The following is a 108,402-nucleotide window of genomic DNA, read 5'->3' on the forward strand; positions in this document are numbered from 1 at the left end:
TGCTTCCAGATGACACTTCCTAAAATGCTACTGTTATAATGTCACAGTTCTGCCCAAAGACATCCAATGGTTGTCTGTTGTTCATCGACTAAAACTCTCAGTAGTCCATTAATTTCGTTAATTTGCCATATTTGGGACAGAGGGGAAGAAGAGGCTTACATGTCACGTTGGACCCTTTTAACAGGTTGGCAAGAAAACATGATAAACACATTGGATACATTTCTTTATATGACAATTTTAAAATAATGATTCACAATATATGTAATTTATTCAATAAAATTGAGAAGCTTGGAAATAATATTTGACTGGGCTTGGGAAAATGTGAATATGGATCCCAGTTCTGCAGTGTCACTCACAATAAATTCTTAACTGACAATAAATTCTTTCCTTCTGGTGTCTTCGTTTCCACAAAGGTACTTAGCCCACTGGCTGGCTGTGGTGATCAAATCAGATGATTGCAAAAGAGTCCCTTCAAATACTAAATTTTAAGTTCAAAGCACTTTCAAATACAATCTCATCTGTTAAAAAATTGAGATTGCATTGATTTTAATCAAAGTGCTATTTTAGGTTTTTGTTTGTTTTTGCAGGAGGGGGGGATACTAAATAACAAGAGAAATCTAATCAGAAGTACACTGTACCAAGTCTTCCTGAGATGCCTGTGACTTCCAGCAGTTCTGTTTCATGAAGCCCTGGAATGGGGTGGGGGTGGGGGGGCGCAGCGATCCATCCTCCATCTTCTGCAGCATGGAGAACCCGGGTCTCCCCTAGACTATTACTGTGGACTGGCCCCTCCGGTCTCCTTAAAGAGAAGCCTAGAAGAGTGATGCTCTGGTACATTATAGGGGAGGGATGCTAAGGGGACAGAAATGGGTAAACTCGTTAAAATCCACAGGGACGATGTAACCCAATCAGTTGTAGAGTGTATGTGGGGGTTGTTCGGGGGTCAGATTGGGGTGAATGGTTCCACTTGCTTTCTTCCATTTTCCAGGGCAAATGGCTTCAGCTGCTGCCCAGAAACAGCCAGGGTCATCAAAGCCTCTGAGAGTAGCTTTGAAAATGTGTCAGCCAATCGCTGGGCAGCACCAGCCTCCGGCAGAGGGGACTGCCCCTCCCCCCTCCCCCTCCCCCGGCTGGAGCGGAGACTTGGGAAGTGGCAGATGGAGGCCTTCCCCTCCGCTGGCTAGGGGCACGTTGTCAGGCACTCAGGACTCGGCGGCTGAGACCAAGCAGACTCTTCTTGCATTTCTGCCCTTGACCCAAAGCCCGGGAAGGGAAGGAGCCGTATAAGCCCCAAAGCAGTCTCCCCTGTGGCGTGTGGGGCCGGACCTTACCCAGGGCAGGCCCCGCTGAGGGTTTGCTCCCCTATTCCGTTTGCTCTGAGTCCTCTCCTGGGTCACTGACCAAGCGCTGAGCCGCAAGGGCACGTTCGTTCCAGTCCCGAGGGATCCCTTTCTGTAGATCCCAGACCTTTTGGCTCCTGGAATAGAGACATCCGTCCTGCCAGGAAGGCCCCAAGCGGCAGAAAGCCACTCGGGGACTTTCCCTGCACCCCCAGTGCTATCCCCAGGGTTCTGCGAATCCCCTCGGATTCCCACAGCGCCTGCAGCCCTGAAGGTGGCGAAGCTGACTTTGGGGAGCCACCGCGCAGGGAGAGGGCCTCCCACAGGGATCTGGACGGGAATCTCTCAGGACAGCCGTGGCACTTGGCTCTTCTGTTTTGTAAAATATTTCCATTTCCCCCGAGGCAAACGCCTATCCCCAGAGGCCGAGAGCTGGGAACATTCTCAGGCCGGCTTTTCCTGTCCTCACTGCACCCAGGCCTGGGTCTCCAAGCTTGGCTGTCGGTGGTGGTGGTCTGCAGAGGTTCATCTCCTCCCTCCACCCCATCGCCCGCCACACACACTGAAAGCTCCTCCTTTATTTCTAAATACAGAGCCTTGCTGAGTAACACCCGTTCGCCATAGCATCCCTTCCCATATCCTTAACCCCTGGTGGAATGAATCAGTGACCGAGAGCGTCTCTGTCGTGATGTGAAAGCCCTCCGGCCCTGACGTGGAGGAGCACAGATGGATGGATAAACAATGGGGGGGGGGGGGCTGCTTTTAAGATGAAAAAAATGAATCAAAATGTGGAGAGTATAACTCCTTCCTGTCTTCTGCCTTAACATTTTCAGGATCATAAAAAACATAAACAAATCCAGTCTATTCTCTTATCCTTTGAGATGACATGGAGGGACCTGGAGAGTATTATCCTAAGCAAAACAAGCCAAGCAGAGAAAGACAAATATCACATGATCTCACTTATTTGTGGAATATAATGAACATAACAGTCTGAAGAACAGGGTAGACCCCGAGACATGGAAGTAGGGTACAGACTGATAACCCTCAGAAGAGGGGGAGGGGGAGGGAAGAGATAAACCACAGAATTTACATGCATGTATGCACGCATAACCGATAGACATGGACAACAAAGCCGGGATGGGGTGGGGGAGATGGGGAGGAGGGTGTTAATGGGGAAAAAAGGAGAAACATCTGTAACAAAAATAAATTAATAAAAACAAATAAACAAACAAAAAACCCACTCTATTCATCAAAATAAGTACTTTGTGCCTCTCCGGGTTCTCTTTTTTACAGACACACACTAAGTCTCTGAGTACTTAGACGTTCTGGATCTATGGAGTTCCACATTCATTACAGAGACATGTGCACACCAGTTCTAATCCCTCTTGTTCTCATTTCTGCAGCAAATCCTGTGCTTCTGAAGTAAGGATTATTTCAGAGTTAAACTAAATAATGTTAAGCGTCTGACTCCAGCTGGGATGACTCTGCCCTTTTCTCATTCAAGACTGGTAGAATTTTGAACACTGAAGACGGAGTTTGCTCAGGAACAAATTCACCCTCACCCAAACAATGATCCTGATTCTCCCCACCCCTCAGAAAGTGGGAAAAACGTATACACATGGCTTTACTTTTAGGGGGAAAACAGTCATGTACCAGGGAGGGATGTAGGTTTCTTCCAGGACTTTATGGAATTATTTTTGAGCTTTTCAAAGAGAAGGGATTATTTTTCTCTCAAGGAAACTCCAAGTAGAAGTTAAAAATAAATACATAAATAAATAGCTTTGTTGAGCATTTCCATGTGGCAGACATTAATGTAAGTGTACAAGTACCAACTCATGTATTTTACAAATATGAAAACTAAGGCACAGCAAGGTTAAGTCACTTGCCTAAAGTCACACAGCTTTTAATGGTGGAGCTGGGATTCAAACCAGCAATTCTGGTTCCAGATACTGTCCTTTAATGCCTATGATGGATGCAATGAAACAAAAAACAAAGAAACAAATGACCACATGATGCTAGGTCCTCATTCATACCATTTCAACTCAACCAGCTTGTAGATTTTGCATGACTTTAGCCTTCTTCCTTCTCTGTGATTTTATACTTTTCTCCATTCTATTGTCCAGAGGCTAGTAGGAGAAGGGGACTCGAATCCGTCCACTTAAAAAAAAAAATTAATCCTCACCCAAGGATATGTTTTAGAGAGAGGAAGGGAGAGCGAAAGAAACATTGATGTGAGAGACAAGCATCTATCAGTTGCCTCTAGTACGCGACCAGATTGGGGATCAAAACTGCAACCAACCTTTGGTGTACAGGACGATGCTCCAACCAACTCAGCCACCTGGCCAGGGCTAAATCTGTTCACTTTCAATGACCATCATCCATTCTAGTAAATGTCAAGTGAGGAAAACAATTTTTTATGCCATCCTTTCCAGCATTACCTCTAATTCCCTGAATTAGAGCCATTAACACCATAAAGATTTTGGAACCTCCACCAGTTCCCATGACCTTATTTTTCTCTACTTCAGTTTGAATCATTTTAATGAACATTCAGTTGGCATTTTGACAATGAAGAGTGGTGGCCCACTACGACATTTTCTCAGTTGTAAGAATTCATCAATGGCAAGATTATGTTAAAAACAGCTTTATTTTTTGAGGGGCATTGAAGGAGGGGGCAGTCACCTTACCACATTATAGGTACATATTGATTGGAAGACATCTTGGCTACAGAAATGTTACAATGGAAAAAAAATGTGTTTTAGAATCGCTCTCTTTCCACAAAGAACCAGCCTTGTTAAGGTAGCATTCCGTAAGGGTTCACCTTACGTGGTCTGCCCTCTCTGGGCAGCAGAATTTTGATTACAGTTGTCAGCTGGAGTTCAGCCTGGTTCGGATATCTATTTTTAACAATAGCTGAAGGCTTGATTTTTTTTTCCAAGACAAGAGAAGGATTACTTAAGAATAAAAGAAATGACTTGTGGAAGAGATCTGAGCTCTTCTTGTTAGGAAGGGGCTGGCTTCAGGTGTTGCCCCCTAATGGGTTGAAAATTGAGTGGAGATTCTTACCTAAGGCAGAAGGGTTGAAAAAGTCAGAAAACTGAGGCAGATTGGAGACTACCAGGGCAAGGATGGAGATTCAGACTCTAGAAATAAATGTAGATCTAAGGCTTTAGAATAAAACAGACTAGGTTTGGAGCAACAGCAGTCGAAGAACAAGAGGGGCTTAGAGGGTCACTGTTGAGAAAGGCTTTGGGATGTCCATGAGTTACCTTCACAAATAGCTGGTGGATTCTTAAATTGGATGAGTTTTGACAGATGGACAGAGGCAGAGCAGGGAGAATGAAAACTAAAGAAACCCAAATTGTTTCATTTATGGGAGTATCTCTAGCAATGGTGTCATTAGCACAATGCCTGGCCCAAAGGAGGCGCAAATACATACAGTTGATTAAATTCATAAATTGTCTCATCCACCCTTTCAACAAATTGTATATTGAGCAGTATTCACGGGTGTAGATGCTCTTAAGTGGGTAGATGTAGGTGCACAGTTTTGTGGAATTCCATATCTACCAGACACAGAAAAGTATACAAACCATCTACTCAACGTTTATCTTAAGCATGTACATATGTACATCAAACTGGGTGTGTTCTGCTACCTCTCTCCGACCTCTTGTTTCTAAGCACTGTGTGTGGACTAGGTCACGTCTCTTTTGTTCAGGCAGGAACTCTCTCATTCTTTCTTTGCTTCTGCATTTATTGTTTATTGACCACTTCAGTCCGAAGTTCGGATTCTGCCACCTTCATCTCAGTCATCACCCTTACTGACTTCTCCGAAGTGTTTGACTCTTCCTTCCCAAACGCTCATCTTCCCTGGCTTCTGTGGCATCTCACTCCTCTGGTCTTTCTACTCTCATCACACTCTGATCCTCTTCCTCGACTCCTCCTTTAAATATAGTCGCTTCTCAAGGTTCTGCCCTCATCCCCTCTTGCTGTCCTTGAGAATCTCATTTACTCTTATCATCTCTTATCCTTAGGTAAAGGGCTTCCAGCTTTCTACCTCTTTGCTAAGATCTCCTGCTAGATGGTCATCTTCTCTTCGGAGCGCAATCAATCCCAAATCAAGCACACTACTGTCTTTCTTTTACCTGCCCTGCTCTACCTCCTAGGTCTCCTAGCCTTAAAAACCAGTCTTCAAAGATGAGGTTAGAGAGTCATTCTCAACTTCTCATCCTTCCCGGCTCTGAACTCTCCCCACCCCACACATACACATCAAACCAAGTCCTGCTGACTCGACCTTCCCAAATCTTTGTACCTTGCTCTTTCTTTTCAAGTGTGTTGCTTTACTTTGGCTCTCATTCTCTCTCACCTAGGGACTTACAATGACCTTGATGGGCTTCACTTTCTTCCAATACCTTTCCACTCGGTATCTTCTCAAAACACAGATCTGGTGATCAAAATGATTTGACCAAGCCTCCTTTATTTAAAGTTTTTCACCATGTTGCCCCAGTGTACCCCTTAAATTATCTCCTCCATTCTGTCCTCTTAGGACACTTGGCTTTCTGCTCCAGTCTCCTTAGAAAGAGCACTTCTAGACTCTGCGCCTTGGCTGAGGCTGTTCCTCAGCCTTGAATTCTCCTTTCCTGTAAATGCCACCTGTCAGCACCCACAGGTATCCTTCAACATGCAGGTCCGCTGGAGCCTCCTCTGAAAGGGCGTCTCTGATTCCTCAGGTGGGCCGAGTCTCTGCTCTCCCCTGCGTTTTTACGGTCTCCTTTGAGTCCTCAGCTCCCTCTCCATGCATTAGAGTCACTTGTGTGTTTCTCCTCTTCTGGATCCCCTGAGACAGGACAAGGATGTCTGGGTCATCTTTATCTCCTGCAGCACGCAGTGGGCTGCGATGATTGTTTGCTGAATTGACCTGATTTTGTTGAACCGGTCCAGGGTTTTATGTAGCAGGGACATGTGATTGTGAACGTCTACAGAGACCGGATCCTAAGCATAGCAGCCATTCCCCGAGGGGTCAGCCGGGTCAGCCTCGTCAAGACCTCAGGAGATAGGCCTGCAGGAAGAGAACCAGCTAGGGGTGGGGAAGGACAATTCCCTAGAAGTCGGTGGCAGTCCTGTTCTCCGTCCCTCTGCATCCTGTCCCCTCCCAAGGAGGCGCTATTTGAGATCCCTTGTCCCCGTCATTACTGCGCTTGCCGCGTGTTTCCCAGCGGTGGCTTCCTTTGGCCTTTTCCAGCTCCCACTGTTTGTTTAGTTCTCTGCCAGCCTCTTTCTCTGGCTGTGCTCGTGAACAGAGCCAAAGACTGTCCTCTGTGGGGCCTGTGCAGTGAACCCGCCGCACGTGGGTGGAAGGTCCAGGAGACTCTAGAATCCCAAACGGAGGGTTCCCCTCAGGCTCAGAAGCTGCTCCAGGCATGGGCCCAAGTTCCAGACCATGCAAATGGAACTTTACCGACAGAAGCATCACATGACACAGTCTCTCCATCCCCTTCTGGGACTCCCCTCTTCCTCCCTCAACTCCCCTGATCACAGGTTGGGCAGAAGGCAGAGGGGGCTCTCAGGCAGCGTAGTGACACATCACTCAACATTGTATGCCTTACACGCTTTCATGCCTGATTTTGTTCTCCTGTTTGAGAAAGTTGGAGCTGTGCTTGGCCTAAGTTACCTGCCCCTTCCAAATTCCTGAGCCAGAGTGGCCTTGCCTGTTGGCGGGGCAGAGAGGCAGCCCTGAGGGCAGGCCAGGAGGATGGGGAGGAGAGGCAGCCCTGAGGGCAGGCCAGGAGGATGGGGAGGAGAGGCAGCCCTGAGGGCAGGCCAGGAGGATGGGGAGGAGAGGCAGCCCTGAGGGCAGGCCAGGAGGATGGGGAGGAGAGGCAGCCCTGAGGGCAGGCCAGGAGGATGGGGAGGAGAGGCAGCCCTGAGGGCAGGCCAGGAGGATGGGGAGGAGAGGCAGCCCTGAGGGCAGGCCAGGAGGCTGGGGAGGAGAGGCAGCCCTGAGGCAGCCAGGAGGATGGGGAGGAGAGGCAGCCCTGAGGGCAGGCCAGGAGGATGGGGAGGAGAGGCAGCCCTGAGGGCAGGCCAGGAGGATGGGGCGGAGAGGCAGCCCTGAGGGCAGGCCAGGAGGATGGGGAGGAGATGGCAGCCCTGAGGGCAGGCCAGGAGGATGGGGGAGGAGAGGCAGCCCTGAGGGCAGGCCAGGAGGCCGGGGAGGAGAGGCAGCCCTGAGGGCAGGCCAGGAGGATGGGGAGGAGAGGCAGCCCTGAGGGCAGGCCAGGAGGATGGGGAGGAGAGGCAGCCCTGAGGGCAGGCCAGGAGGATGGGGAGGAGAGGCAGCCCTGAGGGCAGGCCAGGAGGATGGGGAGGAGAGGCAGCCCTGAAGGCAGGCCAGGAGGATGGGGAGGGGAGGCAGCCCTGACGGCAGGCCAGGAGGATGGGGAGGAGAGGCAGCCCTGAAGGCAGGCCAGGAGGATGGGGAGGAGAGGCAGCCCTGAAGGCAGGCCAGGAGGATGGGGAGGAGAGGCAGCCCTGAAGGCAGGCCAGGAGGATGGGGAGGAGAGGCAGCCCTGAGGGCAGGCCAGGAGGATGGGGAGGAGAGGCAGCCTGAGGGCAGGCCAGGAGGATGGGGAGGAGAGGCAGCCCTGAGGCAGGCCCGGAGATGGGGAGGAGAGGCAGCCCTGAAGGGAGGGAGGAGATGCAGCCCTGAGGCAGGCCAGGAGGATGGGGAGGAGAGGCAGCCCTGAGGCAGGCCAGGAGGATGGGGAGGAGAGGCAGCCCTGAGGGCAGGCCAGGAGGATGGGGAGGAGAGGCAGCCTGAGGCAGGCCAGGAGGATGGGAGGAGAGGCAGCCCTGAGGGCAGGCCAGGAGGATGGGGAGGAGAGGCAGCCCTGAGGGCAGGCCAGGAGGATGGGGAGGAGAGGCAGCCCTGACGGCAGGCCAGGAGGATGGGGAGGAGAGGCAGCCCTGAGGGCAGGCCAGGAGGATGGGGAGGAGAGGCAGCCCTGAGGGCAGGCCAGGAGGATGGGGAGGAGAGGCAGCCTGAGGGCAGGCCAGGAGGATGGGAGGAGAGGCAGCCCTGAGGGCAGGCCAGGAGGATGGGGAGGAGAGGCAGCCAGGAGGATGGGGAGGAGAGGCAGCCCTGAAGGCAGGCCAGGAGGATGGGGAGGAGAGGCAGCCCTGAGGGCAGGCCAGGAGGATGGGGAGGGGAGGCAGCCCTGAGGGCAGGCCAGGAGGATGGGGAGGAGAGGCAGCCCTGAGGGCAGGCCAGGAGGATGCGGCTTTGCTCCTTCCCTGCACCACCTCGCCCAGCAGAGGCTTCCAACCGGGGCTGCGTTTGAGCCAAACGGGTCGTCCTCGCTCCCTGATGCCCGTTCCCTGCTTCCCCTCCTCCCCACCGTGCAACCCAGGGAATCTCCCCCCCCCCACCCCGCCCCACCGCCACCCCCTGCCACCCCTCTGCACTCTGCCTCCCTTGAATTCTCCAGAGTGGCTGTCTCCGCGTCCCCTTGGCGGCAGCTGCCAACGAGGGAGCTGTCAGCGGAGAGCCACACAGGCAGTGCCATCCTGCTGGAGCCCGGGGTCCTCCCCCGACTCTGCCAGGCAGTGCGAATCATCTGTCACCGTGCCCCCTCCCCTCCCTCCGCCTCCCCACCCCCCTCCCCTGCTGCTCACTCTTTCCCTGCTCAGGAGATCCACAGCCTGAGAAGAGCCGGCGAGCGGTGGGCTGAAGCCACTCTGCTAGGGGTGCCAGGTGACTGGCCTCCCCTCACAGCCTCTCCCTGCCAGAGGTGACTGACTGGCACTCAGGGCTGCACCGAGCCATGCCCCGCTGGGGCCCACGCCAGCCACACCTTCCCAGCTGCACTGCCCACCGCCAGACAGGTAAGAGGGGCAGCTCCCTCCAGCAGGGCCAGAGAGGGCTGACCTGGCCATCCCGAGCCATGAGTCCTGCGGGGAGGTGCAGACACCTGGCAGAAGAGGCCCTGTCCTTCTGCCATGACCCTTGTTTATCCTCTGACCGAGCTCCTCAGAGCGGAGAAGCCCATTGCCTTTGCCAGGAGCAGGGGTGCAGGAATGCGCCCGTTCTTCCCTGTTATGGGGGCTGAGCTGCCAGGGTCCATTTTATTCTCCCTCCTCTGTGATCCCAACTCCCCAGGTGCCCGAACCTGCTTTCTAGCCCAAAGGGATGCTGTTTCTTCCCTCAGGGGGTTCTGAAAATATCGGCACTGGCTATGTGGACTATGACTCTGTCTTTTTTAGTTTCATCCGTGTCCTTTTCTGCTGTTAAGTGGGTCGCCTGCACGGCAGTTTGACCTCGCATCTGTTTGGTTTCCCGTCCTCGTGCAGGTCCCCGGCGTCGCTGGTGACTAAACTGGCGACCCATTCCGATGCACAAGGACTCACCACCACGATGAGCTGGAGGGAGGTTAAAGTATTGGATGCCACCAGTTTCCTTCTTTCACCTTTATTGAGGTGTAAGTGACAAAGAAAATTGTAATATGTTTAAAGTGTGTGACCTGATGGTTAAATATATGTAGGCATTGCGAAGGGACTCCCACCATCAAATTAATTAACGCATCCATTGGCAGGTCACCAATTCTTTACAAAAAATGTTTTCCCCCAATTTGTATGATTACATACAAGGCTGATATAACATCATAGTTAACATTTTGCTCCCATTCTGGATTAATTTCTTAGACATATTTTTAGAACTAGACTTGCCGGGGACCAGGATCTTTTTAAATGGATACAACTGACATGTAACATTATGTTAGTTTCAAGTGTACAACAGAATGATGTGATAGATTGCAAAATGGTCACCACAGTAAGTCTAGTTAGCATCCATCACCAAACATAGCTAGAAACCTTTGGGGGGAGGGGCAAGGTCACCAATTTCTAAGCAGTGAGTTGAGGGCACAGTTGCGGCCCACAGTTGAGTCCCTGGCATCAGCCAAATTGGTTTTTCCCCGAGGTGTCTAGGTAGAGACTTCTGGGGGTGCAGGGGAGATGGGCAGCTTTTATCTTTCTGTGTTTGAACCACTTAATATCATCCATTGTGTTTTACCATGTGCTGAAAACCTGGCTGTGGGGTCCTCGTAGCTTCTGATCTTGGGATGCTTTCGATCTCGGGAAATGAGAAAGAACTTGGATTATTTGTTTCTACAGAATTGGAAAACTTCAGGGTTTCCTGGGAAGACGGAGGAGGTGCTGGGAAGTGGAGGGGTGACGTAACTGTTACCGTGAGATCAGACGCATGCTTGGGAAAAGTTCAAAGCGTTCGACACGCAGCATGGCGCTGGGCTGCTGTGGCTGCTGTCAGGACTTGGGGAATGATGGCTCCATGAGTGTTCAGGCGACCTGGCAAGCGCGTTTTCGTTAACTGTTTGCGGTCTGCTCCATGGCTAGAGCAGGTGTCCTGGAAGAAGGCTGCTGGGCGGGGGAGTGGGGATTCGAGAGTCTAGTGTGGTCGGTAGCCCACCACGGCCAGGCGAGCTTAAGCCGCTCCTGGTGCCGGGACCTGTTGGCATTAAAAAGAAAAGAAAGGAAAATGGTTCCACACAGTGCCTCACACATAAAGGAATCTGAAAACTTCATCACAGTTCTGGCCCGTTGAATAAAATCTGCTCATGAAACCAAGGTCTTTCTCCCGTGGGTGAGTGCCCTTGGACCTGGAGAAGCGTGTTCCTTAGCCTCAATGCCATGTCGCAGGTGCCAGGGACTCCCGGGGGACTGGTGAGAGTGTGGATGGCTGGCTGAGCAAAACCCATCGTCTTCCCATTAATAAACCCTCCAAACGTGGGTCTCAGTGATGAGTCAGCAGCAGCAAATGGAAACACTGAGATGCTGTCTAGTGTGGAAAAAGCCCCGCTGGTCCTGGGTTCCAGTCTCTGGAGGGCCATTAACTGAATAATCCTGGGCCCTCCACTCAGGACTTCTGAACAACTTTGGTTGTGTCATCTGTAAAATGGGCACACTGCAAGTGCCCAGCTCGCCTCCAGAGGTTTCTGGGCGGGTCGGTGAAAAGGAATGATGATAGCTCCCTGTTATCCGGATGCGCCGGGCAGCATCGCTAGAAACTCGTCCTCCATTGCGCTGCTCAATGCTCCCAGCTTCCCAGAACCAACTGAGGCCCAGAGAGGCTAAAATACCTGATCAAGCTCAGCTCGAGAAATGTAAAAGTTGCCCTGGCCAGTTTGGCTCAGCGGTTAGAGCGTCAGCCTGCGGTCCGGAGAGACCTGGGTTCGGTTCCCGCTAAGGGCACGTACTTCGGTTGCAGTTTGTCCACGGCCCTGGTTGGTCGTGCGGTGGCAGCCACTCGATGTGTCCCTTTCACATCGATGTTTCTCTCTCTCTCTCTCCCTTCCTCTCTCTCCCTCCCACTCTATCTGTACAAAAAATGGAAAAATATCCTCGGGTGAGGATAAAAAAAAAAAAGAAATGTAAAAGTTGTGACTGTGCTATACAAATGTCGGTTTTGCTGCGTATAGTGACTTCAGGGCTTAGAACTTTTGTTCTGTTCGATCACAGACTCTCTGTTTAGTGCCTTCTCATATCTTTTTTGTCCAAACACCTCCATCTCCAGAGACGCAAACAACGCCCCTTGCTTCCCCCTCTATGCTTTGGGGATTAGGACCTTTTTCACTGTCCGAGAAGCATCAGCATTCTCATCAGGACCTTTATGACTTTGCTCTGTGTGGGATTTCCAGAAAGCTTTTGGATTTTGCAATGAAAGTTTCTAGAAAGAAGAGGGTCTCCGAAAAGATGAAAGTGGCTTAAGGTAGATTCCTACCAGGGCTTTGTCTCTCAAGGAAAAGTGTCAGAATGTGCTCAGCACCGTTGTGCATCAGAGTGCGCCCACACAGCCCTGTCCCTCCTCCCGCCCCCACTGCAGGCATTGATGTGCACAGCATAGCACAGGAGCGAGGCCTCTCCTTTCCTGGGGGGCCGCGTGATGGTAGGAGCAGCGCCCCGTGGGAGAGCTGTCGCCTGGCCAGGTCTTCACGCCACCGTTTCCTGGCGCTGTTGCTGCAGCCGGGCCCATCCCTGGGTCTGATAGCCGGGGAGCTTGCTCTTCGCACGACTCTAGGTGGCTGGCTAGAATGGAGCAGGGAGGGAGGACATGAAAGCCACTGGCTGAAGTCATTAAAAATGGAGGATTAGAAAGAGCTTATTTTATATTCAGAGGAGGGAGAGAAAGCCGAAGCTGCTTTCTGCCCACAGCTGTAGACCCTGATGGCAAATGATAAAGCTTTTGTTACCGCCCACAAAGGGGGGACACTGGGAGCCAGCGCCCTGGCACGGTGAGCTAGGAGGAGAGAGCCCCACTTCCACTGGCTAGCGCTGCGCTTACGTCTGAGCCCAGGGCTTTGGACACGACGTCCCCTGCTTCTCCACCTCTGACCCGCCGCCCCTTCCTCTTCCGCCTCTCGCCCCACCCGCATTTGGGTGGGGCCTCTGCCTCCTGTGACTCTGATACTATCACTGTGACTTCATGTTTTTATAAGGCTGAATAATTTATAACCCATGTTGGCTCATATATCTCAATGAATTTTTACAGTAATTAAGAAGTTGGCACGGCCTTAGTAATTATGATTTCAGAGCTAGGAAAGCAAGGTCTTAAACCAAGACGACCCAGCCATAAGGGACAGAGTTGGAGCTTGAACCCTTGTCACCTGACCGTGGCGCCTGTGCTGTTTCTACAGCTCCACACCGCCTCTTCTGGTCAGCGCCCTGCTCCGGACACGGCCTCTCCTACCAGCTGCCTGGTTCAGTTACACTCAACAAACATAGTCACACTTGCGGCTTAAACAGGTGATTATGGCTGCAGGATGGAGTTGAATTTAAGGAGACAGGCTGGATCACACTGACTAAAGACCACAAAGGTATGAACCAGGGACCCAGTGACAGTGAAAAAGGAGAGGAGAAGATACATGTGAAAACCATGAAGGACACTTAATAGGATTTGGTAATTGGTTGACTATGGGAGATGAGAGAAAAGAAGTCATCTGTAATTACTTTCCTATTTCTTGTGACTTGAGTTACTCAGTGGATGGGGGTGCCCCAGAAACTGGGACTAGGAATTCTAGAGGAAGCCAAGATTTGTGTGTGTGTGTGTGTGTGTGTGAAGGGGGGTGAATAAAATGGGTCCAGGAAAGAAGATGATGTGAGGTAGTCATTTCTTAGATAGATGGCATTTTGTTGCACCTGTGGGATTTCTGCGGGGCGTCTTCAGCCACCCGTGGGCTATGAGAATCTGTATGATTGGGAGAGGTGCCAGAATTAGAGGAAAATATTTAGAAGTGGTCCGTATACTCAGTGTAGTTAGGACTATGGGCAAGAATAAGATTACCCAAGGAGCATTTAAGGAGAGAAGAGCAAGAAACCACAGTTAGGGTCCGGAGAACACCATCATTTATGGGGTTGGGCAGAGGAGGAGGAGCCAGCAAAGGAAATTGAGGGGGAGGGCAATCAGGACCATGTGAGGCCAAGACAGTCAAGGGAACAGAAATGCCAGAAGCGAATGGTCACCGTAGAAATGCAGCAGAGAGATCCGTGAGGACAAGAACCATTGGGCCATTGGACCTCACGCTATGCAGGTCACTGTGTCAGGGGTGTGGGAGGGATGGAAGCCAAATTGTGAAGGACTGAGGAGGAGATAGGAAGAGGGAATCAGAGGTTCCTTCAGGCAACTTGGCTGACAAAGGAGGATGCCCAAGGGAATTTTTTAAATGAAATTTCTCTTTATTTGTAAGTATCGAATAACATGGGAGAAGAGAATGAATACAGAGGCAGGAGTTGAAAAGGCAGAGGAGGTGGGAGAGCATGGATCCAAGGCCACAGGAGGAAGGGATGACCTTGAGCAGACACATCTGAGCAGAAAGGAAGGATGTGAATGAATGTGGCTGGGCTTGTAGGGGAAAACATGGGGAAAGAGGTTGAGGTATTTCATGCCCGAGGCCTCGGCTATCTTGATGAACCAGATTAGGCTAAGGGTGTGGGGAGGATTCTGTGTGTCGCACGAGCCCTGTCTTTCTCTACACTCTGGCTTCCTGCCCATCGGCTGCCCATCGGCTGCCTTCACAGAAGCCAGCTGGCCACTGGGTCGCTACTTTGTAAAAACGGAGTTCACTGCTTAAGGCTGAGGTTGCAATAGGGAAGAAGAGGGTCACGCGGGTAAGCGAACAGGTCATCATTTGTCTTCACAGGGTTGCCTATGGCCCTGGATTCCGGGCGTGTGGACCGGCAGCTCCTCCCTGGGAAGAAAGGATGTCGCTGGATTCCGCCCAGGAGCTCTGCTCTGCATCCTGGCTGTGCCTTGATGAAATGTGACCTTGGGGAAAGCCTTTGAAGTTTCCTTTCTGCAAATGATAGCTAAGAGTCAGACCCACGCTGACACTCTAGAATTTTGGCATCTGCTCCCTTGGAGTCAAATAATACGTGACACCATTTGATTTTAGGAGATCTAAGGAACAGAGGCAGTTTAGACACTAACACCTCCTAAATTTAATTTAAAAAGTCCTTCTAAACACAGTCAGAAGAAGTATAAAGATAGTGAATAAAGGAAAGAAGCTAGAAAGGAGAAAAGGTGGCATCGTGCCCTGGACGATTTGGCTCAGCGGTTAGAGCGTCGGCCTGTGGTCCAGAGAGACCCGGGTTCGGTTCCCGCTAAGGGCGCGTACCTCGGTTGCAGTTAGTCCCCGGCCCTGGTTGGTTGTGCGGGTGGCAGCCACTCGATGTGTCCCTTTCACGTTGATGTTTCTCTTTCTCTCTCTCTCCCGCTCTATCTGAACAAAAAATGGAAAAATGTCCTCGGGTGAGGATAAAAAAAAAAAAGGTGGCATCGTGGTCAGGAGACCAGTGCAGGCTCAGGGGGAACAAAAGAAAATGAAAAGGGTAATAGGACTATTCAACCCTCCTCCTCCAAGAAACCCCCAAATCCTTACAAATGTGCTTCACACAGCTTCGTACCACCTCAGTGAGCAGGTAATAAAGCCGAATCTTGAAATAGTAACATTCTACTTACTTAGTGCCTTTTCCCCAACCAGCTTATCAAAATAGCTGAGCAGACACCCTCCGAGTAATCCTCCTGGTACAGTAGGGAAGTAGGAACTCCGGGTCCCATTTTACGGATGATGAAACAGTCAGTAAGGCTAAGAATAGCGGCTCACTACCCAGTCATTTGCCGTTCGTCAAGCGCTGTGCTAACACCTGTTTACATGATCTCATTGAATCCTCATTACAAGCCAAAGACATCGGCGCTGTGATACTCGTTTTGCTCATGATGCAAATGAGCTCAGAGAGGGAGAGAGAGTAACTTGCTCACATTTACAGTTCTGGAAACTCAGGACTCCCCAACCCACAACCCACTGTCCATTTTTTTCTGGTCAGTCTACTCTCCGCTAAATCAGTCATCTTTTTTTTCTGTTCTTTCTTTTCTTGCTCACTGGCAAAATTCTATTTACAGAGAAGCTCAGAGCATCACCAAATGTAACAATAGTGTACCGTGTACTAGAATTTGCAAAGCATTTTTCTTCCCATACCCTTTCTTATTTTTTTCTTATAACCACTTGAAAAACAGACAGGGCAGGGGTGTGAATTCATGTTTTACAAAGGAGGAAATGGAAATTCAAAGCTCTTGGTCATGTTAGTTAGTGATCACATAGCTAGGGTAGTCAGGGTCACAGAGCTAGTTAATGGCAAAGTTAGGCCCAGAGGCCCTTTCTTTTTCATATATATATATATTTTTTAAAGAGACAGGAAGGGAGAGAAAGCTAGAAACATCGATGTGAGAGAGAAACATCGACAAGCTGCCTCCTGCACGCCCCCCACTGGGGATCCAGCCTGCAACCCGGGCATGTGCCCTGACCAGGAATCGAACCAGGACTTCTCAGTCCGTGGGATGACACTCACTCCACTGAGCCACACTGGCTGGGCCTTTCTTCTGATCCCAGATGCTCCTTGGGTTCTCTTTGCAAACCTGATGGGCCCACGCCTTTGGTTGCTGCCTTCTTTCCATGCCCCTCTGATGTTCCTGGGAGAAATCGAGCAGGCTTATTACAAATTATATATCTGGATGCTTGAACTGATGAACAGGAAATGAGGCTGTTAATACTCAGAGGAGTGAAATTGAGATGGCATTTTTTTTTTTTTTGTAGAATTTTGGGCCAAGTGGCCTCTTTCTGTCCTTCCCTTCCCTGTGTCCTTCCAGTCTCCATGGAAACCCCCAAATCAATGTGACATATGTTGATTCATGTTTCTACTGTTACTAGGAAGCTACAAAGGGGAAATTGCTTTGAAAAGATTTGCGGGAGCTTTAGCATACTGACCAGAATTCAAGTCTAATATCCGAATGACTGTTTTATTAAAAGCTTTTACTATCCTAGGTGGTATGTTGATTAAACAAACACATTGGCAATAAACCTCCTCCTCCACTATCATGGCTTCTAAAAATATTCTATTGCAGACTTTAATTCCCTTTATCTTCCATTTAATGACATTTGTTGTGGCCCGTGAGCTGATGCCAGGTGCTCCTTTTGCTCTTGATCAATTCCACCCTGGCCTGACTGGGCTGTTGGGACAACAGTTTGCAGATGCCCTGGAGTGTCATGAGCGCTAGGCTGACTCCAGTCCTGACCTGGAGACGGCGGAAGTCTGACGCGTTCCTGCCATAAGGAACCCTTGGTCATTTTTCATGAAGGCACAACTGAATTCAGCCGACGTGTATTAAGTCCCCGCTCTGTACGAGGCAATGGGAATTGATAGGCAAGGAGCAGTCCTAGACTCTGTCTCTGTGCAGCGCGTAGTCATTTGGGAGGATCAGGAAACGTAAGTCACGAGGACGGACTTCAGACCGTGATGCGGGCTGTCAGAGAATCACAGCGGCGCCGTGGTGTCGGGATGGAGAGGTTCCTTCTGATTAAGTTCAAAAACTTCCAAAGGAGACTTTTTAGCTCAGAGGCACTGGTTTCGAGGGGGAGCAGGGAGGGATGAGGCAGATCCAGGGTGGGAACAGTCTGGGCAGAGGGAGCAGCCAAGGAATCAGACATGTGCGTCAATGTATGTGCGTGTGTGTGTGTGTGTGTGTGTGTGTGTGCACACGCGCACATGTAGGCACAATGACATGTAAGATGGGATAGGTAAATGCGCCCATGTGATTGGACTGTCAGGACAAGGAGCTGCAATAGAGCCCTTCAAGATCATGCGGATGGCCCGCCTCGTGGTATCTGTTCAGTGGGTGACTCTGGTGGTCTCCCAGGTGCCAGAAGGCTCGTGGGGGATGGGGGCCAATGAACTGGTCAGGAACATCAATTATTTGAGAGGCGGGGAAGGCCACCCACTGTGCTGAGTGCCGAATAACCTCCGACAGTGTCAATGGATGAGAGGGGCTGAAGTTGAGAAATAATTCATAAATGCAAAGACAAGGTCTCAAAACCAATTCAGCAAGGGGACGTGGAGGAAAAGAAGCCAAAAATATCTGTAGTTGTCCACCTGAGGGGCTGGGATGGAGCGATGTCATGGACACACAGAGGGAGCCCAGCAGGGACGGAGCTAGGAGGGAAAGTGGTCATGGAAGAGGCAGTGGCTCTGCGGGGGCTGAGAGGGGCGGGCTGTGTAGCCAACCTCTGGAACTGGGTCTGGAGCTCAGAGAGGCCGGATGGAACTCGGACCGTGCAGAGCAGCACCTGCCAGGCGTGGTGCCCGGGAGCAGGTGTACCCCGGGAAGGGCAGGGGGAGCCAGGCAGCCTGAGAAGCCAGAGCACGGCTGGAATGACTGTTTTCCTGGGGGAAACCAGGAAGAACTCCGAAGCTCTGGGTACCTGTGTCCGGTCTCCAAGCCCGAGGATGCAGAGTCCAAGTGAGAGCCCTTCTCATTAGTGCTCCCGCCTGCTTGCCTTGGCTGCCTGCCTCCCTCAGGAAAGGAGACCGTGCCAGAGCGCTTACCCCTCGTTCAGCTTAATTTCCCCCTGGAATTCTCTGTGCACCTGTCTCTGTAGGAAGGAAGATTAAGTGAGAGTCTCCCCTGAGAAGGGGCCCGTACTTGGCTTGTACTTCACAAACTAGGGTGCTGTGTGGTTACTCTTTGGTGTTTAGGAGTTTTTTGTTAAAAAAAAAAATAATGAGAGAGCCTGGTCGATGTGGCTCAGTGGTTGAGCGTCAACCCATGCACCATAGGTCACCAGTTCGATTCCTGGTCAGGACACATGCCCAGGTTGTGGGCCCGATCCCCAGTGGGGGGCATGCGGGAGGCGGCCAATCGATGGTCTCTCTCATCGATGTTTCTGTCTCTCTTTCCCTCTTCCTTCCTCTCTCTAAAAAAATCAATAAAGGAAAAAATATTTTAAAAAAAGAGAGAGTGAGTTTGGATTAGTTTTAGTTTTCTCTTTTTACTCCCGGCTGATGCAAGTCCACACACTCCTGAACTTCTGCTCTTTATATTCTTGTTCTCTTTTAAAATCTTATTAATTAACTTTATTAATTATGATGTCTTTCATTAAACATTTGGGTTGGCTTAGCGACTTCCTATGACTATACTATTGCGCTAAAGGCTGACGGAAGCTTCTGGCGCCTGGCTAAGGCTGGTCAGCCTTTACGTGAAGCTTGGGCCCCTTTGCGGCTCCACCTGGGCAGCCTGAGCCTGAAGGACGCCTTTGTCCCACCAGGTTGGCGCTGGTGTAAAAGTCCCATGATGTCACTACCTTTGTGCTGAAGTGAGGGGCAGAGCAGAGGCCGGAAGCACAGTTTGGTATTGGACACCAGCTCTGCCACTTACAAATGGCTTCTCTCTCTTTCCATCTGCAAGGTGGGACTGATCAAGATGTCGTTGGCCTTGTAAGTTTGCTGTGAGGGTTAAATAAAACAACGCAAGTGCAATGTTGGGCACAGTGACCGGCACATATGAAGTGCTCATTAAACATTGGCTACGTGGGTGGGATCCAGGGACGAGGCCACTTTTGTTATAAACTTATCTCGGATTAGGGAAGAGCTGATCAATGGGCTTTTAATCACCAGTTCATCTGTGTACCAGGAACATGTCCAAAAGTGAAGGGATTCTCTTTATGTTTAAATTTCTAAACCCCAGCTAGCATCAGGGTTCAAGGCAGGGGTGATGAGAGATGGAAAACATTTCTTTTGCATCTCGCTTTATAACGCTAAGTTCCCTTTACCTAACAGAGGGGCACTGTGGACATTTTCAGAGACAATGAGTCACTGCGGAGGCAGCAGCAGAATTTTTATTTCATTCCATCAGATCACTGTGAGAAGACAGGTTATGCCCCGACAGATCTGCCGGGACAGACTGGGTCCCAGCATGACCGGGTAGAAAAAGCTCTGCTGTGAGAGTCACGGAAAACCGGTTCAGGTCCTTGAGCTGCTCTTAGGTGTTGTGTCACTTTGAAGAAGGCAGGCCACCTGTCTACCCTCAGTTCTCTCCTCTGTAACATCAGGATAATAACACTCTCTCTGACTATGGCATGGGTGGTTAATACATGAAAGTGCTTTCTCCATGAGAAAAGGTTAGACGAATGGAATGGATTATCTTTATTAAAAGGCCATTGCTTTCCACAGAGATTTGTCTGTTTCTAGCAAATGCTGCCTTCTGGGTTTCAGAACCGTTTGTAGCAAAAGGCTGGGTGCATTTGGAGCTAGTTCCTGAGTGGGAGCAGGAGACCCAGCTCTAGACTCCTAGAGCGGAATAAGGAGAAGCTAAGCTTTATCCCAACAGTGGCTGGCAAACATTAGCATGCCTCAGAATCACCTGGAAGGCTGGGCCCCATCCCCAGAGTTTCTGCTTCTGTAGGTGTGGGGGTGGGGCCTGAGAATTTGCATCTCTAACGCACACCCCCAGGTGATGCTGACGCTGCTGGTCCAGGGACCACACTCAGAGAACTACTGCAGGAGGGCAGACAAGAAGAGGGAGTCCCCTTTCTGAACTGAATAGGCAGTGTGAAGATCCATGTGGGTAAGGAGGTTTGGAAGAAAAAAGGTAGAAGACAGAAAAATGGGAATACCGTGCAGATTGGGCAGAACAAAGGGGAAAGTCTCACTCCATAACAAACGCAAGTAGGGGGAAGTTGCTAGGTGATGGATGAGGGAGAGAGGTGAATTTCCACTGTAGGAAAAATCAGGTGAGAGGCAGGAGCACAGAGTTGGAAATATACATGTTTGGGGAGGTGGAAATTTCTCATTAAGAAGTGAGGAGTGGGGTGGTGGGTGCTGGGAGTGGAGAAATGCCTCTGTGGGGTAAGGGGACAGCTGAGATGTAGCAGAGGGGGGATAATTAATTTCAGGGCTGGGTGGTTTGGCTCGGTACTGCAGCACAATGGAAAATGGGAAAAAGGGGGTGGAATTTAGATGTGTGACCTGCCCCGTAGCTTTCCTGCTCTCTGCATTTATCACATCACATCACACCCAGCAAGACAGCCCCCTCCTCCTGGCTCATTAGGAGATTTAATTCGGCTTGGCTCCTGCTGTCAGCAGCTGTCTGGGGCAAGATCTCTATGCTCCCCGCTCCCTGAGCAGCAACCAGCCTTCAGCCAGCAGTGGCGCTCATTAGAAGAGGACCCCCCTGGACACTTGATTTCATTGGTGGCAGGAAAGAGTTAATGCCTATGGCTTCGCTGCCCCTGCACAGCCTCTGGGTGCAGGGGGAGGCAGCTCTGGGCTGTGGGACTTCTCCCTGAGCTGCAGCCAAAGGAGCAGGGAAGCAGCCTGGTGAAGCTGAGGAGTGTCAGGCGAGCTCTGCTCAGGGGCACCTCCAGCATCCTACCAAGGAGGATGGGCGTGCAGACTGTGCCCCGGAGCTGAGCCGCTGCCCGCTGGGTGTAGGCTGCTTCAGTATTTACTGGATGTGACAAACAGGGAGAAGAGATTTCAGCGGGGCTGTTTGCTGCCCGGCTCAAGTGGTGGCAAGTGTATTGTGCATGCATGCATGTGTAGATGTGTGTGCGTGCCCGCGTGTGCCTGCACACATGCCCTTCACCTGCCAAGGATTTGACTGCTAAAAGAAAGATCTGCTCTTTCCCCAGAGCTCCTTAACCTGCAGCCCCTCTGACCATCGCGTTGGCAAAGACCTGCAGGCCATGAGGACTGGTCAAAGACGGTGAGTATTGCTTTTGCTTTTTTCCGCTCCGGGTGCCTGTGTGGGTTGATTGCATTATCCATGTTTAATTAACCTGCCTCTCCATATTGATTGCTGTCTCCCCTCTGAGGCTCCTTGTCCCTCTTCCCCTCGTTATAAATCTTTCTCTTTGCTTTTAACCGTTTTTCTTTTCATTGGACAGCCTCTGTTCCCATTATGACCCATCCTGTAGAGTACCTGCAACTTGATGTCCACCTAGGAGGGCACATGAACTGTGGGTGGAATCACACCCTTGGTTTTCCTGGGCTCTGGGTAACCCCAAACTCTGTCTCACAAAAGTCAAGGGCCAAATGTGTTAAGAGCCCTAAGGCGCTGGGGTGAATGAGGACACGGGGGTCAGAGAACCCTGCAGATCCTTATTTAATGGGCCTCATGGCTGAGCTGATCAAAGGGGCATTGGAGGGTCCAAGGGCACTGGTGGGCAGCGCTGGGTTAAGTAGCTTCAGCAAGCCAGTGTGGGCCAGCAGTGGAGTGGGAAGGGTGACGAGGCAGGGACAGGACAGGAGGCTTGAGACACTTGCCCCAAACGACCTTGCCTGCTGTGTATGTGGGTGGTAGTCCCTGGTTCTGCTCGGCTCCAGGGTCCGGAAGGCGCCTGGGCTGGGCTTCCCCCTCCTCTGAGACTATATCCTGCAAGCCAGAGAACATGAGGCTTAGACGCCCCAAACAGCGATCTCTAGAGACCCTACAGCTCCAAAGGCTCGATCTCCCGACTTCTGAGCAGGTGTGCGCATGGGTAGGACCGAGATTAGGAAAACGCCTCCCTGTCAGGGGACCAGCCCATGTCAGTGTCCTGGGGATGAGCCTTGTGCAAAGTCTAACTAATTTTTTTTTTTTAAGATTTAACAAAGCAATCTTGTTATTTTATTAATTATGATATTATTAGAAAAGGTATTTTTAAAAGTGTCAAATGTTCCAGGTAGTATCAAAAGAATTTAAATGGATCATCTATCTAAATTAGGTTTCTTTTCAAACGGATTCTATGTTTGGTGTCTGGGTTCCCCAGGGGATCCCTTTATGGCTAGAATGCTGTCTTCACATATTTCGTCCTATCTGTTCTCTTCTGTGGGGACAAAGGGTCTGAGGCCCTGAGACCCGGACCCTCAGTAGAGCACGGTTATCAGTCAATCAGCCCTCAACCTGCTTCCCTTAGCCTGAGATTCCTGCTTCCGGTCAGGAATGGGCCAGTCCCCCGGCTGAGGAAGGGCCCGCAGCTTCCACAGGGGTGGGACAGAGCGACTGTGTCCTCATTTCTTTAGTCTGTGTCTGGGATCCCTGGCAAGGAGCAGCCTGTGTGGTGACGGCCTGACAGGCATCCCTTGGGGTTACCCAAACCCCCTCCAGTCCACGCCCTCCCGAGGCTCCCACACTGTCACTTCTGCACGGTTCCACCCTGGGAGGGGGGCGAGACTCAGAAGGGCAGCCAATCAGGTGCTTCTGGAACAAGTGCTGCCCCCCTTGGCTGGCTGGTCACTTGGGCCCCACTCAAGGAACACAGAGAGAACAGTCGTTTCTGGCTGGCCAGGCCCAGGTCTCCCTCCCCGGGGCACGTGGCCCACTTCACTGTAGACACCGGTCGTTGGGGAGATAGAAACTCCTAACAGGCAACAGTGTGAGCCCACCCAACAACTTAATCTCATCCATCCCTGGTTGGTCGCCCTGGCTCGGCCAAGCAGCAGTTTGTGGGGTACGGGGTATGAGTGAGGAGGCATACAGTTGGCAGAAAGCCATCAGAAAGGATTTGTAGCAGAGTCTGATAAGAGAGGGTGGCCCCCTCTTACAGTGGATTCTTTGATTGTAGGTGAGAGGACGTGAAAGGGTAAACCCCTGTGCCCGCAGTCCTATCTCCCGCCCCGGCGTCCCTGCACACCGGCCAGAGGGTTAGTCGTAAGCGGGTGCCCGTATGGCCGCCTTACTGATGCCACGCAGGTAACTGATGCCAACCTGTCCTTTTGCCCTTGCCCCTCTGCTCTTCCTCCGCCTTCCCACTGCCCCGCTGTCTGAGCCTTCCGGGGTGGGCCACTTGCATCCATCCCCCAAGCTTCCTGTGTGGACTGTGCCGTCCTTCCCCGGGTGCTCCTTGCAAAGTTATGGCCTTGCAAGCAGGATTTGCCTTAACACCCAGCCTTCCCGTGCCCAGCGGGACTTCATGTGCATGAGCTTGTATGAACCATCAGGGGACTTCTATGAGTTACTGGGACAGGGAAGAAAGAGGAAGGCTAGCCTAGATTGTTTTTTAAACTTCACCCAAGGACATGCTTAGAGAGAGGAAGGGAGAAGAGGGAGAAGGAGCAGAAAAGGAGAAGGAGAGGGAGAGAGTAAAGGAGGGAGAGAGAGAGAGAGAGAACGAACATTGACTGATTGCCCTCCACACATGCCCCGACCAGGGATCGAACCTAAGACCCAGGTATGTGCCATCACAGGGAATCGAACCGGCAACCTTTTGGTGTACAGGTCAACACTCAGCCAACTGAGCCACTCTGGCTGGGCAAAAAAAAAAAAAAAAAAAAAAAAAAAAAAATATATATATATATATATATATATATATATATATATATATATTTTTAAGTAACTTTAATCTTTGACTCTTCTTCTGCTCCCATTATTTCAGACCTAACTAAAGGGTCAGAACTGAAGTCTCAGCTGGACAAGATGGAAAATCAAAACCATTTTGTTGCAGAGCAGAGTTTGTGGAAGACACTAGCAAACTCTTGGGTAGAATCTTGGTTGTCCTGGTAACAAGCAGCACTCTTTACTCTGGCCCCTGCTAAACCCGTTAGATGGCTTGTGTGGCTCTGCCGTGGCTCTGCCGGTTGGGGGAAATGCTCTTGCTTGCTTTTAGGGGCGTGGCCGGGGTGACCGCAGCCTGTGATCCGCAGGAGTGATGGACATGAGAGGCTCCGGCGGATGATTGACTGCCGTGAAGCCCGCTCCCAGAGCGCCTGTTGAGACAGGTGGGAGCTCAGGACGTGCAGGCTCGGTTTCTGCAGGACGGGGACATTGCGGGGAAGCTGGAGGTCCCCGCCTTCCCCGGAGATGGGCTCTAGACTACGAATGTTGCCATCTTGCCCATCCTTCCCGAATGTCACACCGCCCCAGTAGACGTTGTTACATTTCTGTGAACCTTTACCCCAGGGATGATGGAAATGGACGACCTCTAACCTCTCTGCCCAGGCCCAGGATCTGTGCAAAAGAGGGATGGAAAGCCAGGCAGGAAGGGCTTCCTTTCAACATGAAAAATAACATCTCCTAGGACCAGAGAAAATTGTTATGCCAAACCCCTGCCACTTACCTTTGCCCTCCATGAGAGGAGATGCCAAGGTTAAAGGTCATATATCAGTCAGCTTATTTTGTCAAGGGCCAGAGAGTAAATAGTTTTACCTTTGGGGCCACCCAGTCTGTGTTGCAACCACCCAGCACTGCCCTTGTGCTCGATAGAAGCTTTCAACAGTATGTAAATAGATGGAGGTTGTTGTGTTCTAATAAAACTTTATTCACACAAACAGGCATTTTCCACGGCTGATCGCTGGTTAAAGGTAAAAAGGAGCTAATGTTAGGAATCAGAAAAAGATATTAGCATCATTTCTTATTGGATCCTCCACAATAGCATAACTATAATAAAGTATCCGGACCTTAGGAAAATAAACTATGAGAGTTATAAACATGTACGTTAAAATTTAAAGCATGCTGATTGAGATAGACTAAAATATAAATAGGGATAGGAGAGCTTAATTAAGTAGAGAAAAAGCATTGACAAAGGGGGTTCTTTTGGCTGAGTGTTCCAGTCTCCCTTCTTACCTGCAGGCATGGTCCCTGCTGTCCCCAGGCTTGTGGGATGAGTCGGGGGGAACCTGAGGCCCCAAGCTCTGTGCTCTGAGACTCTGTGACCTGCACCCTTGTATCACACTAGTGAGCCCCGCTCTGCTCTCTGGGTGGGTACCCCTCTCGGGCCTTGGCAGTCAGGAGCTGTGGCTGCTGCTACTCCACCCTCCTCATGGGAGAGCAAAATGTGGATTATGATTTTGCCACCACGGTATGTCCTTTCCCTACAGAAAATCCTAATTTAGAAATTCTTCCCAGCTAACCACCTTCATTGACTGATACCATCAACTTGCATGTCAGCTTTAGAAAGCGTTAGGCCTCTCAGGGCAGGGTACCTATTACTGTTCCTGTAGTCAAGGTAGGGAGTGAGTACATTCCTGGATCTTCTAGGTGTTTCTCCTCCCCCTCGAGACGTCTCCAGGGGCCACCTGAGGCAGGGTGGGGTCGGGAAGACAGCGCTGGCTTTGTAGCAGCAGCTCCAGGGAGCCTCTGGGGAGCTGACAGCTCTGCGTGACAGTCCCCGTCCTGCCCCTGTGCTTGTTGCAGGAACAAAGGGATGAGGACTCGACTGGGATGCCTGTCTCACAAGTCAGACTCGTGTAGTGATTTCACGGCGATTCTTCCTGACAAGCCCAACCGAGCTCTGAAGTGAGTAGTAGAGCCACTTGGGATTCCCCGGGGCCCAGCGTGGGGCCACCAAACCCGTCCTTCTCCAGTGAGTTGTTGACTAGATGATCAATCGCTGCCTCTCGGCAGCACCTTTGATAACACCCGAATATGAGTGAGTGAAGGATTACTTTCCTTTCCAGATGTATGGCTGCTCAGACTTGTCACTCCTCTTACATGTAAGGAAAGCTATCATCCACCACTTTCCTAAAGCTGCAGCACCCCATATGTCTTGGTCCTGAGTAGCCGTCACCCTGAGCTCTCAATTTGGACATGAACACTCCAATCTACTCTAAAAACCTGCTTAGGTTGAGATCATCTGGATTCAGGGCCCTCTGTGCAGGCCCAGAGTTAAATGACGCCATGGATTTCACCTCATTTAACCCTCATAGGGTTCCGTGATGGGCGTCATTGTCCCCATGACAGAAGTGAAGAAATCAAGGTGACAGATGGAGTCAGGAGTTCCGCCTAACTTTTCTGACTCCAACACCAGTTTCTTTTCATTGTTATCTGACATCTTTCATTCGCGCACTTGCTTAGCTTGCTTAGCTTTGTTTTTTAGACTGAGCGCTGATGCACTAAATTCGCTAAATTCCAGTCCTGAGATTTGTTTTCATCAGTTACTTAAGAGTGTGCCACAGTTCAGTGACAGAACTTCGGGAGACCAGGTGTGTCCTTCATTTGCCCTGCGTTGTTCCGGTCTGTTCTCCTGAGCAGATCTCAGTGGTGGCTGAAGGAGAGGAGATCATTTCAAAAATAGTCAAGAGAGACGTTTTTTCTTTTCTAGGAGACTTTCCACGGAAGAAGCCACGAGGTGGGCCGATTCCTTTGACGTGCTTCTCTCCCACAAGTGTGAGTAGAATTCACGTTTCATGCTGTTGCGGCAAGTTGTTCACTTGCTAAAAGACGCCAGGCTGCCCTGCCTCGGGCGCACGCTGTGTCCAGACAGCTCCAGCCCCTCCCTCAGAGCCTCCCCTGGAGAAGCTACGGACAAGACGTGATTTACATGCAGTGGAAAGAGGGCCTTGTTTTCCGTTTTCTGTATTGAAAGTATGGTCTCAAGAAGCCTTTATGTTTTCAACAGTTTCAGCCAGAAAAGAAACGTAGCTTAGGAAGTTGGCGTGATGGGTTCACCGGGAATGAGAGTCTAGCTTCCATCCCAGATCTTATTTATAAGATAAAATGACCTCCCCCCAGGTCACTGGAGAGCCTTCGGTTACGGTTAGTCCAATGAGTGTCCTGTGCATTTTGTTGTTCACTTGAGTTGGCAGAGTTTTTTCTTATTATTTTTTATTTTGGGGGGTTTATGACCCCAGCTGCATCACCCCTTGGTTTCTGACTGGGTGCAAGTGTTACTAGAACATACTCCTGCTATCTCTCTTCCATTTTCCCCTTTTCTCATCTTTTATGTCTTTTGTTTCCCACGAAGGCAGGCATAGTTGTGGGAAGGGGACCTTGACGGTGGCCTGGCTCTTTTCCCGTCATAAACAAGTCCAAGTTCGCTAGGCTTTAGAATCCTAGTGGTGGGAGAGAGACGGGTCTTTTTATTTTTTTACTTTTTATTCCTCACCCGAGGATATTTTTACATTTATCTTCAGACAGAGTGGGAGGGAGAGAGAGAGAAACATCGATGTGAGAGACACATGGATTGGTTGCCCAACCGGAGCTGGGGATGAACTGCACCCGAGGTACGTGCCCTTGGTCGGAATCAAACCCGGGACTCTTTGGTCCAAGGGCCGGTGCTCTAATCGCTGAGCCAAACTGGCCTGGGTGAGGTGGGTCTTTTGAAGAGAAAAGGTTTCCCACAGCCCTTTGGTGCTCCTCTGAAATTCGTCCCATCCACGTTAGGAGTCCCGGTCGCTCTGGGAGCAGAAGGGCTGCTTACTTTAGAGAATTGCTCCGGGTGAACTGGGAACAGGATTTTGTACAGTGAAGCGAAGGGCATTGGGTGGTAGTCAAACCTGTGTTCTCGATTTTGACCCAGCTCGGCTCCTAGATAGCTGAGTGGCCCCGATGGAGGCCCTCGGTCTTCGGGAGATGTCTTTCGAAGTGACTTTGCTTTCCACTGGCCGAGCAGCTCCCTCTGACTGCGCCCTCGATCCTAATGCTTATTAATGAATGCTTCTGAGTAGGTTTTAAAATGAAATGCAAATGCTAAGCGGGAGCACGTATTGTAGCCAGTAATTTAGTGAGATCGTCATTTTGGTGTTTTAGGGATTACACGTAGGAAGGAAAATAAAGCAGCATACTACAGCATATATAACATATGGCTAAACCCCCAACCAGAAGCGCGTGTGGCTCGCTCGCCAAGGTAATGGCATATGTACGACAGTACTTAGGATCTGACAGTAGCGCCTGTTTTCTGATGAGGCTCTCTGCCTTCCTTTCTGGAGTCCCATTAAGCCACACAAGTATCACTGTCAATATACACCTTTTCCTGCTGGATCTGAGTCAAGGTCATCTTGGAGTCTCGCTTCTGTTTCAGATTCATGACTGACTCACCTAATTCAAGTCCCTGAGGCTGTTTCCTCATTCTAAAATGGGGATAGAAATATTTGTGGGCTACCGACCACCCAGATACGAGAATCTTCACTGGAGGGCACCTTTAGATACTTGGGGTTCTCTACTCAAAGGTGTTTTGTAAGGATATGGCGGAGTTTTTAAAAATTATGCTTTTGCCCGGCCGGTGTGGCTCAGTGGTTGAGTGTCGACCCATGCACCAAGAGGTCATCAGTTCGATTCCCGGCCAGGGCACATACCCAGGTTGTGAACCAAATCCCCAGTGAGGGGTATGCAGGAGGCGGCCAATCGATGTTCTCTCTCATCGATGTTTTATTTTTCTCTCCCTCTCCCTTCCCCTCTCTCTAAAAATCAATAAAGAAAAAAAAATATGCCTTTTTTTTCTTAATTATTAAATGCAAAAGAAATGTGCCTTGAGAATAAGCCTGCAGATTCCGATGATTAGTGTGGAGTCTTCATAGAGTTATGGTGGATGGAAGCTGTGGGTATGTTTGGGTTGCTGCAGTGGCAAGACCTGGAAATGTAAGAGGTTTGATTTTATTTGTTTGATTCCATGACTTGTAGACCTAAAGACACTTGGTTCTGCTTTTGTCGGGGATGCTTTTGGTTTCCAGGAATTCAATGACACTCTTCAGAGATGGGGACTCCACTGAGGGGCTAGAGACTGACACCAGATTGCTTCTTGGGAAACTGCTACAGAAATAGGCTTTCTGGAGTTTGCAGTTCTGTGATCCTCCTTGGAGTTTAGTACAGAAATAAAGAGCCAGTGGAATGAATGTCTTTGAGAAGGAAGGAATCTTCACGCAGGGATCACCGGCAGAATCTCAAGGTTTCAGAACTCGAACACTTACTCCCCGCGAAGGTTGTGCAGGAGTCAGAGTCCAGCTTACACTGAAGAGTGCTGCCAACTTCCTAAAAGTCAGATTAATTTGGGTTAATATTGTGACTCAATTAGGGCTGATTAAGCTTTTCCAAAGTGATTGTGTATGTGCTGGTCCCTTAGGGGAGACAGTGGTTGATCAGAGGTATACAGGGCTTTCAATGAAGACAACAAAATGTCCTAAAAAAGGAAAGAAAGGAAAATCGCTGAATGACTGGGCTCCAGAAAAATGTGTGTTAGTCTAGAACCTACTCCCTGGTTGACACCTAAGGAGATGTCCTCCCTAACTTTTCAATGTCAGAAAAATTCAAATAATTATTTTTGTTTCCATTCTCAGTCTACAGAGCGTCTCCGCCATCTCTGCTTTGCTGGGTATTTTGGGCATTCATTTGTTTTATAGAAGGTGCATTTGAGTGTTCATTGTGTACAAATCTATGCCAACAGCTGGTTGCCTGGTGGATAGAACAGTCCCTCCCTGGTGGAGATGCAACTTTCCGAGAAAACAGACATGCATTCAGTGAAGACAAGAAATGATACAGTGTGCTCACTACAGATTGTGGGGGTGCCCAAGATTGCAGATAGAACCCCAGCATCCAGTGCCCCTCTTACAGTCCATCTTGTCCGTATTAGAAGCCCTCACTTCCGGGAGAACGGCTGCCTGTAGTCAAGAGCATTGCTTCCACTTAACCAGGGGACATATTTCCGTACGATTAGGAAGACGCCTGGCTGGTAGTCAGTCTGACCCAGCTCTGCTGCCCGACAGCTGGGCAGCCTTGGGGGAACCTCTGCCTGTTGGAAGATCTGTCTCCGCATCTCACAGTGCAGAATCCGGGGTAGTTGTCTCAGAGGCTGGATCCAGTTCTGCCCCCTTTTTCTAGGACGCTGTCCGCAGTAACCATCGAGGCTTGGCAGTAACTGGTCACCGAGGGCGGGAGGTTTGAGGCAGTGCTGCTGCAGGCTCACGTCAGCTGCTTCAAAGCCCAAGTGGCCCGCACGACTGGAAGAGGGAGAACACACTTGTGTTCTGGAGCCTTCTCCCGTCTTGGGCAGGGTCCCATTGTTCAAATGAACAGATTCAAATCGCAGGGGGCAAAAAGCAGTTCCACTCGTTTTTAAACCTGAGAATGAAAGAAAAATCTGGAAGGCAAATATTCGGAACAGTTTTATATCCAGTCGCATTTGCTGATAAGTACGGCATAAGCTGGAGAAGCATCTGTGGAGGGCCAGGAGATAATCACTTGCCAAGTGCGGGTGCTCTCTCTTTTAACTAACACATGAAAAATGAAATTAAAATTGCTGATGGCTTCATTAGATAGGGGGGGATTTCTAACGTGTGTTAATTTGGCATCATTTTCCTGTTCAGCCAGTGGTAATTAGACCGGGTGTCTGAGTTGTGCACGTAGTCTGCCCCCCAGAGAGTGTGTGTGCGTGCGTGTGGACACGAAGAATCCTTTCTGCCTTTGCAGCTCCTACCCTGGAGCATGAAGGCTCCCGGCTTGCGGGAGATCTTTCCTGACAGGTTGCTTAGGGCAGGCCCCAAACTGTGTGTCTTCTGTTTTCATTCCCCACGAGGTTCAGACGTATGCTTGTTATCCCAGCTTTTAGTGGGACATCCAGTTCTTAACTCTGAGTCAACTTTCCCTCCCTTCCTTTCCTTCTCTTTCTCCCTTCTCCCTTCCTCCCTCCCTCACTCCCTCGTTGCGTTGTTTTTTGGATACAAAGGTTGGATTCACTCCACTGTTATGGCGGAAGTATAGCTCGGGTTCCCTCCCCTTTCCTCTCGCCTCTTTCAGCCTGATCCCACACCTGGACGGCGGAGCCCCTCAACCTGGGCGTCTTTTCGGTCACCAGCTTTGTTTCATTGTTTGCACGCAGTGTGGAGGGTCTATGCTGACCTGTCTGTCCCCACTGGGCCCGGGGAAGGCTTGGTTAGGGAAACAGCACAGTTGAAAACTCTTTTGCATTTGCAGAGTTAGCATCTCTCTCTGAGAAAGGGAGACCAATAAAAATGCATTTAGTTATAAAAAAGTAGCCTCCTTTGGAATAACAGTTGAGATATAGAAAAATATAATGGTGTGACTGGGTCACACAGCAACTAAGCAGAAAACTCCAAATATACACACACTAATGTTACCATCTTATGAAATTCCTTACTTATCCATCTAAATGGTCTTCAACTCTAGAATCTACAGTTTAACAACCAGGTTTCCATTTCCTGCACGGCCCTCCCCACATCTGTCCCCAAGTGGAAGGTTCTAGACCAGTGTGACTCAAGGCGTGATCCGAGGAAGGCAGCCCCAGCAGCTTTGGGGAGCTGGGAGAAATGAAAATTCTTGGGTTCTGTCTCAGACCCACTGGCAGCGGTGGGGGACAGAAATCTGTTTTTCCTCAAGCCCTCCAGGAATGTCTGCGCCCCTCCCCCCAAGCTTGGGCGTGCGAGTAGGTGCAGCTGTGAGTCTGGGGTTTCTGGGTGGGGCCGGTGGTCTGCGCTTCCAAGGAGCACACTGCACACTATCGGGCAGCACATCCCTCCGATGGTATGCCATCTGTGTAGCGTAGATTCCACATATGTAGCAGGAATGGTGCAGTCACAGTAACGAAGCAAATATGGCAGGTGTGCTTGCTGGGTAAACTGAGGATAAGGGTTAGTGATGTGACAAGTAGAGACAGGTGGGAAGAGATTTCTCTTGCTCTTTGCCATCCTCTCTACGTTGCTGCAATTTTTGCTTGCACCCAGGGAGGTGGCTGCCTTCAGCCTTTCTAGCAGTGCCTAGATTATAAAACCTTGTTGAAAAGGTTCGAATGGAAGCAATCGGACAGGCCTCCAACACCATGTGACCAGCCATGTGACCTTTGGCCCCCTTTCCTCATCTGTGAAAAGGGAATAGTAAGAGCTTGTAGATTTGTTGTGAGAATTAAATGCGATTATGGTGGTGAAATGCTAAGCGGGATGACTTTTACTCAGAGGGGCTCCATAAGGGATAACTATTATTATTATTTTTGTTATAACACGTTAAATTCATCGAGAAAACGTGTGTTGCATGCCTGCTGCGTGCTAGAGATGGCATGAGCTCCTGGTTCCCATGGCGGCCCGACCATGAGCAGTACAGGCAGGGCAGGGTGGTGTTAGGGTCACAGGTGGGCTTATTCAAATTCCACGACACCTCCCCCTCTTCGCCTCACGCCGTTTCGGCATCCCTTCCTCGTCCCTCCCTATTTCCCCTCAATGTATGTAAGAGAATCCCTCTAGGGATGAAGTTTTTAAAAGCCCAGTGGGTGAATCTAACGTAACCCTATTCAAGAGCCCCTGTCGTCTTCCTATGCATCAATGCAACCAATGAGGCAAATGTTCTTGGACTTTTTTTTTATTTTTGGTTAATCCTCACCCGAGGATATTTTTCCATTGATCTTTTTAGAGTGGAAGGGAGGAGAGAGAGAGAGAGATGTGAGAGACACCAGCTGGTTGCCTCCCACACAACTCCAATAGGGGCTGGGGATCAAACCTGCAACCCAGGTGCCTGCCCTTGACCAGGAATGGAACCCGTGACCCTTTGGGCCGATGCTCTAACTGCTGAGCAAAACCGACCAGGGCTTGGCTCATTTTTTAATCTTTCAGGCTGTGGACTGGTATACACGGGGTTTTATAAAACTTCTCTTGTATTAACAGTCACTTGTGGATGCTACACTTTCGCTGTTTTCGGGGCGTTTGCCCTTTCATAGAGAACTCCTGGCTTGTTTCTCATAGTTGGAGATACAGGCTCTTGTTTGTTGTTGTTGTTTGTTTGTTTTTGTTACTTGACTCAGCTTCTGGTTGATAAGTTAGGAAAGGAGTTTGGAATAGGCGTTGTAAGGCCCAGGCGGTTCTTACTCTTTTGCTACTGCGTCCTAGGAATAAGAACCATGCGGCCTCTGGGCTCCACCATTGCCTTGTGTTCGGGGTAAGGCTTGGTGGGAGAATCTGTCATGGCCTTTCTGGCTCACAGGCTAACAACCATCCTGTCCTATTCCGATCATACTGTATCATCTTGCTATAGATACACTAACACAATGGAGATCATTAAAGGAATCTGTTACAAGACTGAAGTATAATTAACATGCTAATCGCTTGCTAATGAATGCCTGTAACTGGAAATAGTTTGTCCTTGAAATAATGGCCTTATTTACATCTTGTTTAGCCCTAGTTACTTGTTTAGAAACAAACATTTATTTGTTTATTTTATGGCTAACACAAAAGAAAGGCTTTGTTCCTGATGCTATTCTATTACGGATTTCAAATGAGTGAGCTTGGTTCTGAAGGAAAGTGGTTTTGATTTCACCACTAGTACATGTATCCTGGATTTTATAAATAAATGCATTTTCCTCTCCTATTCTCTATCTGACCTTGGAACCCGTTCGCCGGTTTATTTTTTCCAATTGATCAGGGATGCGAGAGGACTCTGCTCTTTGGGACTGCACTTTGGTAAACAGAGCTCAACTAAAATATTGCTCTTGTGATCTTGTAATTTTCCAAGCCTGCGAACGGAGCTAGGCTCAAGCCCACCCCCAGTGCCAGCGCAGTCAGGCCTCCTGGACCTTGAACCGTTACCTAAGCCAGGCTCCACGCTGCACCAGCTGCACGGCTCATTCACAGTGACCCAGTTTCCCTCCTTATGTAAGCTCCCCGTATCAAAGAACTCGCGAGGGACGCAGGCAGCAGGCAGCGTGTGTGGCCACGGGATGTGTTCTTGGAGATTCTGTGCATGCTCAGAGGATGCCAATATTCTGCTGTTCCAGGAATTCTGGACACAAGCCTTTCCCTTCAGAGACTCGATACACACGGATCTCAAAACATGTGTAATGTTCTTAGAGCTTGGACTTCTTAGAAGGTCGTACAAAGAAAATCAAAGTGAAATGAGAAAATTAAATGAATAAAAGGTAGATCCTCCTGATTCTCAGTTTCGTGAACTGTTCACCACCCATCTCCTTTAAATGACCGGGATTGTTTTTGGTATTAGGCATGTTATGTTCTGTGTGATGACTCCTTAAATGACCGAAATGTAGGTATAATGGCCACAGACACGGAGGGAACACTCATGATCTGAGTGTCAAGCTCTGCGTACTGTTTACATGTATTACGTGATCATGTCCATGGCCCCGTGGGGCAGTGCTGTTAGGGTCTGCGTTTCAGGGATGACAGAACTGAGGCACAGCCCTGGCCGGTTTGGCTCAGCAGTTAGAGTGTCGGCCTGCGGTCCAGAGAGACCCAGGTTCAGTACCCGCTAAAGGCATGTACCTCGGTTGCAGTTTGTCCCCAGCCCCGGTTGGGTTGTGTGTGTGTCAGCCACTTGATGTGTCTCTCTCACATTGATATTTCTCTCTCTCTCTTGTTCCCTCTCTCCCTCCCTCTCTGTCTGAGGATAAATGCAAAAATGTCCTCGGGTGAGGATAAAACAAACAAAAAACAACAACAAAAAAAACAGGCACAGAGAGGCTAGTATCTTGCCCAAGGTCACACTAGCTAGTGTGTCAGGACAATCCCAGGCAGAATAGTCTCAGGGATCAGGGAGAAGTCACTCTGTCCAGCTGCCTGGAATCTGTGGGGATGGCGGAGAGGGACTCTGGTTCCCTGGGTATAGGGGAGGGAGTAGCATCTAGGGTGCACAAGTGGGGTGCATGGGACCCTTGCAGAGGAAGCACAGCTAACACAATGCAGGTCACACAGAGATGCCAGTAGAGCCCATGAACCATTCAGAGAATAACCAGCATCCTGCATAAACCAAGTGCAGAGTATGGGCAAGCAGACGGAGAGGGTCCTGGTGGAGAGAAGGGGGAGATGGAAAAAGGGGTGAAAGGGTCAGAGGACAGAAGGAAAAAAAAATGGAACAGGGAAGGATGCCAAGGGGTTGGGGAGAGGACCAGATGAAGACCTTGCTGAGAAGAAATGGGATGTGATAGAAGGGGGGGGGGGTCCAGATGGGCAGAAGAAACCCCACTGGCTTTGGTTGGTCCCATGCAATTCTTTGGGTAGGTGATATAAGCAGGGCCAGGTGGGGGACAGTGGTCTGTGTACAGAAGCCCTCATGCAGGCATCACGTGTGTCCCATCCTGCGGCAGAGACGGGACCTCTGACACATAAGAACGCTGGCTTTGCAGTCTGGCCTCCTGCCACTTACTACCGTGTGACCTTGGGCAAGTTATTCAACTTCTCTGAGCTTCATTTTTTTTCTCCCCCCCTAAAAAATGGCACTGATATCAGAACCTATGCTGTAGATTGGCAATGAGGAGCAAATGCTGTGATGTCCATGAGGCATTTGATGTAGGGCCCGGCCCAAAGTAAGTGCCCGACAAATGCCTGAGGCAGTTAGTTTTAAAATTTCTCACTTGAACTTTTTTTTTTTAACTCCTTACCTGAGGATGTTTTCCCATTGATTTTCAGACAGAGTGGAAGGGAGTGAGGGGCGGGAGAGAGAAACATCAATGGGAGAGAGACACATCGATTGGTTGCCTCCTGCACGACCCTGACCAGGGCCAGGGCCTGAACCGCAGCCCAGCTACATGCCCTTGGCCAGAATCAAACCCGAGACTCTTTGGTCTGCAAGCTGATGCTCTAACCGCTGCGCCAAACCGGCCAGGGCTACCTTATACAATTTTTAATGCTACCTATTATCACTTGTGTGAGCTCAGTCAAGCCAATTCTCTAAGCATCAATTTCCTCATCTATAAAATGGGAAGAAGTAAAGCAACGTCCCTGCGAGCACTTTGCAGGCGTTCTCTCTTTAACCCACACAAAGACCCCACAAAGCGGAGGCTTGGATGAGAAGAGAGAACGTCTGTACCTTGGGTAGCACAAGGCCAGTTGCCTTCGCTGGGTTATCTTCACCAACACAGTTCATGGAACCAGAAAGGTAATTTTCCTTCTTTATCTGTAACTAGACCCAGCTTGCTCACAAACACCCATTTTTCTTGATGAAAAGCAAAACCAAATCTAATGCAAACAATAAACTTGAGCTTTCCCATTCAAGGAATGTAACCTCTGCTAGTTTAAAAACAACAGGCTCTTCCCAGTTCGTCCCGAGTCTCTTTGCATTTACTTTCTTAGCGAAATGCACAGTGTTTGAGGGTCCTCCCTCCAACCTCTCCATCCCATTCCCTGACTACAGTGGAACAGAGCAGGGGAGGCCCCTGGCCTGTGGTCCTCAGGTCTTCCCTGAGAGTGTCCATGGCTCTTGTCATGTGTGGACTGACTGGTCACCACTCAGGGGCCACCTTGGCTGCCATGGACACCGTCTCCTCAGATTCCACAGCAGTGGTTTCTCATCCAGCCTCGGCCTGTAGCCTGTGCCTGGTGGCCGTCCCCTGGCAGGCCGGCCGGCTGGCTCTCAAATCCGAGAGCTTCGGAGCCTGTGGAAACTTCTGGACCTGCTCTGTGAGAATTTGGAGGAGACTAGGGGTGGCAAAAAGAATATCACAAGGGATTTTAAGAGCAGAGATTTTTTTCATTTGTGTTCTGACGTATCCCAGGACTTTGAAGACTATGCTGCACATCAGTAGTTTTTAAAAATAGTGTTGAATTGAATGAATGATTCTCCGGCCTAAGCTCTGCCAAGTCACAGTTTCTCTGGGGTTTCTACTCCCTCCTGTCAGGGTTCCTAACCCAATGTAGGCATGAGGTTGGGTGGGACCCCCAGCAGAGCTGTCATTAGAGTCTAGACAGCGTGACTCTCCTCCCTCCCTGCACAGGAACAGGTTTATTTCCACCTGCCTAACGGGAAACAAGCTGGCGCCGTTTTCTCCACTGTCCTTGTCTTAGAGATAAGGCGGCCAGATGTCCTGGCTTTTGCCCGTGGGGGGTCATGGTTTGACCCGGCCCGCAGGTCGATCAACGAGGACTCTAGAGGGGGAGTGAGGATGAGGAGGGACAAGAGACACGAGAAATGGAGACAAGACAGGATTCTGATCAAGTCTCGTTTATTCAGGGGGAGTTCACACACTATATAGGGGGAAAACAGGTGAAACAGTTAATGAGTATCCCACCTGAAGCAAATTCCAGTAAATACCCCAGGTGGAACAAATGATAAGCAAGAATGGAGTAAACAATTATCTAGAGGAATGCAGACACTGTATGCAGAGAGACCCCGCCCTGGGGCCGGAGACGGCAGAGCAGACTCTAACAAGATGGATGCCATGCAAATGGTCTCCCACAATGGTTTATGTCCAGTGTCCCCACGTGATGAACAGAAGTGTCCCTCTTCACTCTCAAAAATGTCCTGGCTTGGGCGATAAATCCATGGCCACCAGAGTTTTGTTCGGTACTTTCAGCTCATACTCCAAATTCAGATTTCTTTGTGATTTGAAACGGAGCTTTGTGAGTCGCATCAAACCCCTTGGCTCTCTCAAGTTTGGGGCTCTTACAACGAAAAGTCTTGGCTTTTATGGCCGTTGTTCTAGTGTCAGCATCAAAATGTCTAATAGAAAGACAGAGATCAACAGTGGCTTTTTAATTAGGAGAAATAAAAATGTTTCAGAAAAGTAAAAACAAACATTCAAACACATCAACAGCATAGTGCCACCCATCTGTCAAATAACCCAGCACGCTGTTCTGGTGCATATTGGTGGACCTCCGATGCCCGCTCAGGTTATCCCATTACCCAGGATTAAGAACTGTTACCATATTGTCCTCCTAATGAAGTTTGGAAAGGGAGTGAACCATTATAGACAGAGTCATTTTTTTTTTTTTTTTATCCTCACCCGAGGACATTTTTCCATTTTTTGTTCAGGTAGAGTGGGAGGGAGAGAGAGGAACAGAGAGAGAGAGAAACATCAACATGAAAGGGACACATCGAGTGGCTGCCACCCGCACGACCAACCAGGGCCGGGGACAAACTCCAACCGAGGTACGTGCCCTTAGCGGGAACCGAACCCGGGTCTCTCCAGACCACAGGCCGGCCAGAGTCATTTTTAATCAGTGCAGTGACTTTATTCTAGGTCGTATCTGCCCTCCCCCTGGGGGAAGGTCTTCGGGCCGCCCGTGGCCAGCAGGCTGCAGGACAGCTCATAGAAAGCTGTCACTGTCCCTCATTTAGAGGACAGTGTGGTAAGGGTTCAAATAATTCAGAGAAGTGTTTTAAAATGAAACATGAGCTGAATGCACAGGCTGTCAATGAATGCTCATTTCCTTCTCCAAATCTACGTGCTAACCTGCTCTTATTCCGACTGGAGGCTGTTTGAATGAACGTGAAAGGGTGTGTTCATTAAGCCATTTAGAACAAAAATGATCATTAATCTTAATTAAAACACATAATTTGAAAGGCAAGATCTTTTAAAATAAATGAACAGTGTTATAAGCCATTAAAATACAGGGCCCCGAAGGTTTTTTTTAAACGAGGCTGGGAACCCTGTTCATGTCACAGAAGGGCATTTGGTATTTGCTTTCAGACATGATTCCGGTGGTAGTGAAGGATTCGCCCTGAGGAATTCACACCTCCCTCTAGTTCCTTTGATAATAGACTGGTTTTTTTTTAAAGGGTGGTCGAGTTGGATTAGGGTATGGAATGGATTACATGCATTGCTCCGGCCTCATTAGGAGCACAGGCTCACCAGTAGACCTGGGGGCAGCCAGCTCGGCATAGGCAGGGACCCCGAGGGCTGATCAGAAATGCTAGGCCTTCCCGTAGTCATCATTCCGTGGTCTCCTCGCCATCTCTCCTTCCTAGCGCTGGGTCCTTGACTAAGAAGCAGGGCTTGCGCTGGGAGTGCCCGTGTGTACGGGCAGCGGGGCGTTTGAGGCAGGGCCACTCGGACACTGTCACTGCCTCTCTCTCCCTTCCTGCTACCCTCCTTGAGCTTACGCTTCCTCCCCTCTCCTGTCCACCTCCCCCACACCCACAGACGGGGTGGCTGCCTTCCGCGCCTTCCTGAAGACGGAGTTCAGCGAGGAGAACCTGGAGTTCTGGCTGGCCTGCGAGGAGTTCAAGAAGACCCGGTCAACTGCAAAGCTGGTCTCCAAGGCCCACAGGATCTTCGAGGAGTTTGTGGACGTGCAGGCTCCGAGGGAGGTGTGTCGGCGGTGGCGAGCGTCGTCAGCCCTCTGTCCGTGGCTCCTGGCTCACACCTCCCTCCGCGTGGGGGTTTGGGCCACACGTAATGGGGACTTGCTTCTGAACGGTCACAGCTCTGGTGGCTCTTGATGAAAAGGGGATCGTTTTAAGGGGCAGAGCCCGGGGCTTGTATAGAGGAGCTCGGTCAGGAGTGTGTTGGCTGTCTGTCGGTTAAACTGTCCCAGCAGGAACTGTTTCTATGGAGGTTCTGCAGAGAGAGGCGCCACTGAATCTACACGAGTGTTCCTCGTGGGAGGCAGCGTGGCTTAATGGAATGAGTATCCACTTTGGAATCGTGTTCCAATCTCAGCTCCACCACTTACTAGCTGTGTGATCTTGGTCAAGTTACCTAGCCTCTCTGAATCACATACAAGGATCCAGTATCACCTTTCTTTCTTTCTCTTACTTTTCTTTCTCTTCCTTTCTTTTCTTTCTCTTCCTTCCTTCCTTTCTTTTCTTTCCCTTCCTTCCTTCCTTCCCTTCTTTTCTTTCTGTTCCTTTCCCTTTCCCTTTCCTTCTTCCTTTTTGGTACATGCCCCCAGCGGTAACTGAACCCGGGAATCTCTGGTCCATAGGCCGACGCTCCAACCGCTGAGCCAAACCGGCCAGGACTCACCTTCCTTTCAAGACTACTATAAGTATTAGGGATAAAGCACCTATTGAATATTTGTCATTGTTTATTAACCACAGTCATTTATATTATTTTATGATAACTTATGCTAACTGACAATAAGAAAATGAATTCAATGTGCTGCTAATTTGGGATACAAAAGAGAAATTTACTTGGGAGGGTTTTATAGAAGAAAATGATTTGCTGCCGAAGAGTCTGGTGCATTGCACACCTAGAACTCGTCCACGATGCTTTCCCTCGGGCTGCAGGAGGTCTTTGGCCAGTGGCCAGGATGTCGCAGGCTCTCAAGTGCTGCTTGGGACAGAGAGGCACACTCTAACCAGCCTCTCTCCCCGGAGCACGTGTTTTCTCGGTAGTTAAGACAGAACAGAGGGCAGGCTTACTTCGGGGAACGGCACTAATGCTCGTTTCTAGCCTCACTCTTCACCTGCCATTGTAACGGCCTCTGGATTATGAGTTAAGTGAATTGGGGTTTTGCCTTGACCCTGCTACTAACGTCCCATATTACTTAAGGACATATTACTGAAGACAAGAGATACTTAAAAGCTGGTCTAATCTATAAATTGGGATGAGGAATATCTGGTCTTCAGATCTCACAGGATTCTTTCTGGAATCAAAAGGATTGGCCTCCATGAAAACAGTTTTAAAAGCGTGACTGACCTTCCCTCTCTAAGCGCTGCCATTGATTACGACATAGCTAGGACCAGCCGCCAGGCGCCTTGGCCACTGAGAGCCTGTGACCACGCTTTCTGTTTGTGTCTCCAGGTCAACATCGATTTCCAGACCCGAGAGGCCACGAGGAAGAACATGCAAGAGCCATCCCTGACTTGCTTTGACCAAGCCCAGGGGAAAGTACACAGCCTCATGGAGAAAGACTCGTACCCCAGGTTCCTGAGGTCCAAAATGTACTCAGATCTGCTTTCCCAAAGCCAGAGGAGGCTCAGCTAGACCTCACATGGGGACTCTTGGAGATCACCGGCTTCCTCTGCCCCTTGCTGCCAAGCCTATATTCTAATGTGAAATGTCCTAGATATTCAAAAGCAGTGGTGTCTAGGCTGGGAGGCTGGGTGAGGAGGGGATGAAGGGTCATTCCAAAGTGTAATTCAGTCACCAGAACTGGGTTCTAGCTCATTCACCCCTGTTTGTGTTTTGGTTAGTGGTAGCACCTGGCTGCAGTCACCCTTCTCTGGGTCAGCACCTTGCCCTCCATAATGCCTTGGGTCATCCCCACTGAGAAGGCAGGTTCCCTAGGCCAGGCTAGTCTGTAAATAACACAAATTCAGTCTCCATCCCTCCCACACCCTTTCAGTTAGGGTTCCTGGCACTCAAACTTGTCCTATACCCCTGTGAGGAACAGTAAGAAGACTGACTCATATCTTTAATTTGCTAGACCCAGGTGCTGGGACCTCAGAGTGTGGGAGAGAGGTCTCTGTGGAGTCCTGGGTCTCTAGCACGATTGTTGACAGGTGGCCGCTGGGAGAAGGGGTCAACTCCATGGAGTTGGTTGTTCCTTCCATTTCCAGGACCAGTGTGAAAAGCGGTGCCCACTGCCCATCTTAGTCCAGGAAATTCACAAGACTCTCCTGCCCTTGCAAGACCCTTCCAGAAAGGGTCTTGGGAACCGTCCTTCATGATTTCTGATGGGGAGCTGCTACTAAGAAAGACATAGCTTGCAGATCTTCCTAAATTCTACCAAGAAGTTTCCTGAAGTTGAACCCACCAGGAAATGTAACACCAGTAGAACTTTGTGCAGTGAGGCACCATGTAACCTTTCTGCTGCTTAATGTACTCTCTGCCCTCACCTCATCATAGATCACCCATCTCTTAGAATGACAGACAACAGCTTGGCAAAGGGAGGTGAATTCCCATAGCACGGACAGCTCTCACAGTGCCTACTACTCTCCCTGTCTCTCTCTGCCCCCCCCTTCCATGCAGGTCATGTAATTATGACGGGGGAGAATGGGACCTTAGGCCATAACTCTTTTCCCAGCTTGCTTCCTGGGAGCATGCTTTCTTAGAATGGTCCTTCTCATGAGGGCCACCTTGGCTATTCAACAGCTTCCTTCTTGATCGCTGACCTTTCGGGATTGAACATGAGGCTAAGAAGATCACTGTGAACATTTGGTTGTGGAGAACCTTCCTAAAATGCTCTCATGGTACTGGGGCTGCTCTTGGAAATACGCCAGGAAACTCTTTCTTGGAGTATGAGCAAGGCACGTGGCACCTACTCCAGCTGCCCAGGAAAAAGCTGACTTTGGCACAAGACTGCAGTGCCGAGGGGATGAATCCTCAGCAGAGAGACCAGAAATTGATAGAGGGCCCTGGAAGAGGCTGGTCTCTGGGTGAACTGAAGCGCAGAGCATGTGGCGAAGGAGCTCTCGGGATCATTCAAAGCTGATGGATTGGAGGCATGGCAGATGCGCAGAACTTTCAGCGTGACTACATGGAACAGCATCTGATAAGGCATAAGCTCTGGAGAGCAGCTGATAGAGAAGCTTTCTCCTCTCGTGGGGTGATGGGCCTTTTTAGACCCGTGGCGGTTCCAGTGTTTGGATTCCTGTCCAGAGCTTCACCAGTCCCTTCCTTCCTTGGCTACAGCTAGACAGGCCAGGAAGGCGCTCAAGCTCCACTTGTGTTGGGTCCACGGACTTGCCACGGTTCATCACCTCCACGAATGAGCATCGGCGTGTCTGCCTGGACCACCACGGAGAAGGAGATCACATGCCTCCAGCTTTCACACTGAGGAGACCGGTGGGATTTCATGTTCGAGCGCTCTGAAACCTCAAATGGGTGTTCCTAGTTAGAGCAGCTGGTGGTCCTCTGCCCCCGCTGGTAAAAACCATCCTTAGCTAAAGCTGCCAGAATTAACGTAATGATCAAATTCTTGAACAGGGTATTTTAAACATTGTTTACATATGAAACGGGCATCTGCTGCCAACTCTACTGTCCAGGGTAAGCCCACAGGAACCGGAACAGCACGCAGTGGTGAAAATCTGGACCGTCCTAAGAGGGGCCTCTGTACCACGTCCACCATCCCCGGGAGGAAAGTCCAAACACGAGTGTCGTGTGGTGGCCGCAGTGGGGCCCTCGAGTTCTTTCCAGCTGTTGGTGGAAGAAGGTTGCTGGTGATGGTGTCGTGGCGCCTGGTGACTTCTTCCCACGATGGGGAGGCATGAAGGACCAAGCCTTGGTACCCTGCATTTTGCTGCTCAGCGAGGGTATGTGGGCGTGTGTAGAGAAACGTGACAGCTAGATTTATGGCACTCCCATGGAGTGTGCGTGTGGGTGACAACTGTGAGCATTAGCCCAGGAAACACAGGTGAGCTTCCCATGGGATGGAGCTGTTCTCACACCTTTCTGTCCTGCCTCCCACAGAAGGCACGGAGCTCTGTGCTCTCGTGCCCCCCTCCAGGCACTTTGGTCATGCCAACCCAGATTTTGGTCTGTGACAAAACAAAGAGACATGTTTACAACATCTAGAGCAATATCCAAGCATACCTCATCCCAACCTTGCACCTCCCCGGACCCACCTGCTCTCCCATTTGCTCTTCCACAAGCCCTCACTGCCTCGCTAGGTGGCGCCCCCAGGGCCACGTCTTCCATCTCCCGTCTTCCTTGGCTCCTCCGGCGCTTGTGCGGGGGACTGACGGCCTCCGGGCTCGAGGCTCGCTCTGTGCCTGGGAACCTGGAGGGCCCAGGGCGAGCCAGGGCAGTGGGCCAGGCAGATCTACGACTTTGAGGACTGTTTCTCATCGCGAGTGGCCAACTGTTTGGGGGCTGGTGTGGGATTTCCTGTTGCCCTTGGCAAACCAAATAGAACATGATCAGTGACAGCCATTCACAGCCCTGGGCACCTCTGGGGTGAGGGAGGGCCCTCTGAGCAGTATTTATTATTAAATTTGAGCGTCAAGAAACCTGCCTACCCTGGAAAGTCTGTTACGAGAGTTAATTCTCAGGTTCCACATCCAGAGATGCTGACCCAATAGACCTGGGGTGGGACCCAGAAGTCTTCATTTTAAATAAGCTCCTAGTGAGTAGTGGACCACACTGTGAAAAAGATGGTCTAAGACAGTGGTCTCAGACGGTGGCTCTCACCCTTGGCTGCCCATTGCGGTGACCTGGGGAGTTTTAAAAACCCAAATGTCCAGGTCTCACCCCAGAGCAGCTTGGCCTTGGGACCCCGGGCATTAGTCGGTGTTTAAAGCCTCCCAGGTGATTCCAATGTACAGGTGAGGCTAGGAAGCACGGGCCTGAGGAGCGAGGAGGAACAGCTGAGCAGAAAACACCACCGTGGGCACACCCAGCCGCAAATAAGCACAGTGACCAGGAACCTGCCGGTCCTGAGTCTGACTGATGGGGTGGCGACCTCTGTGCCCTTTCAGTCCTTCTTCCTCCTTTGAGATGCAAATATGTTTCTGCCCCAGCGACACGCACAGCTGGGCAGCAGGCATGCCAGAAGTGGGGGCAGAGGGAGACTCGGTTAAGAGTGGTGTTGCCACACCTCCCAGTCTTGTCCACAGGCTTCCTCCAGGCTGGCCTCTTGGGCTGTTTCTCCTGTCAGTTTTCATGCATTCTCGTGTTTGGCCATCTTGTGTTAGACGTGCCTCCGTCCCCAAGGCCATGCGACCTGGTAGTTGGAACTCAGGCAGTGGGTGAAGGTTGGTAGTAATAATAGCGGTAGCACAATAACTTCAGACCCCTTGAAGGAGGGTGTCGCCTCCTGGGAATGTCAGGCTCCCGGAGGCTTTCTTGTCCGGGGCCACACTGGGCTTTCAGTTCCTCTTGGAGGTGTCACTGTTCCCTCTGGTCTCAGGCGGGTGGGCACCTGGAAGGTTCCTAGTTCATCTTACTTTCTGGCTCTCCCCAGAACTTATTGCCCTGAATCAACCGAAGCTGTGAGGTGTGTCCCGCCCGGGCTGCGGGCACCTGTCCTCGGCAGGGCCGGGCCAGGGTCCGGGTTCTCGAGGCGCTGGGCCATGGGGCAAAGCTGTGAACCCTTTGCACTGAGAGTCTGGGTGAGGGTGGGCCTGGGGAGACTAGGGAAGAGGGCAGGGCACACAAGTAGCAAATGTGGGGTCTGCTTCTCCATGAGCCCGAGGGAGAGGTGATAAGAGGCACCTCCTCAGAGGCAGGAGGGTCTCCCAGCCACAAGAGCGCCCAGAATTCTCCTGACCCTGCCTGTGCCCACGTCCAAGCAAGGCAGAGGAATTCCAATTTTCCACCCGAGGCTGCCCTTGAATTGGCCATGTCAATCCTCTTTAAATCTGTCCCTCTGGCTTGGAAGCAAGAGAGGTGGCCAAGTCACCCTGGTGTCAAGAGCCTGTGCTACTAGGCATGAGACTGGAGGAAGAAGCCCAGAGCAGAGACAGCTTCCTGTCCCCACGGCCTCTCAGGACTCCAATTTGATGCTGTGGACCAAATGGGAGACTGCAGGATGGGGCCGCTAGCCTCCCCAGGTCCGGGGGCCGGGTCCTCTCAATACACTGTCTCCTTCTTGATTCTTACTCCCTTTGCCCCTTCTGCCGAGTGCAGAGAAGGCGACTGGTTTCGGTGTGCCCTGCAACCACGGCAGCCAGAGTCACGGGGTGTGCACGACACATTGTAGCAGCTCATCTGCCACATACAGCGCTTGGCTGATGGCGTCCTCATTGAGTCGTTTCATTACTGTGCAGAGTGGAACAATGCCATTCACCTCGACTATAAACAAGGCTGTGAGACATAATAAACAACCCGAACACGCTGCCCACGTTTCTGGCCGGCTGACTCTCTGGGAGGCTCTGCTTCAGGTCGCACGTGGGCGCCCCGGGGGAGCGCACACCTCGCCGGGCCAGGCGGGCACGGGGCCGGCCACCAGGAACGTGGCGGCCGAGTGGGTGGAAGCGGGCTACGGATGGTTTGGGATGAGTGTGGGGGGTGGAAAGAGACTCGGGCTACGGGAGTGGCTTTGAAGCTGTAAAATGCCACACAAACACGAGGTGGTATTTGTATGAGTACCACCTACTGCTCGAAAGTGCAGGGAGAGAAAGGGCTGAGGGATGGTTGTGTATTTGTTCAGCTGGGCAATCTGAAATGGGGCGGCTGAGCTTGTTTATGACTGGACTCGTTTTATACAATCGGTGTGCCCCTGAAAAGTGCGCCTTCGTCATCGAGTCTTTGAATGGCCCCGGGGATGGAGTTCTCTGGAGAGGACGGAAGGAGAATGAGGGGTAGTGTCTGCTTGCAAAAGCTCATTTTTCAGGTGTAGTGATGATAGGGATATACACAATCTTAACAGTCCAAATAATTAAAATGCACCGGAGACAGCCTGTCTTGAAAAGGAAAGCTGACATTTCCTCTAAGTTGAATGCTTAGTGTAAATGAAAAAGCCTTTGTGATGCAAACGATCACCCCTAAATCCTGGTTTGTAGACTGGGGAGGCCAGGCCTGGGCTGCTGCAGACAGGAGGCCCGCCCACTGGGAAGGGGTGTGATTGGACCCTCTCTTTCCAGTTTTGCTTTTCTACTTCCTTCTTACTCAGTTGCTCCCCCGGGATTTTCTGACCCCAGGGGAGGAGGAGAGGAGCAGGGGGGCCATGCCGAAGGCACATGTCTTCGGGACAGGCCTCGGGCTCTCTGGGCCTGGGAGGACACCCCTCTCTAGGGATTGCTCCCTCCCTCCAGCTCTCCCAACCAGGGTGACAGCTTTCCTTCTCTGCCTGGTGGCTTGCTCCTTCCTGGGCGGGGCGCCCCCTTCTATCTGCAGCAGTCTGTTTGCCCCTCCAGGACACCCTCTTGGACGGCTCCTTGGATGACCCCATGCCAGTCTCTGTGTCTCGAGAGGCCACAGTTGGCCGGTTGACAGCACTGGGTCTTACTTGCCCCTAGAAGTACGAGGCAGCAGCTGCTCTGCCCTCGCTCTGCAGCCCGAGCCCCCATGCCCCCCACTGCGGCCGTTTCTGATTTTCCAGGCTGGAGTCGGACACCAGTCTACTGGGTCCCCAGGCACCAGGGGCACACGTCAGGCTCTCCAAGGGACCCACTGCACCTGCTCTCTCTGGGAGTGAAGTAATAGCCAGCCACCCCGACCCACCTCATCCCTTCTGGTGGTGGGGACACCAACACTCTTCCAATCCCTGGCCTTTTCTCTGGGGGATGGCTTTGAGGGCTCCCCAGCTGGTCCTTCACTCCTCCCTGCAATGTTGCTTGGTCTGGAAGCCCTCTGGTCTCTGAGTTTTATCTGGCCTTGACAGAGAAGCCCCTTACCAGTGGAAAACAGCATTATGCGGGGGAATCTCATTAACGCAGTAAATGTGGAAAAACCAAGCAAAGTCCCTCCTGGTCCTGTTATCTACATCAGGGGTGGGAGCACCCAGCCCGCAGGCCGTGCGAGGTCCGCATCAATACCAGCTAACATCACACGCCTCACCAAATTAGCCTGACCAAATATAGCCGGCTAATTTGTAAGCTGATACTTCGGTGTGATCCAAGAATGATGTTATAAATATCCAGATGGCCCTCGGCAGCAAAAAGGTTCTCCATCCCGACATCAAGGTGAAAGCTGTGGCCAGAGGGAGACAAGAGAGGTCATTGAGATACTGCCCTTCTGGGGACACTCTTCCTTGGGGTCGTCCTGGTTCCCTCCCTCTCCAGGAGGTACGGGACAAAGCCGTCATGAAGGCAGGAAGGACAGACTGGGCTTCATCCTGGGTGCTGCCTGCCCATCCAGGCTCCTGCCACAGACGGGCGCCAGCGCCCACCGTAGAGGTAGCCCCCAGCCTGAGAGAACCACCTAGACCAGGGTCCCATCAGCATGACTCTAGACTGTCTGAGTCTGAATCCCAGCTCTAACTCTCCTAGGAAAGTGGTCTCCCTGGGTGTCAGGTTTCTGGTCTGTAAAGCTGAAATAAGAACAGAGCTACCTCCTGGGGCTTTGTGATCATTACGTTAGCGTGGAGGACGCTCGGCCTGATGCCCAGGACACAGCAGGCAGCAGTGTGTGTCTTCTTTCACTGGAGCATTTCCCATCACCCTGGGGCCACCTCCATGCAGAGCTTCCTGGCCCCAAGCAGTGATGTGACAGGACGGGTCCAGGTCCCCTCCTTCCCTTCTAAACCAGACTCCAGAGGGCAAGAACGCTACAGCCGGGGCCCCGAAACTGAGCTCTTCACAACCCTTCCCGCGGCCCAGGAGATGATCTCAGATCCCAGAGGGCTTACCAAATGAGAGGCAAGGAAAGGGCGTGGCTGCACGTTCGGAACTGGCAACACCGAAGGAAGACCTTCAGGAGCCAGGAACGCCGCAGAGCTTCGTCTAGTCAAATCCCCCAACAACGCGAAGAGGAACTGCACTGGTTTGCTAGGGCTTCCAGAACAAAACCCAATTCCACCCACGTTAGCAGGTAAAACCTGTTACCTGTTATTATCCCCATTTACACACGAGGACGTTGAAGCACACGGACCTCGAACACATCTGAAGTCATGCGATCGGCAATTGGCAGAATCTTGAACCCAGAGCCGGTGCTCCTAACCCCAGCACCCAGCAGACTGGAAGAGAGGAGGGTGGGGTGAGGTGGGGAAGCACCTGGGTTGGGGCGAGGGGAGTTTAATCGCTCATGGGACCGGAAGGTTCCACCGTATGTACATACGCCAGTGCAGGGGTGGGAATGGGAGTCAAATCCCCACATTTTGCTTGGTCAGAAATCTGGGCTCCTGGAGAAGCTGGGGGCCTGGACCCAAAGGATCCTGGCTGAAGCCCGCTGGAAATGGGATTAGCCAACTATCTGCCTGAACTGTTCCCAGCCACTCATTCGGGCACCGGTACTCGGTTTTGTTTCCACGCGATCGGTCCTCTGCCTTCTCTCTTAGCCCAGCTCTGCTACCGTCCTGCCAGCCCATCATTGTTTGTCTGGGGAGGCTGACTCCTACCCTCAACCCAGGGTCAAGTTTGGGCCCTATCTCCTGCACCTGCCATGGGGCGGGCACGTGCATCCCCGCGGTGCAGGCTCCAGGCAGCCCTCCCCCCAGCACTAAGACCAGCCTTGCAGGCACCAGCTGGGGAAGGGGCTCTCCTCGAGCCACGTGGTGGAAAGGAACGAGGGATCTGGACACGTCAGCCTGAGGTTGAATCCTGACACTGTTGCTTATTCTGGGTACGACCCTGGGAAGGAACTGAGCCCCTCCTGGCCTGTTTTCTTATTGGCAGAAGAGGAATAATTAAACCTACATTTCTAGGCAGGGTGGCTGCCAGGATTAGAGAGGACATGTGCAAAGCACTTGGGCAGAAGCTAGTATGTGTAGGTGCTAAAAAAAAAAAAAAGTATGAGAGATGCAGGCCCTAGTTTGTAGACATCCCAGGGCTCAGCGTCTAACCTCCTCTGGGGTTCAGAACAAATCACAGAGCTGTTGGCAGTAGAAGGCCTATCGGGATAGGTCGATGTAGGCTGTGCTTCCGAAAGCCAGGCCCTCTGCAGCTAGAGACAAAACGAGGTGTCTTTCACGCAGGAGGGTGCTCTGCCCTGGCCAGGGTGTCACGACCACTCCATGGTGCCCCGTGAGCTACATATGACAGGGGTCACTCACTTGTCACACGGGCTTTTCCATGAGACATTCCAAATGCAAACAAATTAACTAGATTTAAAATTAGCAATTAAAAAAAAAAATCCCTGAATCTTTCAAAACCAAATCAACTGATCGATGCCTTCCACACACCCTCTTGTAATTGATCCCAGATTCAGAATTCTACTTTTGACGGGTAGCCTTCGGAGAAACGCAGGAAACAGGACCGGTGTGGCTGTAGTTAATCAAGGTGCACAGTACGTGAGTGGCTCTTGAATAGATTAAAATAGAGCCCTCCGCCAGGCTTACTGGGGTATTCAAGAATGTTTTTTTTTTTTTTATCCTCACCCGAGGATATTTTTCCATTTTTTGTACAGATAGAGTGGGAGGGAGAGAGAGGAAGGGAGAGAGAGAGAAACATCGACGTGAAGGGACAACATCGAGTGGCTGCCACCCGCACGACCAACCAGGGCCGGGGACAAACTGCAACCGAAGTACGTGCCCTTAGCGGGAACCGAACCCGGGTCTCTCCGGACCGCAGGCCGACGCTCTAACCGCTGAGCCAAACTGGCCAGGGCTCAAGAATGTTTTAATTATACATTTTAATGAAATCATCAGGGGTTTCTAATAATGCTTTATCAGATCAATTGTAACCAATAAGCAAGTATGATTTCAATCAGCAACTCCACAAGGGCTTAGAATGGCAGTATGTCCCAGGCAGTGGCAAGGAAGGGGTGAGCTGGGAAGGGGGCTTCTAGGACTTTCATCACTTTCAAATCACTGAAGACCTGGGGACAGTAGCCTGCTGGGTCAGGGCAAACTTCCCTGCATCACAGGGAGAAGGGGGTGGACTCCTGGGGAGAAGACTATGGGGCAATTAGAGTGGGAGGGCAAACAGGTTTCCTTTCCCGACTCAGGGTCAGGCAGTTGCTAGGATAAAGAGACTTGCAGGAGAAGAGAGGGGACCTGTGGGCTCCTCACCCCTCCCACTGGCAAATGGCCTTCTACTGGCAGCCCCGCGGAGGGACTTGCCTCAGCAGGGAGGAAACATTCTCACGCAGAAGGGCGGCATCTGGGCCTATTCTGCAGCCACGGAGACAATTCTGCCTGTTGAGGGAGCAGCTGTCGGCCACCTGCTCACCAGCCTGGGTTAAGCCCTCTTTTGAGCAGAAGCGAGGAGGTGGGGGGAGCCTGGCCTCTTAGAATAAAGGCCTTCAGTGCTGCCTGCCGGGCTGTTAGCTCCTGGAGGTGAGCCGTGAATGGGGTGGGGTGGCCCAGATGCCTGGCACATTCCCAGCCCATCCCACCTAAAGCCCCATGCACAGGCCCCCTCAGCAGCTGGCAGCTGGCCCATCTTTTTGTCTCCGGAACACCTGCCCCCACTTCCCTGTCCCAGAGCCAGACTCAGCTCAGAGGCAGACAGTCTAGCAGCGGGCTGGGCAGAGCCGGCCAGGCCGTGCAGAGATGGGGGCTCCCGCCTCCTCCCCTGGCCCTCCACTCGGCCCCTCCCAGAGCAGAACCAACGGCCTTTGGGGTGTCGATGCTTTCGAGTGGGACTTGGTGGGGGCAGAGGAGCAGGAAGGAGGCTCTCTGAAGCAGGAGAAACACTGTTCCCATCCACACTGTTCACATCCACTCCAATCAGGAAAGAAACAGATGAGAGGTAAGGAAGGAACACAGCCTATAGTCACTGAGTCTGAGCAGAGAACTGTGGCCCCCACACAGTTCCTGCTGTAGGGACCCTGTCCACAAAGCCCCTACTCAGTGCCCATGCTTTGCCAGCACTTTCTTGTTTCAGCCTCGCCCAACCCAGAGTGGGCATCGCAGGCCGTTTCACAGAGAGGCTCCAGGGCGCCCGTTGGCCCAGGTGAACCGCAGGCTGGGATTGCAGCCTCCGGCTCCGGGCCCTTAGCCCTGGCCTGGCCACCACCTGTGCATTTCGCCTTCGTACAGAAAAGACCTCTCGAGACCCCCTCTTCTAGTCATTTAACTTTGCATCAGCTGTTGTTCATTTTCTCTCTACCAGAATATAAGCTCCCAAAGGCAAGCGCCAACCTGATTCTTCTCGGCAGGCAGCCCCTTCTGCCCAGGCCCCGCATGCTCCACAGTGAACCCCCGACCGCTCCCAGGTGACACTGGGCTGTCCTTTCTGCGTGATAACATCCTTGAGCCTCTGTCTGCGGGACGGCAATATTAGTTTTTTCAGTTGGGGCCTACACTCTTTTCCCCAATTTCCCTTAAAAGCTTCAGCAAATCCCACTAGGTGAAGGCTGAGGCCTCACTCAGACCAGAGAAACAAAATCTGCACCCAGCTCGCTGCCTCCCCTCCCCGGGAGGGGGTCTATAGGCCCTGCCATTCCTTAAATATACCCAGATCCGAGAATCCCGCAGCCCGAGGCCAGTGAACAGCTGGTCTGCCCAGGGCATGTTTGCCTGGTAATTCTAATTTTTATTTGAATGCCCATCTGCCCGGCACTGACATCACAGTGCAGCTGCACATCTCGTTTTCCCTTCCTGGTGCCTGTGTCTGTGGCGGGCCTTGCACTCAGGATGATTAAATGGCTCTGTGGGTGGCCTCACCCAGGAGTGTGTGTGCCGGGGTGGGGGTGGGGGTGGGGTGGAGAGGGGCAGGTGGGACCAGGAACAACAGGGGAGGCTCTGGATGGTGGGGGGGATGGTGCCCCCCCCCAGAGGCAGAGTCTGGGAGCATCTCAGCTGGTGGGGGGAGGGGCTGCCCGGGGAACAGGCTGCTCCTGAAGCCTAGAAACGTTTGCCACTTGTGTAACAAAGAAGCCAGTCCCGGGAGTCAAAGGGCCAAGTGCACCCGGAAGCAGGGCCTGCGTTTCCCCCAAACTCTGGAGCTTCTGGGGCCCAGCACAGGCCAGAGCAGGGAGAAGAGGGAAAGAAAGTGCTCAGCACATTCAGCGGACGGGGCAGCAGATAAAATGCTGCCCCGGCCGGCTTGGCTCAGTGATTAGAGCGTCGGCCCGCGGACCAAAGAGTCTCGGGTTCGATTCCCAAGGGCATATACCTCGTTTGCAGTTCATCCCAGGCCCTGGTCGGGGTTGTGTGGGAGACAACCAGTGGATGTGTCTCTCTCACATAGATGTTTCTCTCTCTCCCTCCCTCTCTTTCTGAAGACAAGTAGAAAAATGACCTCGGGTGAGGATAAAAAACAAAACAAAAAAATGATAAGATATTGTTTACTCTGAAGACTCCTCATTCCCCCACCCCCCATGTCTCCCTCACATTCTGTTCTCCGTGGCAGTCTGGATGCAAATCCTGGATCTGGCTATTTTACTAGCTTGTGTGATCTGGAATAATTTCCTAAACCACTGTGCGCCTCAGTTTTCTCATCTGTAAAATGGGCCCAGCATTTGCACTCCTAGATAAGTAAATCTCAGAAACATTCTTATGCACAGACACCAGAAGATACACACGAGTGTTCTTAGCAGCACTGGTAGCAATACAAAGACCAGACACCCCACAAAGGCCCCCAGAAGAAGAATGGGTAAATTGCGGCACGTTTGCACAATGGAATATCATACAGCTGTGATAATGAGTGGGCTACAGTGACATCATAGTAACCATATGTATGAATGTTAGCAAAATAATGCTGAGCTAAAAAAAATAAAAGGAAGTCCTTTTATTAAAATTTAAGTATAACCAAAATAAACAATATGTTTTTTTTGTTTTTTGTTTTTTTTATCCTCACCCGAGGATATTTTTCCATTTTTTGTACAGATAGAGTGGGAGGGAGAGAGAGGAAGGGAGAGAGAGACAGAAACATCGATGTGAAGGGACACATCGAGTGGCTGCCACCCGCACGACCAACCAGGGCCGGGGACAAACTGCAACCGAAGTACATGCCCTTAGCGGGAACCGAACCCGGGTCTCTCCGGACCGCAGGCCGACGCTCTAACCGCTGAGCCAAACCGGCCAGGGCAACAATATGTTTTGAAATTTCTATGTACATGTAATAACAACTAAAATAGAGCAAGGAAGTGATTGGGGGTGGGGCTGCCCTGGGTAAGGGGATGTGGGGAGGAGCATAGGAGTAGATGTCAGTTACCATCAGTGTCCTTCTAGCTCTCGGGTTGAATTTAGGTTCAAAGGTGTGCATCACACCACTAAGAAAATGATTGAAACATAAATAAATAAGACTCAAGCATGGATCAATAAGGATAGTATGAAATGAACCAAGGATTATAAAGATTAATTCAATTTTGTGTACTGAGGTCCATTAAAATATATGATCGCAGAGATTGCAAGATTGCATTAAATGAGATCATGTTTGTCCCAACCTGCTAATGCCCTCTTTGGCATCCAGCACATATTCAAGAAATGAGGTTAACCTCTCTGTTCTCCCAGCCGGCCACAGACCTTATCTTATTTCCCATAAGTCAGGATTTTTAGTGCTGTGACTCTTCAGGGCTAATTCTAAATCCTTCACTAATTTCCTTTCACTGGCCCCTCCCTCTCCATCTCCTCTCCTCTCCCTCCCTAGAGCAAATAAAGCTTATCTATCCTGTATCACAGAGCTCTGGGGACAGTAAATAGGAGAAGGCTTTGAGGCTATTAAGTGCCCCCAGTACACGGTTGCTTTCCTACCTCCCCTGTGTCCTATCTGCGGAGGGAGAGTAAGACAGAACTCGGAAGCCTGGGCGGCTTCTAGGTGAAATGGGCAGCTGGCCACTCTGTTGAGTGGAGAGACTGCTGGGATCTGGAATATCCTAGGAGGAGGTTGGAGGAGGTGCCTGGGTTGCACCTGGAATGGCCTCTGCGGTCTAATAGAAAGTACCTTGAACTTGGATTTGGAGCTGTGAAGCATAGTGTAGAATAAGCCTGACCTTCCCACTCATGGGCTATAGGTGAGCAACTTACTCAGCCTCTCTGAGCCCTGCTTTTCTCACCTGTAGGATACATCTTGGAACGTAAATGAGGCGGATGCCACATTTACACACACACACACACACACACTCAACCAATACAATGCCTGTCTAACACAAGCGGACATTCAAAAACTGCTGAATCTGAATCCCGTATCTCCTCCGGACCCTGTTTCCCGCTGGGGGTTGGTACACTCACTCCAGCTATGTTGACAGGGCTTAATCCAGATTTGACAAGAAAGTGTCATTTTGAATTTCAACACTGAGAGATTGGTGGACTAGGTGGGTGACATTTGTCACGGGATTGGGAGCAGCTCCCTGACTCCCATCCTTGCTTTGTGAGCCTCGTGTCCACAGGAGCAGAAGCCTGAGAAGACATGACACATCCCAGGTACTGGCCCCTCTTTTCTCGCCTTTTGTGACAGATGGACCCAAGGAAAGAAGACCACGAGAGCAGTCCCGGAAGGGAAAAGAGGTCACCGGGAAGTAACTCCGAAGAATCCTGGTTGATGGTGATAGAAGTTGGAAGGTTTGGCGACACTGGTGATTATAACCCACGGTCCTTTAAAGAATCTCTAGGCTTGGCCTGAAGAAGTTACCTCCTTTTAGCCTCAAAAACAGTGACTCACCCAGCTCAGCACATAATTAGGTCTAGGTCTGTGAGACCCACTAGAAGTCTGGGGTGAACTCTGGTACTTATTTTCAAACTAGAGCTATACTGAACACCCACCTGGGCTGGCACAGTGCTAAGCTTTTTGTATACTTAAAAAACATATCTTCGTGGTATCTAACCATTGCAGACTCTCCAAATGTTCATTTTCTAGGTGTGAAATCGACCTGAGACGGTTTCTGAAATCGGATGGGGTTACCCCGAGATAAATAGTGAGAATGTGGGGGCAGACACCAGGCATCGGGCGGGGGTGGCTGCCATAGACAGGAAGTGCGGTTACCCTGTGTCTTAGGTCATACCTGCCTGACTCAGAGGCGGGGGTGGTGTCTGCAGATTTCGACCAGAGCACACTTATAAGATTTGAGAGGGGGCCCTTGAGCCCCCCAGCTTCCCAGCTGGAAATGTCGCCTGTCATGACAGACCTCATGTGAAACTGGAGGGTGGCTAAGGTTGGCCTGTCATCCCAACGTCATTTGCATTCAGCTGGATGAAGTCCTAAAGGGATGCAGCTTAATGAGATTTTTAACATCAGTTGGAATTGGGGGGAGGGAGGGCTTAAAAGGGACCTTTGGGTCCTTCTCATCGCTCCAAAGGGGCAGAATTCTGCCCTATTTGGAAATGTGGTGGCCTCGCTACTCCCCCACCCTCCTGCGTCTTTGAACCTCCGGGGTATTTGCTTGTCTTTGTGGGTAGGAAGAGGCCTTTGTACATTTCGGGGCATTTTTGTGGAGATAAGGTATATGAAAGTGTTTTATTAATAGTAAAAGGTTACATAAGTGGGAGGCGAAGCCTGTGGAGCCTGCTGCAGGCAGAGGCCTCTGATCTCACCTCACAGGAGGCTTCTCCCGTCCTAGGAGCCTGACCCAGATCTGAAGCCCAGGAACACATCTTATGTAAGGTTTGGCTAATGGAATAGAGCCCCTCTTCCCTGTCCAAACTTGGTTAGACTGATTTCAATTAAAAGTGTTTATTAAGTGTCCACACACTGCATATAGCTAAGGATATAGAGAAGAACACATGTGTGGTTCCTATGTGCAAGGAACTTACAGTTCAGGGGAGTGGTTTAAAAAAGAGTGGACCTTTTTTTGTTAAATGAAATTTTAGTTGAAACCCCAATACATAAAATGAAGAGGGGGTGCTTTGACTGCAGTGGAGATAGAGGAAGGAGCTGGAAGGTCAGGGGTCATGTTGGCCAGACCTCACTATTTCTCCTCCAGGCCCTTCCAGGGTTCTCAGAGGCCGATTCCAAAAGCAACAATCTCCACAAGGCTTCTAGAAGAAAACAGGAGAATACTTTCATGACTTGGAGATCGGCAAAGATTTCTTAGGACACAGAAAGCACTAAGCACCCAAGGAGAAAAAGAAGTTAGACTATGTCAACATTTAAAACTTCTGCTCATTGCCCTGGCCGGTTTGGCTCAGTGGTTGGAGCGTCGGCCTGCGGTACAGAGAGACCCGGGTTTGGTTCCCGCTAAGGGCACATACCTTGGTTGCAGTTTGTCCCCGGCCCTGGTTGGTCGTGTGGGTGGCAGCCACTCGATGTGTCCCTTCACATCGATGTTTCTCTCTCTCTCCCTCCCGCTCTATCTGAACAAAAAATGGAAAAATGTCCTCGGGTGAGGATTAAAAAACAAAACAAAAAACTTCTGCTCATCAAATGACATTGTTTTGTTTGTTTGTTTTTTGGTACGTGCCCCTAGCGGAACCGAACCTGGGCCTCTCTCTCTGGTCCCCAGGCCAGTGCTCCAATAGTGGAGCCAAACAGGCCAGGGCTCAAATGACATTGTTGAAATAAATAGGGAGGCCAGACTGGGAGAAGATATCTGCAGTGCAGAGATCTGACAATAAACTCGTATCCAGGCTATGTAAGGAACGCCTACCACTCAATTTAAAAAGATTCACAATTGGTCAGAAGACTTCCACAGACACTTCACAAAACGTACATGAATGGTCAATGAACCAAATAAAAAAACTGGTCAACGCCATCCATCGTTAGGGAAATGCCAATCGGATCACTTGCCACTTGCTTCGTAAATAGTGGTGCCTGCGTTTGAAACGGCCTTGGGCCCCCACGCTCCAAGGGCACCCACGTGCTTTTTCTTATTATAGGTATGCAACGTCTTCTTTCCCTTCTCCAACTCCAGATTGTTTTTATCCACAGCACTAAAGCCATGAAGATCCAGCTGCTAGATTATCCATAGATGGCAGTGGTTGTGTAATCCTTCGCTTGTGGCCTCTGGGGCCTCTTTTCTGACTTCACAAGCGACATACTGCTATTCCTGTCGCCAGGGAGCGAGCTGCCCGCGGGCTGCAGTTACCACGCTCCGCGCACGCGCAAACCCACATCCCTGTTGGTACAGCCTCCGCGACTCTGTCCTGACCGCAAACAGCCGCTCTCGAGAGCTGCAGATGACGACCCAAAGCGGCACGAAGAGACCCCCGTGGGAGCGCTCAGCGGCTCTGGTCGGGACGAGGGAACACTTGGAAAAACGACACCAAAACCCACAGTGAGGTTTCACTACATACTCACTAGGCTGTAAAATGAAAATCCTGATTCCAGCAGGGGTTGGCAAGGGTGTGGAATAGCTGGGTTCTTCTGATGTGAATGCCAATGGCACAGAGCACCCAGGGAAGCCTTTCCACAGTTTCGTATAAAGCTAAAGATATATCCACCCTGTGGTCCAGCCACTGCGCTCAAGGGTCTGAAAACATCTCCGTAAGAAGATATGTACGCAGATGTTCGTAACAGCTCTATTCACAATAGACAAAAGCCTTAAAAAGCCCAAGTAAGTAGGACAGTGGGTAAGCAATTTATGGTGAATTTATACCATAGAGAAGACTACTCAGAAATGAAATGAAACGGAACGCACTCCTGACAATTATAACATGGTTGAATCTCAACACCTGCCGAGTCGAAGAAGCCAGACACAGAGCACCTACGTTCTGTATGAGTCTGTTTATGTGAAGTTCTATCAAGCTGAGGTGAGAGGCCACAGGTATAACTTTCGAGCAGTCCCTTCACGTGAAAACACAAGGAATCAGAAATAAGGATTTCCCCCAACTGTCCAGTGGATTCAGACACAGGTGTCCATGCCAAAGCCTTGACTACATCAATGGGCTTCATTCTAGAATCTGAGTGCAAAATAATTTCTTTGCACTGAGTCTAAATTAAATGGACCAATAGACATTAGATTTCAAGGAACCCAGTGGTGAACTTTCTGTTAATGGGATACTTTCTAAATCCTTTCATTCCTTTAAATACTTTCTGTGCTCCTAACACTACACAGGCAGTGAGCCCATGACTAGGCAGGACAGGATCAATGTCTTTGTGAGCAGAACCTCAGGGAGCTTGGCAGTCACTCCTAAGTTACAACTTCGGTCTCTACGTTCTTTTCCAGCATATCTTCTGCTGATCAGTTTTGTGCCTCCTAACACCAACAAATCAGGTTAATACTTGTGGTCCCTGTACATGTACCCCTGTCCTGTCTGATCTCTTGCCTTCACTTATGCTGTTCCTTTTGCCTCAAATCCAGTTCAATTAAGCAAAAAATTTGGAGCATCTGCTGTATTAGGACTATGGAGATGGAGTTCAAAGAAGAAATACTACCCGGCTCCTGGATATTACAAAGCTTGACCTTTAAATATCTATATCCTATTCATCCTTCGAAGGCTATGTCCTCCATGCAGCCTTCCCAGATTTGCCATTGAGCTGTGATCTCTTATCTTGGCCTCTGGAGTATTTGAGTTGTGGCTTTAAATGGTGCTTCGGCCTGCTGATCAGTGATTCCTAAGCCACACCAACCTAGGGGAACACAGTGAAAATGTCCCATAATTCCATGACTCATCTCCATAGCAGGGTCCCTGAAAGCTCATCTTTCATTCCCTTGTCCCCAAATTTTGCTGCCTAGCATACGGCAACCACTTGCCTTTGCCTTAGTGGCGATTGCCCCTGCTCTGTCATCTTCCTGTTGACACGGCTATTGGTCCTCTGCACCTACCCCTCTCACATCCTCCTACCAACTAGAATAAGCCCCAACCACAGATGCCCAGTCTTCTCCCGCAGCGCAGAATCTCCGTCTTTTCTGTCCATCCTTTCATCCCATCCGAGTCCAAGTCCATCCCAGGAAGTCAGAGCTGCTCTGTCCTGGACTGGAGCCAGGTGACATCTCAGTACAACCCTGGGGACTTGTCTGGGTTTTTCCAGCTTTAGGCTTACCAAATGTCTCACCAGGCCAGGGAATAGGGTCAGATTTGTTTTCCTGCTGTCTGTCTTGGAGCAAAAAATGGGGGAAGCCCCCTGTATTTCTAAAGAAATTTTGATTTGCAACATAAGTTCAACTCAAACCAGCATGAAGGGAGGGAGGTTTGGCCAGAGCATGGGCCATCCCATGGACGGGAACTGAAACAGGGAGCGGAGCCCCAGGGACCCAGAAGCCCTGTCTCTCCTGCCCTCTCACGTTCTCTCTGTGCACCTGGCGTACCCTTTCCTCTTCTTGTAGACTGGTTTTCTGGTCCCAGTTCCCATGGCTGATTGGTCAATAGCTCCCATGTTTACACGAGTCTTAACACAAAGACATCAAGAAGGGGACCTCTCCATCTCTCAGTTTTGAGCCTAAATTCCCAAGCAGGAGACTGAGCGGTTCAGCTTCATTTGGATGTGCCCCTCGGGCCAAGGAGGTGAGGGCACTTTATCAGAGCACAGCAGCTTCTGCTGCAGCTGTGTGGGGGCAGGAGGGGAAGAGGAATCCCGAGAAAACGGGATACTGGGGCTTTAATCCAGAAGGTGTCTCCCAGACTCTCCCAGAGAGCGCATATTGACAGCTACTTCCTCTGCAAAACTAGTCCCCCAATTCTGCATCCAGGCACTGGACACTATTGTGGGCGAGATACTTGTTTATGGGTGAGTCTGCTCCCCAACTCTCTACCCCCTCCTTAAGCACCTCAGAGAGCAGGGACAGGCTTAAGCTCCGTGTGTCCCTCAGCGAATTCTGCTGGAAGAACATAGCACATGTACCAAGAATTGCTCTGACCTCTTTACACATGAACTCATTTGATCCTTGAAACAACCCTATGAGCTAGGAACATCCGAGGGAACCAAGGACGGTGAGTAGCCTGTAATAAATGCGTTAGTAGGAGGCAGAGCCAGGGTTCAAACCCAGGTAGTGGTGCTCAGGTTGGGCTTCGAACCAGCACACCTACTGCCTCTCCAGGAGTATTTGGTGAGTTTCCATGTGGGCTCTCAGGTTTGTCAAGTGACCACATCTGTACACGCACACAGGCAGCAGTGTCCCTGAATCAGAAGGGGGACAAGTCAGGGATTTCTCAGCCTCCTTCATTAGGTGGAATTGGCTCATTTCTTACCTGTGTACAGGTAGGACCCCTGACTCTTTCCTGTACCTCTCTGTTTATGTGTCTTTCACATACACGACCAGTTAAATATTGTGTTTAATATTTACTTATCATACTTTTATTTTCTATAAGGCAGCCTATCTTGCCACTGCACCTCTTTTTTTTTTTTTTTTATACTTACCCGAGGACATTTTTCCATTTTTTGTTCAGATAGAGTGGGAGGGAGAGAGAGAGAGAAACATCGATGTGAAGGGACACATCGAGTGGCTGCCACCTGCACGACCAACCAGGGCCGGGGACAAACTGCAGCTGAGGTACGTGCCCTTAGCGGGAACCGAACCCAGGTCTCTCTGTACCGCAGGCCAATGCTCCAACCGCTGAGCCAAACCGGCCAGGGCAACATACTTTTATTTTAAATAATATTATTGACAGGCAATTAGTTGTTATAGATGTAGAAAAAAAACAATAAAATTACCTATTTCTTACCCCCTCCCCCTGCCTCACCTCCTTTTCCACAGAGGAAACCACTGGCAACTCAACGTTAAGTTATTCACCTGGTATTTCCCCCATATTTCTAACTCATAGTGTGCTGCTCACTCTCGACTGAATTTTAGACATTAGTTATCGATTCCCTACTCTGGCCACGAGAAATTTAAACTCATGTCATTTCCCCTCTTCTCTCCTTCTAGCCCTGCCCCATTTCTGGGTGACAATGCTTTTGTTATCACAATTGTACAAACATTGTTTACTGTGAAGCCAATTAATGTTTTAATTACATATGCATGCTTGCACAATTTGGTTTTGTTTTTCCTGGGGTTAATAATTGCCTCTAATTTTCACTTGCTTGGTTTTCTTTCGACACCTAAGTCCTCCCACATGTTCCCACAGCTCTGTAGAGCACTGCTCGATGACACCTCCACACTGGCAAGCCTGGGAAATAGTCCGCTGACCCCCAGCCAGACCATGACCCCACATGTCCCTCCTGGAATCCTCTGACCCCCGGGGAGGGATCCATTGGTCTCCCAGCCTGCTGTCTAGCTCTTGTAGCCCTCTCCTCCGCCGACCTCCCGAGAATTTCTTCCACCCTTTTCTTCTCTCCTAATTCCTGTCTCTTACCCCCTCCTCGTTCCTGTTCTTATTTCAACAGAGCCTGTTTCCCAATAGTAGCTTTCTGTGAAAGGGCACATGGAAGATAACGTTTTGTTTTTGTTTTTTTGAGATTTTCTGATCGAAAATCTCATTCTCTGCTCACTCTTGATCTGGGTGGTCTAAAATTTCAGGTTGCAATAGTTTCCACTTAGAACTCGGAGGTGCTGCTATTGTCCTCGGTTTTGAACGTTGCTATGGAGAAGACTGCTGTCATTCTGATTCCTGTTCTTCCTTCGTGGCCTGTTCCCCACCCTCCTCACCCCGGTCTCTGAACTTTTAGGATTGGGTTGGTATTGCAGGTTCTGAATTTGCAAGGATGCGGGCTTTTCCACTCGGTGGATGCGAGCACTTGGTTGGCCTGGTCAGCTCGCAGACTGACGCTTCACTCTGAGTGCCCTTCATCTACTTATTCTGTTCCTGCTTCCCGCAAGGTCTCCACGTTGTCTCTGAGCATTTCTGTTGGTGTTTCTGTTTTTGCTCTCATATTTTTCATTTATAAGAACTTGTTCTTTTTTAAAAAATTACTCTTTAGAAAACAAAATTTGGTTTTTGTTTCATGGATGCAATAGTCTCTCCTACTTCTGAGGATATTAATGATGCTTTTTAGTTCTTCACTTTTCTGTTCTCTGCGTTGTTTCTGTTTTCATTATCTGTTTTGATCTTTTCTTTTGTGTTTGAGGCTTTGCTCTAAGGGCTGGTGATCCTTGTTTGGTCTCTCATATTTAAGAGCGAAGCGCTGAAAATGGGACTGGGATTTTAGAGAAACACTGTTGCTTTTTTCCACGGGGACCCTCAAACGTCAGCATCGGCAAGCCTCCTCTCTGGAGTGGTTTGGTTTCTCCACTGGAAAGAGATTCCTCAGGGACTGGGGGCAGGGAAGAATAAACAGCTTCTGGGTTATCAAAGCAGAGGGGGTTTTTCAGGGGTGTCCCCAGGGAGGCAACAAGACCTACAGAGGAATGGCTGGAAGGGTCAGGGGTCCTTAGACCGTACTGCAAAAGGTTCCTGTTCAGCAAGAGAAGTAGCCAAGCAGCAGGGAGCTGCTGAACCTGAGCACTTTGTAGCTGGGACCTGTGCCTTCTCAGCAGAAAGCAGCAGAGTGAACAGAGGACCACAGACCAGGGGCCACTCACCCCCACTACTCAACGCCTTGGCGTTGCCTGAAGCCTCATAACCCTGGTAAAAGTCATGGAGAGGTCCTTGGGAAGGATGATTTCTTGTTTTGTTTTGTACTTTGTCTCTTCAGCAGTCTGCGGAATGGGTGCTCAAACTGAGAAGCAAGGTTAGGCTATAGGAAGTAAAGAAAATTGTAGGATTGTGGACTGGAATCCACACCTGGTATGTGTATGTTCTCATTTAAACTGATGCCCAAAGTATCAAATAATAATAATGACATAAAATCAATACCGAGGCCCCAGCTGCAGGTTTCTGGATGGGCTTCTGTAGCCCCTGGCTGTTGTCAGGTTTCCTTTGGTAAGTCTAGCCTGCGTCCGTCGCTGGAGGAGGCCGAAGATGATCCCCCTGCGCCCCCCACTCATACACTGCCGGGGTTCACCAACCCTCCAGGGGAGACATCAAATAAGTGCAGCTGAAACTGCTGACCTTTCTGGAGAGAATCTCAGTCCTTTAGCTTAGGAATCACACACGTGTGCACCCATGTACACGTGCATGGACACATGGACTGGCTTCCTAAGTCAAGTAACCAGGAGAGAGATGGGGAAGCAGTCTCATTTCCAGTCTGATTCCTGCCCAGGGGGCCCCAGTGCTCTGGACATGCAATCACCGTCCTAAACAGGTGCCTGGGCAGCGGGGGGCCAGCTCTGCTTCTCAGAGTCTATTAGTTCCAGAAAGGTGGGGTGGAGCAGAAAGATGGTGGCCGGGCACGGAGGCACACAGAAGGGTGGTGAGAGGGCCTGGACTCCTCCTGAGCACTGGTGAGAAGCAGCCCGACTTCCCCTCCCCATGTCCCCGAGAGCCCCGGTGCTGAGGCAACGCGTTACCGTATTTTCAGCAATTCTGCTAAGTTGTGTCTCAGAGAAGCGAAAGACAAGTCTCCAGAGGTTTGCATTTTGATTCACACCTAACACAGCAGTTTCATGCTATGAGGGGAACGTTTCCAGAAGCAGCGCTGAGTGTTCAGCCTTGCAGCCCTTTTGCTCGTCTGGTTGTCTGGGCCTTGGGGAAAGTGTGAGTGATGAGACACCAACCCTCCTTGCTCGGGATGACTCAGGCACCCGCACTCTGGGAAAACAAACCTTGCCCAGGAGAGGCACTTAGCAAGCAGCGGCAGCCCCCTTTTCATTATACTAGGAGGTCAGATGCTTTTCTCCTGATAGACACATGCAGATTGCATTTTTTGAATAAGATTGGGGAGGCTCGTTAGAATCTCATGACTGCCTCCTAAAATATACAAACGAAACTGCTCTGTATTTCAAAGAGAGAAGCTCCGTGGCCCATGATTAATCAGTAACAGAAAGGCCCAGAAATCTATATTCATTCTCTCTCTCTCTGTCTATTCTTTTAGACCAAATGACCCATTTTATAGCACTGATTTACTATGAGACCACTAAGTAGAGACATGTAATCTGATGAAGCACATACACACACACGAAAAAATCCAAATCAAAATATGAATGTCTTAGGGGATGATCAAATCAAACAGCATTTTTTTCACCTTGTAAGATGATTCCTCTTGGGAGTCCATTAATGATGAGCTTCTCTGGTGCATTTAAATATTGGCCTATAGAGCTTTGCTTGCCAAGCAAAGTAGGGAAGGCAGGGGGTAATGCAACTTTATGCTGACTGAACTACCACTGATGTCAATGAGCATTGAAGCGGGGTTGGAGATTAACAATGGCTTCTGAAATGATGAACTGATTCATAGAAATGCAACTCACATCCAGCTTCAGGGGCCGTATGCATTCTGTGAACGTGAGCCCTGCCTGTAGAGGGGCTTTCTGGAGGCGTGGTGGCTAAGCTCAGTGGGGTGCAGGGGTCTGCCTTGACAAGAAGGAACAAGAGCACCCTGCCAAATGGCCTCGGAGCTGGGCTACCCAGGAGCCTGGAGCAGCTCAGTCCCAGGGTATCAAGAGGAGCCATAGGTGATTGGCAGGTAAAGGGTAGTCGAGGGCCCTGGTCCCAAATCCAGATGGAGTTTATTGTCTTCCCCCTGGATCATGCCAGGATTTGGGAGTGGCAATCACTTCTGTGCTGAAAATGTGTCTGAGTTTCAACTCCCTTAGGGAGACAGTGTGTGCGCCTGAGAACATAACAGACCTGCTTTCAAACTTGAGCTCAGCAATTGGCACTTTGAAGAGCCGGACAAGATCTGCAATCTCTCTCAGCCTTAGATTCAGCGTTTGAAAATGGACAGTCATTAACTTACCTCGCAAGGAGGTCATTAGTCTTAGTGATGATGTCTGTGAAGGATTTGTGTATAATACGCACTGAGTACCTATTATTTTTATTGGAAAAGAGGCGGAAATCACGTCAAGAGGAAAGAGAAAGGCAGCATCAGCCAAACTGGGTAGGGAGAAGGGGGCACTTGAATAAAGGGCAGATGGGTAGTCAGGGCCCCTCCCCCTTCCCTGCCCTGCCTGAAGCTCAGGCCTGCATATTCGCCAGCACTGGCCCATGTCTGCCTTGCACAGTTTGACGCCCTGCTGCTTCTGCGATCAGGTGCACCCATCTGGGACTTTGAGTCAGGAGCTGGTGATGCAAAGAAACGGGGCCGCAGAGAGTCCACTTTGAGGTTGGCGGCGGCGGCATCCGTTCGCAGGGCACCAGAGCCAGCGCGGGGGTCTGGGGAGCAGGCAGAGGCGTCTGGCCCGAGCCCCCACACCTGGCTCCTCTGAGTGAGTGGTTTTGCGGAGGAATTTTTGGCTGCGGAGTCTCCTTTTGTTCTTGTCTGGGCTGAGACATCCTGAAAATTCTGTGGGCTACCCAAAACTCCCTTCAATAATTTCCTTTCTCTTGAAGTCGGAGAAAGTTCATTTCTGCCCTTGGCAACAGGAAGTTGACTAGCACACCTTTCCAACCACCTGGTGAAGGACTTCCCCTGCCTCTCGGTTGCCCTTATCGTGCTCATTCATCACTGCTGGCGATTCTGTTGCCAATGTGATGCTTGTCCGCGATCTGTCTGCCGGCAGAGGAACAGCTGCTTCGCAGGACCTTAGGACCTTTGTCCCAGCCCTTCAACCTGCAGGAGGGACCCCTCCTCCACGCTCAGGCTGAACACTCACCAGCTTGGCGTCTGAGCTGGGGTCTGCCGCGTCCGGAAGCAGGGACCCTGTCTTCACGGGGCTCTCCCCTTCACAGCCCTCCTGGGCCCCTCATTTCGTTACATAAGCTCCAAAGGAGCGCTGGGAGATTGCGAAGTCAAGCTTCTCCGAAGCCGGCCCCACCCCCACCCCCGGGCCTCCCTCTGTCGCTCCCGGGACGGTCCTGCTTCCAGGAAGAACTACTTCAGGGAGCTCAGGCCCTGGAGGATCCAGGACCATCAGGACGTGGCATTTTACCCCGATGGGGCACAGGGCAGGGCGGCCAGTCAGAACGCCACATTCCTGGGTGACTGCTTCTTTCCGTGGCCTCGGTCTTCTGGGCCGAGGGCCACGCGAGGCCACGGTTTCTGCGCGCGTGCTGCGTGACTAGACCGCGGTGGCAGCCGAGCCCCGGGCTGGGAGTTCAGACGTTTGCTGCTCTATTCCCAGATCCTCTCTTCTGTCTGTTTCCCAGCACCTCACTTGGTCAGAGGAAAGGGAAAGAGGGGGTGGGAGAAAACGAGGCCCCAGCCCCGGGGCTCATTGCTCCCAGCTGCGTGGAAATTCCCACCCTCGTGAGGCCAAGCACAGCCCCGCGCTCCGCCCCTCCGGCCTCCAACCCAGTGACTCAGAATTCTCCACTGGTCTCGGGGAGGACACATTCCGGCTCATTTTCATAACCGAAATGAGGATAGCACTGCGGTCTCTGTGCAAGTCTCAGACTCCTGAGAGCACACTCACACTTCCCCACTTGTTGGGTAGACAGACTTATTGCTCCTTGTTTGCAAGAGAAAACTGAGGCACAGAGAGGTTGATAATTGCCCGTGGTCACACAGCTGGTTAGTCATAGCACCAGTCCCAGAAGTTTTAAATGACGAGTTTTAAATTATGTTCTGCCATTCAGTAAACAGTCCTCTGTTATCGTTCCCCCATTTCACGGTAGCTTTCTGTGCTCACGAGCATGTCTGTCTGCCTCTCGGGGGATGTAACACCTGTCTTATGGAGAATGAAGCATGGCAGTGGGTGTACAGTGACGCCTATGACTTCCTGCTCCTATGGCCTATTGTTCCTCACGTTCAGCCTCCCAGGAGAGGGCATCCATTCATGCAAATCATCAATTATCGGGTGCCCACTAGATGCAGCTACTGTGCTCTTACAGGTTCACAGTGAATGGAAGAGAGAGTTGCTAAACACAAAAGTACAATAAAAGGCCCTGAGTTGTTAGAAAGGGGTAATTTATTTTGTCAGGGGTATGAGTAACCTATCACGGATGAGCTGACCCACTCCCCCCCCAACTTTGTGAAAAATTTTAAGCATAGAAGAGTTAAAAGATGAGTTAAAAAATGACTACAACCACCACCTAGATTCACCCATTGTCATCATTTACCATATCATCTCTCTCTCTCTCTCTCTGTCTTTCTTTCTTGATATACAGGTAGGTGGAGATAGAGACACGCTCGTGTAGGCATATAGTGAAATCATTTACAAGTGAAGGATTGATGACATGCACTCCTAGACATTTCAGCATGCATCTTCAAAGAATGAAGATATTCAAAGAGATGAATTTTGAATTGGGTTTTGTCAGATGAATAGGAGTTTACCAGACAAAAGAAGAAGGACATTCCTTGTAATGGCAGTGACAATGCGTGCAAAAGCAAAAACTCTATGGGAACAACAAAGTATTTGGGGTAAAATTGTTGAGTGTGGCCAGGGCTGAAGGGCTTGGGGAGCAAGTAGGAAAGGAGGTTGGAATGACTGACGAGAGGAAACAGGAGGCATGGAAGTAAGGGATCATTAATGGCGAATGAGATTTCTTCTAAAAGCCACTGAATCGATGCTTTACTGCCATTAATTAATGCCATTAACCTAGTAAAATATGGTCTTGCATACAAGATACTGAATTGGTTTTGGACCAAGTGAAGTGTGAAGACACCTAATGGTGGAAAGATGGGTCTTGAACACTGGCAGAGGTCAGAGAGCTAGGTTCGGGGGTCATCACCCCACAGACAGTGGCTGAAGCCATAGCACTTACTCTGGTAGAGGCCCCAGAGCAAGAAGAGAGGTGGGTTAAGGCCACAGCCCTACACCAAGGGAACAGAGAGAAGGCAAGAAGAGCAGCCCCGGGGGTGGGAGAAGAGCCAGAGGGTGGTGGGCCCACCTGGCAGGTTGGGAGTGAGCATTAAATAAGTTCCTTGTGTAAAATTCCAAACGACAGGCTGAAGTTGGTAGGTGCTGCATAAGCGAAAGTGTTGTTCGTGTGGAGGGTCATTTCTCCAGGAAGAAGGGGGGCCCCAAGTCAAAAGTGGTCAAGAGAAAGTCACCAGGCTGGCCCTCCATGGACTGCAGCTTGAAAGCCGACATCCCTTTCCTGCATCCCTTCCAGGAAGTGCAGCCCAGACTGAACTGTGAAAAAGAACCGCTTCATCTCGGATCCTCGTGCAGCTGGGGAGCGAGCGTTTTTGGAACCCAGGGCAGGAAAGGAGTTTCCGCAGCTCTGGAGCGAGTGGCTAACTGTATGGAAGCTGGAGTCAGAGGCCCAGTATCAATCCGTGGCTCTACCTCCTGCCCCTTCCCTCTGTTAACCTCCCCAGGGCTCAGTTTCCCCATCTGCAAAACAACAGCAGTAAGAGTGCCTTCTCCAGAGGTTGGTGTGAGGATTAAGTGGATGAGAACTGTGATTTCCATCACCGCAGCACAGAAATTGCCCGCTAAATGCAGCACTGCCATTAGTGCAGCCAGGGAGTCGGGAAGTCTGGGATTTGGAACCAGCAGTTCTGAGTGATCACGCCCGAGCGGCACAGCCAGCCAGTGGGTGCGGAGAGTGCTCACCCGGGCTCGGTCACACAGCTCACCGCGTGTCTCCTCCTGCTCAGACGTGTGGGGCCATTAGGAACAGCTCATTTCTTTCTCTGCAAAACATCACCCACCCCCCACTGTGCTCTTCCCTTTGTCCGCCAGGGCCTGTTTCTAGGACAGACGCTGTGTTGGGGCTGATGGCCTGGGAGCTTGTGAGAGGGCCACCTGTGCCCAGTGCTCCCCCCGCCCCTCCCTCCCACCCACCTCTGCCAGCCCAGCCGCCAGCTGCCACACATCAAACCACCTTTCTCCCTCTGCGCAGGCATTGCGGGCACAGGGAGGCACGGTTGCTACAACTTGTCGCTAGGCACTCAGCTAGTGTGGGTGCTTTGTCCGGCCTCCCATTTTCCTACAAAACCCACTTTTCCTCCGAGCCCCTGCACTGGCCCTCTCCACCCCACCCCCTACTCTCCCTGTTGACAAGGGGGGTTCAGGGATGGTAACTCAAAGCCCGCGGGAGAGGGCCACATGGAGGGCAGGTCCCTAACTCCCACGAGCCGGCAAAGCCCCTCCTGTAGCTCCCACCTGACACCTCTGCACACATGTGCTGGTCACATGCTGGGGCTCCTGCCCCTGCAGCTCCCATGGCTCACCGGTGGCCTGTGGAAGCACCTAGAAACCTCTAACTAGGGCAGTGTGGAGAAAGGGCCTGATGTGACCGCTGGTCCAGTGTGAGAGCTGATCAGAGGCCAGAGGACGGAGTATAGAGTCATCCAGGGTTGGACCAGCTAGACGGAACCGGTTTCCAGTCCTGGCACCTCCAGCTCCAGAGTGTGTCTCTGTGGGAGACTGCTCCCCGCACTGCTCGGCCCTCTCCTGTCCGCAGACGTGCGCCTGCAAGGCAGCTCGGTGTGGATGGTGGGGGGCCCTGCAAAGGGCGGTTCCCCTTCGGTGTGGATGGTGGGGGGCCCTGCAAAGGGCGGTTCCCCTTCGGTGTGGATGGTGGGGGGCCCTGCAAAGGGCGGTTCCCCCTCCACCACGGGTGTGCCGAAGGGCCACATGTTAGCTGGCTCTAGCCAGCTGGATCTGCTCTTACCATCAAACACCCCTGGGGTCAGGCCTACAGCCTCTCCCTAGCACACAGCTCTCTGGGATAACTAAGAGTGGGGGTGAGGGGTGTGGGGAGACCTTCAGAGAGGAAGATCCAGGTGGTACAGGGTCCCCGGGCACTGGACCCACCGGCATCCGCCAGAGCCTCTCCGAACGTGCCAGTTTGCCTGCACTGGGGGGGACGCCACAGCCACAGCCGCAGCCACAGTGGGGCGGGGGGGGGATGGGGGTGTTCCTGAGGTGCGTAATGAGTTCCACTGAGTCATCCACCCGTCTTCAACCCATTTCCAGAAAGTCATCTGGTTCAGGTTCAGCCTGCCTGACTGTGATCCAAGGCTCCTGGGGAGGCGGAGTTGACAGTGACTCTCCAAAGACAGTCGCCCTGTGGAGTGTGTGCATTCCTTCGTTCCTCACTCGGCATTTAGCGGGGACCTGAGTATGCCACTGTGCTGGGCTCCAAGATTCGGGGTTCTAGGCCCGCCTGAGGCCATTTCAGACCTGCCCAAGTGAGCACCCACATCTCAAGGCAGCTGTCCCGTGTCTCTGGAGGGTACTCTGCTGTGCTGAGGTTTCCCGAGAAATGCGGGTGGCTGGGCTGGGATGACCTGCTGCCTGTGCGGTTGCCTCTGTGAGGGTCTTTTGTTCCCCAGCACACACACGCGCACACACACGATTTCAGAGTAAAATGATGCCTGCTCTCCACCGATTCTGTGTCCCCGTTCCCCTGCCACACCCGTCAGGTCTCCCTGGACAGCAGCGGTCCCTCCCTGCTCCGCAGCACTGCGTATCGGCACGGGTGGCTGGCTGCCCTGTTGGAGAATGTGGTCAGAATCCTCGCCAAGTCGGGGTGGCCTCTGTTAGGTTCCCCCAGGCCTGTTTTCTGCCTGACTTGTTAGTTTGGGAGCTGAGCTCCGCCTCCCTCAGAAGCTCCCGGGTTCTTCCAGGTGCGATCCGGGTCCTCCATGGGCAAAGAGGGATGGGGAAGGACGGTGGGAACGGTGGGAACGGTGGCAGAGCTGGGCAGCTGCGCTCAGTTTTCCTGCAAAGGAAATGAACCGACGGAGTTTTGAAGACAAAGGGACTCTCCGGAGCCATGGTTGGGAACTGTATCCACAAGGGACTGAAGACGCCGAAAAGTCCAGGCCGGTGATGACACACAGCTGAGGGCAGACAGAATGGGGAAATGTGCACGGTGCGAGAGGAACGGGGTGAACAGAGAAGGCGGGTAGAGAGGCAGTACAGCACGGAGCATTTCAGAGGACGGAGGCCGAGTGGTAGCGTCCTGCCAATATTCCCCAAGCTATGCTTCATTCTTCTCCTAGGGAGCAAATCCTGAGTTCTAGAAAATGCCCCCCACCACAAGCTGGCAGGGTGTATGCTTAGGAACACAGGCTCTGGAGTTCAACTATCTGAGCTCAGAACTCAGCTAGACCACTGACTTGCTGTGTGACCATAGGCAAGTTCCTTAACCACTCTGTGCCTCAGTTTACTCAAAGGAAAAGGAGGACAAGACAGGACCCATCTTACAGGGTAACTTGTGAGCACTGAAAGCAAGTTCTGGAGAAGGCACACAGAACAGGGCCCGGCCCACAGTGAGTGTTCAATAAATGTTAGTTATGATTTGTGTTGAAACAGAAGCCATCTAGTCAGCCAATATTTACAGCATATACACTGACCAGGGCATGGTGCTGGGGGCTGAATTCGGGACGAGAAAGCACTTTTGAACTAGGCCTCACAAATAAATAGCGTTGACTCCTTGAGTTTTCTAGTCTCATGGTTCTGGGTCTCGGGTTAGTGGTTGCCTCTAGAAAGGGGTCTCATGAAAGAGGTTTCTAGAATGAATCAGCACATCATGTAGCTGACTGGGTAGTGGTTACACGGGGTCTACATTTGTCAAACATCATCAAACTGAATGCTGAGAGCTTTGCATTTTATTATATGTAAATTACGTATCCATATCTAGTTTATTAAAAAGTGTCTTTTAAAATGAGTTGCACAGAGAGGGGGGCGGCCTTCAGGGGTTTGAGGTACCTGGCGTGCGTGGGACCTGCTCACTGCCGTGTTTGGCTGGGCTGTAGGGTGAGGTGAGGAACCTGGGTCTGGTGGTTAGAGCCTGACATGCCACGCAGAGAAGTCCACCTATGTTCCTCGTCTCCACGGCACCGCGGGCTGGCACGGCCTGCCTTGGAGGCTAGGGGTCTGTTGGCCTGGTGGGTGGGGAGCAGCAGGTCTTCCACACTCCCAGCCCATCAGACCTCTGCCCAGAGGGAGGGAGGAAAGGAGAAGAAAGCCGAGAGGAGGAGTCAGAGTGAGCTGTACCCAGGGCCCTAAAAGATCATCAGGGCACAAGAGTCATTTCCTACACCCAGGCTGAACCCAGTCAACTTCCCCTGCCCGGGAGGCGAGGGCACCATGGCTTTGTCACAACCAGCCGGGACATGGACCCCAGGGACTGTCTGCTTCACTCTGCAGGAGGTGATCTCTCCTCATCCAGCCCGTTTTACATTTCGATTCCTGTGTGGCAGGAATCTCTGCACCTTTCTGACCACTCCTGGACCCCTGACTCTGACAGGCTCTTCCCAGCTGCTTGTCACACTTGAAGCACGCTCCCTCCTGTGTGTCCGTGGCTCTCAAACCTCTCACTTCTAAACCCCACACCCCTTTTATTTTTTTTATCCTCACCCGAGGACATTTTTCCATTTTTTGTTCAGATAGAGTGGGAGGGAGAGAGGAAGAGAAACATCGACATGAAAGGGACACATTGAGTGGTTGCCACCCACACGACCCCAACCAGGGCCGGAGACAAACTGCAACCGAGTTACGTGCTCTTAGCAGGAACTGAACCCGGGTCTCTCTGGACCACAGGCCGACGCTCTAACCGCTGAGCCAAACCAGCCAGGGCCACACCCCTTTTATTTAACTCCACGACCTGTCTGATCTCTCCCTTCCCTGAAGGTTGGTTGCAAGGCCAGGCAATGGTTTTTTCATTCACACCCTCCCCTCCTCCATGTTAGTGCTGTTTCCTCGGCTTGATTATAAGGTCAGTGAAGGCAGGAAGAGCCTTAAAGGCTGCTGTCTCTCCCATCGACTTGGGAAAATAGTAAATTTTTTTTTCCCGTTATTGATTTTAGAGAGAGAAGAAGCGAGAGGGAGAAAGAGAGAGAGAAACATCAATGAGAGAAAACATCGATTGGCCACCTCCTGCATGCCCCCCACTGGGGACCAGGTCCACAACCTGGGCATGTGCCCTGACTGGGAATCGAACCGGCGACCTCTTGGTGCATGGGTCGACGCTCAACCACTGAGCCACACCCGCCGGACAATTCTTAATAAATATTTATGGGTAGTTGATGGTTGAATTCAGGAGATCTAGACCCATGCAGGGATTGTGCCGAGTCAGAAGTCGAGGAAGCGTTTTTATGTCCCCCAACCGTTTTCAGCAAAGATCCCCTCTAGATTCTGCCTTGGAGGAAAGGGTGGAACTGGGGGTCGGAGGGGCCGAAGGAAATGGAAGGCAATGTGGCTGGGTTGTTGTGAGATGTTTCATCCTGTCCCCGGAAGACCCAGGCTGCAGAGCTGTGTCCCTACACCCGAGAGTACTGGGCAAAAATGAGGCCAGGTCGGTCACAGCCAGGGCGACTCACAGGTGAGCTCATCTTCCTGGATTTACGGCAGCTGTCGAGTCGTTACCGAAATTGCCGTTATGAACTGACCTTCCTGCTGGGAAGAGAATTTGGGATAAACTATGAACTTCAAAAAGTTTCTGCCAGGAGATGGAAGAGGTAACCATGGCCACGGGGAGGGCTCTTCACCTCGAGCAGGGAGCTTCATGCTCACGGGTTGGATTTGCAGGTCTGTACCCCAGGTGTTTTTTCCTCCCTTTGTCTCTCTTGCTTTCCTTGTTGAATGGGAGAAAGAACTAGCTCCGCAAACTGGAGATGGATGGGCCAGGTTTCAGCTGTTTTCAGTTCCAGAGCCCTTAACCGAGGGCACCTTGGACACTACCATTTTGTTGTCTGCAGAATGGGAACGAGAAACCCTCCCTGGCCAGTGCAGGGAAGCAGAATGGAGGGGAAAGTATGCACAGGGTCTCTGCATAATCCTGATAACTGCTGCCTGGGCCCATGTCTGGCCCATTCCTGCGGGGCGAGGGCTAGACTGGGGCTTCGTCCATCCATGAACTCATTTTGGTTGCTTGAAGAACAACCGTCCCAGACACAGCCACTTGCCCCTCTGGCAGCTACCCCGGGCTTGAGCAGCCCCAGGTGAAACAACGCCCCTCCCCTCAGCTGACAGAGGCCTCCAGAGAACCGATGGGCTGGGTGGGCGGCGTCACCGTGCAGATCAAGAACTGTGCTGAGGAGCAGGTGTTCAGAAAGACAGCCTTCATTGCCTGGTTGCACACCACTCCCGCCTCCCAACCCCTGCCCCTCCCTGTCCCCCACAGAGCCAGCCCTGAGAAGGTTACACAAGAGCCTAGGTTGGTGACACAGGGGTGAGGGTGGGTGCTGGCAGCTGAGATGGTGCTGCCCACGTGTGAGCTGCCGCTGTACCTGCCCCTGAGCTCCACTAACAACCAACCAACCAACCAACCGGGAGGCTGGGGACTCTGGCACCCCAGAGGGCATTGTGTTTCCACTAACTGGGCCATCTCCTGCAGGCCCTGGTTAATGAGGGGACAAATGAAGCCACACGTTGTGCTGAGTTGGGCCTCTTGCCCTAGCCATGCCTCCAGGACCAACGCACAGGCCTGCCTCGCCTTCCCGCTCTGTGGTTTCCCCTTTCCTTCTCTGACCACGCTCCTGGGCCTTTTCACGGAACGCTCAGGTGGGGAACCTCTTCTCCTCTCGTCTCTTTTTCTGACCCTGTGCTTCCTGGCCTTGCTAAGGAAGAGCAACGCTTAGTCGCCCCCTTATGAAATAAAAACCTAATTCCAAGAGACGCAAAACTCAGTTTTCCTCACTGTCTAGCAATCCCCGTCTTAAGCAAACAACACTACGTCTGTGGAGTGCCTACCACATGCTGGGTGTTGCTCTTAGAGACTTACATGTAGCAGGTGTGTGTCATGCCACCCAAATGCCCTCTTTGGGACCAAGGCCGTCACCCCCATGTCCCCCAGGGTTGTGGGCCGCAGGCTCCCAGGGCTTCCCCTTCAGCGGGGGTGTTGCCTTGTTTAATATAAGGCCATCTCTTGGGGCAACTGCATCCAGTGAAAAGTGGATGTGGGGGTATCTGTCCCCTTGCCTCAATAGGGGACAGCTTCAAGGAGCTGCCCCACCCGTGGCATTCACCGCCTCCCTCTGCCCAACCCAGCTTCCCTTGGTCCCTCTCAGTTCTGAGAACTCTCCCCAGCAAGTCTCTGCCTCAGAGGAACTGGATTTCCTGTTTCCTGGGAACGTACAACTAAGAATTGGTTTGTTTACATCTCACAACCAACTTATGAAACTATGTATCATGTTCTCTTCCTAGAGAGGAGGAAAACCAGGCATGGAGAGGTCAAGAGGCTTGCCGGGGCTTGAAACCGGGATCTGGCTGGGGACTCCACACTGGCAAGCAACCTAACAGCAATCCCAGAGGGAGCTGGGGGCGGGGGCGGGGGTTTGGCGCCTTTGCGGGAAAGTGAGGCGAGAGAGGCAGAAAGGCATTTATCACCTTTATTGCAGAGATTAGGACACAACTAGCAGCAGCTGACACCCAGGAGCACTTACAAAGATGGTGAGATTAAAAAAAAAATTTTTTTTTTCTGGAGGGGTAAGCAGTGGGCAAAGCATAGAAAAGTCCATCTTGAATTCTGGCCCTTCACTCCTGTGCAACCTGGAGCAAGGTACTGAACCTAAGTCTTAGTAAAGGTGCCTCGTCCACAGACGCTCAGTAAAGTCCCACCGCCCTCCATGAGTCCGCTAGTTCCACTCTGTGAGCTTCAGCAAGTCCCTTTAACTTTCTGATCAGTTTCTTCATTTATAAAGTGGAGGTGCTGATGAGATGCTAATAAAGGCTTGCTAGCCCCGCGGCCATCCGGGCAGGAGCACAGGCAATGGTAGTTATCGGTCTAATCGCGATGCTGTCTGGCCCGGGGTTGCATTTCAGAACCTAACAGGCTCGGGCTGAGATCAGCTCCACGTGTGCCTCCCAGACCCTTCACCCCCACGCAAATCCTCAGGACTTCGGGGTTGGTTTCCAGCTTTTACTAGAGGCCGGTGGGGCTTTCTCCCCTATTACACTGGGCGTGCGCTCCCATCTCCATGTGACTTCTCCGCCTTTGTCCCGCGGCGAGCCGCGTCGGCCCGGAGGAGGGCGGCCTCGAGTGCCCCCCGCCGGTGTGGAGGCTGCACGCGGGTGGGGTGCCGTGTGGGCTCCCGGGGTGGGCTCCGGGCCCCGCCTCTGCCTCGGCCGCGCTCGGTGCCGCTCGCGCATTGGTCGGCGGCGAGCAGTCCGCCCCGCCCCCTCCGAGGGAATAAAAGCCGCGGGCGCGCGGGCTCCGGCGGTGCAGCCTGGTAAACGCATCTCGTGCAGAAGAGCATCAGCTCCGCGATCCGCTGCCTGTTCGCGCTCCCACTGCCCACGGGAACCCGCCGCCTTTCTCCCCACGACGTGCTGCCCTGAACCGCAGCCATGTGCCGCACTCTGTCTGCCTTCCCCACCACCTGCCTGGAGAGGTAAGAGGAGCTGGTCCCGCTGCCCCGAGGACGTGGGGAGGCAGGCTTGGGCACCAGGGTGGGTGCGATAAGGGGATGCTAATGCCTGCATGGAGAGGCAGAGGTCAACATGGTGCCCCGTGCTCGGACCTGTCCCTTGGAGTCGTAGAGAAGCGCCAGGTCAAGAGAAGGTAGAGCAGGGACCTCTGGGCACTGTCATTCTCTATCCTCTGATAAATGTCACCTTCTCAGGTGACCTGCTGAAGACCACGCTGGCACCCCCAGGCCGAGCTGTCTCCCTCAGTTTCTTAAGCACTCGGTTTTTATTCTACAGCCTAGATGTCCAGATGTGGCCTCCTGGCCCTGGGAAGGCGGGGAGGTGCCCACTTCCCAGAGAGCTACTCAGCCAGCTCCAATCCGTGATGGAGCTGGTGTGGGGAAAACAAAGGTACAGAAGAGGACTCTGCTTCCACACACTTCCAGAATACTCATTACCAGCCCAGAGGGTGAGAGCAGTGTGGCTGAAGTGTCTTAACTCAGATAGTGTAAGACCTACCAAGGCGCAGCTCAAACGTGGCTTTTCCTTGTTTGGGGTTTTGTGATACTGAGGAGAGAAGCAAAGTTGAGGTCCTGGGAAGAGCCCAGGGTTCCCAGGGACCCGTGAGACTGGAATTCAGGTGGCACCAGCCTGAGTTGTTCCGTATACATTTCTCTGCCCTGGCTGGGAAAATGGAGAAGCCTAATATGCTTATGCTTTGTCTTCCAGAGCCAAAGAGTTCAAGACACGGCTGGGGATCTTTCTTCACAAATCAGACCTGGGCTCTGATCCTGGGAATGTTGGCAAGTTGGAGTGGAACAGTAAACACGGCAAAGAGCGGTAAGTCCTGCTGACCAGCTTACGGCCCCTCTAGGGAGCCAGATGTAGGAAAGGAGTCACAAGAAGGAGAAACTAGGACATGCTATGGTGGACCTTGGTGACCCCTTCCTGGAGACCTTAGTGGGGCTTCTTGGTCTGCCGTGGCTGCTTGGCTAATGGGTGACTGGGTGGGTGGCTCCAGGGTCCTAAGTCTGCCAACAGATGAGTGTACCCAGGGCCTGAATGTCTAGTGACCAGACTTTCCCACCTGGAGATGTCATTGCACATGCAACCAGGGCTAGGACAGGGTCCAAGACCACTTGAGGTTTTTAATCTACTTCCATTAGTATGCACTTTGCCTAGAAGCCCTTTTCTTGTTGAACATTAGCTGTGCTGGGTGCTGTGCTAGGCTCTGGGGTTCTGGGTGACATACCCTTTATTCACGAGGTGCTCATTCCCTTGAGAAAGTGTACAAAAAACAGTGCTCTGAGAGTCAGGGGAAAAGAAATAATTTTGGAGAGTGAAGAGAGTCTTAGAAGATATTTACTGGGCCAAACAGTGCCTGGCTTTGGTTCCTGGTTACTGACTTGTCCCCTAGAAAACACCACTGTTTGCCCTAATACCAACCAAGGGATTGAGAAGTCAGTTCCAAGAAATCACCGAGCAAGACTTCGTGTGAATTATGCAACTCCCATCAGAGTCCTGGCTAGGATTGTGTTGTGCATGAATTTGTTGATTTTTTTTTTTCTTCGAATTGAAATCTTGGCCTTTTTTTTAAAAACAGAAATTTCTCCGAAGATGTGCTGGGATGGAGAGAGTCGTTTGACTTGCTGCTGAGCAGTAAAAGTGAGTGTGGGCATGTTGTGTCTGTCTGTGGGTGGCACATGTGTGCTCACGTGCTTGGGAGCCAGGCTGAGGGATGCTGAAAGCATGTGCAAAACAGCAGTAGTAGTAATAATAATAATAGTGACCCCCAGGGTGCCAGCCGCTCTTCAGAATACAAAGGCAGGTCCTTGTTTGAGAAAATTACAGCCTAAAAATAGAGCTATTCACTGCAGTTGCTGGCTTTTCTTCTTTTATGCCCTGCTGTCCCTCAGTCTGACCAGTCTCTTCCTCTCTCCCTCCAACCCAGACGGGGTGGCTGCCTTCCGCGCCTTCCTGAAGACGGAGTTCAGCGAGGAGAACCTGGAGTTCTGGCTGGCCTGCGAGGAGTTCAAGAAGATCCGGTCAGCTACCAAGCTGGCCTCCCGGGCTCACAGGATCTTTGAGGAGTTCATCTGCAGTGAAGCCCCGAAAGAGGTCAGAGCCCAGATATGTCCCTGGGTGCTTCAGACCCTGTCTTCTCCTTCCGCACTGAGAATTGGGGATCTGGGGCCAGCAGGTGAAGGGCTGAGTTTGGAAGTAGACTGGCTTTATTTGGCATGGGGGTGAGTGGGCTTCTGTGGCTGGAGCCTAGGAAAATCAGGCTTCATGCCACCCTTAGGTGCCATTACCCTCAGAATCACAGATGGGGTCGGAGGGGTTGGCAGGTGTTTTGGCTTCTGTCCATACCCACTCTTGTAGACAAAGCCCTTTATAGAGGTCCAACCTACTTACACAACTTGGAAGGCAGGTCATCCTAGGAACCTTGTGTAACCTGCCTCGTTCTCCTGGCTGACCTGCCTGAGCTGGACAGCTCTGTGCTCATTGAACTTGCAACCTTCCCTCGGGCCTCCAATGCCTGGCGGCTGCATTTGATAAGGAACATGGCGCCACCTAGTGGAGGGATGATAGTAATGCTTTGCTTTTGTGCCATAGTTTCTATTTTATTTTCTGAGCACTCTTATTTATTCCACATTATTCCATAAAGATTTATTGAGCACCAATTCCATGCCAGGTCCTGGTACAATCACTGGGAATAGAGCAGTGAACAAAACAAAGCCTGTATCCTAGGGGAAGAGGATGCCAGCAACCAATCAGATGTGAACCTTTGCTAGAGGATGACACATCCTTTGATCAACACAAAGCAGGATACAGGAGGGAGTGCGGGGAAAGGGTGTGAGCTTTCCATCTTACAAAGGGAAGTGACAGGTGCGCTGTCCGATAAGGTGACATGAACAGAGACATGAAAGAGTTATGGGAGGAAAGAACATCTAACACAGGAAAAGGCAAGTGCAAAGGCCAGAGTGTTGTTGTCATCACACACCAGCAGGGGGCCGGTGTGGAGCAGGGAGAGGGTAGGAGAAGAGGTCATGCAGCTGGCAGAGGGCCAGCGGTGGGTCCCGGTGGCCCTGTGGGTCCGGCACGCACTTTGGCTTTTCCTCTGAGTGACATGGAAAGACGAGAGTTGCCACCGAACTGATTTGAAGTTTGAAAGGTTCAGTCTGGCTGCTGAATGGAGAACAGATCACAGGGGTGAGGGGAGAAGGGGGAGACCCATTAGCAGGCTCTGCACTAGTCTAGGAGTGGTGACTGGAATCAGGGTTGTTACAGAGAAGGGGTGGAAAGAGGTTGCATTTGTAGACAGTCTTAATAAATATTCGAGAATTCTGAGAGATTGGAGGGCAGACAATGGATCAGATGTGGGGACAGACCCAGAGATGAAAGCCACTTAATAATGGACTCAGGAGACCCCAGGTTCCTGGTTCAGAATCCAGGGCTCCTCCCACTGCCCCACCTGCCGACCTTGCCCCTCTCTGCCTGCTGGACCCGTCACCGTGTCCACCCCCCTCACCCATGTGCTTGCCCTCCTTCCCACAGGTGAACATAGACCACGAGACCAAGGAGCTCACGAGGACAAACCTGCAGGCTGCCACAGTCACGTGCTTCGATGTGGCTCAGGGGAAGACGCGCACCCTGATGGAGAAGGACTCCTACCCACGCTTCCTGAAGTCGCCCGCTTACCGGGACCTGGCTGCCCAAGCCTCGGCCGCCACCGCCTCTCCGTCCAGCTGCAGCCCGGCAGAGCCCTTACACACCTGAGCCTCACAGCAGTGAGGGGCCAGCCGGGAAGGGAGGTTGAGGCACCCAGCCCTGAGGCAGCTGCCCGTGTGGGAGGCAGGTTCTGCAAAGCGAACGAGGACAGTGAAGCAAAAGCTGTTTTTGTTTTGGAAGCAACAGCCTCTCCTCCAGATACTGTGGGACTGAACTGCATGCGTGAGAGGGTCGCCCCCACCCCTGGGGCTGGAGATGACGGTTGCATGGTGCTCTCTGGGGAAAAGAACGGTCGTGCAAGAGTTATCACTGGCTCTGGTCATTCTCAGCGGGGCCAGAACGATTCCGGGGTGGTTTGGGAAACGTGAAGGGAAACTCGAAAATGAGAGGGAATCGGCCAGATTGGCGGGTTTGCCTGTTGAACAGTTGACTGATCACATCCTGTTTCGTCATTCCCAGACCCTCCTGGGCACAGGAGGGAGCCCTGGGTGTGGGCCCCCCTCCCCCCGGCCTCTGGGCTGCCCGCGGCTTCGCGTGGGCTCCTTAGCACTCCTGTGTCCAGCCTGTTTCTCCAAGGCCAGGGAACCAGTGTGATGCTTGCCCCATGGGAGATTTTTATACCTCAAAAACTGGTTTGGAGTCCCTTTCCAAGTTAGCAGGGAGCCCTCGGTGACCTTGTGGTGGCCTCTGGCTCCGTTTGCAGCAGGGTCGCCCTTGAGCGCTGGCCGGGGCCTCCTGCTGGGATATGCCCTCTCTCAGCTGGTTCCACCCTGGAGCGCAGAGCCCCGGAGGAGAAGGGTGGGGGACCTCCCAGTGAGTGGCTCATCAGCTGTCTTGTCTGGCAGTGTGCAGAGAGGGGGAGAAGGATCATAAGAAATAAATCTCTTGACAGTTCCTGAAAGTTCTGTTTAATCAAGCCAATATTTTTTTGTGATTATGAGAATAGGGAAAAAGAGACCCCCCCACCAAGATGGAAGGGGAGCCTCGTGTGTCCTTCCGGTGGGTGTGGGGTGCACTTACTGGGATGATGGGGGAGATGGGGCAGGGACCGTGATGACCCTTGGGCAGACCCCAGACGCTGGGAGTGGAGTTAGGGAGAGGCTGCTTGGAAGAGCAGGATTGGGGGAAGTCAGAACCTGCCTGTCACCTCGGCATCACGGAACAAACACTCTGAGGTGGGACCTGCGCAGGAGCCCAGGCTGCCCCTGTGCCCCAGGAAAGTCAACCTGTTCTCGCTGCACTGAGCTCCTCCAGGAGACAATTATTTAAGTTATAATGTATTGATTTTTGTGACGACTGTCATAGCATATTATTTTTGTTACTGTCGGTGTTATTGTTATTTATTATTGTAACTTGAGTTGGCCTCAACCTGAGAAATCTCAACAGGACCCGGCAGCCTGCCCCTCCCCACCAGGCTCTACCTCCGGACATGCTGGGAACCTCTGAGGGCCTGTCGGGAACTCCTCACTGTCTCAATATTTATTTTTTGTTGACAACTGGAGCTGGTTTCTGAGATATGAATGATGTACTCAATCCCCGTTTTTCCTGTTTCAGCATGTTGTATTCCTGTAAACTAAAAATAAAACTGCAGTGTGAGATCCTGCCTCCAAGAACTGTGTGGTCAGGGGTGGGAGAGGGAGGTGGTGTGGAGAGTCCTGTGGAGGAACTGGCCGCTGGACACCCCACAGGACAGTGGGGTGAACGTCCCCATCACGGGCAGGGGCACAAGGGAGGCTGGGGACTGGAAGAGGGAGCCAGGTTCTGACGTCGGCAGAGCTGACTGATGACAAACCCCACCTGTGTTGGGCTGTCGGGTGGTGTGGAGCGGACTTGGCCCGGCCTGCTGTCCCCTCAGAGCCCATGTCCTTGGTCCACTGGAGGCAGACAGCAGGGCCATTACCAGTTCCGCCTGGAGCAGCCAATGGGCCATTCCCCTGGCTCGAGTCGCCAGACGTTACCAGGTGGTGGCTGCGTTTTTACTCTTGCCCATCTCCCGTTTGCGTGAGGGTTTTATAATTTCGTATAAATCCAAGTTAGTCCTGGCTAATCTCAGACGTCTCTGAGGGGAGCCGGGGGACACTGTGTGCGGCTGCTCTTCACTCCGTGGGCGGGGGAATGAGAGGGGTGAGCCGGGCTTGGAAACTCGGGGGGGGGGGGGTTGCCAGCATCCAAATCTGTTCTCCTTTCTCATCGAATTCTTCTTCTCATTACCACTATTTCAAAAACTTCTTCCCCATGTTGAAGTATCTGTTTATATACAGATCTGGACACTCTATTGACTTTCATTTCTCCCCTATTGTTGGAGTAAAGTGACCAGACGTGGGTACTCAGATAGAAACCCCGGGGAATCATGTGCTAAACCCAGAACGAAGGGGCGACTGATGCTGTGGGTGAGGCCTGAGGGATTATGGGTGCACGGGCCTGGGAAGGAAGATGGGGACAAACATCGTGGGGGACCCTGGTCTCATGCAGTCCCTGCGGCAGCTCTGTGAGGTGAAGCATGATCACCCGTCACACACAGGACATGAGAGTCCCAGAGGGAGGCACCCGGCCAAGAGCGAGGGCAGAATCTGCGACGATGTGGATGGATCTTGAGGGCATTATGCTAAGTGAAATAGTATCAGACCGAGAAAGACAGATATGGTATGATTTCACTTACGTGTGGAATCTAAAAACAAACAAAAAATCCACCAAACTAAACAAAACCAGACATAAAGACACAGAGAAGAAACTGCTGGTCGCCAGGGGAGAGGGAGGTTGGGGGATGGGCAAATGGGTGAAGGGGATCAAGAGGGACAAACTTCCAGTTAGAAGTCACAGGGAAGTAATGTACAGCATAGGGAATATACACAATAATACTCTATCAACTTTGCATGACGACAGATGGTAGGTAGACTTGTGATCATTTCATAATGTATAGACATGTCAAATGACTATGTTGTACCCCTGAAACTCATATAATATCACGCCCCCTCCCAGGGAACAAGGATGAAATAAAAGTGTTTGGCACAATGTTGATGTCCCAGGAATATTTGTTATCATCATTATTATTATCTAACTCCAAGTACACAGTAGGCATCACTAAATAACTATTGATTGACGTTTAAAATAAAAAAGGACAAATTCAAAGCCAGGATGCCAAGTCTACTTGTTATTCGAGTACAGGACAGCCATTCCAACACTAACTCATTTCCAGAATTTCAGATGAGGAAATCGAGAGCTGAGCCATTGATGGAGACAGGACTCACTCAAACCCAGGTCAGCTAGTGCTGTTCTCAAATCTCGCTGTTGCCTCCATGTGCCTGCGGCAGCTCTCCCCGCCCCCACCCAGCCCATCCCTCACTCTCTGCTGCCTCCCTGTGGGCTTGTCAGGTTGTGCAGGCTTTTTTCTCCTCGTCGACTTGCATCATATTTTAAATTTGGCTCCTTCCTTTGGAATTATATCCAAGAGATATAAACTGTAGTTTTGTTTATTAATTCATTTTAATAAATATGTGAAAGTTTAATAAAACAGAATTGTAAGTATAACTACTGCTAAGATAGCCCAGTGGGTACAGGGAGTAAAATAAGTTTTCTTTAGTGAACAAGGTTGAAATTAACTTTAAAAATGGAAGTTCTTGGCAAAGATGTGGAGACAAGGGGACCGTCATGCACTGTGGGTGTAACTGCAGACTGGTGCAGCCACTGTGGAAAACAGAATCGAGGGTCCTCAAAAAATTAAAAATAGAGCTGCCATAGGATCCAGCAATCCCACTTCCGGTGATGTGGCCGAAGGAAATGAAATCACTAGGAAGATATCTGCACCCCATGTTCATAGAAGCATTATTTGCAACAGTCAAGACAGTGAAAGAACTTAAGTGTACATGGATGGATGAAGGGAACGGGCCATTAACCATACAAAGAAGGGAAGTCCAACCATTTGTGACAATATGGATGGAACTTTAGGGCATTATGCTAAGTGAAATAAGTCAGACAGAGAAAGAGAAATACTGTATGATCTCACATATATGTGGAATTTAATTTTTTTTAAAAACCCACCAAACTTACAGAAAAATGGATCAGATTTGTGGTTACCAGAGGCAGAAGATGGGAGAGAGGCAATTGGAAGAAGGTGGTCAAAAGGTATCAGTTTCTAGTTATGAGATAAATAATTACTAGGGGTATAATGTACAACCAGATGACTGTGGCTAACGCTGCTGCGTGATACTGAGGGAAGTTGGTAAGAGAGTGGAAACTAAGGGTTCTCAGCACAAGCAGAAAACATTTTCTTCTCGTTTCCTTGTATCTGTATGAAATGCTGGATGTTAGCTAAACCTGTTGTGGTCATCATTTCACAGTATCTGTCAGCCGAGCCATTGTGCTGTACACCTTCAACATACACAGTGATGCATTTCAATTCTTTCTCAATACAACTTGAAAAGGGGAAACATGGGAAGCTCTTAGGTGAAGAGAAAGAAGCATTGGGGGCATATTAAGGTCTGATCTCAACATAAGTCACTGCCCCTGAACCTTTTAAACTGGTCCAGCTCTTCAAATTGCTTTATAAAGAAAAAAGAAAAAAGAAAAAAAAAGGAAGTTGAAATAACTGAAACAATGACCCTAAGAGTAAGGCATGCAATGCAGGTAGGTGTCGATAACCGCATCTGAGTCTCTCTTACTTAGAAAATGTATCTCTTGGCTTACAATTCCCATCCTGGTACTTCCAACCCTTCTTCTCCCGCTTCATTATTCTCTGTAGGATTTTCACCACAAAACAAATTGTATACAATTTACTTATTTTGGCCCTGGCTGGTTTTGCTCAGTGGTGAGCGTGTCAGCCCAAGGACCGAAGCGTCTCCGGTTCAATTCCCAGTCAAGGGCACGTACCTGGATTTCAGGTTCAGTCCCTGGTCGGGGTCTTGCGGGAGACAACCAATCAATGTGTCTCTCTCTCATCGATGTTTCTCTCCCTCCCTCCCCACCATTCTATCTAAAAATCAATGGAAAAATATCCTTGTGTGCGGATAAACAACAACAACAAAAGTAGGGGACTTGGTATTGGGATGGCGATGAAGAGTAGCAGCCAGGTGGCGCTGCCGTTTATGGAGAAAGAGCAGGAGCAGATTGAAGGAGAGGCGACAGTCTCTTTGGTACATATTCAAGGTTTGTGGGTCTGAAGCTCAGCAGAGAGGCGAGGGCTAGAGAAAGAGGCTTGGGTGTCATCGAGGTGGAAGGAGCAATAAAGACCCCTCTGGGTGGCACGACACTGGAGAACATCATGTAACCACATTCTCCTTGCTATTCATGGCCTCTCTGGAGTTTGTCTCCCCAGCAAGACTGGATATTCTTTGTGGACAGGAATACTTTCCACTGTGGCGTTCAGTACACCATAGGCGGCTCAATGCTAGGAAAATGGTCAAGAACAGAACTTCTAGAGCAAAAAAGAACCGTAAAAATCATACTACGTGAGAACTGAGACTTGGCAATGTTAAACCACCCACCTGGTCACTCAGTTCAATAGCTTCAGCTCTATAAATAATGAATTATAAATAGTCACAGCTCCGGCTGTAGAACCAGGTCTCCAGAGTGCCAGCAACGTGCCTCTTTGAGGACAGTGACTTGAGTGTGCCTACATGAATGAGGGAGCTTGGACTTTGAGCTTACTTAGCTTCTCTGAGCCTCAGTTTCATCATCAGCAGGCCTGTTAGGGAGTAACTGCGACCACGTCTTTCATGAAGCAATGAGCATAGTGCCAGGCCCTCAAGTCAGTGCTCAATAAATGTTTATTTTACATTCCTTTGCCTAAAGAAGATAGGGGATTTGGAATAGCGTCGTAAGGATGGAACTGGCTGACCTGAAAGGCTGGGAGGTGAGCAGCATGACCCTGGACATCAAATTCGTCACCAGCAATCAGAGAAGAGCCACCACCTTGCAGGGGTGGGGAACGTCCAGCCCATGGGTCGTATAAGGCCCATGCAGTCAACACCAGCTAACATCACACACCTCATCAAATTAGCCTGACCGAATATAACAGGCTAATTTTTAAAAATATGTTTTTATTAATTTTTTAGGGAGAGAGAGAGATAGGAACATTGATATAAGAGAGAAACATCTATCGGCTTCCTCCTGCCCTCTCCCTGCTGGGGATCGAGTCTGCAACCTGGGATGTGCCCTGACCCGAAATTGAACCCGGGACCTCCCAGTTCATGGGACGACGCTCAATCCACTGAGCCATAAATTGATAATTTTGTGTGGCCCTCGAATGTTGTTATAAGTATCAAAATGGCCCTTGGCAGAAAAAAGTTTCCCCACCGGTGTGTCTCTGGAGGGTATCAAATCTCTATCTGGCCCAGCTGGTGTGGCTCAATGGATTCAGCGTCATCCCATAGACTGAGAGGCCTGGGTTCGGTTCCTGGTCGGGGCACATGCCCAGGTTGCAGGCTCCGTCCCTAGTGGGGGGCATGCAGGAGGCAGCCGATCTATGCATCTCTCTCACATGGATATTTCTATCTCTTTCCCTTCCTCTCTCTCTAAAAAATCAAAACATGTTTTAAAAAATAAATAAAAGCCCTACCTGCCCAGGCTACACTTGCCGGCGACAGTGGGTGTGCCCGTTCCCCTCCCTTTGCTCTTCCTCCTCCTCTCTTTCGATTTGCTCCGCCCCCTGGCTCCCTGACTACGGCCAGAAGGGAATTTTCTCTGCTGGCAATGGTATTTAAAGATTCGTTGCTGATGAAAAATAACAGAGAAATGTCTGAGTTTAGAAGGTAAGCTGCGCAGAAGGAGAGCTGGGAAAGTGGGAGAATGGTGAGAACTTTGCTTTGAAGGGTTCCTTGGGCTGTGGGGACTGCAGGTGGAAGGGTGTGAGACCTGGGGAGGGGAAGCAGAGGCAGACCCCTCCGGGCCCGTTTGCTCCTGAGCCTCCCTGAGAAGGCCAGGGTTCTGACGAAATCCACACAGTATTTATTCAAGTTGGCTCTGCCTACCAGGCATATGGGGAAAAGGAAACTGAAAGTAAGATGATCCCGGATGCTGCTTTGGCTGGGCTTTCGGTACCTGCACTCTGATTTTTCACTCGGGATTTCTTTCCTTGTCTGCTCCTTCACTCAGACTGGCCCATGTCAGCTGTAATGTAACTGTTTGCTTCAACGGTTTCATGGCTGGAGGACTGTGCTTGTGGTGCCCATTGATTTAGACCTCAGCAGGCGGGGACTTGGAGACAGCGTGAGATAGCAGAAAAACGGCTGTTTTGTGAATGTTGTAGCATGTGCAGTTAATATACAGGTAACGCTTTGTGCAGTCTGATGCCTAAATTGGATGTAAATTGCTCAGATCCGATGGAGGGCAGTTGGACTAAATTGACACTCCCAGGTTCTCTGTTTGTGTACTATGTCTGTGCACACGGGTGGGGAGAGTAGGACTCATTAACATTTTCTTAAATAAAGAGACATAATCAGCTCTACCATTTTTTGAATTCCTAATATTTGCCACACCCCTACATTAATGCACTTTGTACAGCTGACCGTGCTTACTGCTTTCCCCATTTGCTGGAACGGAAAATTGAGACTCAGGAAGCTAAGGTTACACACGTAGGATGTAATAGGCTACAGTTACACAACCAGGGGCTCACACTAAGATCTTGTTGAGGTCGAGTCTGCTCTTCTTACTACTCTGAGCTCCGTGGAACAGGACCACACAATGCACAGAGAAGGCGTGCACAGAGCTAGGGAACACACCGAGAGTGTCAACCTTCTTGTGGTGTAAGAGACACAAACTGACAAAGCTCTGTGTGTGTGTGTTTAATTAAATGAAGGTTCTGCTTTTTTTTTTTTTTTTCCTTATGAGGCTATCTACTTCTAGTCAGAGTGTGTTTAAATGACATTGAAAGAACTTTATTAATATAGGCTGAAAATCCTAAAAGGAATCATCTCCTTTGACTAGTCATTTAATTCTTTGAAATCTATCATAAGAAATCTATTGTAAGGTCTAGCATAGGAAAACAAGCTAAAATAAAATAAATCTACTGCAATATTATTTACAATTGTTTAAAAATGCTCATTTAGTCCGGCCGGTGTGGCTCAGTGGTTGAACGTCAACCCATGCACCAAGAGTTCGTCAGTTCGATTCCTGGTCAGGGCACATGCCCAGATTGTGGGCCCGATCCCCAGTGGGGGGCACGCAGGAGGCGGCCAGTCCATGTTCTCTCTCATTGATGTTTCTATCTGTCTTTCCCTTTCCCTTCCTCTCTCTAAAATCAATAAAGAAAAAAAAATTTTTAAATTATTTTTAAAAACTGCTCAGTTAATAGAGAAATGAAACAACCGAATGATGGCATATTACACAGCCATTAAAAATGTTTTAAAATACTTTGTAATAACACAGGAAGTTATTTATAGTATGGCATTATATGAGGAGGATACAAAGTTACTTTACATAGCATGATCCCAACTATTTTTTTTTTTTAACTATAGAAATGTACTAAAATATTAACAATGTCTGTTCCTGGGCAGTGGGATTATAGAGTAATATTTTGAATTTATATATAGTCATAATGTTATGTATGTTTTGAATTTATATATATTCATAACATGTAATACAAGGTTCTATAATGAGTAGATGTATTTTGAAAAAGTTGCTAATAAAATTAATTTCTCTAATTCAAGTGTTTTCTGACCCTTATAAGATTACAGAGTACCTCTTTTGTCTTCAGGTGTAATGTCAGAATCCTCCAAGGGTATTGTCCTTCCTCATCCTGTCCATCTGTAGCCAGATAATCTCTATTTACCATGACAGGAGTTTCCAGAGCTCCATTGCTTTGATCAAGTCCCAAGGGGATAAGCCTTCATCTTCTCAAAGAAAGGCAAACAGTTGTAACCAGCGGTATTTACCACCATGGCCTCCAGGAGCCATAACAACCCCGAGGACAGACACACACCCTCCAATCACTTGTTGATAAAAGCGGTTAAAGAAGAAAACAGGGAGTTGGTCCAGCAGTTGCTGGAAGAAGGGGCTGATGTCAATTTCCAGGAAGAGACAGGGGGCTGGTCCCCTTTGCATAACGCGGTGCAAAATGACAGCGAGGACATGGTGAGCCTTCTGCTTCGCTATGGTGCTGACCCTGGTCTGAGGAAGAGGAACGGGGCCACGCCCTTCATCATCGCGGGGATCGTGGGCAACGTGAGGCTGCTGCAGCTTTTCCTCTCGGAGGGCGCAGGTGTCGATGAGCACGACCGCCACGGCTTCACGGCCTTCATGGAGGCCGCCGCGTACGGCCGGGTGGGGGCCTTGCGATTCCTGCATGACAGCGGCGCGCAGGTCAACCTGGGCCGGCAGCCGCTGGAGGAGCAGAAGCAGCTTAGGAAAGGGGGGGCCACGGCTCTCATGGATGCTGCTGAGAATGGCCAGATAGAGGTCCTGCGGATCCTTCTGGAGGAGATGGGGGCGGATGTCAACATCCGCGACAACATGGGCAGAAATGCTCTGATCCATGCTCTTGTGAACCTTGAGCCCAGCAACGAGGTGGCCATTAGTTGCCTTCTGTTGGACCACGGGGCCGAGGTGAACGTGCGGGGAGAAAAAGGGAAGACGCCCCTGATCCTGGCCGTGGAAAAGGGGCACTTGGACTTGGTGCAGAAGCTTCTGGAACAAGAAGATATAGAGATTAATGACACAGACAGGGAGGGCAAAACTGCCCTGCGGTGGGCTGTGGAATGCAACCAGACAAAAATCGCCCAGTTGCTGTGTGACAAAGGAGCCAGCACGGATTGTGGGAACCTCGTGAGGTTAGCGAGGCACAATTACAACCATCCTCTTGCCAAGTTTCTTCTCCAGCGGGGAGCCAGAGATGACCCCGCTCCTGCTGAAGACTGGGAGCCCCAGAGCTCACACTGGGGGGCGGCCCTGAGACATCTCCGCCGCATATACCGCCCTGTGATCGGCAGACTCAAGATCTTCATCGACGAAGAATATAAAATTGCGGACACTTCGGAAGGAGGCGTCTACCTGGGGTTCTATGAAGAACAAGAGGTGGCGGTGAAGCGCTTCTCTGAAGACAGCAGCCGTGGACAGAAGGAAGTCTCCTGTCTGCAGAGCATCCGAGCGAACAGTAACTTGGTGACCTTCTACGGGAGTGAGAGCCACAAGGGCTGTCTGTACGTGTGTCTCTCCCTCTGTGAGCAGACACTGGAGGAGCACTTGGCCAAGCACAAAGGGGAGGCTGTGGACAACGAGGAAGATGTGTTTGCCCGAAACATCCTCCTCTCTGTGTTCAGGGCTCTTGTCGAGCTACACCTGTCCTGTGGCTACTCTCACCAGGATCTGCAGCCACAGAACATCTTAATAGGTGAGTCTCCAGTTATCTCTGAGAAACTGCGGGGTCTTGGATGACAAAAGGGGAGCGTTGTAATTGCAGATAGGAAAGGACTAGAGTACAGGCGGAGTATTCCGTTTGAGGGTTAATGCAACAAAGTCGTAATTACAGTAAAGCCTCTCCTGCTCCCAGTCATAGCCCTGCCTCCTCATGGAGGTCACGGCTGTGAACAGAATGCCAGCTCCCCTCATACTGACGTTGGCAAACATAAGTCTGAAGGTATGACTTGGGTGGAGTCAAGAAATGTGGATTCCGAGAGTAGTCTTCAAGTCGGAGAATACTGAAAGTGTGTTCCTTCAGACAAGGTGGCAGTTATTGTGAAACTTCCTGGCAAAACTGAGGTCCAAACTGGGGATAATAAGACAAGAGGTGAGACGGTGAAACAGACTCCGTGTAGGCAGAACAGTTAGTATCTACTGGTTCAAACCTGAAACAAAATCAGTGAAAACGACATTAAAGGAAACAGAGTCCTGGCCAGGTGGCTCAGTTGGTTGGAGTGTCATCCCGTACAACAAAAGTTTGCAGGTTCGATTCCCGGTCAGGGCACATACCTGGGTTGTGGGTTCATTCCCAGTCAGGGCGTGTACAGGAGGCAACCGAATGATGTTTCTTTTTCACATTGATGTTTCTCTCTCTCCCTCCCCCTCACTTCCTCTCTCTCTAAAATCAAGAAAAACACATTTTCCAGTGAGGATGTATAAAAAAAAAAATTAAAAAAAAAAAAAAGGAAACAAGCGGAGCTGAGTGTAAAGTCCCAGGAGGCAATGGGGTTCCATAGAAAGTGTCTTGGCTTTAGCCACTTGTAGGGAGGCTTGTAGCCTAGTCCTGCTAGTTTGTAGCTTAACCTCAGATAAGTCACTTATGTGAGCCATGGCCTCCTCATTCAAGCCTAATACTGTCTCCTGCGTGTGGTTTTTAGGAGGTCTAAGTGCAATGTGTTAGATACAGAAGGCACCTGTACATTGCAGCTGTGAACAAAGGTCAGCTACTTGTCTTAGATACCTAACCTCAGATAGGTGCGGATTGAGATTTAAACTGGGTGTAAGGGAACAGGGCAAAAGGAGGGTTCGCATACGAAGAAGCAAGAGTAGTAGTTAAGGTCCTGGAGGAGAGAATTATGTATATAGAGAAATATTACTCGGATTTGGCTTTTAGTTTGAAGAGGGGTTCTAGTGACACTCCTGGGTTGAAGCAATGTTGCCTGGGAGACAAACAAGGGCAGTCTGACAAGTGAGTCACTTGTTAGAGTCAGCCAAGGGTGAGGTCCTTTCCAGTTCTAACTTCTGATCTCAATGCGAAAAGGATCATGTATCATGTCCTAAAGGAAGATGACTTGTGATTACTTCTTCTTTGGAATTTTTAGACCACCTCTTCCATTCTCAAGCTTGAACAATAAAGAATTGATTGTATTTCTGCCTCAAAGTGAACCTAACATATACCACACACTATTCCCTGTGTTAAATCCCCAAAATGATAGGAAAAGATATTTAAATGAATTCATAGTTGAGATGAAAAAAAAAATTTTGCTGAACAAAATGTTGACAAATCGTAGAGAGATGAAACATGCACAAGATGGGATTGAAGCTCACAGGAGCCCGGGACAAATGCAGGAAGCCACTGCTGAGTATTACTCATCCGTGTGGGAACGGGGCAAACAGCACCACTCGAGAGTGAGGAAACCAGAAGCAGGAGAGGCCAAAGGTCCAGCCAGCAGACAGACTGATGTGTCAGTGGAAACTGGGAAGATCGAAACCTGTGCATTCCCTCTTCCCCTGGGCCCAAGCATCTGTGACAGGCATGTCTGGCTGCAGGCAGGGGTACTGCTGGAGGCACTGGGTGGGGCATGACCACAAGAGAAACAAAGAACAATTCAGTCCACAGATTTCTGCCAAAGCACCCTACTGAGTGGCATGTCCTGAGTTTTACTGAATAAAATGCAAAGCAGATGCTCTGACAACTGCCTCTGTCTCTCCCCTCTGTTGGGTGGCATTAACAGAAGCAGCTCACAGGATATCAGGGATTCTCAACTGCAGAGTAGGGCTTAGGGTCAGAAATCACTTAAGATATTCGAGTGCCAAGAGCATAAAGAGATGCATGAAACAGAAGAATTTACACCCCAAGAGACATAACTAACCAAGCGTGTTGGTTTCCTAGGGCTGCTGAACCAAATGATCACAAGCTGGGTGGCTGAAGACAACCACGTTCTTCTCCCACAGTTCTGGGGGCCAGGAGATTGGAAGCAGTTCTCCTGGCCCCAGATCAGTGGAGGGCTCAGCAGAGCCCTCTGGCGGCTATAGGGAGCCTCTGTCCCTTTTCTCATCCAGCTTCTGGAAGCTGTTAGCATTCTGTGTCCTGAAGAGACTTCACTGATCTCGGCCTCTGTAGTCACATGATCGTGTCTTCTGTTGTCAGATCCCCTTCTGCTTCCCCTGTGTAAGGGTTTTTGTGACTACATTCGGGACTCATCCTGATAACCCAAAATAATCTCTTCCATCTCGAGATTCCCAACTTAATCACATCTGCAAAAGCTCCCCCTTTTCTGCTATATAGTCACAGTCATGGATCCCAGGATAGGACACGGATATTTGTTTAGTCTGCCACAACAAGTAATCGTCACACAACTTAAAGTAAGTACACTCAATAAACTCATAGAACAAAGATAGGTGATTTCATCTAAGAAGCAGGGATAAGCCTTGTGAAAGGAGCCAAAAAGAGGCCTTAGAAATCAAAAATAAAATTTTTTATATTTTTGAAACTCAAGACTGGATTGAAGACTAAATTAGTAAGCTAGATTTGCCTGAGAAATTCTCCTAGAAGGTAACAGAAAATAATAAAGGGATGGAAAGCATTTAAAAAAAAAAAATTAGAGTCATGATTTAGATCCAGAAGTTCTAATAGGCATTTTAAAAGAAAGAGGACAGAGAATGAGGTGGAAATAACACTTGAAAAAAAATGGCTAAGAATGGCCCAAAACTAAAGATAGATATAGTTCTAAGGAAAAGACTCACCAAGTGCCGAGGATAAGCAAGGAAAAACCCCCAAAACAAATAGAATCACCCCGTTGAGGCACATCTTAAAGGAATTTCAAAATATCAAGGGAAGAAGGGGAAAACTCAAAAGCTATTGAGAGAAAACAAACGACCTACCTAGAAACCACATTCGGACCGGCATTAAGACTTTTCTCATTAGCCACCTGGATGCAAAAAGAAAGAGCTGAAGAGAAAGAATCAAATAGCTGCAATGAACTGAATATTTGTGCTCTTCCCAAATGTATATGTTGACCTCTCTTTACAAACTGTTCCTTAGATTCCAAGAATGCTGTTCGATTGGCAGATTTTGATAACAGCATCAAGTGGGCCGGAGAGCCGGGGCAAATCACCAGCGATCTAGAGGTAATTTCTGTAGTCCATTTACTTTTCATCTTTCTGCTTCCTTATTCGTTCGTTACCGTGTATCCTGTGGCCAGTTAGAGGGCTTCCCCATTTGAACCAGGGGTGGAGAAAATAGTCCGCTGTGTTGAAAGCCCAACACCCCTGTCTGCCCTGACTGGATTGGAACCAATGGGAAAGAAAGAACTTGTGAGGCATTTCCCCAGCGCTCACGGCTGTCAGCTCCTTGCAGACGATGACATTTCCCTGGGTCGGTGTGGCTTGCTTGTCACTGTGGCTTCTTTCTGTCTCTTTGGATCTCTTTCTTTCTCCATTTACATAAGTAAATAAATTGAGCACTCCACACCTTTTCTTTTTTATTTATTTATTTTTTATTAATTAATTTTTGTTACAGATGTTTCTCCTTTTCCCCCCACTGATTCCCCCCTCCCCCTCCCTCCCTGCCCTTTCCCCAGTTTGTTGTCCATGTGCACTGTTCATGCATACATGCATATAAGTTCTGAGGTTTATCTCTTCCCCACCACACCCCTATTTAGGGGATTGTCAGTCTGTACCCCACTTCCGCGTCTCTGGGACTACCCCCTTCCTCAGACTGTTATGTTCATTGTATTCCACAAATAAGTGAGATCATATGAAACTTGTCTTTCTCTGTTTGGCTTGTTTCACTTAGGGTGATACTTTCCAGGTCCCTCCATGTAGTCTCAAAGGATAAGAGGTCTTTTTTTTTTTTCACCTCACACCTGTCAGAATGGCCGCCATCAATAAATCATCAAACAACAAGTGTTGGCGAGGGTGTGGAGAAAAGGGGACGTTAGTCCACTGCTGGTGGGAATGCAGACTGGTGCAGCCACTATGGAAAACAATATGGTGTTACCTCAAAAAACTAAAAATTGAACTTCCATTTGACCCAGTGATCCCACTTCTAGGAATATATCCTAAGAAGCCTGAAACACCAACCAGAAAGAATACATGTACCCCCATTTTTGTAGCAGCACTATTTACAATAGCTAAAATCTGAAAACAGCCCAAGTGTCCATCAGTAGACGAATGGATCAAAAGCTGTGGTACATGTACACAATGGAGTACTACGCAGCTGTAAGAAAAAAAAGACCTCTTATCCACACCTTTTCTCAAATTACCTCTTAGAGGTATCTCCGGCAAGAGGCATTTTCTGCCTAAGGACAAAGTAAACAAGATTTCTCCTCCTACTCCATCCAGACTCCAAAGAGGACCAGATACTAAGGCCCTCTGAACCACCTGGGAGGGGTCTCCAGCTCAAAGAGGCTAAGGTTGGCTGAAAAGGTGAAGACCCTGAAATAGCTGGTTCTCCGGAGAAGACACAGAGCCTGGCTCTGCGGTCCAAAGCTCCCCAGTGATTCCAATGCGGTCAGGGCAGGTCTGTCCTGGAGAGCTCTCCAGGGTGTCGGACTTTCAGCACAATGGACAATAGCTCTCCATCCCTGGGTCTGGCTTTGGTGGCTCAGTGACTTCAGATTTCAGCTCCTTCCCAACTGGTGTCTTTCCTGATGCAGGAATTCCTGTGCGGGCCTCCTCCTTGGCCTCTCCTCCCTGCCGTGGTCCGACCCAGGTGCCATCACTGTACCCTGTTGGCCCTGGCCTGGCTCCTTTATCTACTGCCTGACATAGCCCCAACCCCGAGTCCCAGTTCCCAGCTCTGGACTCCCCTGGTTTAAAACCTTCTCTCTTTCCACTGTTTATCTAACTCCTATCCATACTTTGAGGTCTAGCTCAAATCCCTCTTCCTCTAGGCACTGTGGCCTGACAACTCTGGCCCAGCATTATATTTTGCTCCTTATAAACCTGAACTCGAGGACCACATACTGCCTCGTGGAGTTCTCTATGCACAAACCCCCGTGTCTTCTCTCCCTAACCAGCCTGTGGACCCCTGGAGATCCCTCCCATTTTCCATTTCCCCCTAGCCTGCCCCACACTCCACAAAGTTACCCAAATAGAGTGATCGTTCATAAACACCTTTGGCTTGGTTGGCGGCTGTTGTGCAGGCCCTTGGACGCCTGGTCCTATATGTGGTAAAGAGGGGAGACATCCCTTTTGAGACATTGAAGATGCAAAGTAATGAAGAGGTGATTCAACTTTCTCCAAATGAAGAAATTCAGAACCTCATTCAGCACCTGTTCTGCCCTGGAGAAAATGTAAAGAACCATCTAAGTGACCTGCTGGATCATCCTTTCTTTTGGAGTTGGGAGAGGTAAGTAAAACTTAAGTGTGAATCACAGGCGCCCAGAATGGAGACAGTGAGTGTATTAGTTCAGGGTTCTCTAGAGAAACAGAACCAATAGGAAATAGATACATAGCACTGGAGGGGACCATCTGCGTTACTGAGTCCACTGATTTAAATGCCAGTCTCATCTGGAAACACCCCCACAGACACAGCCAGAATGATGTTTAATCTGGGCACCCTGAGATTAGGTAACATGCACAATTAACCATCACAGTGAGGTGATGTGGGCAGGAGTCAGGCTGAGAGTCAGCAGACGCAGCTGTCCTCTGGGCGTTTCCTGGCTACGTGTCCTTGGGTGGTGACTTAAGCTTTCTTGCTTCTGGTTCTCTCTTCTGAAGAATAGGGAGGAGGGGAGGGAAGGAGAGAGAGAGAGAGAGAGAGAGAGAGAGAGAGAGAGAGAGAGACCTGTCTCTCTCATCATGCAGAATTTTTAAAGACATAGATTTTTTGTTTTTTAATCCTCATCCGAGGACATTTTTCCATTTTTTGTTCAGATAGAGCAGGAGGGAGAGAGAGAGAAACATCGATGTGAAAGGGACACATCGAGTGGCTGCCACCTGCACGACCAACCAGGGCCGGGGACAAACTGCAACCGAGGTACGTGCCCTTAGCGGGAACCGAACCCGGGTCTCTCCGGACCGCAGGCCGACGCTCCAACTGCTGAGCCACACCGGCCAGGGCTAGATTTTGTTTTTTAATAAAAGTAGTAAAGCTAACAGTTTTGTCTTCCTGGAAAGAGTGGGAAAGAGGGAATGACCGTGATCATTCTGTCATCCTCAGCCGCTATAGGACCCTTAGGAATGTGGGAAATGAATCTGACATCAAAGCGCGAAAACCACAAAGCAGTATCCTTCAACTATTGCAAGCTGGACCGACAGAACCTTCTAGAAGTTTTGACCAGTGGATCTGTCAGGTATGGACAATTCCTACAGTCTGGGAGTTCTAAGAATAAGAAGCTGTGTAATATTTTATGATAGATTTTCTAACTTTTTTATATACTATTGGCCTGGCCCAACCAAGAAGTGAAAGAGGGGATTTTCCTTCTCCCCCTTCACCACCCTCGTCCCTTTGTCCCCTCATCCCCACTGGGTCTCTGCTCCCCGTTTAGAGGCCAAGCCTCCTGACTGACTCCCATCTAGGCTCCACTGTAGGGTGGTCTTGTCCCAGCCCATGAGCCTTTTCCTTCTCTGTGGCTCTTTCCCTCAAGACTTGTTCTCTGAGAAGGGCTTGGCTAATGATCTTATTGCCATGGTAACAAGAGCAGCTGACTAGATGGGGCTTCACCCAGAGGTGCTCCACCATGAGGCCTTTTAGTCCAGGGCCTCTGCTGCCTGTGAACGGCCCAGCTCCGCAGATCATGTAACACACCTACATTCTGCCCAAGGAAACAGCCTATGAAGAGGAGACGGTTTTTGAAATCCCTCCTCTTCCAGAAAAGGTCCACCTAACCGGAACTAAATATAGTGGAACATCAAAATGAATCACCATCTTGATCTAGTCAGTACTATCAGAACTTTCATTATTATTAATTAGCACACACCTAACAAGTACCAGGTATGTGCTAGGCTCATGTGAGGTCATGGGTATACAAGGCAGGGTGCGGTATGGTCCATGTGGGGCCGAGAGACCCACAGAAGTGATGGTCTATATATGTGCTGGGCACCCAGAGACAAGTGCAAAGCACCATGGGAGAATCCATAATCCTGAGGTCTTTGACTGAGACCAACAGCTTCCCTGTCTCAGGCCGATCTAGGACTCTGCTCCTCCCATCCCTCTTTGTTTCTTGGTCTCATTTTGCTTTCCTTCCCTCACTTGACTCTAGACGACACATCATACTCATAATCGCCAGCTGAATGGTCATCTGTCCTGCTCCCCTGTAATTCCGTGAGGGCAGAGGCCATACGTTGTCTGTTGCTCTTTTCCTGGCACGGAGTAGGTGTGCCATGACTCTTTGCCAAATGCCAAACTCCTGCTGAAACTTAAACTTGTGGAAACAGAAATGAGAAACCAGACCAGATGATAGTAACACCAGTGATTACGCAGCTCTGACTACTTGGCAGCTATAGCTCCAAGGACTTTATGTGAGTTACCACCGTGCATCCTTACAACAACCTCCGAGGCAAAGATCTTCATTTTGCAGGTGGGCAGACTGAGGCACAGACACTTTTTCTAAAGGCTCAGCGCCAGTGAGGGGTGCAAGCAGGATTTGAAGCTGGGCAGTCTGGCTGCAGAGCCCACACGCTAAAGCCACTCACCGAACAACACTGTGATGCCATCGGGTGCCCCCAGCCATGTTATTGCGGAGGAAATTGAGGCCCAGAAGTGGAACCCGAAATACCTGGGCCTGGAAAGCTGCAGATTGGCAGAGCTGGGAAGAGAACCTAATCGTTTTGTTCCCCAATTCACTGGTTGTTTCCCCTAAACTGCATTGACTTATATTGAATTTTGATTAAGTTTCGGCCTTATCATTTAATTTCCATTTTAGACTTTTTTTTTTTTCCTGCTGATTTTAGTGGCTTGACCATTTTCAGGGTCATACAATCAGTTCTTGGCAAGTCAGGTCCAGAGCCAAGCTTTCCAGGATATATTCCTGCCTTCCTTCGGTGGGCTGCCCCACACTGCTACACACCCTTGCTCAGCATTTCCCACGCGTGCTCTCCACACATACACGTGGGCAGCCTCAGCAGGTCCTCTCCAGCCGTGGTCCAGGTACCAGTCACGCTTCCTCAGGGACCCATGGCTTTGTGGTTGTTGCATCCTGTCCCCTTACTCCAAACTCTTTCTAAATATGAAGCCATCTACAAGGGTGCCCGCTCAAAAGGGGGGGCATTACTGTGACAGAAGTTGCCCTGGGGACACCTAGAGGCAAGGAGAAACATGGAACCCCTTTGGAAATATAATTAGAAAGAAAACCAACCACAGTCGCTTTGGCAATGGATGCCACTCCTGGTTTCAGCCAGAGGAAATGTCATCAAGGGCGAACTCAGAAGGGCGCCACAGGATGAAGTGCGGTACGGCATGATGACAGCTGCCCTAGCGCGGTGGCCAAAGAGTCTCTAAACCCTGTTTTAATAGATTTAATCTCTTATGGAAAAAATTCACTTGGAAAACAGACAAATTTAAAGTTACCGATATTCCCACATCCAAACACAACTACAGTTAGCATTGCCTTTATAATTAGTAATAATTTGGACACATTCAAATTTGTATTTCGCCTTATTGTATTCCACCAGGATTTATTCTGCATTGCTAACACATTTTTGTGTAATTTTTTGTTTTGTTTAGATTGACATGCTGGTTATGAATAAAATGAATACGTTTTATAAAATGAAACCCCATTTAAAATATAAGGACACTGTGGGTGATCTGCTAAGGTTCATCCGGCATTTGGGGGAACACATTGATGAAGAAAAGAATGAATGGTAAGTATTGTTTTCCTTCCTGTAAGGCATATTGGAAATGAGAAAGATTTAAAAATCCAGTTCTAAATTTATATCCGCTATATGATGGGAAGAACAAAATTAATTTTAATGAGAGAGAAGGAACTCCTCTCCTCTGGTAGAAGGGCCATTACAAGGGTCTTTTAATGAATGATGGACGCGACCGTCTTCCTTTTTAACTCTTGCTGAATCTCACTGAACAGAAGGCTGGTGACTCCCGTGCGTGAAGAACCACAGGGGACTGGGCAGCTGGGTAAAATGAATATAACATTATAAAAGTCTAGAGAGTAGCCCCGTGTTAGTTCAATCAGTGTTTGTTGCCAAAAATATCAGCTGCAAACTCATTAAAGAAAAACAGCCTTTCCGTTTCCAGGGCTCTTTTGGATTCCAGAAATGTAGATAAGGATCGTGGTATTGTATTGTGTCCATTTCACGGATGACAAAACTGAGGCTCACAAACATAACATTGCCAAAATTTGCACAATCGGTTGATGAGGACGTGACTCTACCTCTGTCAGATTCCCAAGTCCTCATTCACTCTGCTCTAGAAATCGAGGGAGCACAGTGATCTCCGGGCCATATGCTGGAAAAGGGGAAGAATGTGGGGCACACGTGACAAAATATTTACATTTCATTTCAGGATGAAGTTAAGAATTCAAGATCCTTCCCAGTATTTTCAGAAGAAGTTTCCCGATCTGATCATCTACGTCTATATGAAATTACGGAACACAGACTATGCAAAGCATTTTCCTAAAACTCATACAGCACACATGTCTCGGTGTGATGGGGGCAACAGTGGTTAGCCAGCTCTGAGTCTGAGTTCAGTGAGGTCTTTCTTAGCTGTATGATCCTGGGCAAGTCCCAACTCGCGGCGCCTCTTAACTAACCTGGTTATTTGTGAGGGACGAGTTGGATGGATGATGTCAGTTCCTGGTAGTGTGCTAGGCATTCCCTACATATATAGGGAGTATATACATAAAGTGTATGTTCAAATGACCCTGGTGCTTTTTTTGGGTCAAGGTTAGAAGCAGGAACTGGAAGGGCACCCTGCTGAGATTCCTCTTGTCTGTTGCACCGAAGGAGTGCCTAGCCCTCTAACACTGTGCTCTACATCAGTTATCTCATGTAATTATCGCAGTGATCTTGCAACATGGGTTAATATCCCCATTTAAGAACTGATGAACTGAGACTCAAAGAGTTTGAACTACTTGTCCCAGATCATACAAGTTGTACAGAGGACTGAATACATGGATGTGGTGTTGTTACCTCTCACTTAAACATCTTAGAACTTAATTACGGGCCCAGGGATCATCTGGATGAAACCTAAAAGGAATCTATCAAAGGGGCTCCAAGTGGCTCATCCACTCATTCACTCATTCATTCATTCATTCATTCTTCATTGAGCACAGTATAAGTCAAGGCACTGATTTTTCTATGAATTTAATTCCTTCTAGAACCACCTGCACTGGTTTTCTGTGACCTTAAGGCAGTAGCACTAAACTGGGGGCGATTTTGCCTCTCGGGGGCCATTTGGTAGTGTCTGGAAAAGTTTGTGGTTGTCAAGACGGGGAAAGCAGTGTTACTGGCACCGAGTAGACGGGTCAGAGATACTGTACTGCCAAACACTCTATGATGCGCTGGCTCGCCCCCCCCAACAAAGAATTCACAGCCTCAAATATCAGTGCGACCGAGGCTGGAAACTCTGCTTCAAGGGCGGGGCACTTTCAACCTGGCTCGGGGCCAGGGCCGCGCAGTGTGGGGCCGTTGCACAAAACAGTGCCTTGGGTTTGTTTTCTGCTTTTGCACCTGTAGTGAGCCAACTCCAGTGTCACCTCTTTGAAGTCCTCTGAGGACCCTCCCTTTCCACACCCCGGTCCAAGTGCTCTCTGACTCGCTCGCACCCTGAGCCGCATCAGAGTAGCTCTGCCCACCTGGAGTGTGTGTCCTCCCCGCTGGAGTCTCAGCTCCTGGGGGCCAGTGGTGCACCCAGGGTGCAGCTAAAGGCGCTCACAGCTGCGAGTGTGTGAAACCGAGTTTACTCTTGTATCCCTGTCGATTAGTTACTGTGTCATTTGCCACACAGAGGACTGTAAATCTACTTTTGCCCCATCCTGTATATGTGTACATACTTTAATTATTTCTATCACGACGGCCTAGCAGAGTGTCTGCCACAAGGTGATGTTCAATAAAGGAATGAACCATCTTCATGTACGAGCAATCACATTGCCTTATGTTTTTAGGGTGCTGTATAATTTATCGATTAAACGTGCATATTTTATCTCGTCGTCCTCAGACAGTCCTGGAAAGCCAGTGTGCTTATCCTCGTATTTCAGATGAGGAAACACAGGTCAGTGACAGAGACTCACTTTGATGCACAGCTGGGAAGTGTCACTGTCTTGATTGGAACAGATTTTCCGGCAGTAAATCGGACGTTCTTCCCACGCATCCTTACGTGGAGGTAAAAAATGGAGCTTTGTAATGGGAGGAGCTGGAAAAAACAGCATCTCCAGTACTTCCTGAAGAGAAGGTGGCCTCAAATGGGTGTCACCGATGAAATTAAGTGCTGGAAGAAGGAGACTCAGGGCTTTGATTTAAGGTTTTGTAGGCATAGCAAGATCGGGTTACATTTTGACCTGAAGCTTCAGCTTTCTGATTTGTAATGAGTAGGGGTATGCCAGTCATTTCTATCAGTCCGTCAGGCTGGCTCCCTCCTTTAATTCTTGTCTAGATCTTTTTAAATTAACTTCAAAGAACTGACCCCACTGAGAATTACAAAGGTATTTAGGAGGAGGCTTCAGTTGGTTTGTGAGAGAGAGAGTTCTGCAGGGGTGCGTGGCCTCGGCATCCTGCCCACGTAAAGCAGCCCCTGCACGTGGGATCTATATTCCCTCAGCACTGCCGCCTGCCCACGCCTGCTCAGGGCTGGAAGTCACCTGACCCATGCACCCCCTCAGCCCCCATAGCTGATTCAGCATCCAGGAGGCCCCAGTGGCCTGGAAAGCAGTTTCCTTCCCCACCCCTGGAATTACAGCCCAGACTTCTTGGCTGACTGGCGTGTGTCTTTTATGCATACATGGTGCATGAACCCCCAGAGGGCAGCTCATTTGCCCCTGTCCCGAAACCGTGTCCTCAATTTGCTTCTCCACTTTGGTGACACAAGGTGAGGAAGTAAATCGTGGTCCTCCATGGTGAAGTTCTGTTAACCCCAGGTAAGAAAATAGCACCCATCCTGCCCCTTTCCCCAAGTCAGGTGTGCAACGCCCATTCACAAATGCAACACGGATTCAGAAACGTTTGTTGATTGGCCCAATGCTACCCAGTGGTGGCAAGGCCAGGGTCTTTCAACATTTCAGCTAAAGTTCTTGTATATTATTGGATGAGAAGTAAATCAAAAGCAAAACAAGACTTGGAGGATGTTTGTTTTATTTAAATAAATGAGGTGAGTCAGAAATAACCAGATTCAAAATAAACTTGAACTTTAAGACATAAATCAATTTTTGAATAAGAGTAATAAATAACATTTATTATAAGAAGATTAATAGTAGTGTCTTGTTTAAAAAATCTAATTTATATTATTTGATAAATAACAGTATGGGAGTATCAGAAATAAAAAATAGCCATACTCCTATTATGATAATAAGCTTTAAAATTCCCATATTCTATCTCAGGCTTGGAGAGAGAACACAAATTATTAATACCAGAAATGAAAGAGGGGACATCAAGACAGATCCCATGGGCATTAAAAGGACAATGAAGGAACACTATGGACAACTCTATGCCACAAATTTGATAACCTGGATAAAATGGACCAATTCCTCGAAAGACACACTTTTTCAATATTCACACAAGAGAAAATAGACAATCTAAATAGATCTATATGTGCTATAAAAAATTCAATAGATAATTAATAACCTTCCAAAACAGAAATCCTCAGGCCCCGATGGGTTCACTGGTGAATTCTATCAAACACTTAAGAAGTGTGTTTTCTTTTCTTACAACGTCCTTGTCTGGGTTTGGTGTTAGGGTAGTGCTGGCCTCATAGAATGAGGTAGGAAGGATTCCCTCTGCTTTTATCTGAGAGAGATTGCAGAGAACTGGCATATTGTGTAGAGTTCAACAGCTAACCCACCTATGCCTGATGATTTCTGTTTTGGAAAGTTATTAATTATTGAGAAAACCAGAAAGAGCAGAAAGGTACAAAAAGAAATGTTATCAGCAATAATGACTGAGAATGTCCCCCACTTAATGCGAGACACCAAACTACAGATCCAGGAAGCGTAGAGAACACCAAGAAGAAGAACTGCCGCATCCTACTGAAACTACAGCATATCCAAGTTAAAGACAAATCTTGAAAGAAGCCAGAGGAATAAAGGCTCGTCTGTAGAGGAGCACAGATAAGAATTACATGCGACTTCTCAGAAACCATGCAAGCAAGAAGCAAGAGGAGACCGGACCTCTCTACACCTTCATTAGCTCACCTGTGAAACAAGTCTTAAAGTTCCCCTCTCCTGTCACCTAGTAAGTACTCAGCAGGGATCACAGATATTTGAAAGCACCTGTTAGGGGTCAGGGAGTGCATGTAAAGGCGCAGGAGGAAATATCTGTACCTCCTATTGGTCATAATTATAGAACTCCTCCGCATGGCTACAGATCCATCAGGAATTAAATAGAGTTGTGGACCTCCTGGCCTCTCAACCTCCCGGGAATCATGTATCTGGGAGGAGGTGCATTCAGAATTTCCTCGGGCATTAACTGTTGAACTGCTCCCCTGCTGGTCTAGCCCTTCCTGCATGCTCTGGGAAGTTTAAGGAAAGGGTAGAAAGAAGGGCAGCTACTAACGTGCCTGCCCCCAGTTCTGTGCCTGGTCCCGTGCCACGCACTTGGCCTATGTCATCTCTTTAGTCTCCAAACAACCCTATGGGGTAGAGATTGTCATTCCCATTTCACACCCAACGGTGTTTGGACTCAGAGGTTAAGTAATTTGCTGGTGATCACAGAGTTATTGAGAAGTGAAGACGGCACTTAACATCACCCTGCACCTCCTGGAAAACTTGGCTCTGGAGGAAGGGCCGCAGGGCCGCCGGGCCGAGGCTCTGTCGGTCAGGGGAGGGCCCCTTGTGTCAGGGTCTCTGAATGAGACCAACTCGCCCTTTGGTCTTGACCCAGGATGGGAAGTAATCTCTTAAATTGAAAATGACCATTGAACCCCTCTTGGGAGCAACATATTTTTCCTTGTGACCTTAGGTTCAAGAAGAGGTCAGGAGGCCCATAGACTGGGAATGTGGACATTCTTTATTCTGGTTAAATCTGCAGCCCTGGTTGAGGTGTGGGGGTGAGGATGGGCACCCCGAGGTGCCGCGCATGAGCCGCCCCCTTCTCTGTGGTGACACGTGGATCAGTTGCAGGCACCCAGCATGAGGGACAGGCGTCTTTCCATCCTTCTGCAGAAAGAGGGGAGATTTCATGTCACTCCCTGACACACGGAATGGAAAAGGTCCCTGAAGGCGGAAGGCGGGTCTCGCTGAGTCTCTCGTTTCGTTTTCCTCTGCCTCTTTCTGTCCCTCTTTAATCTGAACGGGCCCTGTGAGCTTCCTAAGGGACCAGAAAGTTCTTCAAGCATCGAGAATGACTGGAACGAAAGAAATTTCATAAGGACAATGTGATATTTCTTCTTTATTGTGCTAGTTGCAACTACAGTTAATTGCCGATTTGGTTTTCTGGCAAAGCGCACTAGTGAGTGAAGTCGGCGTAACTGACGGTAAGGTCAGTGCAGACAGACGACAAATTCTGTTTTTGTCACATCCCCAGCGCCTAGCCGTTTGTTTACCCGAGCCTTCGCTGCGTATTTACGGGGCCCCTCTCTTCCGCATGGCACTGTGGTCAGGGTTGGAGGTACGAAGGTATCTAGTCTAGTAGGTGACATACATACACAACCAGGTGTCACCAAAGAGGGGAAAATACATTGCAGAGACGAGAGGAGAGCGGAGACAACCAGGAGGGGTCGGGCTGTGATGTCTCCGTCCACCAGGTGGAGAAGAAGGGCGGGGCATTTTAGACCCCCTCCGTGGAGGGTGCTGGTGGAGGATGGAACGCATGCGTGCGAGAGGTAAGATGAACCCGGAAACCTAGACTGGGGTCAAATTGTCAGGGGTCTTGTAGATGCCACGAAGGAGTTGAGGCTTTTTCAATCAGGCAAAGAAAGGCTGTTGGGCAGTAAGGAAACCCGACCTCAGCGCTATAACTGTGAAGACTGAATTCTGCCAACAGCCTGAACAAGAAAGGAAATGGACCCATCCCCAGAGCCCCCCGAAGAACGCAGTCCTCCCACATCTTGACGTTAGCCCCACGCACCCCAAGTCAGGCTGCTGACCTGCAGAGCTATCAGACAGTCCTTCTGTGTTGCTTCAGCCACTGAGATTCTGGTCATTGTTCATGGCAGCAACAGAAAACTACTGCAGGGCCCAGAGTAGGCCAGCTGCCTCCCCTCCTCCCACGGCCTATTCTTTCTTTCTTTCTTTATTTTTTTATCCTCACCCGAGGACATTTTTCCATTTTTTGTACAGATAGAGTGGGAGGGAGAGAGAGGAAGAGAGAGAGAGAGGAAAACATCGATGTGAAAGGGACACATCAAGTGGCTGCCACCTGCACGACCAACCAGGGCCGGGGACAAACTGCAACCGAGGTACGTGCCCTTAGCGGGAACCGAACCCGGGTCTCTCCAGACCGCAGGCCGACGCTCTAACCGCTGAGCCAAACCGGCCAGGGTGCGCGGCCTATTCTTTAGATGCCTCTGGCCTCTATGGGTCTATTGTTGGGGTTTTCTGCTTCCCCTTCCGTATTTTCTGTCTAAGGTAGAACCCGGACCTAAATATAATTTCAAGGGGAAAGAAAAAGCTTAAAGTAAAGATCATAAGTTTTTGTTTGACCTGCATAGTATTCCAAAATTTTTAAATTTCTCATTCTTCTTTCTTTTTCTCTTTTCCTTCTCTCCCTTCAGCCTTTCCTCCTTCCTTCCTTTCTTTTCTTTTCCCTTTCTCTCTCTTTCTTCCTCCTTTCTTTTCCTCCCTCCCTCACTCCCTCCCTCCCTTCCTCTCTGTCTCTCTCTTTTCTCTCCAAGTAAGGGGCTCTGGCAACTCTGGTTTTGCTGGCTGGCTGGAGCTAACCGTCGCTGTCCCCTCTGAGATGTGTTCTGCAGTTCACCAGTCTCTACCACTCCGTTCGCTCTCATGGGTTGTTTTTCTCACTTATATTTCGTCTGTATTTTATAGGTGACTGGGTCTGTGGTGCTAGTCTAAATCTGGTGTTGGAATATGCTAGACCCGGGATCGCTTAGGTGAGATGATATAAAACAAAGGAAGCAATCAGCCAGACTCAAAGAAGAGGACTTGTTTCTATTCAGGGTGGTCCTGCTGAGTGTCGTGAGGCCTCCAGTCATGCTGCCGTGGCCTTCCCGACCTGTCACCGTCACAGCCCCTCCTACACACTCTCGCAGCCTCTCTTCCTGAGCCCGGCCCTGACGTCACAGCATTTGTCATCTTTGGGAAAATCTAGGAACGAAAGGACATCAGCATAGCAGGAAATGCTGGCTGGAAGTCTGGAAGATTCTCCAACAGACGTCCTGGCCCTGTCCGGCAGCCCATGGAGTCACCACGGCAACCTCTCCTCAGGGAGCTCAGGTGGCGAGCTCGTGTGGACAGTCTACCGTTTTACTCGGATTTTCTTCAAAGGACAGAAAATGGGCCTAGTCACTCTAAATGATGAGCATAAGTTAGGCCTTTAGGTCAAAATTTCCCAGCGTCTCTGTATCTGTTAACTGGCAAATGAAGAGAACTCCCGGGAAGGACGATCCCTTTTGGGCATGAGAAGTCGCCATCTGCGGATGAGAAGCAGCAGGGGCTGTTTTAGTCCAGACTCTGCCCGGACTGCCTAGTGGTCGTGGGAAAGTCACTTACCTCCTGTGTGTGTCCGTTTCTTCAGCTGTTCAAAAATTAATGATGTCTGGCAAAATTACAGGGTTCTGAGGGTTTGCCGAGACAATGGATGGGAGTCATTGTCCAAACGGGAGATCCTAGCATTAAAAAACCCTATCTGGCCCTGGCCGGTTTGGCTCAGCGGTTAGAGCGTCGGCCTGCGGTACAGAGAGACCCGGGTTCAGTTCCCGCTAAGGGCATGTACCTCGGTTGCAGTTTGTCCCTGGCCCTGATTGGGTCATGTGGGTGGCAGCCACTCGATGTGTCCCTTTCACGTCGATGTTTTTCTCTCTCTCTCTCTCTCTCTCTCTCTCTCCCTCCCTCCCTCCCACTCTATCTGAACAAAATATCAAAAAATGTCCTCGGGTGAAGATAAAAAAAAATAAAAAAAATAAAAATAAAAATAAAAAACCCCATCTGGCCTGGCCGGTGTGGCTCAGTGGTTGAGCGTTGACCTAGGCACCAAGAGGTCACCGGTTCGATTCCTGCTCAGGGCACATGCCCAGGTTGTGGGCCCGATCCCCAGTGGGGGGCATGCAGGAGGCGGCCAATCGATACTCTCTCATCGATGGTTCTCTCTCTCTCTCCATCTCCCTTCTTCTCTCTCTAAAAACTCAATAAAAAAGAACAAAACAGAAAACCGGCATCTTGCGTCCTAGGGTGTTCAATGCCGTCTCCTACACTCGTCTCAGGTTCTTCCACAGCCTGGAGTCGGGGGTTCTCAAGGCCAGGCGGCGGCACAGTGAACCTAAAACCGGGTGCCCTGCC

General features: G+C 50.2%; 3 protein-coding genes across 9 annotated transcripts; all 3 read left to right on the forward strand.

The window, feature by feature from the left end:
* Positions 1–9,709: 9,709 nt before the first annotated feature.
* On the forward strand, positions 9,710–45,756 carry RGS8 (regulator of G protein signaling 8). Its single transcript, XM_036272924.1, has 7 exons — positions 9,710–9,811; positions 21,362–21,435; positions 23,276–23,403; positions 25,843–25,944; positions 26,750–26,814; positions 39,230–39,396; positions 40,835–45,756. Exons 3-7 carry the CDS (start codon positions 23,378–23,380, stop codon positions 41,015–41,017), a joined length of 543 nt encoding a protein of 180 aa, XP_036128817.1. The 5' UTR covers positions 9,710–9,811; positions 21,362–21,435; positions 23,276–23,377; the 3' UTR covers positions 41,018–45,756.
* Positions 45,757–76,328: 30,572 nt separating this feature from the next.
* Positions 76,329–80,710, forward strand: RGS16 (regulator of G protein signaling 16). Its single transcript, XM_036272922.1, has 5 exons — positions 76,329–76,479; positions 77,225–77,335; positions 78,099–78,160; positions 78,447–78,613; positions 80,054–80,710. Exons 1-5 carry the CDS (start codon positions 76,436–76,438, stop codon positions 80,273–80,275), a joined length of 606 nt encoding a protein of 201 aa, XP_036128815.1. The 5' UTR covers positions 76,329–76,435; the 3' UTR covers positions 80,276–80,710.
* A 6,153-nt stretch (positions 80,711–86,863) lies between these two features.
* On the forward strand, positions 86,864–101,811 carry RNASEL (ribonuclease L). 7 transcript variants are annotated; one of them, XM_036273449.1, is made up of 8 exons: positions 86,864–87,013; positions 87,317–87,490; positions 88,917–90,548; positions 93,882–93,967; positions 95,986–96,191; positions 97,005–97,137; positions 99,510–99,646; positions 100,305–101,811. In XM_036273449.1, the coding sequence occupies exons 3-8, from the start codon at positions 89,099–89,101 to the stop codon at positions 100,465–100,467; spliced, it is 2,175 nt and encodes a 724-aa protein (XP_036129342.1). In that variant the 5' UTR covers positions 86,864–87,013; positions 87,317–87,490; positions 88,917–89,098; the 3' UTR covers positions 100,468–101,811. The 7 variants fall into 7 exon arrangements, with proteins under 7 accessions (XP_036129342.1, XP_036129344.1, XP_036129341.1 ...); XM_036273451.1 differs by having other exon boundaries at positions 86,864–86,973; XM_036273448.1 differs by having other exon boundaries at positions 86,864–87,490.
* Positions 101,812–108,402: the final 6,591 nt, after the last annotated feature.

The sequence above is a fragment of the Molossus molossus genome, unplaced genomic scaffold (assembly GCF_014108415.1).
Source record: "Molossus molossus isolate mMolMol1 unplaced genomic scaffold, mMolMol1.p scaffold_m16_p_20, whole genome shotgun sequence".
Taxonomy (NCBI): Eukaryota; Metazoa; Chordata; class Mammalia; order Chiroptera; family Molossidae; genus Molossus; species Molossus molossus.

What these genes read in the sequence shown, in the direction of transcription:
- RGS8 (XM_036272924.1), top strand. Translation starts at nt 23,378, where the DNA reads ATGGCCGCCTTACTGATGCCACGCAG. An exon ending in AAGCCCAACCGAGCTCTGAA is followed by an intron (nt 25,945 to 26,749) that starts GTGAGTAGTAGA and finishes TTTCTTTTCTAG; the next exon opens with GAGACTTTCCACGGAAGAAG. An exon ending in CGTGCTTCTCTCCCACAAGT is followed by an intron (nt 26,815 to 39,229) that starts GTGAGTAGAATT and finishes CCACACCCACAG; the next exon opens with ACGGGGTGGCTGCCTTCCGC.
- RGS16 (XM_036272922.1), top strand. Translation starts at nt 76,436, where the DNA reads ATGTGCCGCACTCTGTCTGCCTTCCCCACCACCTGCCTGGAGAG. An exon ending in CTTGCTGCTGAGCAGTAAAA is followed by an intron (nt 78,161 to 78,446) that starts GTGAGTGTGGGC and finishes CCTCCAACCCAG; the next exon opens with ACGGGGTGGCTGCCTTCCGC. An exon ending in GCAGTGAAGCCCCGAAAGAG is followed by an intron (nt 78,614 to 80,053) that starts GTCAGAGCCCAG and finishes TCCTTCCCACAG; the next exon opens with GTGAACATAGACCACGAGAC.
- RNASEL (XM_036273448.1), top strand. Translation starts at nt 89,099, where the DNA reads ATGGCCTCCAGGAGCCATAACAACCCCGAGGACAGACACACACCCTCC. An exon ending in GCCACAGAACATCTTAATAG is followed by an intron (nt 90,549 to 93,881) that starts GTGAGTCTCCAG and finishes ACTGTTCCTTAG; the next exon opens with ATTCCAAGAATGCTGTTCGA. An exon ending in TTCTTTTGGAGTTGGGAGAG is followed by an intron (nt 96,192 to 97,004) that starts GTAAGTAAAACT and finishes TGTCATCCTCAG; the next exon opens with CCGCTATAGGACCCTTAGGA.